This window comes from Abrus precatorius, unplaced genomic scaffold (genome assembly GCF_003935025.1).
Source record: "Abrus precatorius isolate BTA unplaced genomic scaffold, Abrus_2018 Scaffold9, whole genome shotgun sequence".
NCBI classification, from domain to species: domain Eukaryota; kingdom Viridiplantae; phylum Streptophyta; class Magnoliopsida; order Fabales; family Fabaceae; genus Abrus; species Abrus precatorius.
The window spans coordinates 23678323-23803275 of NW_020874439.1; the positions used below are offsets into that span (position 1 = coordinate 23678323).

Sequence of the window (124953 nt, forward strand, 5' to 3'; positions counted from 1 at the left end):
AACTTCCAGTTTAATTCTAGCTTCAAAAAGTACACCTTGCTTAAAGTGGTGGTACCGGCCATGAAGCTTAAAATCAATGGAAGCAATCAAATGGGATCGGTATAAGATTTAACATGAGCTATCTAATACACATCCTATCCCTATAATTTTTGTTGTTATAAAGTTTAATACTATATTAGTTTCAAGAAATGTATTTTCTTTTCATTTTTATTTTTAATTATAAATCTGTTATTTTTATTGTTTCTTATGTAAAATCTTTAAAAATAAAAAGCATAATAAAAACAAAGTAACAAATTTATAATTAAAAAAATGCAACATTTTTTAAAACCAAATGATCCTCAAGAATTGAGAAACTTGTCTTGTTTCAAGAAGAGCATACATATCACATACCTGAGGCTGATTACTGCTCAGGCATATCAAAGTTGCACAGTAAACATCCTAGCTAAAACTTGTCTTGCATTTCCTTTTATATTAATTCTGTTGTTTTTTTTTTTTTATCTCTCTTTTCTTTTCTTTTCATCACATCAAGTAATTACATCTCACTCTCTTTCATTGCCCCATCTCACACCCCATTATTGAGTGAGACAATTATTACCCATAATAAAATATAATACTTCTATACGCAACCACATCTCGATTCTTCTGATAACATTATTTAATAACGAATAAGGTATTGTAGTTGCGATTCTTCAGTGTGTAAATGTTACCGATACTAAGGACAAGACGGTATAAAAAAATAGGTTATGTTATGCTCAGATCGGAATAAGCAACTAATAGTAAAATTTTACTACAGAATTATTTATTGTACTTTCATAACTTTAATATAATAAATGTGTACATTTTTATAAAAAAAATTATTTATAGATTGTTTGAACTCAACAAAACCCTTGAAAAATAAATAAGCAAAGTGAAAAAAGGCGTTGGAAACCAAATGAATATGCTATGCAAACTTTGAGCAAGCCTTGCAAATGATGAGTTAGCAGGAAAACTCAACAGCAATAGGAACAATAACTCACCTCACAAAACCATCTGCTGTACTAAGTGTACCATATGATCATGGCCATATCATGAATAATTTAAATGTAAGTTTCAAGCCACTAAGTAAACATACAAAAACATCAACATATGATTAATTTGTTTATGTTGATAGCAATTACCTCCTTGAATATCTAACTGGACCACGAATTTTCATTTAAAGAAAGAAAAAAATGTGAATGTAAAACCTGAACGATATCACTCTAACAGGAATTTCATCTTTATTTTTCAATCCAATCCTTGAATAGCAACATCATGTAAAGAGGAACATTCACTGCTGCAACGACAGTCAGCATTCGCAGAGTGCGGATCAATCTTTGGATTATAATTTTTGTCTTTGATTTGCCAGCTCTGGGAGGTACTCTTGCTAGAGGATCAAGCCCAATGCCTGAATCCATATCAACATTCACAGAGAGATCAGCTTCCTGAGCCATATTTTTCCTAGCAGCCGGTCGCATCACAACATTACCCCTGACAACACATAAAAGAACATAAGGAAGATGCTAAAGTTTTATAATGTCTCCAATGTGTAAGACTATTTAATTATGTTTTATGACAAACCAAATATAATACTGACAATTACAAAGTATTGAAATTGTCACATTTTTTCGATATACGGAGAATATGAAAACCAAAGTTTACCTTTCCCCTATGCTCCTTTCGTTTGAATTTACAGTAGATGCATTCAAGGGTTTCTTTACAAGATGCATTGATCCATCCGCATCCCACATCATTTCATATTCATAGTTAGCATCCTCATCCTTGTCTTTCGTTTCGCTTCTAGAAAAGATGCAAGCTAGTAGTAGTTTACCATTGCTAATTAAGCTCAAACACTGATGCCACAAACTTGTGCCACTTGTTGGCCAAAGTAGAGTAGTAAAAAGGGTCAGAACAAATAGCACAATATACCTGACAATAACAGGATGATAGAACTAATTAATGAAAAGCTGTCAAAATATCAGGTGAAAATTATATTTGCATCATTACAAACATTTAGACCTACCATATGTAAATATGTGTTTGCATCGGAAGATAACACAAATGAGTCAACAAAGCGTTTTTGGGAATGGAAGCATTTGGAAGAGTTGAGTTATCAACTGATAACAGCATGAAAGAAGGATACAAGTTTCCTTGTTGCCAACTTATAGTACCTAGGGTGAGCTGCACACTAGTGTCAGTTTAATTGTCCAAACACTTGAGGAGACTGCTCAGGTGAGAAGATCAGATTTTACCTCGCTTACAGGTCCAGATTTAGATTGATGAGTAATGGTGCACTGATCATGGTCGTGGCCAGATAAAATAAGCTTCTGTCAAAACCAAAATTTTTACTCAGAAGAGTGTTATCCTCATTATCGTCTCCACTCTTAATTCCCCTATATTCTCAGTCATCCTTCACTTCCAAGTCATCTTGACAGAGAAAATGAAAATGACCCAAGAGTTTTTATCATCATACCACAAGGTATTCTAAAAATGAAAGACACAAAATGAACGACAAAATGTTGGCAAATCCATCACGGATTAATTTTTTCCCACATCCATTTCAGGTTGGAATAGCAATTCACAACAGTCCAAAGAGAAGATAGATGACTCACAGGTTTGATTCTATCCAGTAAGTACATGGATGACTCCTCAAAAACATAATTCTGATACCTGGATGAAATAAAAGTCAAACCTCATAATTTATGAGCCATGTATACACAATTCATGCAACTTTCATGCTTCTCACATGGTTTGTAGGATGAGTAACTTACATTATATCATTAGTATCACCATTTACAGTACGATGTATCCTCTGAAATTTAAAGAAAGACTCATCAATAATTTCAAGAATGGCAGTTAAGAAAACATTCAGATTCCAGATACAACCCACAGCACCACACTATTGTGATGACCAATGCCATACTGCATAGAATATGGTTACTCTAGATTCATTTCAAGAAACTGAAATAAACTTTACCTGATTGACAATTGGGGAATTGCGGTAAAGACCACAGTAAGTATCTTCACGTCGATATAAAGGAATATGTGTTAATAAGACTCTTGGATTAACCATGTCATCTAGTAAAGTGCGAAACAAATAAGGATTACAATAGGACACATGATTCAACCTAACAATGATATTTATAGGCCAGTTCATACCAACAGAGATATTCTTCACAAAATCCCATGTTTGAGAAGTCAGATGATTTTGTGGGTGTCCTGTAGAGAAAACATAATATGTTCAGTATTTTCAGCTTTATGGAAACTCCCCAAGCAGTGACTTGTATATACAGCACACGATTGAAATTTACAATATTTCAGTTATATAAATTGTTAGATATTTAAATAGTTAAACTATGATTGCTTGTTTAAGAAATGATCTTTTGTCAAAAAATAAAACAAAAAATCCATAAAGAAAGCCTAATTCAAATGGATAAAGAATCATTGTTAAAGACATGAAGGGAGAATAAGTTCCATGTGAAACATAGTTAATGGGATGAGGTAGCTAACAGATAAAAAAACATTTATTCCAAAATGTACAACTGAGAGAGACTGGATTGATCAAATGAAAAAACTTGGAAGTAAGATAATTTAGGTGAACATATCTCACTGAAAAAATGAGTTTGATGGCATGGTACAATTAAATAAGAGTACAAGCAATTAAACATGACAGCTCAAATTTATAACTCAAATCCCAGTTTACCATCCAGAGTTTGTGCATCAATGGCAATAAAATCTGCTCTTCCAACTTTAAATCTGTAGTTCCTGATCCCAAATGTTTCCTCATAGCGTTGGATAACCTATGCTCATGCAATGACAAAAATGTTAAGAGCAAAGAAGGAACCAAAGGAGAATAAACATTTCAAGAAAGCTAAGATAATAAATTTGTTCATCACATTCCATATATTAAATTGTGAATTGTGTAAATGAACTGAGAAACTTGAGTAAAGAACAATTTGATAGAGCATTTTGCAAAACTTAAGATGTAGTTTAAAGATTGTTAGTTATCAATCACAATGAGAAAAAACAGATATTTGACATACTTTAGTGCCAAAATGTCATTTTACAGTGGTCAAAACCAGTTATCAGGCAACTTCAAAGAATTTCTGTGACATCAACAACCTACACAAAATGAAGGCATTTCATTGTTACAATCAAAATCTGCCTCGTTTTGTTTACATTTGTCTTCTGATAATATCAATAATACATAAATGTTAAGGAGATAAGTTTATACAAAAAATCTCACCCATCAGCAATCCGTATTGATCATCAATAAATCCAAATTTAAAAAAAAAAAAAAAACATATCATTGGGCATTTGACTCCCTAATAGCTATATATCCTACATGCCAATACAAGCCACCTTCTAACTACTGGACCTCGAGCATCAAAAGTTGAGCAACAGCATGTTGAAATACCTCTGGCTTTTGAGAATGAATACTTTCATAGCCAATATCATGATTTCCTGGAATGTAGTATGCGTGCATGTCTGTGTATTTTCCTTGTGCATTCAGACCAAAGATATGTCTGAAGCGATTGAAAGACTCCTGCCATCTGTTCATCCAAACGATTGTAAAAGAATTTCATATTAGGAAAGTTGAGCGAATGTGTAAAAATACAACCAAAGGAAAAAACCTTCCATGATAGATGAGTCAAACCATACATTACATGAAATTCAACTCCTTAACATACAATACAATCATTAAAGAAGTTGACTAAAGCAATTTAAGCTTTAAAAATATGAAAATCTAAGTTAAATACACAATTATTGACTAAAAAAATAATTAAATTAAAGGTTTTAGAAAAGAAAGGGATTAAAACTTAACATTAAGCACCAACTACTTGTTGCATGATTTGGTTTGAGCACAAGTCTTTGACAAAAGACTCATCCATAATTTTTTAAGAAGAATCTATATGGTGCTCATCTGATGTTGTGTTTAGGAGGGATTCTTTGTATACCATGAAAAGGAACTGCAATTATCTTCTTTTTTCTCTTTTTGTACAAAAAAATTATTCCTAAAAAAAAAAAAATACACATCCAACCAATAACATGTCACAAACTCTTTGATTAAGATGTTTTCTGATGTGAAAGGTTTAAATTGAATTCCAAAATCATCCTAAATGGAAAAAGCTAATAGGAAAAACTATACATGGCATAATAGATAACATGAAAACTAACTACAAACTTTAAAGTTAAAACAACAAATAGAAATGTTTATTTCCAGGACTTACTCTTCATCTGATAAATAAGGACCACCATCGAAGTAATCACCTAAAAACAATATGACATCAGGTTTGAAAGGCAGGACAGATGCAAAAAAAGATCTTCGCATGTTTAAATCAGTGTAGAATTCTGCAAGTTCCAGTGCAAGTGATTTTGCAGGAAGAGGTAGAGAAGTTTTATCCATGAGCTGTTACATTTAAAAAAAAGTCATAGAAAGTAATAAGAGAGATGCACATCCACAGAAACTTTCATTAATAGAATTGTATAAACATGCATATCCAATGCAGGTATATTTTTCAATAACATATGTGCCCGTTGCCCGAGAAGAAAAATTCACCTGTGGATCTGCAATAACAGCAACCTTTACATAATCAGCTTGATAATTCCCACTGTCTGTTTGAATCTACACGCAAAAAATCAACAAAATCAGGTCAGTTAGTTAGTTATGCATTTCATTGTGTTTAGCATGTGAAATTGTAATGTATCAATGCATGTACATTTTAACTCTGCTGAAAAACAAGCAATCATGCTAGCTTAAGTTCCGTTCATCTTTTCAGCAACAGCAACCAGGAACATCAAACATTCAAACTTTTAAATGTTCCACAAAATCCCATAAATAATTTCCAACCATAAACTAAATATAAATAAAGTTACAGATCCAGCACATACCCTCCTCACATTCTTTTGGTAGAATCACCACATCTAAAATTTAAAAACATATATCACTATCTTAAATTTCATAATGGACAAAACCCATAGCTATTATTTTAAATTTTCTTAAAGCTACAGCTCCATTGTTCGTCCCTCCCACTTGATAACAAGAAATTTCTGATTTTGATTGTGAACTGTGAACAATCTAAAAAATTGGGGGTGACCCAAAAATGAAATAAGGGAAAAGTTGAAGACTTTATGGTTACCGTTGAAGAAGAAGAGGTGCGAAGAAGATGGGGCCAAGAGCAAGTGAAGAGGGGTGGAACCCAGTAAGCGAACATCTCGCCATAGAGGATGGTTAGTGCCCATAAGAGGCACAGTAACACAGTTAATTCTTGCTGCTTCATCACTGATCCTCACACCTATTGACTATGGAATCTAATCAATGCCTGTTTCATCGCAAGCCTCGTCACAGCACTCTATCACAGATTACGTTACCTCTTCATCATTGTCTTTATTTTTCATTTTGTTCATTTTTTTGGTCAAACTGGTTCTGAGTCTCATCTTAGCACCGCTCAAAATTAACATTAATAAGATTGTGTTTATTTTAAAGGCTACAAATTACAAATTTATTTATGATAATTTAAACCTGAGAATATGATATTTTTCGTTTGGTATGAAATTTAAGAAATTACTTTTGGATGTATTTTATGAATTTAATTAGAATGTATTAGCAACGTAACAAAATTATATTATTATTTAATACTAAAATGTTATTGTTATAATAATTATTTTAAATTTTATATTTAAGGTAATTTTTAAAATATTATTGTGAAAAATTTAAATTAATTTTTTATTTATAACAAAAAGTGGTATTGTTTGTTTTAGTTATTTTTTATCACGTGAATCAACTAGCTAAATAATTATTCTAATAAATAGAATTGGGTTAAGTTAAATTTATATTAACTCACTTTATTATTATCAAAATTATAATTATCATTAGCTTTATCATCATAAATACAACTAGTACAATATTATTGTCATTATTATTATAATAATTGTTATTATTATATTTATCACAATTACTATCGCTTTGATCATATCTATCATTACTATCTTTTCTTTCATTCTTAATGTTGTGACTATTATTTAATTAGCTTTTTTTTTTTATGTATTTGCATTTTTTAGATTAAATATTATTTAAATTAAAATGTTTTAATTGCGTGTGTGTATGTATATATATAATTCAAGACTGCTATGCGTTTACGATCCTAGTTAATCTTCTCAAGACACCTAGCCAATTTTTATTAATTCTTTTGTGAATAAAAAAATTTAACCACATACTATGTAAAGATTAATTAAAACTACACACGTGTTGGTCATCTATCATTTGAAGATTAATTGAAATTATAAGTATGCATAATTTCTCATTTAGAAGGTGCTATTTCCTCCCTAAACTGAAGTAACAAAGGTGGATAAGATAAGGATTGTTTGGCAGGTGGCGATGGCATTTCAATAAAGATTTGGTCTGAGTCTTAGATCCCAAGAAGCCTAATATTATGATACAAAGTGAAGGATCATTGATGATATTGTAATTGTTGTGTGAGAAAAACATATTAGATATAATGTAATCCAAGAATGTTTGGGTGTGATATATTTGATTCTATTTATAGTTTTTTTAGAATTTTGAAAGAAGAAAGATAAAGAATTTTTTTAAAAATAGAAAAGGATTAAAAAAATGAAAGTTATAAAAAATTTCTCAATTTAGAGAAATTTAAAAATAAAAAATTATAAAGAATATTAAAAGGTTTATAAACATTTTAAAAAATTTAAAACAAGAATTACTTTCAAATAATTTTTTTAAAAAATTAATGCTTAAATTTTGCATAAATATTGTAATATGATATTTTGCATATACACGAATTTAGATCTTCTACGGGCACCAAATTTAATAATAATATTAATTATCTTTTGTTTACTTATTATTTTTAAAATAAAATTTTTAATTATTCAATAATCGAATCCTCTTTGATGATAATATTACTGGAAATGATCTTATCCATATACATTGAAGTTGATTATGGTTATATTTGAGTGAACTTGTAGAGAATTTTATTTTTCTTCAGTAGTGGGAACATTCATTGGACAAACTCAAACTTGACTGCAATGACTCAATAATGGTGATTGAACAACCTTGAAGACATGAATCAAGTTGTTGGACGATGTTAGTGTGATGCTATTCTTTGAAGAGCATGTAAACCGAATTATGTTTTTATTGTATTTTTTCTTTTCATTTATCTTCTTCTTTCTCTTTATTTTTTAAGACTAACAACATGTTTGTTTCACTTTTTAAAAACAGTTTTCTATTCTATTTTCTGCATTCTGTTACCTATGTTTATTTAAAAAGAACTTGATGCATTTTGAATATTTTTTATATTATTAAAAAAATTATAAGTAAAAAAATTCTTAAAAATAATATTATCACAAACTTTAGCTACTAATTTCTACTTTTTTTCCTCCTAATTATATGATTTCAAATTTGAATATTAACTATAGAACTATTGAGATTGTAATATGGTATATGTACATATACGAAAAATAACATTGTTATTGAAATCTATCCTTGATGTTACTATTAATGATTGTAAACCAAACTCCACCTATCCGTACTTATCAGGAGAAGCTTGCTTGGTTGCGGTTGGTTTCTATTGACATTTGAAAGATGAAATAGTACCCAAGCCACTATGGTCTGCTACTTCTATTCATTCCTCTCTTTTGGATATGATTTGATGCACTTTGAGGGGCACAAAGGTTTTTTTTTTCTATTAGATTCCGCGCTTGGTGAAAAAAAAAAAAATGGCTAATTTCAAATATCAATGCCCAAGTCATTATGTGTTCATTGCCCCACCACTGAAAATGAAGCTCACGTTTAATGGGCAAGAAAGACTTTCTAGTTTCTACCCGAAACAGCCAAAAAGATTGATATAGAGTCAACCTATAATCATGAGCATCGAGTATGTTACATTGATACAACATCTCCAATAAGCTTCCAACATGTTCCTCTGTTGTGTGTGTATCACATATCCTTCTAAATAATATATATCCACAAAAAAATAAATCAAATTGTTGATTGTGCTACCCTTAGGGCCATTCATCTCTTCCGGGTTTGCGTGCACTTCTGCTTTATATATATATATATATATTACTCTTTTTAAATACTTAAAATCATCTCTAAAAGTTAAATTTGAACAATAATCAACTCTTGAGTTTGATTCAAAATTAAATTCTCAAAAATATTATTTATCATAAAATTTCTTTTAAGATTTTTCTAAGTCTTCTTTTACTCTTTTTTACTAGATGTTATCTATTTTGTTCATTAGTATCTCTAGTGATTTTTTCATACATGATCACACTACAATTTTCTGTTAATTTTTTCATTATAAGTGTTATTACAATATTTTTCTAGTTTACAAAACTCATGTCTATCAGCTAACATTAATAAAACTATTTTTTTGGCCGCATATTTTATCTTGAAGCATAAAATTTCAATTTAACTCTGAAATCTAATAGTAGACAACTGTCAAGCTTCAGTCCTTGAAAGCATGTCATCTTCAATTTACATATTCAATAGTGTCAATTATTTTTGAATCACAAATTGTCAAATCATGAAGTTCATAGTTCCTCTCCTGGTAGAACATGGTTTGATTGTTTGAGCACAATGAATTCTCCTTTAGATAACAGACAGAGAAAAGAAATGGACACGAATGGTTTTCTGTCCTAGTGTCATACACGGGTGTATACGCAAAAACATGACCACTAATGTCCTTGCTTAAGCACAGAAAGGACGTGATGGCATAGGGTGCATGGATTGTTACTTCTTTAGTTATCAATTTCATTATAGATTTATAGGATGAAAAACAAGACATGTGATGAGTGAGCTAAGGCTGTTCCATATATCTGTTGATAGCAAATTTCTCTTTTGACATTTCTTTTAGTAACAAAAGTAAACCATTTGGAAATGGAATAAGAAATTAGCTTCAATTTGAGACGTCAAGTATCAGTATGTATTCTTACTTGTTTCATTGATCCATTAACACTTATCTGGAATAAAGTAATTCATTTAAAGTACACAAAAGCAGTTATTGCTTGTATATACAGAAATATGAAGTCAAGAGAGTGGAATTTGTTATATACCAGTTACCAAGTAGTTCAATTGCCCTTGAACTATGTAGCGCTAACATTTGTCAGATGAATAACTGGTCTTGTGCTGGATGGAGTGAGGTATAGTAGAAAAATTGGCATCTATTTTCCTTTGGACTTATAAACTCTACTTCGCTTTAATAAAAGGGCCTGCCATTTAGTAATGTGAATGATAATAATTAAAATTAGTGAGTTTGTGGTAATGCAGTTTTAAAATTGAGAAGTAATACATGAATGATATAACATAGCCTTGCATTGTCTAGGATGTTGTATTCATCATCAGAAAGATTAATTAGAAGCTGCTGAAATGTGAAGAAACGAAACTAATTCATAAGAATAGAAAGTTCTTCAATTGAAAATGGATGATTACATGATACAATTCACAAAATCTTTCTAGCAATAACGTTCTGGGAGGGGGAGTCAACATTTACAGTGGTAAAAATGATAATAATCTGTATTTATAGAAAAGCAAAATTTTCTTTTGCACAAGTATACATATCTACTGTCAAGATTTGTTGAGGGACAAACATTTCCCTCTGGTCTTTATTTCTGTTGGCTGTCTGATCCTACATTGTTCAGCCATTCAACAACTTCTCTGATGCTTGGTCTTTTGAAAGGATTATGGCTGACACACATGCAAGCCACATCAAGTACCTTCAGCATCTCTCCTTCAAAGCCTTTCCCTCTCAGAAGAGGGTCAAAGACTTGGTCTTGTTTTCCTTCACTCTTCATCTGCTGAACCCATCCAACCAACTCCCTTGACATTTTTGGCTTGCATACATCCACAGGCCTCCTCCCAGTGAGTAGCTCAAGCATGACAACTCCAAAGCTGTACACATCTCCTCTCAGAGTAGCCACCCATGCTTGTCCATACTCAGGGGGAATGTAACCTAATGTACCTACAAGTTCAGTTGTAACATGAGTATGATATGGAAGGATCAACCTGGACAACCCAAAATCAGCAACATGTGCCTCAAACTTTTCATCAAGGAGTATATTGCTTGACTTTATATCACGATGCACAATGTGTGGTTCACATATCTGATGCAAATAAGCCAAACCACAGCTTGCACCTTGTGCAATCTTCAAGCGAGTTGGCCAATCAAGTTGAGATGCACCGTCAGGCTTTTCATGCAACCAGTAATCCAGGCTTCCATTTTCCATGTAAGTATATATGAGAAGCCGAAAGCCATCATGCACACAGTATCCTTGCAATGCCACCAGATTCTCATGTTGTGCAGTTGACAAGGCCTCTACCTCTGCTTTGAATTCCCTTTCCATAGGGCCCAAGTCTCCTGAAAGTTTCTTGATGGCTAGGGTGGTTCCATTTGGTAATGTTGCTTTATAAACCAAACCAAAACCCCCACATCCTATTATCTTTGCCTGACTGAAATTTTCAGTAGCTTTTAGGATTTCAAATATGGTAAGGTCCTTGGTTTCATTATTTTTGTTAGGGAACAATACCACTAGGCTAGCCTCCTTGTCAACCTCAGGATGAACTCCATTGTTGGAGTAGGCAGAAATTGATTCCATTTCAATCTTGTCAGGTTCTCCTCCTGGATTGACCCTCCTCTTGGAGAGTATCCAGAGTGTCAAAACTGCTATCAAGGAAGCAATACCAAAACTGATTACAATGACAAGTCCAATCATAACTTTTTTGTTCGAGCCGCGACTAGCTGCAGTACCATTAACAGTAATAGTATTTTGTTGAGAAGGACAAGAGCGCTGAATAACTGGACCACACAACTGTGGATTTCCTTCAAAGCTGGAGTAGGAAAAAGTATCAAATTGACCACCAGTTGGTATCTGTCCCTGAAGATTATTGAATGCTACACTGAAAAAGGACAAGAAATGCAAACTTTTGAGTGAATAAGGAATTTCACCAGATAGTTGGTTCCCTGAGAGGTCTAGTTTCTCTAAATTAGTCAAGTTTGAAATCTGAACTGGTATATTGCCAAAGAAGTTGTTATTTTTCAGGTCCAGCTGATGAAGGACTTTCAGTTGGCCAATCTCAATTGGGATACTTCCACTAAGGTGATTGTTTCCTAGATATATCGCTGGAGGTAGGCTAGAAAGCTGATTATATTGCAGTAAGGAAACATTGTTTGCATTAGCAAAGACAGGTAACTCCAAGTAAGTCCTTTCTACTTTATCATTTGTCTGTTGTGATGTCAGTGCTGGGAGTCTTGTGAGCTTCTTGGGAAATGTCCCTGTGAGGAGGTTAACAGACAAGTCCATGTAGAAAAGCTGAGGAAGTGTACCCAACCAAGGAGGGATTGAACCACTAATTTGATTAAAGGACAGGTCCAAGACCTCAAGCTTCTTGAGCTTTACAAGCCAGCCTGGTATTTGACCTGTAAAATTACAACCACCCAAGCCTAGAACCTGAAGTTTTTGGAATCCATCTGGGTCTATTGTGTCCACATCTTTTGGTATCATTTCATTGAAAAAATTCTTGGAAAGCATAAGGGTACTAAGGTTCTTGAGCCCTGTGAGTATTCTCAGAGCCCCAGTGACATTCCTCAGCTTGTTAGTAGAGATTGATAGGAATGAAAGGGACTCAAGTCCAAGTATCTCAGGTGAAATCTGTCCCTCAAGCTGATTAGATGCTAGCCTTACTGCTGAAAGTGACTTGCATGCATAAAGGGTAGGTGGTAAAACACCAGTAAAATAATTGTTGCCAAGGTCAAGTGTAGTGAGTGTAAGGAATCCTGAGAAATTGAATGCTGAGAGATTTCCCTCCAAGTGGTTGACCCTTAAATTCAACACCACAAGATTGTCACAGTTCATCAGAGATGGTGGAAGAGTACCTGTCAAATTGTTGACATGAAGGAGTAGCCTTTCCAACTTGGAGAGTTTACCAATAGCATGAGGAATGGAACCTATGAAATGATTGGAGTAGAGCTCCAAAACTGTGAGGTTGGTAAGGCCAACAATGCCATCACCAATTTTTCCAGTGAGTTTATTGAGGGGTAATGAGATTTCTGTGAGAGAAACAGCATAAAAAATATCACTTGGGATAGGCCCAGATAGGAAATTGAAACCTGCTCTAAATTTCTCCAGCTTAGAACATGCTCCTAGTCCATGCTGAATGGTACCATCAAAATCATTGGAGGAATAGTCCAAAAATCTGAGAGAGGATGAATTATGGTCGTTAATGCAAAAGAGTGAAGTAGGAATATGACCTGTGAAGCTGTTATTACTAACATTGAAAGATACCAAACTCCCTCCTTCTGCTGCAGCTGCCAAGTGCTCAAGTAGAGAATTTGGAAGTGTTCCATTGAAAAAATTACTAGACAAATCCACCTCCTGGATAACAACACCACCACCACTACTATTTTTCCTTTTGCTACTGTTATCAGCAACAAAGGGTGGCAATTCACCAGAGAGATGATTATAGCTCAAATCAAGAACCAACAAGTGATTAAGCAATGAGAAAAACTGATCTTGGAGGTATCCAGATAACCTGTTACGGGAGAGATTAAGGTGAGAGAGAGAAGAGAGGTTTGTGATAGAGGGAGAGACGAAGCCAGTGAGGCCTCTAGATGGTAGCAAAAGATGTGTGACTCTGAGATCTCCATCACAAGTAATGCCTTCCCAAGTGCAACAATCAACAGAAGCAGACCAATTGAGAGAAGGGTAAGGAGAAGAAGTGGATATGTTCTCAGAGAAAGCCAAGAGAGAGAGTTTATCAATCTGGTAACAAGATGAGACTTGAACAACAAACAAGGACAGAAGAAGTAGTAAAGGTGTTATGATAGATACCATTAACTTGGAAACCATGTAATAACTTTGAATGGAATACGCAGAAAAAGAAGATGTTGGTGGCATGAGAAAAGTAGGTACCAAGGAGATGAAAATGGGGTCTTTGTAGTGATGGTTGGTCATGAAAGAGTGGAGAAGAAAGGAAGATGGAGAAGGGGGACATAAGGGGGTGAAGAACCAATGTGCGAAGAGATAGTTGGGGTGGCATGGGAATGAGGAAGACCATCCATTGACAATGGAAGCAAAATGAAGGGTGGGAGAGAGAGGCAGTGGGAAGGTGACATTGACAACTGAAGATAGAAATAGATAATATAAAAAGACCAATGGATGCTCCCCATTAAATATTTAGACATCAGTAATAATAATTTTCATAATGATAAATAAGTTCTTAAATGATAATTTATATTATAATTAATAATAAAATATTAAAATAAGTTTAAAATGTTTTATTATAATTATAAATTATTTTATATAAATTTGTTTAATAACACTCTAACGATGATCTTAAAGCTGTCCTTTTTTTTTATGACTTCTTAAAGATGTCCTATAAGTTAAAAATAGACTAAGAACATTTTTTATAAGATTAATATAGTTATTTTTATAAATAAACTTTTTTAATATAGTATTAAAGTTTATTTAAATTGAAAATTAGGTTAGACAAATGTTTAGTTCTAAACTATATGTTTAATTCTAAATATGAGAAAATGTGTTAAGAATATTTTTATAAAATTACATTTTTTGTAAGAGTTAATTAAAGTTAAATTTTGAAAAAAAATAGAGAGAGCGTTTACTTTTTACAAAAAAGGGCAGTGGAGGGAGAGTGGAATTCTGAAAGATGATGATGAATGAGATGATTGACAAGTAGTATTATGGCAATAACATAACGTGTGGAGCAGACAACAAAAGATATACAAGGCTGCTCTTATTGCTGTCTGCTCTTGCTGTTTGCTGCCACCAAACTGAAGCACCTACCAGTTTCTGGTGAATGGTGATGAGTGGTGATGGTGCTCAATCATTCTTCTTCTTATTATTATTTCTTTTATTCTCTCTCAACTCTCAACTTCTAAACATTCATTTTTTCCAATTTGGGTCTGAACATCTACAGTCAGTGCCCTGTTTGGATAGCATAGAAGATCGTGCTTGGTCGGTTAAAAATCTTTCAACTGTTGTTTTGGTGTCTGGTTAATTTTAAGTTTCTCAGAAGAATCATAATAAAAGTAGTTCTATTTCTACCAGGATATGCGTGTAAGCCTTATTAATTTTTTTTCATTTATAAAAATATTAATTAGTTGATTTAACTGCTGATTTAAAGTTATTACAACTAGATTAAAGTATAAATTTGTGTTATTTTAAAATTAATTAGTTTACTTTTAATATGTAATGATTTTTTAAAATATTAACAAATATCAACTATAAAATTATGTATTTATTAAAGTTTAAAATTGAAAAAAATTGTAGTTAGTGTTTTATGTACATTTTTTTCAGCAATTTTATTTCAGAGAAACGTTGAAAAGTGTTTGATATATCTAAAATATTCTTAATAAAGCTATATAATGTTTCTTGCAAATATTTTTATCTCATGTTTAGTTTAAATATTACTTTTTAGAAACATCAATGTTTTTTAAATATCATTTTTTATTTATGATAATAAATAAATTTTAATTGTTAATTATGTTTACAATTATTTAAAAATCAAATTAAAGTTTAAAATTAAAAAATAATGCAAGACATTTGTACACTAGAAGTGCATAATTATGTGAAAAAATAAAATTATATTTAAATATATAACTAATTTCATCGATTACACAAAAAAAAATGATATTATTTGACACATTACTACTTAAGTAAACCTAATGAGTACTAAAATTTATGGCTTACGTCGGTTTATTTCTACAGCATTACCATTAACATATAAAGGATATATATATATATATATATGAAAATGTCAATTAATTAATAGCAGTTGTGCTTCAATTAAAAGATGAAAGGAACATTGCTAACCCTCCACCAATATATACACCTTAAAGTACAATGAACCTTTTTCAGCTTATCTTGTTCTATATTAAAATACGTACATAAATCTCTCTCTCTCTCTCTCTCTCTCTCTCTATATATATATATATATATATATATACACGTATATACATAAACTTGAAGAGTTGTTGTACTTCAATGGACAGAACAATGTTGGTTTGCTTTTCCTTTAAAACACAAACCTTGATGACATTCTATTTTATTTCTATAATTATAAAACAAGAACGACTTTTAAAATAAAACATAATTAAACACTGGAGTGTCCATTTATAGAGATAAATATAAGGTTTGAAACGGATTATAATACTCACAATTGCTGTTGACTTACTACCAAGCATTTTATACGTGTAAGGATAGTGAAGGGATTTGACAGAGCAACTTGTTAATATAAAATCGAAGAAAATAAAACTTTAATTTAAAAAAAATAATAAACATTTGTTTAACTTAATATATAATTTTGAAGTATCAAGATAATAACGCTCTTAAAATCAAGGTAAAAATGAGTATGATATTATCCTCTATTTAAAACTCAAGAGAAGTGTTATATAAAAAGTTTATGAAGTTTGAATAAACAAGAACCATTTGAACTTTGAAGCATAATATTTAATTGGTTCGTGGTCAATACTTATGCTATGTATGCATGTTAGTTAATGAAATTCTGTCATTATGAGATTGGTCAATCAAGTGGAGAACCACTTCCTTTTCAAATTAAATAGCTTGCTTGCATCCTCATTGATTGAATTTTATAAATTACCATATTAAATATTGTTTTCTAGAATTTCATCTGTATTCAATATTGTTTGTCAAAAACTTATTCTAACGTATAGATATACCCACCACCAGTATTTTTATCTATTAACATATAAGAGGAATGCTTTTAAATTTAAGTGATAAGAATTATATATTAATTAAAATTATTTTAAATTATAAGTTAATCGCTAGACATGTATAAGAAGTATAGATATAATAAAAAAAAATATGCATAATTAATTCAAATAATTAAGATATTATAGTCATGAATTTCAAGATTCAACTTAAGTTCACATGTTTAAAGAATTCAAACCTGGTGACCCAAGTTGGCTAAATGATCCAATATCTATTTGCTTTGGTAAAGATGTGACAAAGAGTAACAGTACAATCCTCTTTCATCGTTGCATGTTTTACCATGACAAAATTATATAAAGCAAGAATTGGAACTTGAACATTTGGGTTGAACTAAAAGAGGAGCCTCAATGATAGATTAAATTTGTTAAAACATATAAAAAATTAAATTTTATCCATTTTAAACGTTTTTATAAGTCTAAATTAGATCCTTTTTTTTTTTAGCTTAACATGCCAACGAAATAGTCTAAATAAGTTTAATAGTCTAAATAGTATTATAAATTGTTATAATACGGATTAGGATTTGATTTTGTTAGGAGGAAGGCAATCCCAATTACAAACTCTATGAATGAAAAAAATCGAATTAATGTGACTTATCATTTCCCTTACTTTAACTTCCCAATTTTTATTCCATTGTGGATTTTAAAAACTACTTTTAAAATTTTTAAAAAATAATCAATATTTTAATTATTTTGAGGAAATATCTTTAATAGACTATACTGTTTAAAAAAATAAAAGTTTTTTTTATATTTATAACTAAACAAAAATAAACTTTTCCTTCATATAAAATTACTAACAAATAAATAATATTTTTTTTCTAAGCGTAAATAAGTGAGTCCTATTATTTGAATTATGCTCTATGGCTTTTGAAATTCAAAATTTGGTAATTTATATTTTAATTAATTTAATTTTCTTGAACTCATATTTAAAAACGCAAACATAATTTGAAATCAATTTGTGAACGATTTTGTAATATAATTAATTTTGTTTATAAACTTAAATTTAAGTCTACGTGCTATATTATAATTTTTGTATTATGTTAAAAATTTAGAAAAATATGATAAAAAGTGTCTTAAAATATTGGTTAAGAAATAAAAAATAGAAAAATTTATTAAAAATAAACATATTTTTATAATTTTTATATATTTCAACATAATTTTAATAAAATTTTATTATTTATTAATTATTTAGTCAATATTCTTGAACATTGAATGATAAGATCTAAAAATGTATATTAAACTTTTGACTATAACATACATTTTAAATAGTTTTTAAATATAAATCACATTATTTTATCAATTTTATAAATTAAGTTGATTTAAACTTATTCACACACGTCTATTTTGAGACAAGACCTGAGTTACCTTAAGCTACCATTGCATGTATAAGCATTAATTAACTTTGTGAAAAACAATAAAATAAATACTAATACATATATTTTTTTAACCGTTACTTCTGCAAAGAAAGGTGCTTACATGTATGTAATTTTTTTTTAAAAGAAAATCAAGTTTAAGCAAATTACAAACAATTCCGTCAAAGTTACTCTTAGAGTGAAAAACATTTATAATTTTTAATAAAAAATATTATTTAATATTTTTATTGTATATCTTTAAACATAAATTAAATAGAATAATTATAATTTAATTAGTTCTAGATTACTGGCAAAGGAGGTGCTAAAAGGAAAGGCCATGCTCCATTGCTGCATGCATGGATTTCCTAAAAAATTTATACTTTTGGCAAGTTGATTTCTGAGTCTTTTATTTAATATTTAGGATTAATAAAAACTAAAAACCCTTCATTTTTTTTCTTTGCTTACAAAAGAGGTTAAAAGTCCAAAGACACCACAACTAAGACCTCACTTTAGAGGTGAACAAATCTATACAGTCCAAATTCAAATAAGGTTAGAAATATGAAGAAGCCTTATCAAAACAAGAGAAATGGGTACATAATTCAAAGGTTAATTTGGTCAGCCTATCAGTACAAAAATTGGTCTCCCTATATGCATGACTGAATCTGATAAATGTAATATTTTTAAGCAGATGCCTAATACTATGAATCAGATAAAAATAATTATGAACTGTAAGAACAAGAGATATCACTTGTTTAAAGTACTTTCAATCCAAATGGTAGAGATATTATTTTGAATAACAAGCTGGAGATCAAGAAATATACCTCACAATTATGCTTCAATGGAGGAACAAGCTTCCAAACAAGAGTAGAACTCAGCCACAAGTTGTCCTTTGTCATTGCAGATAAGGCCACCACAACCAGCAGTGCTGGAATTTGGAGAAACAATACCATCAATATTAAGCTTCTGCTACTAGAAGAGAGGGTGATTCTATTTAATCTAACACTGGTTATCAAGTGTTAAGACTTTTATGGAATTTAAAAGTGAAATCCACCTTACTTCGAGGGAAGGGGAAAACCTCCACAACCACAAGGGTTCTCACAAAATATTCTCTATCTTTTATTCATGATGAAAATTATATAAATACATAAAGGAAGGAAACAAAAAATAGAGTAAATCTTAAAACAGCAAAATGATTACTTGAGTAGAGAAAAAGCTAGGAAAATCAAGTAAATCCCAACAGAATCAATTCATCTCGTATTCCTTGAATTTCTGAGGGGCTTGACAGATTTTAGGAGGATTTCTTCTCAGCTTTGGCTTGACTTTTCCAATTGTATCTTCTAAATCACTTGGGTTAGGCTCTTGAAACATATTTGGCTCTAATTCCTCCTCAACCCAATTATGGTCCATAACATCAAGTAATAGTGAGAATCACCTTAGATTTGCCTCTCTAATAAAGTTTAAAGTGATTAAAATCACAGAAAATTTGATAAATAAGAGCATTAACTTGAAAGCAGAAACTTTGAAATAATGATGCATTTTTATTTTTTCAAAGATGTCATATAACAATACAAAAAAGTCTATTCCAACCAATGGGGTTATTCCTATTATATCCTATCAGATTATGCTACAGCTAGGTAAAAAAGTCATTACTAAAAAAATAAGCCCAATTTTGAGGGAGAATAAATTATTGCCAAACCTATTTAACAAAATGGCAATCTCTAAGCACATGTATGATAGTTTCATGAGCATAATTGCACATAGGGCAAAGAGAATCACGAGCCATGCCTCTCCTATGCCTCTTTACATTGATCAAAAGCCTTCCATGAGCAACTTTTCACATAAAGAGGATCACGTTGGGAGGCCTATCCCATTTCCAAATCAATTTAAATAAAATAATATTTGAATTAAAATCATGATTATTAGTGTAAACCAAATTATAGATAGATTTAATAGAAAAAGTTCCATTCCTATTAGATTTTCAAAAAATAGTGTCCTACACCCTATATATACTAGGGGGTTTTAAACAGGAAATGGAGTTGCAGATTGAAAGGGGAAGATAATTTTTAATCTTATTCAAACTCCATTCACCTTGATCAGAAAACAAAATTACGGGGAAGTTTAAATCAGCATCTGAAATAAGATACAAAGCAAAGTTAGATAGATTAGAAATATAAGGAATCGAACTGTCTGTCTAGAATTTAGCATTTAACCCATTATCCACAACCTAACTTAACCCTTAGGAGAAGATGTGCCACATAGAACACATGCCTTTCCAGAGGTGGGAAGAGAAATTACTAGTGCTTAAATTGGGACTTTCGCCAATTTGAAATTTGTATTTACTAGAGAAGACTTGAGCTCAAGGAACAGAGGGGGAAGTAATAAATCTCTAACACAATTTAATTAAATATGCTTGATTAAGCATTTGCAAGTTCCTAAAGCCTAGATCACCTTAAGACTTAGACCTACAATTTTTTTTTTCAGCCAATAAGATGACATCTCCTACCCCAAATGAACTACCTACATAATTTATTAATTTCATTACAGACACCTTTAGGGATGAGCATGATTTGCATAAGATAGGAATGAACGCTCATAATGCAAGATTGAGCTAAAATAATTCTATCAGCCATGGAAAATGAATTTATTTTTCAAAGAGAAGGCTTTTTTCTAACCTTATCTATTATAAAGGTAAAATCCTGCTTAGAGGGTTTATGGTAACTGACTTGATCCCTAGGCTATTGCTAATTTCCTAGATAAGTACTAAGTCAAAAATTTTAGAGAAAAATACTTAGAATTTCTCCTGATTAATTTTTAGACCAGAGGTAAGACATAATAGTTTTAATGATGTTGGCATGATGCATGTCAACCTTTGCCACTAAAATAATGTCATTGGCAAAAAATAAATAGGAAATCTAAGGCTCAGAATTGCTAAAGAAGAAAGGAGTTCAGTTAGTAGACATGGCCTTATCTTTAATTAGGTGAGCTAACCTTTCCATACACAACACAAATAGATAGGAAGAGATAGAGTCCCCATGCTGATACCCCTAAGGGTAAAAAAGACTCGGTTATACTCCTATTACAATACAATGATGAATAAGATTAACTATTTCAGAGTTAAAACCAACTTTTTTAACAATATCTATAATGAACTTCCATCTCAGTTGATCATATGCTCTTTCCAAGTCAATTTTAAGGGTCATGTAACCATTTCTACATTTTAATTTACTAAAAAAATGCATGATTTTCTGAATAATTAAGGAGTTATTTATCCCTTGTCTCTCATGAATGAAACTAGATTGGTTTTTAGATATTAGATAGGGAAGAGAGCTTCTAAGTATATTAGCTAAAATTTTAGTGATAATTTTATAACTAACATTACAAAATAATATTGGTCTAAAACTTTTTATGTATTCGAAATTGTTGGTCTTAGAGATTAAGGTAATTTCAGTTTCATTAACAGTAAAAATTTTCTTAGTATTATTAAAAGTGTCTAAAACAAAATTATGAATAAAAGAACTTAAAAACTCTCATTGATTCTCATAGAAAATTACATGTAGGCCATCATAATCAGGAAACTTAAAATTTTCAATGTTAAATAAAGAAGTTTTAAATTAACGTCTTCAACTCATCAAATATGAAATTATTATACATTTATGTATATTTTCTATTCAAACAACAACTTTCGTTGAACTAATACTTTATTTTTTTCACTTTTTTTATTGTAAAAGTTTGGATAAAGTAAATATTACGGTTTATTTGTTTTTATTTATAAATTTTTAACATGTTATATTTGTAAATTATGGTAAAAATTAAATTATCAATAATCAATTTATACTAACAACTATAAATTTACGAGATAATTTTTTTAAAAATAAAATTTAAATTTAGAAAATATTAATACATAAATACAATAAAATATACATGTAACTTTATTTGGAAAAAAGACAATAAGAGAGAGTATTTGAAACTAATGTAAAAAAAAAAAATAGAAATAATGACTTTTAAAATTTATAGGAAAAATATGTTTTATTATATAAAATTAAAAATAAATAATTACTAATAATTTTGACTAAAAACATTTCAAACAATAAATTAATACGTATTATATATTTTATAAATATAAGTACTTAGAAAATTTTGGAAAGTTTATATAAAATAATAAAACAATTAAATAAAAGCATTCCTGCTAAATTGCATGATGAAAGCAGCATGACAAGATAAACTATTCATCATGCTTTGATAAATAATTAGAAGTAAGTACACAATAAGAAGAGTTGAGTTAGAAATAGTAAGATAAATGTTTAAATCTTTTATTTCTATTACTATCTAACTTTTGTTATCAATATTGTTGTTATTTCTGATTATATTATCACTATTACTAGTGATTATTTTAGCCCTTATTATAACTCGACACCATTTTAAGATAACATTTATTATTTTTGTCCTCTAAAACTCTTTATTATTATCATTATGGCCTTGCATCCAAAATCATTGCCATTTATCACTTCACTAAGTACTTGCCACAACTTTTTATAATTTAAAGATAATATATATATATATATATATATTTAATAATTATATAAATTTAATAAAAGAATAATTTGTTATTCACATACAATTTATATCATATAATTATTTTGAAAAAAAAAAGATATGATAACTGAAGTCTAATAATAATACAAAATAATACGAAGAGATGTATAATATGTTTTATGTATTATTTTGTAACTAAAGTTTTATCCTTATAATTCGTATAATAAAAATCAATCCAAATTTTTTGTCCAAATCATCACATAGCTTGAGTGCCTTCTCTCTTTCAAAATGGGCACTCACTCTTGGAGAAAGCCCATAAGGTCCACGAAGTAGAAGTTATCTATTGGGCCACATTGTATTTTATTGTGAGCCCATTTTCTACTCTTCTTTCACATTACAGGCATGAGGAATGAACAATGAACTGAACCAGCCTAATGCTGTTTTCCTTTCATTCGAGTTTTGACGAAAAAAAAAAAAAAGGTTTTGTCCTCTGTTATTTTCTCTGTTGCGATTGAATTTAAGGGAAGCATCGAATTTTTCTTTTTGGGTATATCTATATCGTCCTGAAAGTGGTTCAGTTGGAACACCGAAAACGATGTCGGCTCGATTGATGAAGAAGGTTCTGAACGAGCAACAGCACCTTCCACAACACGTGAGCGAAGAAGAAGAAGAGCACGACGATCAGCTCAACCCAGAAGATGAAGACTCCATCACTCGTTCTTCCATCAACCCCTTCGACCTTCTCAACGATCATGATTCTGAGCCCGAACACCAGGTTCCTCAAAATCTCACCTTTTTGGTTTTTTTTTAAACTCTCAAATTCATGAAGCATTACCCTTTTTATCTTTTTCAATTGGCCATCTGGGTTCTATTTTTCTGTTGCTATCATGTCCCAAGGGAATTGTATTAGCCAAAATTTGTAACTTTGATTTGTATTTGGAAATAGGTTAAATGCAAATTCAAGTTCAAGTTAACTTTTTTTTTTTTTTTTTGGTTAATTAAATGTCATCACCATATAGAGGAGTGACATTAACTTTTATTGTTTTGCTAGAAAACGAAACAAAATTCTTGAGTGTTTAGCTGAAAATTGATGCTTTAATTTTTGCTTATGCTAAGAAAGCGGGGCTAGGGAGCATGCTCATTATTCAGCTGTGATTATGTACTTTATTTCTCAACTGAATGGATAATTTGACTTTTTTGATTGCAGGGAGATGAGTTGACGTACGCTGATGAAGCATTGGTCAGATATGATGATAAAGAGGTGTCATCTTCATTGAAACATACAGCTGAGGTTTCAACATCCAATTCAAAATCGAAGAAAAAGAAAAAGAAGAAAAACAAGGATAGTGCTGTTGCCAATAAAACCAGGGGTGAAGAAGAATTGGACTCAATTCTAGAAGATTTGTCTCTGAATGTCAACTCTTCGAGTGAACAACCTGTCTCTTCAAAAGCCAATGTAGCGGATGCCAAAGACAATAGTAAATCTTTTAAACAGCATGCAGCCAGCGTATTACAAGTGGATCCTAAATATTTGAATGCTGAAAATGAGCTGAGAAGAATATTTGGATCTAAGGTTGTGAAATCTTTTGAGAATAGCAATCAAGCGAGTAGTTCTAGGCAGATGCGAGGGGTGAGGCGTGGGCATTATAATCTTAAAAAGACTGTTCTTGTCACTCCCTCAGACAATTGGCTCCGCTTTGATGGCTCTTTATCCATGGAATTTCTGGAATCAAAGAATGGATATAACTATTTCAGGTAAGGAATTAAGGATCGTTCTTATTCAATCTATTGATAATATTTTCTGCTTTGTTTTTTCTTTAAACCACTCTTGTTGTATGCTTGTATATGTTAAAGGATGAGGAGATAGTTGTAGTATCCTTTCTTCAAATGTGTGACGTGCTACCGACCAATCATAAACATGTAACGTAACCATGAAAATATGCACATGAAAAAGATTCTGTATCCAGTTTTGGGAAGAATAAAATACATATAACATACATAAAAACAGCACTTGCAAAGAATTATTGATGAATACAAAGGTTCCAATGTAAGAATGACCTTGAACAGAATTAAAGAACCTAATGGGAGTTATGAAAAATAGAGAGATGGAAAGAAGGGAATTTATATTGAAGCCTAATTATTGTTTATTTTTATTAATGACACACACACACACTGTATGCCTTTCAATTCATGATCCTTCTTTCGTTTTGGTAGAAGGGCTTACATGATTGAATTCATTGGTTTGGGCTTTTGTTATTCATATTCATTGTCAATGACCATTGGGTCAGTTGAACTTATCAATCTCTTCGAAATGGGAGTGGAGAGTAGGGTTTGAGGTTCTGTACCTGCGTGGTTTATGATAATGATTGTCTGCTTTACTCGTGAAGTTAAAATTGAAAATGTCTTTTGTAATTTGTATTCTAATTTCCTATTTCAACCTTTATGGTTAAAGGTTATTGAGATATGAGAATCATAGATGATAATAATTGCTTCTTTTTTGTAACCTTTTGAACTACTGGTCATTTCCCATTTATTCTGGTCTTTTTTATAATGTAGATATATACATTCACCATCATACACCCAACATCAAAAGGCGTTTGAAGCTGCCAAAGCAATTAATAACATAAATGGCATAGCAGTTGTATTACAGCATTGTCCTTATCATCTAGATTCCCTTCTAACAATGGCAGAATATTTTGCGGTATTGGGTGAACAACAGATGTCTGCAGATGCTATTGGCAGGTGTCTTTATGCCCTTGAATGTGCATGGCATCCCATGTTCACTCCACTGCAGGGCAATTGCCAGTTGAAGTTCCGACATGATTCAAACAAACCTATATTCACTGCTCTTTTCACTCACATGAAAAATTTGGACAGGCGTGGCTGTCATAGATCTGCCTTAGAGGTCTGCAAATTGTTGCTTTCACTAGATTCTGATGATCCCATGGGGGCTATTTTCTGCATTGACTACTTTGCTTTGAGGGCTGAGGAGTATGCATGGCTAGAAAAGTTTTCTGAAGATTATAAAAGTGATAACTCCATTTGGTTATTTCCAAACTTCTCTTATTCCCTTGCCATTTGTCGGTTTTACCTTGAGTGTGATGCCTCCAAAGATGCTTGTATAGATGCTAAAAAGGCTTCTTCGTCTGAACTGATGAAACAAGCACTAATGCTTCATCCTTCAGTCATAAAGAGGCTTGTGGCAAAAGTACCATTGAAAGATCGCACATGGACAGATATTCTCAAGCATGCCTTTTTCCGCTCAGATCAAACAGGAATTCCATCTCAAGATCACTTGATTAATATATATGTTGAGAGAAATTATCTTTTATGGAGGCTTCCTGATCTGCAAAAACTGCTAAGTGGTGCTGCAAAACTAGTGATTGAAACCTTAGAGAGTAATCAAAGTGAACTTAAGGATTGGGCTTGTGTCAGAAAAGAAGCATTTTCCTCTGAGAAAAATGAGTACGTAGCCCCCCTTTTAAAATTTGTTATTTTGCTTTAGCTAAAATTTTGCATGTTTAGTGAATCTTTGAGTCTAAAAAATTCATCAAATATTTAACTATGCTGTTTATAAACTTTCTCAATTTATTGTCTTCAAAACTTGGTGCAAATTATTTCAATTTGTAACGAGCATTCGGTTGTGACCAATTGAAATTATACATAAGAAATTGAAGCAATGCGCTGATTATCACATGACATAACTGATGAATACATTGTGAAGTTGCATAGAATCAAATCTTTTTTTAATTTTGCTTATCTCATGTCATCGATAAAAAAGAAAAAAATAAAGAGGCACATTGAATCTTATTCCTTATGAATCTGAGGATGCAGCAGTTCATTTGCTTTTGTGTGAAATGACAGCACTGTTTTAACATGTATTGATCTTTAAGCAATTCAACTAACAGTTTCTTGTTTGTTAGGTATGGACATTTGTTAGTATCTGATTTCTCTGATTCAGTTTCATCAATTCCACGAGAAAATCTGCAACAATTTATGGGCGTTCCAGGGATCAGGGAAGGTATGCAGGACGAGAACCAATTTGCTAATCAGCAGGGCAACGGCCACGCTCCTCGTGGTGTTGCAAATAGGAATGCATTAGCTGTCTTGTTTGAGTCAATGCTACCGTGGGTTACTTATGAGGATAGGGAGGATGGTGAACCTGATGATAACCAACTCGATGATCACAGACAAGACAATCAATAATTCTGGATGCATTCGGCCTTCTTGCTCTAAAGGCCTTATTTGGGTGGAGTGTTGAACTCCTCGATGAGACGTCTTTCTTGTACAGAGCGATGCCTAGGGAGCTTGATGTTTTTTGCTTTTACGTTGATCACAGTGGTTATTCTAGGAACTCTAGATCCATATAAATGCCATATATTTTGTGGTGTCTAATTTTAGGAGCATTGATGTCAAATGTTATACCTTTTCCATCATGAATTTTTATTTTGATATACTTTTGTTAACTCGGTTGTTTAATAATGTATTATCACACAAGAGTTTAGTCATGGATGCAACAAATTGAGATGTCAAATTCTTCTATGATGCAATAACACAATTGAATGATAGTGAGAAAAATGAAAACACTATTCTCAAGTCAAGGCATTGGCAACATTCATGGGGTGCCTATGTGTACGTTACCATAAATGAACACAGGCGGGTAGTAGCAAGTATTTATATATGTTGATACCAACTATTCAACAAATACTCTGTCAGCTATTGTATTCTAGCCGTGGGTAAACTTTTTGGAGAGCTTGACTGTGTAAGTGGCGAGTGAAAGTTTTGAGACGTGTATAAGTTGCATTCTTACTCTAAACAAAATCCTACGAGGCCCCTTGCGAGTTTCAAAATGCATGTGTAACCTAATGTTAGCTTATACTAATGGGAAGGCTTGTTCCTCCATTGTGATACTGCCACCAAAACAACCTAGGCTTAAATTACGTCAACATGCATTATTCCTACCATGCATCAATAAGTTGAGACCTGTGTTTGGATAATCAATTTGTTCTAGTGCTTATTCATTAAGTTGTTGTGTTAAATAATGACTTATGCAATAAATTTAACAATGAAATTTATTATAATAAGTTAAAAATAAGTTATTTCGTAAATTATACTAAGAAATTTATTGAAATAAGTTAGAAATAACTTTTGAATGATAAGCTGTTTTTCATTAGTTATTCATGAACTCTTTCAAATATGCCATAAGAACTCATAATGTTACTGGCCAGTTGGATTATCAGAACTTCTATTTAACAATACAGTAGATTCTTTCATGTTCTGATATGTTCTCAATGGCAAACTTTTTACAAACTAATGCAAAAAAGCTATTGTAACATGCTTAGGAGGAATAATAAATACTTTGCTGGCCCTGTGGCGGGTGGAACATACATTGTTCCAAGTCCTTCCAGCTCCAGCATGACATTCCTTTTCTTTTCCTCCTTTCTGCGTGGATTGGGGCAGGTTAGCCTTCAAAAACAATAGAAGAGCGTGAAGTGGAAGTGGGGGACCCGGTTTGGGATTAAGTTTCTATGATAAAGTTGTCATGTGAGAGGATTCTAATATATCATTAGGGTCACAACTATGTGCTGCAAACATCATTACAACATTGCTAAGCATTATTTTACAATATCACTTACCTTATGAAGTTTTGGATTTGCTTTCTGTCTAGTAAGTTGTGAAAGAGAAGAAATTATGTGTTATTAAAATTTCAATTGATAATTTTAAATTAATAATTATTACATCGCTCTTTATTCTCTAGAGTGTATTTTGCATTCAGAGAAGCCAAATCTTGACCTACCAACCATCCACATTAAGAGATGAATCAAGATTCAACTATTCATGCCGTTGGACATGTATGTCTGTATATTACCGAGTTATCTCTGTAATGTTCGTAAGATGCTCCATTTTCATGTACTTTTAACCACACAAGTTAAGATGAGGCAACTCAATTGTTCTTTAAAATTAAAGGCGAAGGTAAGAACTTCATAATTCATCAAATAAATTGGACGTGAATGAGGTAGCCGTGGGCTCATGGAATCACCTAATCATTGAGTGGAGTAATGGGTCATCTAATGAATCACTGTCTAGGCGTGCGTGGCCGTATGTAATGAATTTGTGTACATTTTGCATTGGCACGTATGATTTGGGGCCTTGTACATTTTTCTCTTTAGGAGGAGAGAGATTATATAAGTTGAGCTAGATAATCAATAACACTCTTTTAACACATTTTTAATTATTAGTTAAAAGTTATAAAAATATTATATACTACAAAGATTTATATAATAATTTGAAAAGAAGCGATCCAGTGTGTTCTATCATTATAATTTATTGAATTTGTGTTGAGATAGGACACAGGTTACGTATATTAAATTCATTAATTATAAACAAATTATCATTTCATACATTTATTTATACGATGATTTAACAGGAGCCGATGATATATTTATGTTCAAGTTATTTTCACTCTACTTTCTCCTATAAAAGAGGAAGTTACAAAGGCCTCGAACACAGACACAGGGAACTGCATAGGATCAGAAAGATTCGAAGGCAAGATACAATGGCTAGTGGGCGCAATGTGAAGAACGCTGTGATATCATTCTTGGTTCCTCTCCCTTCCATTCTCTTCTATCTCTCATTCCTCAACCACTATGACTCTGCAAATTCCCCTTCATTTTGGTCAACTTTGTGGGCATGGTGCTATCACCACCCTCTGCTATTAGCCAATGCTCTTTTCTTCATCAACGTCAATGTCCTCTTCTGGGTCATTGGCCAAATCCAATCTAGTCACTGGGTACATACAATTTCCCACTTTTCTTCTTCATTCACTTCACCCACATTCACATTTCCTTTAAAGTTGACACCTTTTTCTGTTAGTGATGGTGCAGATGATTGACCCATATTGGACTGTGATACCTGTGATGCTTGTTCATTACTATTCTACGCACCCTTTGGCTCACTTTGATTGGTGGAGGTCAAGGATTGTGATATTGTTGACATGGGTGTGGAGTATTCGGCTCACACATAACTACTTCAGGAGAGAAAGGTGGCAATGGGGTGCAAGGGAAGATTGGCGTTTCACTGAGATGAGTCAACAGTATGGAAATCAATGGTGGTGGGTTTCATTCTTTGCTGTTTATGTATCCCAACAGGTAAGTTTTTTCATTGCTTTCTTTTCATTCATTGGTGTTGAAATGAGGTTTAAATGAACCCCCTGAACCTGCTTGTTGAATTGCCTGTTTGGTTTAAGTATTGTTTTATTGAAATGAGTGCTTTTGTTTTGGTTTGTGTTTTTTTTTATCTTTGCAGATGTTTTTGATTGGATTGTCCCTTCCCTTGTATGCTGTTCACACTGTTAATCAGCCTTTGAGCATATGGGACTTGGTGGCTGTTGTTCTCTGTTTGTGTGGCATTGTGATGGCATATTTTGCTGATACACAGCTCTATGAGTTTGTGAATAGAAACAACAAGCTGAAAGGGCTTGGGAAACCCTTGGTTCCTGTGCTTGACAATGGCTTGTGGTATTACTGCCGGCATCCAAATTACCTTGGAGAGCAGATGTGGTGGTGGGGGCTAGTTGTGTTTTCTTGGAGCCTGGGACATGGATGGACCTTTGTTGGAGCATTGGTTAATACCATGTGTTTGGCATATGTTACTATGCTTGTTGAGGAGCGAATGTTGAAGCAAGAAAGTAGGGCAGATGCATTTAGGCTTTATCAGAAGACAACTTCTGTGTGGGTACCTTGGTTCAAGTCCTCTCCTTCAGGAGTGAAAAATAAGAATGCTTGATGTTTATTTTAGTGCAATGGTTGATCTTGTTAAGTTTTCATCTTGGTATCTTTTAAAATTTGCAATGTTCTTGTGTATTTAATGAAATCATGAATTGTATGTGTTCTAGACATGTAGGTCACTGTAATATTGTATAAAATCATAATGCATCTGCTACGTTTGGATTTATACTTCAATCTGGCGTTTCAGCTTTAAAAGGATAGTTCATAAGTGCCATGATGACTTGTGTATTTGGCCGTGGATATATTCCCACTGGTCTTTTTAGTTAGGCTTCGTTCTGTTCACGGGAAAGCCTGAAGCATAAGGAAATATTTTATAGAAGAGCTTTAATAATTGTTAGAAACAATACTATTTGCAGAGTAAAATTTCATATTGTAAAATGGTGACATCAATTTGGATGCTTTGACATGGTTGCATGTTGATATCTAGTGTATGTCCATTGTCTATATCCTTAACCTTATAAACAATGGCATGATTCAGGAGTATTACCATAATATCTAACTGTCCAAGATCCAGAAAAGTTAAAGGAATATGATACACCACCATCTAGTGTTGGAAAGAGATGTATCACAAGATCGAGCTAAATTTTCTAGCTTTGAGAGATTCAAAGTGCATGGATGCCCTTAAGAACTTTTGGATGCTCTTCATGTAACCATTGGATTTTTCTTCAACTTTAAACCACAGATACAGTGCATTATACTACATGAGCAAGTGCTATCAGGGAAGTGCTGGTGCATTTATCATTAGTAGCTATCAATGAGTTGATATCCCAAAGCAGAAAATTACATCTGAAATTAGATATAAAATTGAAAGATCCTGCTTGGATTAAATTTAATTAATGCATTATTTTTTCCCGTACTAGTTTGGCTCGCTGATGAGTGATGTGTGTTAATGAAGGTGACTTATAACCGTTAGCTTCTCATTTGATTTTGGATTAAATGCAAAATTATGGTGTTTTGCTTACTAGTCTTAACAAAATGGTTTGTGTCATGGGCAGAACAAGACTAGTAAGTGGAAAAACAATTTGAGGTATCTCAAATTCCATGTGAAGCCAAATTAACAGCTACTAGGACTTGACCATTAACATTTTCCATTTTAAAAACCAACACAAAGCTTAGGAGAAACTAATAGAAAATGGTTAAGGCTCTTATGTGAGATTACCTTTAATAAGAAATTATTAATTTAATTTCCGTATCACAATCTTAACTCACTAAAATTGAAGGACGAATATACTTACTAAATTTAAAAATAAGCTTACTTAAAAGAAGATCAATACAAATAAAAACAGGATTCTATCTGGCTTGCTCACGGGACTATGTCTTTGGTACTGTTAAATATTCCATTTGTGAATCATTAGGAGTTCATGGATTGGGGTGGTTAAGATTTAAATTAGTTATTATATAATTCTATTGACAAGTAGACGTCGTCTGTGAAATTGTTTGATTCCGAATCAGGGCTACACAGTGAATGAATCTTGACCTTATGGAGGATTTTACTATGAACATTGATTTGTCTTATTGGTACTTACGTCCAAGAGTCACTACTGGAGATGCATACTTGTGAATGTAAGTGAATATTTTATTAGATGTATTTGATAAGATTAAACCAGGTTGGTCAGGAGAAAAAGACATCAACCAATGGATGAGAAGAAAGGAGGATGGTTTTTGAGAAAGATCCTTTTCTCATGGACAAAATTTAGATATTAGTATTATCATTAATCTCTAATTAAAATCGATATTTTATCTTGATAATTATAATTCTTATTTTGATAATTAAAATTAATAACGAGTATTAAGATGAGATGTGAAATTAAAATAAATAATAGGATCAACAGTAATAATAGTTCTTTTCACTTTTCCAACTTTTTTCTTGTGTCACATGCATCTTCATTATATATTCAGACAAAAACATAAAATGCAGATCCTTTTGCTTTGGCATTTGTTTGCATTTGAATTGAGATCTCCTTCTGATTTCTATACACAGATTCACAGATAATAATAATTGCTGGTGGTATTTAATGCCACACCATCTAGGTTTCCACGCATATTAATATCGGTTTGTGGTCTGCCATTTGTTAGCTATAATTAGGTGCGTCATAAAAGTTATACACATTTTTCAGCATTACTTTCCACTTATTTTTTTTCCCTCACTTCCTTGTTCATATATATAATCATTGGCTGATATCTCAAGAATTTTAATTTTAATTTTCATAAAGTTAAGACATTAACTGTAATGTTAGCTTTTTTTGCTATAGCTAAAAAATAGTGATTATGGAGAAGAGAGAGAAAAAAAAGCAATGTGATGGAAGAAAAAAATATATAAAAAGAAAAAAATAATGGAATGTTTTTTATTTGTTTATTTTTTTTCAAAATGCAAATTATTATTGATCAGCCATTTAAAAAAATTGAATTTCATTCTTTTGAAAGTGTTTTTTTTTATTCTCTTTTTCCTCGTCAAAGGTAAGTTCCCATGGTTAAAAAAACTGGAATTTGCTCTGAGAATTACAAAGATGATCACAATTCAGAATATCATGTCATGACTCGTGAATATATCACTGGGGATATCCTATGGCAGTTGCCAGTTGGCACATACTTAATTACTTTGAATCAACTAGTCTAAGTTTATCATGACCAAGACATTTAGATAAAGTCATTCCCTAAAATTTGTTTCTTCTTAGTGTTCACATACTAATAATACTATGCATCCTGCGTTGTTTTCTTCCTTTCTCCTAAAACAAACCAATGAAACAAGTTTAGTTACCATTATTCATTACCAAGAAAATAAAAGAAAAGGACTTTGCTTTCCTTTCCAAAGTTGCTGAACTCAAAACCATATCTTCTTCCTACTTTCATCAGCATCAACATCCTTAGCTAAGACCCCAGCCCTCATCAGGTGCAAGTGCAAGTTGAGATTTTGATTGGTTTTGGGCTCCCAAATTCCCAAAACAGTGATGATCTCAAGTAAAAGAAATGCTTTTGGCACCAAGAGAAAGATGGGTCTGGATTTCAAGGTTTTGATGGTGATGGTCTCATGGTTTTGTTTGATTCCTGTATGTGTATCAACCACAAAACAAGTATACCCACCACCACAACAACATAACCCGAAGTTAAGGTTTGGTCAAAATGGAGAATTCAAGATATTGCAGGTGGCAGATATGCACTATGCAGATGGCAAGACCACACCTTGCTTGGATGTGCTCCCTTCTCAAAATGTTTCTTGCTCTGATCTCAACACCACTGCCTTTCTTCATAGAATGATCCTAGCTGAGAAGCCTAATCTTATTGTCTTCACTGGTATTCCATACTGGTCTTGTTTTTAGTTATCATTTCATTTCTTTCTAATTGTAGTTTCTTTCAGCTTTCTTTTTTTCTTGTTTTAGGAAAAAAGGACCCTTTTCCTTCTAATTTTTTGGTAACAATATTTAATGCTTAGTAATTTGATAATTTAATTAGCGGCAAGAATATGTGAACATCTTTTGGTACCGGGCCAATTAAAAATATCTTTAACTAATCAAAGACAAAGAACATGCATGTACTAGCAACTGGCTGGAAATGAGAGAAAAAAATTAGTTAGTATTTTGTTTTTGATGAAGCTTGTGATTTATTTTTATGTTTGCATAATCATCATTTCCACATCTTAGTAATTTACAGTTGCAAGTGTCTTTGATATATGATATAAACCTATGATACATATTTATTGTGGTGTGACAGGAGATAATATATTTGGGTTTGATTCGTCCGATTCAGCCAAGTCCTTGGATGTTGCATTTGCTCCTGCAATTGCATCAAACATTCCTTGGGTAGCTGTTTTGGGCAACCATGACCAGGAAGGATCTCTCTCTAGGGAAGGGGTGATGAAACATATAATTGGGATGAAAAACACCTTATCTAAATTCAATCCTCCAGAAGTACATATCATTGATGGTTTTGGGAACTATAATTTGGAGGTTGGAGGAATTGAAGGCACTGGTTTTGAAAACAAGTCAGTGCTCAATCTGTATTTTCTTGATAGTGGAGATTATTCCAAAGTTCCTTTAATTTTTGGTTATGATTGGATCAAGCCCTCCCAGCAACTTTGGTTCCAACGAACATCAGCAAAGCTTCGGGTACCGTCTTACCTTTCCATTACCTAACAATATTGTACTTAAAATATGTTTTATATTTTCATTTTCTATTTTCATAAATAATTACAATACTACCACTTCATTTCAACATTAATAGTTCAAACCTTTGGAAATTAGAAACAAATTGAAAACGTGTCAATTTTGTAACTATTCATGAAAACAAACAACATTTTCTCAAAACCAAACAGGCAGATAAACTCAATTATCCTGTTTCTCCTTCTTGTTCAGTAGCAGCTTATAAATGGAAATTTCTGTGAATCTTCGATAAACATTTTGTGGCGTATTTTTCAGTTCTCTTAATCGTTAATATTTGGATTGATCACTACTCTCTTTCTTATATTCTGCAGAAAGCATACATAAGTGGACCAATGCCTCAGAAAGAAGCTGCTCCTGGTCTTGCATATTTTCACATCCCTTTACCGGAATATACTAGTTTTGATTCATCAAACTTCACAGGTGTGAAACAGGAGCCGGATGGCATTAGCTCTGCTTCTGTGAACTCTGGCTTCTTCACAACCTTGGTTGCAGCAGGAGATGTGAAGGCAGTTTTCACAGGCCATGATCACATCAATGACTTCTGTGGCAAACTAACAGGTATACAACTTTGTTATGGTGGGGGATTTGGATACCATGCTTATGGAAAGGCTGGATGGTCTAGGAGAGCAAGAGTGGTGGTAGCTAGCTTGGAGAAAACGGAGAAAGGAAGTTGGGGAGATGTTAAGTCAATTAAAACATGGAAACGCCTTGATGATCAACATCTTTCTGGAATCGATGGCGAGGTCCTATGGAGCAAGAGCTTTGGCGGTAAGATGTCCTCTGATACTTGTACTATTTTGCTTGTTCTCAAACTATGCTACATACTGAAAGGATGGAATCTATCTTTAGAATTGTCTTTTAGAGATGCCTGTTGGATGTATAAACAAAATATGACAAGTAAATGAAAAATTGGGATAAATTTGCTTACAGAAAGTAGTTTGCAGAAAGAAACATTAAAAATGAATATCATAATGTAAAAAAGTTTTAACTCTAGACGATGGGATAAGAAGATATAGAAGAACATTGTGCTAAAGTGGGAAGATGTGTTGGGGTTGTGTGTTATTGAAGGATATCCTTCAGGAGAGCTTGTGTATTTATCCAGCATTCCACTTTGCTTGTTGGTATATAATTTGAATGATTAAATGTCCAAAATTTTGGGTAGCATCTTGCACAAGGAGAAGTTATTGATGGTTTGGATATGCATAAGGCATGTTTAAATGTATCAGAAAAATTCCCAAGATAGACGCATTAGTTCTTGTTATATATAATGTTAAGAATATTGGAACTATAGTTGGACAACACAGTGGATAAAAAGGTTCAATGATCTGTGGCTCATGTTCATCAATGTGTGAGCATATACTAACATACCCCTCTTCTTCCCCATCCATGGTAATACCTCAAAGTTCATTGTCCTTTGACTGCTCTACGTTGCTCTTATTTATTATTTTATTTATTTATGTCAGATATTAGCTATGGCATCTGTGTTACATAATTTCTTGTCTTATTTTATTTTATAACGTTATCTGGTTGGATTCATTTTTTATTTTGGTTTTCATCGCAGGTAACCCTGGCAAAATACAAAATGGTGGCACTTGAGAATTTGAAAAATGTTGCAGACATGTATTAGTATCCACGTGAAGTGTATTTATTTTGGAACTTGAAATGAGTTGCTATACGATGAAGTTTATTCACGGAAATTTAAAACTCTTTGGTATACATATCCTGTAATTCTATACTGCAATTCATGGTAGCCTTCTAACCAGGGAATTGAAAGTTCATAAACAAGGTGAAGTGATTGCTAGCGTGTAATTGCAACCATCCATACTCCATAACCTTTGTAGAATTGATCTAAAGATTTTATTAATGGCCTTGGAACCAAAAATGATTTCTTTGAGAAGATTATTGATTGTCTGAGCAATTACTTGACTGTAGATTTCAACTTGCATGGATATTTGCTAAGGTTCTGCCGTGCTAACTGATAGTGATGAACTCACAGCACAGTTGCCATTGCAATTGTTGATGATCAAGAGAGGAATAGCTCTTTTGCTTCTTAGAATCCAATGCAGCATAACTTGAACAAATCAAGTTAAATTAATTGAGAAGGTTCATAAAAGGATAAAAGAAACGCAAAACTACAAAAGGATGATTCTTGTTATTTTATATACCCGAAAATATTTTCCCCTTAAATTTCTGAAATTAAAAGTAGGAGGCAAGAGCAACTACATTGTGCTACTGCAAAATCGTTGCCTCAAACTTCTTTGCCATGCATCTGTAGCAAGTAGCAACTGGGATGTCACCTATATTTGGAAATTAATGTAGGTTCTTTGCTTTTTATTTTTTGGATATACTTTATTTTGATCTTTTAAACATTCAATCTTTTTTATTGGTACTACCATTGCATGATATTGAACATGGTTCTCAATGAGAGAAAACCTTAATGGTAATTACTTTGTGAAGGTTTCAGGGCTAAGCTCCAATTTCCAATAAGAAGGGGATGAAAAGGAAATCATATGCTTAATTTTCATATTTTTTTTCTGTGTATTTTCTCTGTGAAGTTATGAGAAGAATATAATCGATTGAGAGCATTGAGTTTCGAGGAAGTGTTTGCAAGGACTATCTAATACCCCCTGCTCTAGTTCCGTTCAGTTATTGTTGCGGTTCTATCATCCATGCAAAAATTTGATTACTTCCTGAATTTACATTCAGTGCATCTTAACATAAATAGGTATTTGTACATTGAATCATCAATCTGTGCAATACATAGAAGTAACCATTTTACAAGCTTCACCACAGAAACATTCCTCCTAAAAGCATTTAAGCTTTACTACTTAGTTAAACAGGTTTGCCAATGTTTCTCCAAAGCTTGCAATCATAGAGTTGTTCTTATCCATCTCACTTGGAAGTGAAAGCCTGTATCAGAAATAAATAAACTCAGAAAAAGCAATTCCAGATCCATAATGTTTCCTCCTGTTTTTTTTTTTATCATAAATAACTCCATTATTTTTTTCTTAATTATAAGGAAAAAAAAAAACCTATTTTAGATGCATTGATTGCTAAGTTTTTTTTATGCTTTTATTTATTGTGAAATTTGTGTTAACTCGCTTATTCATAACCCATACAAGTAAATATATTCATTTATTTAATGTATGAAACACTAATTTGACTATTTATTACTATAAATATTTTTAAAATATATTCTAAATTTATAACATATAATTAATTATTTATTTCTTATAAAAGCCAGCAGAGGGAGCAATAAACTAAAGTCAAGTTAGGTAATGAAAACATAGTTGATGCTTTACTTACAGCAAAAACAGTAGCATGGCCAGGATCTGCAAGGTGAGCAAAGAGGTTGTCAATAGGACCAGTGCCAGTGTAAATGTGCTGGAACCATGCTCCCATCACAGCCAACATGGCCAATCTCCCATTCTTGATCTCCTTTGTTCTCAACTCCTTGATCTTCTCAGGAGAACCAGATCCCCAGCCAAGTGGATCAAACCAAAGCCCACCTGGGTACCCAACATCAGTTCCTGTGAGCTTGTTGTTGGGGAAGATAGGGTCAGTGTTGACACATCCTGGCTTGAGGATATCAGCCCACCTTCTACCCTCAGCCCATCCAATGAAAAAGAGCTCAACAATGAACAGTGTGGTAGTGTCTGTGAAGTATTCCTGCGCTCCAGCACTGTACCATGAGGGGGTGTTCAGAACACCAATCTTTGTTAGGAATTCTGGGATGAAAATGCCAGCAGCACCCAACATTGCCCATCTGCAGTGCACAAGTTCTGCTTGAACATTCCATCTCAGGGTCTCAGGATCAGATCCTGTGGAATGAAATCACAACCCACTTCTGTGGTCACTCACTTGAATTCCCAACGAGGGATACAATGAGTACTGTTTCAGCTTATTTAGTGACAGCAAATTTGAACACTGGTGATAGCTTAATGTTAGAAAGGATATTTAAGATGTTTTGATATTTGTAAATAGAAATTACTATTATTAGAGATAGTGCGACCTTAATTAAAAGATTTGACTGTATATGATTAGGTGTGCGTTTGTGAATAGTACTTAATTAAGCGCTTATTCAAGAGGCTTTTTTTATCCGATAGTTTATGTCATAAATTTATTGATAAAACTTATTAAGATTGGTTAAAAATCTTATTTTGATGAATTATTCCAAAAAGCTTATTAAAATAAGTTGAATATAGCTTATGAGATTCTAAGCTATTTTTCATAAGCTCTGCACAGACCCTAGTATTTTGATACGCTAATCTGTACCTATAAATACTGCTCTAAGACACAAGAAGATTCAAACTTCTCTTCTCTTTTCTATACTTACCAAGACCAAGAGGATCAAACCCAAAATCTCCTGGCAAGCTTCCATCTAGCCATGGAGGAGGGGTGCTGCCAGGGAACCACAGAGGCCTGTCAGGGTCAGCAGCTGCACACACTGTAGTGGTGGATCGTCCTCCAACTGGTGCTGTGAAGGTGTTCACCTTCAGTTTCCTCCCACTAAGAAAAGAAGTTTTTGTGGTTCCCAAGAGTGATCCATTCTTCTGAGAACTGCATGCAATTTCATTTTCTTAAAATATTTACTTTAGTACTACTAGGTTGAATTTCAATGAATAATCAAGTTAAGGTTCACATATGTACATACGATATACATACATTAATTGGATCTGAGATTTTCATCATTTAAAATAGGACAATACACGAAACATCTGAGGTAATGTTTACATTACTGGTACATAAACACAAGTACAAATAATAGGCACGTGAAGAAACTTGCCTTGGGGTAGAGATTGCAACGGCTGTAATGGCAGATGAAGCACACGCGGAAGCCATGACAATGTTAGAGAGATAAAATGGTTTGGCTTAGTGAGTTGTTGTGTTATGTTGGTGTGTGTGATTAAATGATGAGTGGGATAGAAAATGCAATTTTGTTAAGTGTATGTATGCATGGTTCTTATCTCGAAGGATAGAATGTGAACCAGAAATTAGATGGGGGGTTGCCACGTGGCATGCAGAATCTCATAGGATAGGTTTACCTAGAAAAATCAGAATTTGGTGGTTCACATTTGTCAGACCCAAACTACATGTCTTTTGTGGCTTACATTGGAACTGACACCACAAGAGAGATTCTTCTATGTTAAATGTTTCTTTACTTACTCCAAATATGAAACTGCTTGTGGGGACTATTGATCTTAGCTAGATGAAAAATTTCTCTAACAAATGAAAACTTGACGAATTGTAACAAAATCTGACTTTATTTCGTTTACAATTAACTTCAACTGTTCATGGGTTATGTATTAACAATTGTTAATGCAAGTTTGCCAGGAGTAGTTGAGATTAATTTACACAAGAATGTTAACGCACTTTTTAACATGTTTTTATTAACTGTATTTTTTTATTATCGATTAAAATTTGTTAAAAATTATAAAAGTATGAAAAAATATTAAATTAAAAGTGAAAAAAAGTAAAAAATTATAATTTTTAATATATTTTAATTAATTAAAAATATGTTAAAATGAATGTGTTCTATTATTTATCGTGGAAATAAGGGCCAGGAAGTTGTCACTGTTTAGTATAGCATACCTGAATGATCCAAACGGGAATTTGCAAGTTTTTCCATTTTTAATTTTTCTTGCTGACGTGGTATGTGGTCACGTTGAAGCTTATTTTCGAAGCTATTAGATACTAAATTTTAGGCTTAAATTGGTTTATGGTATTTATATTTGTAATGTATTCATTTTGATTTATACCATTTTATGCGTAATTTGTTTGAGTCTATCGATCAATTTATCCATCAAATCCAATGTAGGATGAAAAAAGAAAAGAAAAGAATAAAATCTAGTTTGATTACATTTTTAAAAATTATTTTCTGTTTTTAAAATTAAAATACAGTACAATTTATATTATATTTTAATTAAAAAAATTGTTTTTGAAAATGTAATCAAAGATGCTTTCGTGAAAAAAACAAATATAAGAAATTGAATTGAAATTTAAAAATAGGAAAATAATTAATTATTTTCGTTATTTTTTTAATCAAACAAAAGAATATGAATTATTTATATTTTTAAAATTTTATTTTCTCTCGTGGAAACAAATACTAAAAAGTTTTGATTGGGTGACAGGGAGATAGAAGCGTAGGGAAGCAAACAGAGGAACACAACCCAATTACCCCTCTTTCTAAAACCCTAATCAGTAAATCTCTTTTTTCTTTTCGTTCTTCTGCTTCGAAAACCCTAAGCTGAAGTTGTAGCTGCAACAATGGGGGGAAAGAGGAAGAAGAGCGAGGATTCAGGTAACGATGAGGTGGAAGAAGAAGAACAAAGTTCGAAGAAGAAAACCAGAACGGTGAAGAAGGAGCAGCTACTCCCTTCGATGATAAAGAACAAGGCGAAGAGATCGGAGGTGCACGCGAAGCTCAAGCGTCAGAAGAAGGTGGAGAAGCGTGCTAAGGCCAAGGATCGTGACGCTGCTCAGAAGAGAGCTCTCGAGCTCGGTGAGGAGGTTCTTCATTCTCCTTCTCCCAACAATTTCAATCGTTTTCTTTTTCTTTTTTTGGATGTTTCGTGTTTGCTTTGATATGTATCGGTTTCTTCGTGTTGTTGCAGCCTCCGGAGAAGAAGGTTCCTCGTACCATCGAGAATACCAGGGAATTCGACGAGACCGTTTGCAAGCCTGATGATGAAGAGGTTTTGAACTTAGATTATGCGCTAATTATTAGTGTTGAAAACGAAGCTTTGTTGTGCATTGTAATTGCGGAATTTATGTTACTTATTTAGGGCCTGTAAACTGTTAATAACTCCAGTAAGCTGTTATCAATTTATTCCAATAAGCTTCTTGGTGTAGTTTATTAAAATAAACTGTTTTTAGCTTATAGACTATTGAATCTGTGAATGAAATAGGAGGAGTGATTGTTGGGCAGATAACTTGTTTTTGATAAGGAGCTTTTCTTTACTACTTTGAATTCAAATTTGCATGCAGCATTGCAGCTAGTTGAACATTGGCTTTTTTCTTTTGAAATTATTTATGTCGACTAATGAATTATACTTGTTTGCAGTTGTTTGCTGGAAATGATGCCGATGAATTCAGTTCAATTTTGAATCAGCAACAAACTACTAAGATATTAATCACCACTTGCCGTTTCAATTCTAGCGTATGCTTCCTATGCCATTGTTTGTATTTTCCAGTTTGATGTAATACGTTTAAAAGCATAGGCCCCTTGCTCCTTAGTTTGTTTATGTTTTTCAGTTTCACACTTTTAGGAGTAGAGGAATGTTGAGAAAATCAGGTCTTCTTTATTGTACTGAATTATTTCCATCTTTTGGTTGAAATATGACTTGATCTGCAGAGGGGACCTGCTTTTATATCAGAATTGCTTTCAGTTATACCGAATGCACATTACTACAGGAGAGGAACCTATGATTTAAAAAAGGTACTGGGTGTCTCTTCCCCTTGTGACAGAACAACGTGGGGCTTGGCTTAATTGAATTTTTATTTCTAATTCCATTTTGGATTTCAGATTGTAGAATATGCAAAGAATAAGGACTTCACTTCTATTGTAGTTGTTCACACCAATCGTAGGGAACCAGGTTGGTGGTGCTTTCCAAGAAGATTCTATCTATACAAATTTAATATAGTTAAAGATGTTTTAAAGATACTTTATGCCTTTTTTCCTTAAGATTTCAAGGCAAGACATTTTTACCAGTTTTAATGCTTTGCCCTTGTGTATTGCAGATGCTCTCTTAATCATTGGTTTACCTGATGGTCCTACTGCTCATTTCAAGCTCTCAAAGCTTGTCTTACGCAATGATATCAAGGTGTGATGTTTATAAATATTATAATATATAGTATCTAGTCTTCGGATTGGTGTTGGTATACAATAATCTGCATAATTTTCAGTCGATGAACAAATAATTTCTCTTAAAATCTTAGAGAGAGGGAGAATGAATTTGTGTAATGTTAAGTCTCAAAGTGCTCACTGTTTAAACTTTCTTTTGTCCCCTTCTCTTGCTTAATGTTCACTGTTAAAAAAAAATTCTTATAAGTCCTTCAACTTGTTACCAATATCAGATGAATTCCACTTACAATTCAAACAAAAAAGATTGGCAGATGATTTTATTAAGCATGCCATTTTTATGTTAATAAATGAATGATTTAATTTTTTGTTGCATTCATTTGGTGCCTCCTTGCAGAATCATGGAAATCCTACCAGTCACAAGCCTGAGCTTGTGTTGAATAACTTCACAACACGTCTAGGGCATCGAGTTGGAAGGTAACTCTTTTCTCTTATTCTATCTTCTACTTGTTAGACATTTATATGTTACTTGTAATGGTTTTTTCTATAATTTTGTTATATTCAGATGCTAGGGCTGATTGATATAGTTTTGTATTTCCTGTCAGTTATTTTTATAAAAATATATTATGAAGAAGAGAGGCAAAAATGAATCCAAAGCTTCCTTTCCTGTTTAGCTAATATTATTTTTCATTCACAAATATCTCCTCTGGTTCCTGTTGTTTCCATGTAATGATGGTTTGTATAATCTTTGGCCAATCATTGAAGTCTCCTTATATCTGGATTTATGTTTTTAATAGATTGATACAGTCACTTTTTCCGCAAGATCCAGAATTTAAAGGCCGACGAGTTGTCACCTTCCATAATCAGAGAGACTTCATATTCTTCAGGCATCATCGGTATATATACAAAAGGCGTACAGGCTTCTATATTATCATTTCTCTCTATTAGTGGTTTTCATTTCCTGACATTGTGTCATCTTCAATCAATACTTAAGGTACATTTTTGAAACCAAAGAAATTAAAAAGTCCGAGTCTAAAGGTAAAAAGGACAAGGATGGCAAGAGTGAGAATGTTCCTGAACAAAAAACGATTGCCCGTCTTCAGGTTGGTGTTGGCTCTTTCTTACTTGCTTTTCATTTACCGCCAGTTAAAAACTCAATAGCTGTTGTTGAGTACTGAATGCAAAAATCCATGTATCATATTTAGTTGTTATATATGCTTTCTGGTGCTTCTCATTGCTTTTCTTTGCGTGCCAAAACAAAAGTTGTAGTAGTGGTATAGTAGATGAAGTGGTTTGTCTTGCTGAGAATTAGATAATAGGCTGATGGTTCAGGCGGTTGACTTCTGTGATTTTGGGTGATCTTTGATCGGATGGTATTATGAAAGAGATACTAAGTAATGTTTTTTTTTTATCTCAGTTGTTTGTTATTTAATCTGTATGCACACATAGACTGTAGAGCATGGTAGTCAAAATCGCGAGTTAACACGTAAAATCGTACGATTTTAAGATCTGTCTCAGGTCCAACGATCCCGATCCTGGTTTGGAACTCGTTTTTGGTGGGATCTTTGGGATCGCACGATCTTCCTCGTGAAATCGTGGAATCTGCGATCCTGGGCGAGTTGTTTCTGCCCTATTTTTAGGGGTTTTTTTCACTCTTCTCTCCGATTTCTTGCCTCTTTGCAACCTGTGAAGCACACTTCTCTTCTTCCTCAGCACAGCAAATCTGTCCATTCCATTCTCTATCCTTTCAACTTCAAATCGCCTCTTTCTCCACCATTTTTGGATGCAACCAGGACTTTGCAACTTCATTCCTCTGTTCTGCGATCCCTATAGCTTTTGCTCCGATGACTATGTCTGCTTCGGCAACCTTGTCTGTGTCAGTGACTGCTCTGCACCGGCGACCTTGTTATAGCAGATAGTTTTGCTGTGGTGGCCATCGCAGCTGTATTTGCAGTCAACGTAGCCTAATTCACAGTGTGGCTGGAGTAAAAGTTGTTTAGGGTTTAGGGTGTTTTAAGGGTAAAAGCAAGACTTCTCATCATTTAAAAAAAAATTGGCTTTCCTTTTTTACCCTTAAAGTGGCTCTATTTTAAGTTTCTTTAAGGATAAAATAGTCTTTAGGGTTTAGGATTTATGAAGCAGATTTTAGGGTTTTTTAAGGGTAAAAACAAGACTTCTCATCATTTAAAAATAATTTGGCTTTCCCTTTTTACCCTTAAAGTGGGTCTGTTTTAAGTTTCTTTAAGGATAAAATAGTCTTTTATCAGAATACAATATTTAATCTATCTTTTCCCCCTCTGTTTCTGTTCTTAGTATCTCTGTTTTGAGGTGGGGTGGCTCACTTCTCTCATTTGTCCTTTGGTCTTTATATTTATACTATTTTACATGTATTTATATAATTTTGTAGGATCTTATGATTCGTGTTATGATCCTACGAGTTACGATTTTTTATTTCCTCTCTGATCCTACATAGAATCTCGATTTTAACTACCTTGCTGTAGAGAGTTAATTATCAATTTATGGCAGTAAAAAATATTATTACCTACATGTGAAGATATGATGCTTACATTAGAGATGGGTCAACTCTCTATGTGCTTTTACTTCCACTATGATCTACTGCTTCTAGTATTTGTGAAATCCTTGACTATTCTTAAAGCTGATTCACTCAGGTTTTGCATTAGTTGTATTTGTTCAGTTTTTATATTTCTAATGGCTCTAAACTTGCCTCTGCAACAATTTCACTTGAATGCAGGAATGTGGCCCTCGTTTCACGTTGAAGTTGATTAGCCTGCAACATGGAACATTTGACACTAAGGGTGGAGAATATGAGTGGGTTCACAAGGTAGTTTACTTGTTAACCAACTTGCTGTTTCAATTTTTTGGTCTAACTTTGTGAAGCATTTCTCAAGCCGCCCTAACTCGCTGCCTGTTGTTATTTTATTTTCTTCCCGTTTTCTCATTTAGCCGGAAATGGACACAAGCCGAAGGAGGTTTTTCATATGACTTATTTGGTATCATTGCATTTTGGACGTCATTTCTGCTGAATAGGTTTATCAAGAGGGTTAGTTATGTTGAAGTTGTTGCAGTCTTTCAACTTGTTTTTACATAATTCTGCTGTATTATTCTTTTTCTTTATATTTGGGGGCTAAAGTCCTGTCTTCTCTGTATACCAGTGAACAATTTTGACCTCAAATCAATTGATGGTTGGGGAAAGAGAGAACAAATTTACATGTTCCTTCTAAGCAATATGATTTGTTAACTTGAGATGATACGCTTCTTCCATATTGCTTCCCAATTTTCGTTCAGTTTTATTTATTTGCACTATTTGTGACGACTGATGAATTGATGCGCTGGGGGCTACTGAAGTCACAGAAATTATTGGCGTTGGCTATCCTTACCTTTGGATGAGAAAATTATGTGCAACATATTTCCGCGTTGCCACCAGAATCATGGTTGCGACAAGAAAGAATGCACTAGTACCATCGAGAGGTTTAACAAGTTATGTTTATTTTTACAATTAATTTTATAGTCAGTATTTTTTTTTTCAGAAAAGTAAATTTTCAATATTAAAAGTTGAAGACTTGTTTAATTTTTAAAATATTATTTATATTTCCAACTTCAATATTTTTATTTTATTATTCAAATAACTTTTTCTAGAATTTTTTAATATATTTTTAATGCAAATTAATTTTACCGTAATCTTTTTTTAAGTTTTAATGTTAGGTTTTCAATAACAATTCTATTAAAATTTAAAATAAACGAGGGGACGTTCGAATGGTTACTATTGAAATGTTAACATGTTTGGGTAAGCTTTCTTAGAGGAAACAAAATATGTAAAACTAATCAGATTTTAGAATCACTTTTAGAAGCACTTAATAAAGTAAAATTATTAACTGAAAATATTTGAGGACATTGATTTATATATATAAACATTTAAATGGCTGTTTTTATACAATAATTATTGTATCGATAGAGCTAATAAAAATCACTTTTTAATATATAATTATTAATATAAAATATGTAAATAGGGGTTAAAGTAAGTAGTTTTCTACAAAATTGCAAGAAGTGATGCAAAATGTGGCTTTCGCAATCATGCAACAAGATCATAAATTTGATGCAAAATCAATTTTTGCTTAAAAGTTGCCAACCATATTAACATGATTTTCAATTTCCACTTACAAACACAAGTTTTTCATTTAAACGTGGTTTTGATTGGTCCCAATGCCCTTATTCTTTATAACCCTGCCTTAAAAGTAGAAGAATGATGAAGGATCTTATCAAAAACAACTTTAAAGCATTACGATGTGATACAAAAGCTTGCCCTTAGTTAGGCCCACACGTTTAAGAATCAATAATCCTGTGTTCACGGATACACTAAAAAAAATATCAAGTTGCTGAGACTTGTAAGTTCACTTCATCTTTTGTAGATCTGTTTGGATCACGATATATGAAGGCTGATTATTGACCGACACATGAGATTTCCATATTCAATTTCGGAACACCACTTCATAGGATGGGTGGAGTTTATAATCAACTAGCAAGAGTTTGATAGAAAATAAATGATGAGGTTACTAATGTTGTGCCAAAACTTTGGTAAGAAAAATCTTAAAAATACACCATATAACATATTTTTTAAATAATATTTTTTAGTTTAAATTTATTAAAAAAAACAAAATTATGTAAATTTTATTCCTAGTTTAGCAAGTCTTAATACTTTTATAACTTTTAATAAATTTTAATCAATAATTTAATGATTCTCCCTTTGATAAAGTACAATTCCAACAAAATTCATCACAGAAAATCAAGGAAGATAAGACTGTCCAATCCATTGTGAATAAATAATAACAATATCTATGAAGATATTCATACCCTCAAGTAAATATTACACCAACACAATAACAGCACTCTAAAACAGATTCATATATAATGTATCACCAAAGACATATTTATAGTGCTTGTTCACGGGTGAGCCACAACTTATAGTCAATTGAGTATATCATGTCATTGGGGTTCATTATTTGAGTTATGTTGTATACCTATTTTAATTCTTCACGCAAGAGGTTGGTACGTTGCTGTGTATATATAACACCGACATTTTCAATTTGTACTTCATTCCGCGTTCCTTTAGATCGAGACTTGTGTAGGTATTAACACAACTTCTATAAAATATAAATTATAACCCAATCAACTAATTATGTAATTGTTTAATATAAAATAATGATGTATAAATTATTAATTGGTTTACTTTATACAACTCGTATGAACAAGGTTTATTCCCGAATTTGTACTTTAAATAATAATAAAAAGAAGGATCAGAAAGGGAAGATTAAAAAACTATTTGACTTGCGTTAGTGTAGCTTATAATATTCCTTTATTTGCGGGATGTAAAATAATGTGTATGCGTATAGCAATTAAAACAAAGAAAAAGATGCAACTCTTTTGGTTACGGGAAAAAATGCATGTTGATAGATTGAATAATGTTTTTTAATACATATTTTTGTTGTCACTTCATATTACATAGACTAAAAATGTGGTTATACGATGTTCCAATAGTTGTTCGAGCAACCTTTTCAAAGGCAAAATCAATGGAGTAAAGATTAGTCATTTTGATTTCTTTGATGTGAGGATTGTACATATCATTGTCATGCATTTATGCTCCTGATGGTATTTTTAGCCTTCAATTTTATGTACTGTAAGATAACTATTATGGCATATGATGGAGATGGATGACATTATTTTCAATTCCACCTCTTGCAGTAATCTATGGGCTAAAAAACTTTCAACTCATTTATTATTAATATTTTTAAAATATTATTTAAACAAACCCAAGGGTACATATAATGCTTTCGTTTTCAATCATAATCAAGCTACTATCATAGTTTTTGGCAGTGATTAAGGCGAGAAAAAAATTGTTAACTTTTTATGTTATGGGAAAGACTGCATAATATATAATAAGACATTATTATTTATGCAAATTTTATTCATTTTAATTTGTAATTTTTATCCAATGATATTGCTAAAAGACTATTAAATTTAAGAGAACAATTATTAAGTTAAAATTTTATTGACGATGGTTAAAAGGTCATATAGAGGCCGAACATGTGCATATGTGGTCAAATTTAGATGCAGTTTAATTAAAAAAAAATTGTTGGTAAACATAAATTTTCGCATGATTGATGATTAAAGTCTCATGTATAGAGTACAATCTCAATAAACCAACTAGAAATAAAGCAAAAGTACAAATATTTTTACTTTCATTAAAAGTTAAGAAAGGGTATATTTAGGTGTTTATTAGATCAATTTAAAAAAAAAAAGATATTGAAAAGACATTATTGTAGCTCGAAAGGACCAAAAAAAAAAAAAAGAATAAAGGAGAAAGAAAGAAAGTTTCATCAACATTTCATATGAGATGTGCATGTAAAATATAAAAATTATTTTGATGGTAATATTCAATGAAAGTTTATCAACATTAACTTTTAAAGACTTGATTATAAATTTTTAAAACTATAAGGACTCAGTTAAAAATTTTAAAATTATAAAAAATAAAAAACACAATGAAATTATAAATACTTATAATATAATTTTTTAATTCATTGTTAGCTTTATTATTAAGCATGCTAATCAATTATATTTATCTATATAAAAAAATTGAGACATTGAAAGAAGACCTTCTACGGTTAGGGTTAACTTAACCCTAACGTTACATTCAACCCACCCAACCTAGTTTCCTACGCAGACTACAGCCTTGACGTGCGGGTGAAGACAGTTACTTCGAGTGGATTAAGATAAAATACCAATTAATAACCTTAAACTGAAACTGATGGTTATATTATTAACTAACTAAATCTTAAGCTACTTTTTAAAATTATATATTTTTATATTATAAATATCTTTTATAAAAAATAATATGTTAAAATTAAGATTATTATAAGTGATAAATTTTTTTTCCTTAATATCTAATACAGCTGCATTTCAATAAAACTCAGACTCTACCCATTAACCCGAAATTTGAATCGTACATTTTAAATTTTAAAATTTGAAAAAATCATAGTTAATTTTAACTTGATAAAAAGGGTGAATCCCAATTGGGAAAGTTCTCGTTATTTTGAGGTCAGTGAGTGATCATGAATACGTGTTGCTAGATAAAGTGAAGTGTGGCCCCAACTATAACTACAGAAAGATTCCATTTTGAAGCGTCATCACCTATGAGCGAGCACACTGCTGTAACGCTGAAACCCCATCTTCTACTGTCTTGTCTTGTCTCCTTGTTCCATTTGCATTTTGCATTTTGCAATTTGCAATTTGCAATTTGCATTTGCCACACTCGCTAGATATATAATAATTACTCACCACAAGCCCAAAAAGGGCGGTGCCAAAACGAAAAGAAGAGATAGAATAGAAGAAGCTACATTTCATGCAATTCACTGATATCATCCCTTACCCATTTCATATTCCATCACAAAGCACATAAATTTACGTTGTTTCTGACCCGTTTTTTTTTACTGTGGCGAGGATTTTGAGAATGGTAGGTCATTCTCTCTTCAAAATTCATATAGTTTAGTTTGTGCTGAAAATGGTCTTTTCCTTTCTCTGATTTGATTTGAATTTTTTTTTGCGTGTTGGTGGTGTTGATTGGGGAAAAGGTGGGAAATTTTGAATTTTGGTGGGGGTTACTAATTTATACGAGTGGAATTTCAGGTGGTAGCTGCAGGTTCTAAGTTCAATTTGAGAAGAGGGAACGGTTCTTCTCATAACGTTATCAACGGTGATGGAGATCTTTCCAGAGTTAACAAAAGTGGGTGTTTCTCATCAATGGTAGAGGTGGATGGAGACCCTTTCTGTGTTTCATTCACCACTTTCAACATTCTGGCTCCAATTTACAAACGGATTGATCCACAGGTCTTGTCTTGTACTCTTTTCCCTTGGTTTTGTTATGTTCCTGCAATTCCTGTTACGTGAAGAGTAGTCTCAAATTGTGTGTTTTGTAAGGCTTCACTCTGAATTTGTTGTATTTTGTTGTAAGCAGAACCAGGGCCTAAGAGAAAGTGACTTCAGATCATTCTGGTTGGCCAGGAATGAAAGGATTCTGGATTCTTTGATTTCTGAATCATCTTCAATTATGTGCCTCCAGGTAGGAATTTCTCTCCTTTCTCTTTGGTGATGGAGAGAGTGCATTGTCTCTTGTGAACATGTATATATATCTTTGGTAGTGAATATATCAACACACGGATCACTGATTCTCTCCCAAGAAACTGTAACTCTTTCTAAACTATGATGTTTGTTTTGCGTTTAGGAATTTTGGGTTGGAAATGAAGAACTTGTTCACATGTATGAGGAGAGACTTGGGGATGCTGGATACCATCTCTTCAAGCTTGCTCGAACCAATAACCGTGGAGATGGTAAGTGTTTGCAGTGTTTAATTGCTTACAGTTACTAGTGGTTAGTGCTTCTGTAGGATTGTTTCATGCATTTATTTATTTTCCATAATCTAAAATATAATATGCTTTTCCGAGGATTTTTCTTGCTCTATGGCTCAAAATCTCACATGTATTATGCAGGTCTTCTTACTGCTATACATAAAGAACATCTAAGAGTTGTGAATTATAGGGAGTTGTATTTTAATGATTTTGGTGATCGTGTTGCTCAGTTGTTACATGTTCAATCAGTTGCCCCCTTTGTACAAAACCAAAAAGGCAGTTTTCACCAAGAGTTTCTGATTGTGAACACTCATTTGTTATTTCCTCATGATTCAAGTCTATCTGTAGTGAGATTGAATCAGGTATGTGAACCCAGCAATTTAAATTCATTTGTGATTTTTGTAGCTAACTTGCTTTCAATCCTTAAACTAGACTTTCATTTGCCTTCTTGTAGGTTTACCAAATATTGCAATATGTAGAATTGTATCAGAGAGAAAACAGGCTCAAACCTATTCCTATTATACTTTGTGGGTGAGTTTATTGTTTGATTTTTCCTGTGATGGTGTTTCTACTGGAATACATGTCCTTATAGGGTGGACTTCATGTTCTATCTAAAGCAGTGATTGGAACGGAAGCAAGCGCGGGCATGTATACAAGTTCCTTAGGTCACAGGGGTTTGTATCATCATATGATATTGCCAATCAATACAGTGATAGTTATGCAGATGCCCACAAGGTAAATATCCCATTATTAGATAAAATTGTACATTTGCTTTCTTGGTACTAAAAGCCTACTGTTAATAGATTTTTGTTTTGCTCGAATTTTTATGTTCCCATTTGTCCTGCAGTGGGTAAGTCACCGGAATCATAGAGGAAATATCTGTGGTGTTGACTTTATTTGGCTTTGCAATCCTAACCAATCACGTAAACCCTTGAAGACAAGTTGGGCTGAAGCTGTATTTAGCATACTAAAAGTGAGTGTCACTCACTTAGTGTAATATAGTTTTGGCTCTTTTTGTATTATTCCTAAAAGATAAACAATAATTCTAAATCTTCCTACAAAATATTCCTACTAATCCTCCTATTTACTAAATAAAGAAAATATTGAATGACTAATAGGTTTGCAATACATTGAATGTATTTATTTTTTCATTTATAATACTTTTTTGTAAGGTATTAGGAGGATCAATGTGAGGATATTGTTAGAGATATAACATTTCTGCTTAGAAGCTTAGTAAACAATGCTGATGGACGCTTTGAGTTTTGTGGACCTTCATAATCACAAGACTCCTTTTTTGTTAAGAAGTATTGAGAATATATATGCATATATGCATGACCATTTTAGTTTTGCATCTGATACTCTATATTTCTTACTTTATTTTCTTTTGGATTTCAGTTCCAGTTACGAAAAGCATCATTATCTGAAGATGATGCGTTTGCCTTTCTGAAGGGTGATAACTATGCTGATTCTGTGACGTATTTTAGTTTCTCTGAAGCACTCCGTCAGGTACTCGTTACCTGTTAATATGTGATGATATAAAATTCTAATGGCAATAGGCCACCAGCTTGTAACTTGTTACCTTCAGAATTCCCATTGTGGGATGAAATTCCATGTGCTGTGTGTGTTGTGGTTTGTTTGGATCATATTTGAAGTTGTAAAAGCATTTTTGCATTGGGCAAAAAAAATTGTAAAAGTGAAAACTTTTATTTTGTTTTGTGGATTAGATTTGTTCTGGATATAAAACTCACAAACTAATATCCATATTCATGCTTCAAAAGTGATTCTACCTTACCATCCAAACAAAATCAATTCTTTTAAACTCATCTTTTAAAATGTTATCTCCAAATACAGAACTTAGTTTTTTTCAGCTCAATTCTTTCAACATCAATTCTACCAAAATTTGAAGAAACCAGATACTACTCTGACTTGGGTGCAACGTTGAAGGCCCAAACTTTCATGACATCCCCTTCTTTACTCCCTACTTAGGTGTTTGCATCTCCTATGTAACAATAGAAAAGGTCGCAATAGACTTTACATCCTAACTTTTTGCAGGTAAAGTTGATTGGAGTGCCTTATGGACTATGCTTTCAACAGTTGCAAGATCTATGGAATCAAGCAGACGTTGATGGAAATGGTGTCATTGACTTTGAAGAATTCAAGGTACATTGTACATGTCATCATCGTCATGTTTAACTTTTTCTTGTTGAAATCTACAAATATGCATGCACTTGCGTGTGCCTAATGCAGTGTGCATGAATGTTAAAAGTTTTGTTAAAGATCATTAGTAATTGACCTTGCAGCAGAAGATTTGGAGTTCAACATGTCTGGAGCATGTGTTGGAAAATTTCAATGGGTGTATGGAGGATGCTAATACTGAGCCGGATCATGAAGCCATCGGTTTTAAGGTGAATAATGCAATGTTGTATCCACGTGAAGTGGAGAAAGGACTGTGGCCAGAAGATTACTCTCTTTCTGATCATGCTAAACTCACAGCTGTGTTTTCACCAGCAAGGATGAGATGTTCAGGGTCACAAAACTGTAGCTAGCTACTTCGTGGCAGTAATAGTATTATTTTAGACCCTATTAGAATTAACCAAAAAAATTGTTGAAATATTGAGGTATAGCCTACAGAAAATATTCAATTTTAGGATAAGTTTGGTATAGGTGTAAACAAAAGTGATCATTTTTCACTTTCATTTATAGTCCCATACCCATACCAAACATGTTATTCCATTAATCTGTCTTGTATATGCACTGTGTGGAGTCAAAAGTAGTGTATGGTGTACTCAGTTTTGGTAAGCCCTGGCCATGTTTTTTCTGGTGATGGGATAACAGTGTAGAGATATTTTTGCAATGTAAGAAATGGATGTGTATATTATCTCCTTCACTCATTGTTTGGATCTAGAGAGTTGGAAAGAGGGGGAAAAGGTCTATGACCCACATAGTTGATTTAACCCAGCATCCTATTCATAGTTAGGCTGCACCTAATCCAACTACCAACGTGTATTGTTAACCATTATATGGAAGAGTAATTTTATGTCTTATAATATTTTAAGTATCTATGTATAAATTTATAAGAATTTGTTTGATTGTGGTCTTATATTAATAAACATTTGTAATTTTTTCTTAAACATACATAATAATATAGAAGAGAAGATAGGTATATTAGGTGGTAAAAAAAATGCTAGACTTTATTTTATATTTAGAGTAGATTATTTAAACTTCCACTCTATCATGCATTTGTTATATAAAATTCATTTTATTTATAAAGGTCGGGCGTGTCTATTGTAACTCTTTTAAAATAAAATATTTTGTATTGGTTAATTAAATTAATAATATTATTATTTAAGTTAAAAATTAAATAAGGAGTGATAATAAACATTTGAGAGTGACAATAAATATTTTCATTTGATGATTTACGTATGAGAAAATTGTATGTGTACAAATTTGAATATATAATAAAGGAAAATATAAAGATAAAAGAGAGAAATATAACAAGAGATGATTGATCTGATAAAAAAAGTAAACATAAAGTTTTTTATAAACAATATATGAATAATATAAATCTTCGCAAGTTTATCAATTAGTGATCAACCATTATTTATTTCTTTTTAAGAGCTAACAAAAAAAAATACTCTTATCATTACATGTTTTGAATCGTGCATTTTTTTTACTATACATAAACCTGCTTGTATTGGACATTTGTTTTTGGTCAACAACTCACACCGTATAATGGAAAGCCATTTATAAGAACTTTAAGACCTTTCCCCCATTCTCTAGGCCCAGAAAGTATAAATACAGAAAGAGTGAGAGTCCATTGCATTAATTCTTGAACGAAATATGGGTGATAATTTTGAAGTGCTGATAACATTCTTTTTTAATTAAATTAAAGGTTTATCTTAATGATTACATTAATTTTTTAATTTAGCATAAAAGTACTAAGATACTATACTAAACTTTTCTCTTAATTGTTTAATCAGTTACTATCTATAATTGTTGAGTTCATGAATGCCATCACCACTTGGAAGTTAGCATGCTCAAAAATCTTGAAAAGAAGCTCCCTTTATGATCATCATATTTTATCTATTGACTATAAGTCAGACATTATGAGTTCATTTTTAGATCATAGTGGGGAGCATAACAAACCACCAAAAGATACTAAAAGGGCAAAGAATTGAAATAGTGGGCCAAGGAAAAATCTTGGGGATCAAAGTTAAATAATAATAAGTCACAAATCAAATTATTGGCTCTCTGCATTTTGATGAGTCACTAACTCATCTAGAAAATTAAAGATTTTTGACATATTTTATTGGATTTAAATCATAAGTTAATGCAATTAATTGAAAAATTCGATAAAATGTTCCAAGTACTAGAAAATTTAAATAGATTATTCATATTCTGATGTTGGCAATTGAATTTTTGAAGAAAATTAAACAAAAAGTGGCAATTGAATTAAAGAGCGAAAGTTAAGTACTGCAAGACACACTTTGTGGAGACATGAACTTTCGAGTGTGGGGATACGATACTGATAGAACTTATAAAAAGCATAATTTTCTGAAAAAGACAGCATCTTGAAACTTTTTATTTTTGGTCTTTTTGTGTTTTTCAAGATAGAATTTTTAGGTTTTCTAACATTTCTCTTCAGGGAATATTGGCTAGGTCATTCCTTTCCTTTCATTACTAGGATTTAGATGAAAGATATGAATATCCTTTCTTCGTTCTTCTTTACTTTGTAATGAAACAGTAGCTTTTTCATTTCTATTTGCTATAAGTTTATCTGTTGAATATGACTCTTATCTTTTCAATATATTTTAGTTTGTTTCTTTTTATTTCCATTACGTTTTGTTAAATCTCTTGGGGTTGAGTAAAGATGAACTTATACCTTTATTCATTGCAATGAATTAAGCATTGTATGTGACTCAAAATAGAAGCTTTAATCTAACTTTTTAATTCTGAACTTAATGTTTCGCTGTTCTATGTGAATGAGGTTGATGAAAAGGATTTCATTGCTGGAAAGTTGTGGACTTTCTTAGATTGGAGTTAAAATGCTTATTATGAATTGTCTAGGAATAGAAATTTATGATAATGTGGTCATATAAGTTTTATCCTTAATGTTGAACGTTTTTAGTTTACCTAAGGAATTAGAAGATTAAAAGTCGTTTTAGAACCAATTGCCAAGAGATTGGAGTTAGATAATTTAGATAACCTGACCATTAGATTGACTATATTTTGAGTTACAAGTATATTTTAAGTAAGGAGAAAGGGATAAGAGATTCTAAACTTAACCCATTTATTAATCTTTGTAAAAAATCATTTTCTCTACTTGAGTTATTTACATTCTGCAGTCCTGTTAATTATTTTCTGAATTAAATTTTGTTTTTGTCCATTTATTAATTTTAATTTCAGCACCTTTACTTTCAGTTTTACAATTCTGTTGTGTTTAATTTCGTACTATTATATATACTTTGTTTTTGGTTACCCAACTAGTTATATTCTAGTGGTTTGATACTTAACACTTATCCCTGCAGACGATAATCTTTGTAACTTCAACGATTTGGTACACTTGCCAAAGAATTTTATCACATTTCATCTAATTAACCACATATTACCTATTTTGCCTCCTTAGTTTGATTTGAAATTTATTAACAATTCTGCATCAGGGAAAAATAACAGTGTACTAGAGGATGTTATAAATAGAATAACCACTAATTGAAATATTAAATAGTTAGATTTTAATCATTACATAATAATTTATTACATACACATTTATTCAATATAATCTTAATTATTTTATTATAACTCTTTATTTTATTCTCGAAAGTTAGTCCTTTGTGCAAATGAGGTTTGTTTTTTGTCAACATAGTTCAAAGAAGGTAAATATCCAGATCAAATGCTCTATAGTCGAGTATTTCAAGCAAATCCCATAATTAATTAATATATAGTCATTAATCTTCAATTACATTGACTCATAACATTTATAACCTCCTGCCCACCAATATTTTGAAAGTAATAATTGAAGAATTTTTATAAATTAAATTGTTTCATTAGAAAATGTTAAAAATTATGAACATAAATATATTATTACTCTTTTAAATTTTTTAACCATTATCTTAAAGATAATTGTTAGTATTTTGTAAAAACAAAAAGTTAAATAACCTTAAATCCATTTGAGTTTGAGTGGAAGTGACTGGCGAGTTGTGACAGAAAGAAGATTCTTATTCCTACGCGGCAGTATTAGTTCAGACACTTTGCTACGTATCCAGACATGCCTCCTATACTACCTGCTGCTTTAGCTTACCCACACTTCAATTATAGGTCAAGCAAAAGGCATATTTATGGCTTAAAGCAATTTATTGTCTTGCATTCTGTGAAAAAAAATAATTAATGCAAATAATGTAATTATGATTTAAAATAAATAAAATAATATGAAAAATAATTTTTTAACATTAGTATAAATTTAAAAACTCTTATATTTAATTTAAAATTTTTATTTAACTTACATTTAATAATTAACGAAGTAATAAATTATAACTAGTTAGATATAAATTAAATAAAATATTTAAATTGAGTGTAAGAATTTTTAGACTGATAATTAAGTAATAAATTATAACTTGTTAAATGTAAGAATTTTTAAATTAATAAGAAGATCATGTTCATGCATGCATATATATATATATATATATATATATATATATATATATATATATATATATATACTTGAATATATCCTTTCTTGATATAATCTCTAACCAACTTTTTAATTATGGGTTAGTTTTGAACTTATAATTAATTTATTCACTAAATTGTTTTAAATACAGTGAAGATAAAAAGAAAAAAGAGGAGGATATAAACGACATATTCGTATGTCTTTTGTCCTTGGCGATAACTTCTGAGCTAAGCTGAAAGGAGGAGACTCTTGTAAACTTTCAAAGTCAGTCAATGCCTTTGCCTTTGCATTACAAATTCAGATTCACTCTCATTAGCCAATCACACAACACGCACTCTCTCTTTCCTTTCTTTATTCCTTCAGTCTTCTTAACACATTCCTCATTCTCATTCATCCTTTCTTTCTCAATTGCAAACTACAAGCACACTAGTTAGTTAATTGGTGTAGTGTTGAACATAGCAAAAGCAATGGCAAACATTGTTTCCATGCTGGATTGTGTGCCTGTAGGATTCAGATTCCGTCCCACAGATGAAGAGCTTGTAGAGTTTTACCTCAAACACAAGTTGTTGCATGATGATTTCCCTGTCCACATCATTCCTGAGATCGACCTTTGCAAGGTGGAACCTTGGGACGTACCAGGTAATGTACCCTTCATCATCATGCAATAAAAAATTGTAACTTTTCTTGTTCTTGCCTTTGTTTCAATGTTGTTTGATTCTCTTTTTTTTTGTTTCATCAGCAAAATCAGTGATAAAATCCGAAGACCCAGAATGGTTTTTCTTCAGTCCTATTGATTACAAGTATTCAAATAGTAAAAGATTTAACAGGACTACGAAACGTGGCTTTTGGAAATCCACTGGAAAAGACCGTCAGATTAAGACTAGGGGAACCAACAATATCATTGGGTTCAAGAAGACTCTTGTTTTCCATAATGGTCGTGTCCCTGGTGGTGTCAAGTCCAACTGGGTTATTCATGAATATCGTCGTGCTGTTAACTTTCCTGAAAGCCAGGTTTTTTTCTTTTGTTCAAGAAACTTTAACACTAATTGGTAATCATCTTTGGATGTGTTTGGGTAAACAGCTTAATTAAATGTTTATTTAATACGTTCTTATTGAATAAATTTGATCAAGCAGGATGATTTATATCATAAATTTGATCACGGAATTTATTGAGATAAGGTAAAAAGAGCTTATTTTGATCAGATATCAACAAGGTTATTATTGATCAAGTTAAAAATAACTTGAGTCATAAATTATTTCCATGACCATTAGTTCTGCGCCTCCTTCATACTATATTTTTTGTTGCTATAGTATGTAACTTTTCTGGCTTTGATATTATTTCCTTTCCTATTGGATTGAATGTTCTGATGGTAGAACGTTATTGGATCCTTTGGTTGAATCCTTTGTTTTGTTTTGTCCTGTCATACTCTGTTCATGAACCAGTTGTCACAATTTGGCCTTCCTTGATGACAAAGGAGCATCGGGAAAAGTTTATTTGAGCTTATAAAAGTGGTTTAGAATCTTGTGAATTTTTTATTTTAACTTATTTCGATAAAATTTACTAGGAAACTTATCAAAATAAGCTCTTTTTTCTTTTTAGTTTATTCCAATGAGTTCCCGGATAAAGTAAGTTCTCACATAACGAACTTTCATTAAATCAGTATTTAAGTTTTTTACCTGAACGTACTCAATATTCATCATCAGTTTTCGTCATAGACTGTCAATTTCTGCTACATAACTTCTATTGAGAAAATAAATGTTATTTTGCTGCATGCCCATACCACCATGTCATTCTTTTTAAGTTTTTGCTGCGCATACAGCTGTTCAGGAAATAAGGGTCGGGTTGTTTACTGTTGTTTGCTTTTAAAAACTTTTTTTTTTTTTTTTTTTTTCTGATTTCCTGTTATCTGTGAAATTGTTTTGAAATAAATCAAATAAATCTTGATTATCCTCAAAACTTTCCAGAGGACTTTTGTTTTATGTCGCTTGATTAAGAAACCAGAAAAAAATTCTGAAGGGGGAACCAATGCACTGATCTATGATCAAGGAGAGTCCAGTAGACACATGGCCTCTTCTGACCGTGAAAATTGGGCATCAGAAGAAGAATTTTCACCTGTAAGAAGAAGCATCCTTGATAAACACATTTACACTTTTGCTTCTAAAACCTGCTTAGAACTGATACTTGTTTGATATTTGTCTCAGCTAGGTGCTTTCCCTGACATAAATATGGAAAGAATCTTTGATGAAATACATCAGACACCGCTATTCTCCCCCCCAGTACAACTTGATATGCAAACTCCATTTGAAACTACTGAAGAAGAAGATGATTTCTTTAATTCAATTTGGGCTCATGAAAATTTTACAAGTGAAGAAAGCAAGCATGCTTTTGTCACTAGTTCTACCCAGTCAGAGTCATTGAGAAGGGTATTCAATGAAAGCAGTGACACAGATGCTGAAGTTGTTTCTACAATGGTAAAGATATATTGTACAAACTAAAGTCCTAATGATATTGGGAGGGTATCTGCATTTGTTTTTGAACTATTCATTGGTTCCACAGGTTAACACCATGTACACTGTTGATGTTTGTTTTGCCACATTTTTGCATTGTTTAGTGATTTTCTCCTATAGATTCTGAAAAGATACTTGGGTGAAATGTCTGTTCTGGTTTGAGTTGGTTTTGATGTTTTGTTTTGAGGGGAAATGTCTGGTCTTGATGTTTTTCCCGATGTATTTTTGGAGCACTTTAAAATTTGGCTTTTTCCATTTACTTTCTTCTGAAATTATTACAGCACGGCAATATTGTGGATACTTCCGGAGTGTGTAATGAACATCCTAGTTCAAGTGAATACCATGTCTCAAAAATGTTTAAATCAGCACATGGTTCTGTCCACGGTGGCGTGCATCTTCTATCTTCTAACAATGAAGCAAACAAAGGGAAAAAGGACACTGTCATTCGAGATGATTACTGGGCAGCGGAGACATCATCTTGTGACTCGAATGGAAATAAACCTTTAGAGATCAATTGTATTGAAATTTCTAGCTCTCCTTCCACACTAAGAAGATGGAAAACTCCACATCATCCAAGATCGGAGAACTTCATATCAGCAAGAGCTGTTGCAAGAAGATCTCAAACACATCGAAAGGTTTCAAACAAAGCAGTACACCATGTTGAGGTGAGAAAAACCAAACAGCCGAACTAGAAACTGGAGAATCGTGTCTCTGACCAAATAAGCAGACTCTTCATTTGAAGCCAATTTCATTTTAACATACTAGTCATAACAACATGTTCCATGTGATTTGTTTTGCAGGATCTGAAGGAATTGACTGTTGTGGAATCAGGAAAAGATCTGAACAATGCTCAAAATTCAAATTCGAAAGAGAATTTTCAAACTAAAAGGCATCAATCCTCTTATGTCAATAAAAAAGGTTCTTTCATCTTCTTGGAGACACCTTCATCATGCCAAAGCCTAGTACCACGCTCGGTATATCTTGTCAATGTAGTTATAGGGATTGTGTTGCTAATAGTGATTAGTTTGGATGTATTATCATGTTAGAGGTACTGGTAGTGTGTACGAAGGGCTGGTGAGTGTACCATGGTTCCTTCTCGCGAGGTGCTGGAATTTCATCATTATAAGATATGTAATGTGTATGGTTCACATGAAGTTTTCATTGATGCAAGCTTACTGCATCTTTCTTATCATAATGAAATATCTATGGTTACTACTTGTAGCTTTTTCCATTGTCATTAATTTTGCATTGCAATCTTGATACCTGTATAATCAAACTATGGAGTGAACGCCTAAATTGTTTGTATAAAGATTAATATGTGTCAATGTATTAATCCTTGGATTTTTTTATCACCGAACTAGTCACTCAAGGATATCTAAAAGTTACCAATCTTGTCCTTTTACGTCTCATTTTAATTCCCCGTAAGGATAGATGTGGTGACATTTTTAATCATTAAGGGATTAATCTGGAAACATTGCAATATTTGGAAGACCACTTCAGGGGTTTACTCCTTAAATCTTTGATAATGTGAACCTTAAGTCTTAAACAAATATATCTCGTTATGGGAATTTTGCTGAATTTTAGTGAGATGAGCTTTCATATTTGTAGCTAAACTAGTTGGTATTGTAGACTGTAGAGTCATACAGACAACATATCTGAATAAGCCTACGCTGTTTGATGCTGTTCAAAATATGCTTGTATGTGTCAGGTCAGTTGTTCAATATGTAGTCAGCATCAGGAACTCATTTTCTTTTTCAATGAAGATCTGTAACTAAATTATAACAAAAATGATTGAAAATGAACATTAGCTGGAGTTCTAGATAAAGATACTCTTTTGTCCGCTAAAAATATTTTTGTTCAATGTCTGAATCCGCCTAATTGAAAAATATCATTCAGTAGAACCTAACCTAACCAAAATCATTTATTTAATGAGCATTTTTATGATACAGAAGTCTGATATATTCAATAAAACAAGCTGAAGTAGGCTACACACAAGTTGCAACAGTAGAAGAATGCCTGGCCAAGTGTGAAAGGCTTCAATTTCTTACGTAGGAACAACTACCAGAGGCTTTTCTAAGTGTCTTGTATTACACAGCTACACTGGTCTGAAGGAAAAATTATATTAGCTGATAATTCAAGTAATAAAAGAATTTAATTTAACCATAGAGTCGTAACAATAAATTTAAACTAAACAAAAAGCATTTAGATTGCAATTCTTGAATTAATGACTACGGAAAAAGCTACCACTTCCTGTATTAACTATTTCGTTATGATAAGAAAGATGGAGCAAGTTGCATCATTCTAAGACAGTGAACTTTGCTTTATGTATCTCATCATGATGAAATTCTTAAAAACAAAGACCCAGAAGCAGCTCTTCTCAGGTGAAGTGAAACCTTCTAACCCCACTTCTCTTTTCCTTACAAGAACATAGCTTCCAATATATAAGCTTCTCATATACTGATTATAGAAAGGGAAACAGTGAGAATTGGTAGAATATTGCAGAGACTGAAGAGGAGTGTGAGGAGGAAGCTTTCAGTTTTAAGTTGAAAAATAAAGTTATCTTCATAGTGTAAATCAACAAAGGATTATGGTGAGAAAACTGGTTTGATCTTAATCATGCTCAGTTAAACATAGTTTTCTGCGGCAAGGATGTTTATGCTGTATCAAAGATGCATTTTAAAAACCCATTAAAGCACGATTTTTTAAGGATCCCATTTGTATTTTGTATATGTTCCCAACTTTGACCAAATTTTCTGTGACCAATATTAATGAGTCTTGGCCAATTTTTCAGTTATGAGGAGACATTTTATGGAGATATGAGTTGTAACAAGAAATGCTTAATCATAATATAAAATTCTAAATATTCGTGTGAATATTTCCTTTTATCATGTGACTTCAATAGGCCATGCATACACGCACATTTTATCTTCTTTGAGATGAAGGAGAAAGAAAGGAAATCCACTTACATAGACTTGAAAACCCAACCCTGCTCCATTTCACCAGCTAAAAGGTAAAGGAAATCAAGATAGGAAGCAATATGACATAACTCTTTAAACATTAGTCACATAGTCATTGCCTCTATTTTCATTTTTATTTTTTCAGTCTTTTTGGTTCGCTCTTGCAACACAGGAATTAGGCATAACCTTACACTACCAGTCAAGTTGTATCTTTGCTGAATCTTGAACCTTTAGTAATATAGTATTTGCTTATCCTTTGACATAATGAGATTCTATCTTTTAGAAGACATTAAATGGTGGGGAGCATAACAAACTACCATTAAGAAAAAGCACCTTAAGGACAGATCGATTGAATGACTGGAGATTGTGGGGACCAACAGAGAAAATTGACTCAAAAGATTAGATTTTTTGTTGTAAGGAAATGGAATGGACAATGAGTTGTGTGCAGAGCAAGTCTTTGTGTGTCATAAATTCATGCTAACATGGGTAAGTCTACACTCATAGATCCCTCAAATGATAATTTTTTTTTTTTCTCTTAAAGATTCTTTATTTTTTAAATAATGAAGAGGTTTAATGTGACAGTTTTTTATCGTTAACATTGCTTTTATTTTGTCAGTTACAAAGTTTGGTTCTTGCCTCATTCCAACATTATAGTACAGACCAATGGTGTGGAAAGCAAAAGCGCGTAGATCTCAGTAATCTCTTCGATGAATAGTTGTGTATATTTACTTTTATTTATGAAAATAAAAATATGAACTATTTTCTTTAATTAAATAATCCTTCATTTCTCTTAATTTTAAGCGTAAAACTTCAAATTAATCCTTGAAAAAAAAGAGACACTTTAATATTTCAATCATTTTCCCTCCATTCATAGCTCGTAATTAGTTCATAAAAAGTAAATATTGTGCTAACTTAATCCTTAATAAAGCTATTCACAACCTAAATTGGTCTCGAAAATGTTAATTCAAACAATACAAGGATTAGTTAAAAAAACTAGATGTTTTTTTTAAGTTCAAAGTATTGATTATGTTTTTCGATTTTCAAAAGCTAATTTGTGAATTGTGTTGAAATGCATTAAAAATTATAGGAAGAGGTTTCTTTATTATGTTTTTTAACAAATTAAAATTCAATTTTATTTTCTTAGGACACTGAACAGCATGTACCTTTTTTTTTCGTTAAGTTTTCTATTTACTTTCTTATTTTCCCAAGCCAAGGAGAACATAAAAGCCATTTACGCGGATTCTAAGGCCTTGCACCCATTTCCACGTCCTTAAAAATAAAAGTGGGAAAGAATGATTGAGTCTATTGCCATAAATATTTATTCACCTGCTGAATTCATCTAACTTCCTTGAAAAGAAGCTCAAATTTTATAAGAGTAATTCTAAATCATTATATCATTTATTTCTATATTTTTCTTAATTATTAAATAAAGAAAGTATTTAATATATTTTATATTTTTAAAATAATAAATACATAAATTTTATAATTTGATACTCATTTTATAAAATAATAAAAATATTATGATGATAAATAAGAAGATACAGCAAAAATCACTTTATAATCATTTATTTATCTATTGACTATAAAGTTGAATAGAATGAAATATTTTTCTAGATCATTCAGATGGTAGTAGTGGGGAGCATAACAAACCCCCAAAAGATAGCAAAAGAAGCATAGAAATTGGCTAAACAAGATTCTGCTTTCTGTCGATTGAAAGAGCAAGGAATTGAAATTGGTGGGCCAAAAAAGAAACTTGGGGATCAAGAACGAAACAGTAAGACACGAATCAAAGTACGATAGGGTGTGTAAAATTGATTTTAATAAAAACTATTTTGAAATTTTGAACGTAATTAAGATGAGTGATTAATTTAATTTTAATCATAAATTTATGTTAAAATATTTTTTTTTATTAAAATGTACTCCTTTTCTTATATATTTGTTAGTCCTTTTCTTAATCCTTATAAATAAACTTTAAAAACTAATCAATTTGAAATAAAAGAAGAATGAAAATAAATTTTTTAATTACAAAACGAATAGATTTTATTTACAATAAAGTTAGCCATGTTAATTTTTTTATTTATTAGATTGATTTAAAAAGTAATAATTGTTGAGCTCCATTAATAGAAACTCGTAACAAATTACAAGAAAAAGCTCTTATATTTTCATTAATTAAAAATATTAATAAGATAATCTACACTACTAGAATTAATTGATTGGAGTTGTTTCAGCTTAATTTATAATTTTAAATTTAAATTACAATAAACATAATTATGTTAAATAATTAAAAGAAAGACTTTATTTTCCATATTGATCTACCCAAGTTAAATATTAGTTCAATAAAAAGTACATATAATATAAAATATTTAGTGATTGCAATGAGGTCATTAGTCTTGGTGATAGAGACTCGTAACGGCTTATATACCTAAAGAATGATAAAATATATGTGAAATAAACTTTTGTCCACATCATAGAAAGTGAACCATGCAAGGGTTGTGTGAGGAACAAGAAGATTCTTTTTCTTACGCGGTATTAGTACGGACACTTCACTACGTATATCCAAACAATGCCTAAAAGCATCCCACTTCATATATTATATTAATATATTAGTTTCCTATATATTATTATATTAGTTTTAAGAAAAGAAAAATAGAAAAGGAAAAACAATTCATACACTACAAGACAGTTTCCTATGTTTTTGTTTTTGTTTTTGCTTTTGTATTTTCCAACGATAACTTGTGAGCTAAGTTGATCAACTTCAAAGTCAGCCAATAAATACCTTTGCACTACAAAGGGAGATTCAAGAGCCAATCCACAACACAAACACACACTCCCTTCTTTCACTGTCCCTAGTTGATTGTGTTGATCAAAACAAAAGCAATGGAGAACACAGTTCCCACGCTGGAAAACGTGCCTATAGGATTCAGATTTCGTCCAAAAGATGAAGAGCTAGTGGACCATTACCTCAGACACAAGTTGTTGGACGATGAAATCTGTGTGAACATCATCCCTGAGATTGACCTTTGCAAGGTGGATCCTTGGGAAGTGCCAGGTAATGTACCCTATAAAAATTTGGCCTTTCTGTGGTTTTTACCAATGTTTCAATGTTTTTTTATTCGTTTCAAATTGTGATATCAGCAAAATCAAGCATAAAATCCGAAGACCCAGAATGGTTTTTCTTCAGTCCTGTTGATTACAAGTATTCAAATAGTAAAAGGGTTAACAGGACAACAAAGGGTGGGTTTTGGAAATCCACTGGAAATGAACGCTACATCAAGGAAAAAGGAACCAACAATGTCATTGGGACCAAGAAGACTCTTGTTTTCTATGAAGGCCGCGTTTCTCATAGTGTCAAGTCTAACTGGGTTATCCATGAATATCATCATGCTGTTACCTTTCTTGAAAGCCAGGTTTGTTTCTTTGGTTCAATAAATGTTAAGTTTAACTCTTTTTGGACTTTGGAAATCATCCTTGTAATGATATTTTTTTGTCAGTTGAATGGTTAAAGCATGGATTTTTCAGGCTTTGATATTATTTCTATGTGACTGGTTGTTCTGACATTAGAAGGCTATTGGATCCTTGTTTGAATCCCATGTTTGTATTTTGCTTCGTACTTTATTCATGACCAAAATTCTCAGCTTGATTTGTTTGGTGATGAAATTTACCATCGGTCTTCAAGGAAAACTGTCAATTTCTAATATTTAACTTTTTTTGAGATGACATTTTCTTTGAACTGAACTTATGGTTTTGCTTCATGCCCGTACCAAGCCATTCTTTTTTTCAGTTATTTCTGTGAATAGAACTGTTCAGGAAACAAGTTTCTGATTTGAAGCATTAGCCTTATTTATATTATAAAAATTGTATCAAATAAATGATTATTATTATTCAAATTTTGCAGAGGACTTTCGTTTTATGTCGCTTGATGAAGAAAGATGGCAAAAAAGATGAAAAGGGAACTGATGCATGGATCTGTGATGAAGCTGATCCTAGTAGAAACATGGCTTCCAACTACGAAAATCAAGTAACATCTGAAGGAGTTGCAGATGTAAGCAGAAGCATCCTTGCCGGACATGTTTGCATTTCTGTCGTGTGAAACATGCTGAGAACTTATCTTTGTTTCAGGTAGGAAGTACTTTGCCAGAAATGAGCATGGATACAATCTTTCCGGCGATGCAACAAGCAGAGAAATATTTCCCTCAAGAGCAACTTTCTCCGATTGCAATTGAGCAGAAAGCATCTTTCACAAACTCCCCATTTCACTACAATGCCTATTTTGAAAATGAAAACATTATTATACAAACTCCATTTGAAACTATTGAAGAGGAAAATGATTTCATTAGTTCTAGGTTAGTTGATGATGTTTTTGTTATCAACAAAGAAGATAAAGAATATGTTTTTGTCAACAGTTCTACACAATCAAAGTCATTGAAAAGAGTACACTGTAAAAGCAGTGAAGTGATACAGATGCTGAAGTAGTCGCTGCTGTGGTAAGATAAATTGTCTAAAGTCCAAATGATATTGTAATATATCTGTTTTTTCCTCAACAACTCGTAAATTCTATATGTTAAAACGTACCCAGATGAAATGTCTTGTTAGATTTGGTTTTGATATTTTGTCATGAGTCATGATTCATTCATCATTCATGGAACATTACTAAGACTTCAGTGAATTCATCATCTCCTTGCCAACATACACCCTAATACTTCAAAAGTACTCTTTTCTTGGGTTTGTGAATTTTTTTTTTCTATTTTGAGCACTTCAAGAATTGACTTCATCTATTTAATTTCTTCTGAAATCATTACAGCATGGCAATATTGGCGATACTTCAACAATATGTGATGAATGCCCTAACTCAGGTGAATATCATCCATCAAAAATGTTAAAATCATCACATGGCGCGGTCGATGATGGTGTATATCTTCTATCTTCTAACCATAAAGCAAATAACAAGCAAGAGGAGAGTATTATTCAAGATGATTTTTGGGGAGTGGAGACATCCTCTTGCGACTCAACCACAGATAAACTTTGGGAGATCAATTATATTGAAATTTCTAGTTCTCCTTCCACTATAAGGAACTGGAAAAATTAGTCTCATCCAAAAGCAGACAACGCATGTGACAAAAGACTGCTGCAAGAAGATCTCAGACAGAGGAAGGTTTCAAGCAATGCAGTATCCCATCTTGAGGTGAGAAAATCAAGCAGCTGCACTTGAAAAATGGAGAAGCCTGCTTGACCAAGTAGGTAGATGCTTCATTTTTAGGATGTGTAAGGAGAGTAAATAATCAATTACTCCATTAGTTATTTGGACTAGTTAGTTAGAAGAGATTAGTTATATATAAGAGAAATCAGATTGGAGGAGAACATTTTGTGAATTTGATAGATTGTGTAAGTGAAGGGAGAAATCTTTGTGAAGTTCTGTTTCTGTTCTTCAATCCTATTATGTCAATAGAAATGGTTCTTTCATCTAGATTGACATGCCTTCCTCAAGCAAAATCCTATTGCTACACTCGTATATCTTGTCAATGTAGTCATAGGGATTTTGGGATTTTGTTGTTCATAGTCATTAGTTTGGAAGTGTTGTCATGTTAGAAGTGCAGTTTGGACAGATGATGGGCTGGTGAGGGGTGCTGTGATTCATTTTCTTGTAGTGCTGCTATTAGTTAAGCTTTGTTTTAGGAATTCATCATTATAAGATAGTTAATGTGTATATTCATATGGAGTCAGCACTGATGTAAGCTTATTGCATCTTTCTTATCATAATGAAATATATATATATGTTAACCGTTTGTAATTGGAACTTTCTCATAGTCTTTCTATTAGCGTTGTGATATCATGTATGATTAAAATATGGAGCAAATCCCTAGCTTGATTCTCCAAAGATTAGCATGTTATCGCATTAATCCTTCAAAAACTATTATCACCATATTAGCTCATTCAAGATACTAAATTAGTAACCAAATTTGTCTTTTTGTATCACTACTTGAGTTCATGAGAACAAAAGTTGTACCATTTTGAACTTAACAAAATTGATTAAAAATGAAAATTAGTTGGACAGCCGGTAAGATACTTTTGTCCAATAAAATATGCATGGCCAATTTCTGAGTGTTCCTAAATAAAAAATATCATTTAGTTGAAACTAAGCAAAATCATTATTCAAAAGGACATAGGAAAATGTACGGGAATTCAACTATTCAAGCCATCCAAAGCTTCTTTTATTCATATAATGAGCATATTTTTGGACACTTTGCAAGAACAGAGAAGTGCGCTAATTGAGGTATAGACTACAGAAAATTTTCAATTTTAGGATAAGTTTGATATAGGTGTAAAAAAAGTGATCATTTTTAACTTTCATTTATAGTTCTATACGTAACACCTTAAATTTAATTTTAATTTAATAAAAATTTCACAAATTTAAATAATCAATTTTCATAAAATACTTCAAAATAAGGGAATGGTTACAAATTAATATCAAATTACTGCTACAAGACTAGTTTAGTTACAACAAATTTTAAAATAAAAATTAAGTCTTATATCAGTCCATCCATCCTTTCACTGAGTTTGGTGTTGATTGTTTTGATTACCTGAAAAATGAATGTAAGGGTGAATACTCTACACTACCCAAAACACATAATCAACATAGAGTTTCACATTCAGAACCTTCTCAATACATTTAACAAACACAATCACAGGTAGCAATTCACATCCATAAGTACAAAACACAAATTCATGCATACGCATATCAGCCACTCACTATAGTATTGTGATCACAGATTTACACCATGAATGGTCGCTGGTTACCCCTGCCTCACGGATACCATGTGAGCAGTTACTGGTTGCTCAGCAAATATAGTAGTCAAAGGTCTAGTCAGGAAGAGAGTGTGTGGCCCGTGGTGCACCCGTTCCGCAGTCAATGTCACCACCATTCTCTCTTTCCCAAAGTATTTCTACCGTCCATATCCCCAGTGTATCGCTGAACCATTCATAGCACATTACAACAGCGCTAATACGCCCAATCGCATATATTCCATTCACGCATGCAGTAATCATGCTTACACACGGCACACAGCCCACATTCCATTTCACAGCACACGACACATAGCCTACAATTATTGTTTATATTACACGACCCTTGGACCCACATTTTCACAATATTCATTCAAATACACGGCACAAGTGTCCATATTCATTCACAACACTCGGCATACATGCCCTCATTCTATCACACAACATTTACATACAATCCATCAATTTGGGGTCAACACACATAATGTTCACACATCACGGCACTTGATCCACATTACATTTCTTAGCAATTTTCTACCCACTAACTCAGTCACAACACAATATTCAGCAAAACAACAACAATTCATGCACAAAAGAGTAGGATAGAGTCTCTCCTTATCTTGGATTGAAGATCCACACGCTAAATCCACCAAGAGGTGCTTCCCCTCACGGATTTCGTCCTAAACACATGAAGAAACTCCATGAAAACCCAAAGAAACCATGAAAACAGAGAAAAGGGGATGAGAAACGGAACCCTAACCATTAAAACTTACCTCCAAGCTTTTCTCACACGGATTCAACCTTCAATCAAGCTCCCGAACGGCTTTGGAGGCAATTAATCGGTAGAATAGGGCTTTGGGAACAAGAGGATCAAAAGAATTTCAAAGGAAGAGGGAGAAATAACTCTTTACGAACCTTAACCCCTTTAAATCCTTTTCTGGTCGCAACACTCTCGCTACAGCGAGATATTCTCGCTGCAGCGACATGCCCTCTCGCTACAACGAAAAAATTAGAGAAAACTGCACTCTAGTTTCTGCAGAATCTCGCTACAGCGAGACTGCACCCAGAAATGCACCCCAAACTGTCGCTCTCTCGCTATAGACGTCTCTCGTACAACAAAAAAGTGACAGTTTCAGTCTTTTTTCCCAAGGCCTTCTCGCTATAGCGAGAATCCTTTCGCTGCAGCGAGAACAACCAAGTATCTCGTCCTGTACTTAGGCACTCAGCTCATTTCAATTTAACCAGTCATGCACACACACACACACACACATATATATATATATATATATATATATATATATATATATACATATTCACAACATATATATAAAAATACACACATGAATATACATTTAGATTTATATAATTATCAATAATTAATATTACAAAATTTGGAGCGTTACACATGCCAAACGAGTTATGCCATTAATCTGCTTGTATATGCACTGTGTGGAATCAAAAGTAGTGTATGGTATACTCAGTTTTGGTAAGCCCTGGCCATGTATTTTTTGGTGATGGGATAACAGTTAGAGATATTTTTGCAATGTAAGAAATGGATGTATATATTATCTCCTTCACTCATTGTTTGGATCTAGAGATTTGGAAGGGGGGGGGGGGGAAAGGTCTATGACCCACATAGTTCATTCAACTCAGCATCTTATTCACAGTTAGCCCGTACCTAATCCAACTACCAACGTGTATTGTTAACCATTATATGGAAGAGTAATTTTATGTCTTATAATATTTTAAGTATCTATGTATAAAATTATAAGAATTCGTTTGGTTTGCAGAGTTCTCTAAATATTGTGGTCTTATATTAATAAACATTTTTAATTTTTTCTTAAACATACATAATAATAGAGAAGGGAAGATAGGTATATTAAGTGGTAAAAAAAAATGCTAGACTTTATTTTATATTTAGAGTAGATTATTTAAACTTCCACTCTATCATGCATTTGTTATATAAAATTCATTTTATTTATAAAGGTTTGACGTGTCTATTGTAACTCTTTTTTAAAATAAAATATTTTGTATTGGTTAATTAAATTAATATTATTATTTAAATTAAAAATTAAATAAGGAGCGATAATAAACATTTGAGAGTGACAATAAATATTTTCATTTGATGATTTACGTATGAGAAAATTGTATGTGTACAAATTTTGAATATATAATAAAGGAAAATATAAAGATAAAAGAGAGAAATATAACAAGAGATGATTGATCTGATAAAAAAAGTAAACATAAATTTTTTTATAAACAATATATGAATAATATAAATCTTCGCAAGTTTATAAATTAGTGATCAACCATTACTTATTTCTTTTTAAGAGCTAACAAAAAATACTCTTATCATTACATGTTTTGAATCGTGCATTTTTTTTACTAAACTTTACATAAACCTGCTCGTATTGGACATTTGTTTTTGGTCAACCACTCATACCGGATAATGGAAAGCCATTTATAAGAACTTTAAGACCTTTCCCCCATTCTCTAGGCCCAGAAAGTGTAAATACAGAAAGAGTGAGAGTCCATGGCATTAATTTTTGAACGAAATTTGGGTGATAATTTTGAAGTGCTGATAACATTCTTTTTTTAATTAAATTAGAGGTTTATCTTAATGATTACATTAATTTTTTAATTTAACATAAAAGTCCTAAGATACTATACTAACAGTTACTATCTATAATTGTTAAGTTCATGAATGCCATCATCACTTGGAAGTTAGCATGCTCAAAAATCTTGAAAAGAAGCTCCCTTTATGATCATCATATTTTATCTATTGACTATAAGTCAAACATTAGTTCATCTTTAGATCATAATGGGGAGCATAACAAACCAACAAAAGATGCTAAAAGGGCAAAGAATTGAAATGGTGGGCCAAGGAACAATCTTGGGAATCACAGCTAAAATAATAATAAGCCATAAATCAAATTATTGGCTCTCTGTATTTCATCTACAATCAAATTAACCACATATTACCTGTTTAGCTATTTTATCCCCTTAGTTTGATTTGAAATTTATTAACAATTCTGCATCATGGGAAAATAACAGTGTACCAGAGGATGTTATTAATAGAGTAACCACTGATTGAAATATTAAATAGTTAGATTTTAATCATTACATAATAATTTATTGCATACACATTTATTCAATATAATCTTAATTATTTTTTTAATCAATAATTACAACTCTTTATTTTATTCTCGAAAGTTAGTCCTTTGTTCAAAGGATTTTGTTTTTTGTCAACTTAGTTCAAAGAAGGTAAATACATGAAATATCCAGATCAAATGCTCTACAGATCAAGTATTTCAAGCATATCCCATAATTAATTAATATATAGTCATTAATCTTCAATGATATTGACTCATAACGTTTATAACCTTATTCGATGAGAAAATAGGGTCTTGCCCACCAATATTTTGAAAGTAATAATTAAAGAATTTATAAATAAAAATGTTTCATTAAAAAATATGTTAAAAATTATTAACATAAATATAGTATTACTCTATTAAATTTTTTAACCATTATCTTAAAGATAATTGTTAGTATTTTGTAAAAACAAAAAGTTAAATAACCTTAAATCCATTTGAGTTTGAGTGAAAGTGACTGGTGAGTTGTGGCAGAAAGAAGATTCTTATTCCTACGCGGTAGTATTAGTTCAGACACTTAGCTACGTATCCAAACATGCCTCCTACTACTGCTTTAGCTTACCCACACTTCAATTATAGGTCAAGCAAAAGGCATCTTTATGGCTTAGAAGCAATTTATTGTCTTGCATTCTGTCAAAAAAATTAATGCAAGTAATGTAATTCTGATATATGAATAAAATTAAAATAGAGTGAAAAGTGATTACATAGTTTGGTGCATACAAAACGAAATCTGAAATGAAAATCTTTAATGAGAGAAAGTTAAAATATTTAACTTTTCTTATATATATATATATATATATATATATATATATATATATATATATATATATCACTTGCTTTAACATGGCATTCCTTAATGTTGTAATAACTTTTTAGATTGATAAAATAAATTAATTAAAACATAAAAAGAATTATTATTGTATGTATATATTTTCTTAATGTATTTAAATAATTAACTATATTATTTTATTTTATACTTATAATTATTCAAAAATAAATTGTATCAAATCCTTTAATTTTAATTTATTAACTTTTTTAACTTTCAATCTCTAATCAACCTTTTAATTTTTAGTTAGTTTTCAACTTTTAATTATTTATTAACTGGTTTTAAATACAGTGAGATAAAAAGGAAAAAAAGAAACATATAAAACGACATATTCGTGTGTCTTTGTCCTTGTCGATAACATATGAGCTAAGTGGAAAGGTGGCTCTCAAACTTTCTCAGTCAGTCAATGCCTTTGCCTTTGCCTTTGCCTTTGCATTACAAATTGATATTCACTCTCATTAGCCAATCATACAACACGAACTCTCTCTTTCCTTTCTTTATTCCTTCACTCTTCTTAACTCATTCCTCATTCTCATTCATCATTTCTTTCTCAATTTCAAACTACAAGCACACTAGTTAGTTAATTGGTTAAGTGTTGAACATAGCAAAAGCAATGGAAAACATTGTTTCCATGCTGGATTGTGTGCCTGTAGGATTCCGATTCCGTCCCACAGATGAAGAGCTTGTGGAGTTTTACCTCAAACATAAGTTGTTGCATGATGATTTCCCTGTTCAGATCATTCCTGAGATTGACCTGTGCAAGGTGGAACCTTGGGACATACCAGGTAATGTACCCTTCATCATTATGCAATAAAAAAATGTACTTTTTCTTTTTCTTTTTCTTCCCTATATTTCAAAGTTGTTTGATTCTTTTTTTGTTTCATCAGCAAAATCAGTGATAAAATCCGAAGACCCAGAATGGTTTTTCTTCAGTCCTATTGATTACAAGTATTCAAATAGTAAAAGGTTTAACAGGACTACCAAACGTGGCTTTTGGAAATCCACTGGAAAAGACCGTCAGATTAAGACTAGTGGAACCAACAATATCATTGGGAGAAAGAAGACTCTTGTTTTCCATAGTGGTCGTGTCCCTACTGGTGTCAACACCAACTGGGTTATTCATGAATATCATCATGCTGTTAACTATCCTGAAAACCAGGTTTATTTCTTTTGCTCAAGAAACTTTAACACTAATTGGTAATCATCTTTGGATGTGTTTGGGTAAGCAGCTTAATTAAATGTTTATTTAATACGTTCTTATTGAATAAATTTGATCAAGCAGGATGATTTGTATCATAAATTTGGTCACGGAAATTATTGAGATAAGGTAAAAAGAGCTTATTTTGATCAGATATCAACAAGATTATTATTGATCAAGTTAAAAATAACTTGAGTCATACATTATTTCTATAATCATTTCCATGACCATAAGTTCTGCGCCTCCTTCGTTCTAGATTTTTTGTTGCTATAGTATGTAAATTTTCTGGGTTTGATATTATTTCCCTTCCTATTGGATTGAATGTTCTGATGGTAGAACGTTATTGGATCCTTTGGTTGAATCCTTTGTTTTGTTTTGTCCTGTCATACTCTGTTCATGAACCAGTCGTCACAATTTGGCCTTCCTTGATGACAAAGGAGCATCGGGAAAAGTTTATTTGAGCTTATAAAAGTGGTTTAGAATCTTGTGAATTTTTTATTTTAACTTATTTCGATAAAACTTGCTAGGAAACTTATCAAAATAAGCTCTTTTTCCTTTTTAGTTTATTCCAATGAGTTCCCGGATAAAGTAAGTTCTCACATAACGAACTTTCATTAAATCAGTATTTAAGTTTTTTACCTGAACGTACTCAATATTCATCATCAGTTTTCGTCATAGACTGTCAATTGCTGCTACATAACTTCTATTGAGAAAATAAATGTTATTTTGCTGCATGCCCATACCACCATGTCATTCTTTTTAAGTTTTTGCTGCGCATACAGCTGTTCAGGAAATAAGGGTCTGGTTGTTTACTGTTGTTTGCTTTTAAAAACCTTTTTCTGTTTTTTTTTTTTCTGATTTCCTGTTATCTGGGAAATTGTTTTGAAATAAATCAAATAAATCTTGATTATCCTCAAAACTTTCCAGAGGACTTTTGTTTTATGTCGCTTGATTAAGAAACCAGAAAAAAAATCTGAAGGGGGAACCAATGCACTGATCTATGATCAAGGAGAGTCCAGTAGACACATGGCCTCTTCTGACCGTGAAAATTGGGCATCAGAAGTAGAATTTTCACCTGTAAGAAGAAGCATCCTTTATGAACACATTTACACTTTTCCAAGTGAAACATGCTTAGAACTGATACTAGTTTTATATTTGTCTCAGCTAGGTGCTTTTCCTGACATAAATATGGAAAGAATCTTTGATGAAATACATCAGACACAGCTATTCTCCCCCCCAGTACAACAGTCTCCAATTGGTATTGATATGCAAACTTCATTTGAAACTACCGAAGAAGAAGATGATTTCTTTAATTCAATTTGGGCTCAAGAAAATATTACAAGTGAAGAAAGAAAGCATGCTTTTGTCACTAGTTCTATCCAGTCAGAGTCATTGAGAAGGGTATTCAATGAAAGCAGTGACACAGATGCTGAAGTTGTTTCTACAATGGTAAAGATATATTGTACAAACGAAAGTCCTAATGATATTGGGAGGGTATCTTCATTTCTTTTTGAACTATTCATTGGTTCCACAGGTTAACACCATGTACACTGGTGATGTTTGTTTTGCCACATTTTTGCATTGTTTAGTGATTTTCTCCTATAGATTCTGAAAAGATACTTGGGTAAAATGTCTGTTCTGTTTTGAGTTGGTTTTGATGTTTTCTTGTGAGGGGAAATGTCTGGTTTTGATGTTTTTCCAGATTTATTTTTGGAGCACTTTAAAAATTGATTTTTTCCATTATTTTCTTCTGAAATTATTACAGCATGGCGATATTGTGGATACGTGCGGAGTGTGTAATGAACATCCTAGTTCAAGTGAATACCATGTGTCAAAAATGTTTAAATCATCACATGGTTCTGCCCATGGTGGCGTGCATCTTCTATCTTCTGAAGCAAACAAAGAGAAAAAGGACAGGGTCATTCGAGATGATTACTGGGCAGCAGAGACATCATCTTGTGACTCGAATGGAAATAAACCTTTAGAGATCAATTGTATCGAAATTTCTAGCTCTCCTTCTACTCTAAGAAGATGGAAAACTCAACATCATCCAAGATCGGAGAACTTCATATCACAAAGAGCTGTTGCAAGAAGATCTCAAACACATCGGAAGGTTTCAAACAAAGCAGTATCCCATGTTGAGGTGAGAAAAACCAAAACTGGAGAACCGTGTCTCTGACCAAATAAGCAGACTCTTCATTTGAAGCCAATTTCATTTTAACATACTAGTCATAACAACATGTTCCATGTGATTTGTTTTGCAGGATTTGAAATTGACTGTTGAGGAATCAGGAAAAGACCTGAAAAATGCTCAAAATTCTAGTTCAAAAGAGAATTTTCAAACCAAAAGCCATCAATCCTCTTATGTCAATAAAAAAGGTTCTTTCATCTTCTTGGAGACACCTTCATCATGCCAAAGCCTAGTTCCACGCTCGGTATATCTTGTCAATGTAGTTATAGGGATTGTGTTGCTAATAGTGATTAGTTTGGATGTATTATCATGTTAGAAGTACTGGTAGTGTGTACGAAGGGCTGGTGAGTGTATCATGGTTCCTTCTCACGTGGTGCTGGAATTTCATCATTATAAGATATGTAATGTGTATGATTCACATGAAGTTTTCACTGATGCAAGCTTACTGCATCTTTCTTATCATAATGAAATACTTGTAGCTTTTTCCATTGTCATTAATTTTGCATTGCAATCTTGATACCTGTATAATCAAACCATGGAGTGAACGCCTAAATTGTTTGTATAAAGATTAATATGTGTCAATGTATTAATCGTTGGATTCTTTTATCACCAAACTAGTCACTCAAGGATATCTGAAAGTTACCAATCTTGTCCTTTTACGTCTCATTTTAATTCCCCGTAAGGATAAATGTGGTGACATTTTTAATCTTCGATGGATTAATCTGGAAACATTGCAATATTTGGAAGACCACTTCAGTGGTTTACTCCTTAAATCTTTGATAATGTGAACCTTAAGGCTAAACAAATTTATCTCGTTACGGGAACTTTGCTGAATTTTAGTGAGTTGAGCTTTCATATTTGTAGCTAAACTAATTGGTATTGTAGACTGTAGAGTCATACAGACAACATATCTGAATAAGCCTACGCTGGTTGATGCTGTTCAGAATATGCTTGTGTCAGGTCAGTTGTTCAATATGTAGTCAGCATCAGGAACTCATTTTCTTTTTCAATGAAGATCTGTAACTAAATTATAACAAAAATGATTGAAAATGAACATTAGCTGGAGTTCTAGATAAAGATACTCTTTTGTCCGCTAAAAATATTTTTGGTCAATGTCTGAATCCGCCTAATTGAAAAATATCATTCAGTAGAACCTAACCAAAATCATTTATTTAATGAGCATTTTTATGATACGGAAGTCTGATACATTCAATCAAACAAGCTGAAGTAGGCTATACACAAGTTGCAACAGTAGAACAATGCCTGGCCAAGTGTGAAAGTCTTCAATTTCTTACGTAGGAACAACTACCAAAGGCTTTTCTTAGTGTCTTTTATTACACTTGACACTGGTCTGAAGCAAAAATTATATTAGCTAATAATTCAAGTAATAAAAGAATTTAATTTAACCATACAGTCGTAACAATAAATTTAAACTAAACACAGGGCATTGAGATTGCAATTATTGAATTAATGACTATGGAAAAGTCTACCACTTCCTATATTAACTATTTCGTTATGATAAGAAAGATGCAGCTAGTTGCATCATTCTAAGACAGTGAACTTTGTTTTGTGTATCTCATCATGATGAAATTCTTATAAACATAGCCCCAGAGGCAGCTCTTCTCAGGTGAAGTGAAACCTTCTAACCCCACTTTCCTTTTCCTTACAAGAACATAGCTTTCAATATATAAGCTTCCCATGTACTGATTATAGAAAGGGAAACCGTGAGAATTGGTAGAATATTGCAGAGACTGAACAGGAGGGTAAGGAGGAAGCTTTCAGTTTTAAGTTGAAGAATAAAGTTATATTCATAGTGTAAATCAACAAAGGATTACGGGGAGAAAATTGGTTTGATCTTAATCATGCTCTATGAAACATTGTTTTCTGCGGCAAGGATGTTTATGCTGTATCAAAGATGCATTTTAAAAAGTAAAAACCCATTAAAGCATGAGTTTTTAAGGATCCCATTTGTATTTTGTATATGTTCCCAACTTTGACCAAATTTTCTGTGATCAATATTAATGGGTCTTGGCCAATTTTTCAGTTATGAGGAGACATTTTATGGAGATATGAGTTGTAACAAGAAATGCTTAATCATAATATAGAAATCTAAATATTCATGTCAATATTTCCTTTTATCAAGTGACTTTACGCCATGCATACACACACATCTTATCTTCTTTGAGATGACGGAGAAAGAAAGGAAATATACTTACATAGACTTGAAAACCCAACCCTGCTCCATTTCCACCAGCTAAAAGGTAAAGGAAATCAAGATAGGAAGCAATATGACATAAATCTTCAAACATTAGTCACATAGTCATTGCCTCTATTTTCATTTTTATTTTTCAGTCTTTTTGGTTGATTGGTTTTCTCTTGCAACATAGGAATTAGGCATAACCTTACACTACCAGTCAAGTTGCATCTTAGCTGAATCTTGAACCTTTAGTAATATAGTGTTTGCTTATCCTTTGACATAATGAGATTCTATCTCTTAGAAAGCATTAAATGGTGGGGGGCATAACAAACTACCATTAAGAAAAAGCACCTTAAGGACAGATCCATTGAATGACTTGAGATTGTGGGGACCAACAGAGAAAATTGACACAAAAGATTAGATTTTTTGTTGCAAGGAAATGGAAGGGACAATGAGTTGAGTGGAGAGCAAGTCTTAGTGTGTCATAAATTCATGCTACCGTGGGTAAGTCTACACACACTCATAGATCCCTCAAAATTAACTGGATTTGCAAATATAACAAGTGAAGTGACAAATTATAATATATTTTTTTTATTTTCTCTTAAAAGATTCTTCATTTTATTAAAATAATGAAGAGGTTTGAATGTGACAATTTTTTGTCGTTAACATTGCTTTTATTTGGTCAGTTACAAAGTTTGGTTCTTACCTCATTCCACGTTATAGTATAGACCAATGGTGTGTAAAGCAAAAGCGCGTAGATCTCAGTTATCTCTTGAATAGTTGTATATATTTACTTTATTTATGAAGATAAAAATAAAAACTATTTTCATTAATTAAATAATAGAGAGACACACTTTAATCTTTCAATAATTTTTCCTCCATTTATAGCTCGTAATTAGTTCATAAAAAATAAATATTGTGCTAACTTAATCCTTAATAAAGCTATTCACAACCTAAATTGGTCTCGAAAATGTTAATTCAAACAAATACAAGGATTAGTTAAAGAACAATGTTTTTTTTTAAGTTAATTCAAACATTTACGTGGATTCTAAGGCCTTGCACCCATTTCCACGTCCTAAAAAATAAAAGTGGGAAAGAATGATCGAGTCAATTGCCATAAATATTTATTCACCTGCTGAATTCATGTAACTTCCTTGAAAAGATGCTCAAACTTTATAAGAGTAATTCTAAATCATTATATCATTTATTTCTATAATTTTTCTTAACTATTAAATAAAGAAAGCATTTAATATATTTTATATTTTTAAAATAATAAATATATAGATTTTATAATTTGATACTTATTTTATAAAATAAGATAAAAATATTATGATGATAAATAAGAAGATACAGCGAAACTCACTTTATAATCATTTATTTATCTATTGACTATAAAGTTGAATAGAATGAAGCATTTTTCAGATCATTCAGATGGTAGTAGTGGGGAGCATAACAAACCACCAAAAGATAGCAAAAGAAGCATAGAAATTGGCTAAAGAAGATTCTGCTTTCTGTCGATTGAAAGAGCAAGGAATTGAAATTGGTGGGCCAAACAAGAAACTTGGGGATCAAGAACAAAACAGTAAGACACGAACCAAAGTACGATAGGGTGTGTAAAATTGATTTTAATAAAAACAATTCTGAAATTTTGAACGTAATTAAGATGAGTGATTAATTTAATTTTAATCATAAATTTATGTTAAAATATGTTCTTTTTTAATTAAAATGTACTCCTTTTCTTATATATTTGTTAGTCCTTTTCTTAATCCTTATAAATAAACTTTAAAGACTAATCAATTTGAAATAAAAGAAGTATGAAAAATAAATTTTTTTAATTACAAAACGAATAGATTTTATTTACAATAAAGTTAGCCATGTTAATTTTTTTTATTTATTAGATTGATTTAAAAAGTAATAATTGTTGAGCTCCATTAATAGAAACTCGTAACAAATTACAAGAAAAAGCTCTTATATTTTCATTAATTAAAAATATTAATAAGATAATCTACACTACTAGAATTAATTGATTGGAGTTGTTTCAACTTAATTTATAATTTTAAATTTAAATTACAATAAACGTAATTATGTTAAATAATTAAAAGAAAGACTTTATTTTCCATATTGATCTACCCAAGTTAAATATTAGTTCAATAAAAAGTACATATAATATAAAATATTTAGTGATTGCAATGAGGTCATTAGTCTTGGTGATAGAGACTCGTAACGGCTTATATACCTAAAGATTGATAAAATATATGTTAAATAAACTTTTGTCCACATCATAGAAAGTGACCCATGCAAGGGTTGTGTGAGGAATAAGAAGATTCTTTTTTCTTACGCGGTATTAGTACGGACACTTCACTACGTATATCCAAACAATGCCTAAAAGCATCGCACTTCATATTCAAAAAGTAAGTCAAGTCTTGCACTCTCGAATAGAAAATGGAATTCTGAAACAAGGATAGGAATAAGCAATTTCTTTTAAAGTGCAGTTAAGGGCATAATTATAAATAAAAAATATTTTAAAAATAAAATATAAATATAAAAAATTTAAAATTAGCAGAACCTAAAAATAGAAAATTTAAAAATTTAAAAATTTTTGTTTTTGTCCAAAAAACTACAAATATGACTAAATATCGTATAAGAATTTTCTTTTTTTCTTTCCAAAAACCGATTCCGCAAAGCCTTAGTGAAAATACTTTTTTTATAGTCAATACATATTTACCAGTGGCCTTGAACACGGCATTCCTTTTAACGTCGCAACTTCTTTGCATTTTCGCATTTCGCAAATGCATCGTTGAGAACAATCGATCGAAGCCCTTTTACCTATACTAGTAGGAGACTTTTCCGCATTTTCATTAAGAACAATGATCCCTTGATTGAAAAAGTGTTAAATGGGTGAAAGGAAGAGAAATATAAGGAAAAAAAAAAAAAAACATACAAGAACAATTACTCATGATAATATTTAAATCCACTTGACAATTATTCCAATATATTAATGTGACTTTAAGATCTGTGGAACCAACTTTACAGTTTGTGCTTAAAAAATTATACATCATAATAAGTTATAAAATAATAACTTCTGTCATTTTATAATTTCGTTTATATTATTAAAAAAAAACATGAAATCTTATCATATTTCTCATAACATATGCAACCTGAATTTCACCTTTTCCCTCTATTCAAGAATTAAAATTTCGTAATTTGTTTGGAATTTGATATTGTATAAGAATGACACAGTTCATGTATTTTCTTTTTACGTAAACTGAGTCTTATGATGTCACATGTTATATGCATTGACAAAACGTGTCATTCTTTGGTAGGTTATTCAACTAGCTGAAGAATATATAGACGTATCAATCAGTTATTGGTGATTTCATATATATTATTATATTAGTTTTAAGAAAAGGAAAATAGAAAAGGAGGAACAATTCATACAATACAAGACAGTTTCCTCTGTTTTTGTTTTTGTTTTTATATTTTCCAACGATAACTTGTGAGCTAAGTTGATCAACTTCAAAGTCAGCCAATAAATACCTTTGCACTACAAAGGGAGATTCAAGAGCCAATCCACAACACAAACATACACTCCCTTCTTTCACTGTCCCTAGTTGTTTGTGTTGATCAAAACAAAAGCAATGAAGAACATAGTTCCAAAGCTGGAAAACGTGCCTATAGGATTCAGATTTTGTCCAAAAGATGAAGAGCTAGTGGACCATTACCTCAGACACAAGTTGTTGGACGATGAAATCGGTGTGAACATCATCCCTGAGATTGACCTTTGCAAGGTGGATCCTTGGGAAGTCCGAGGTAATGTACCCTTCATCATCATGCAATAAAAAATTGGCCTATTGTGGTTCTTACCTATGTTTCAATGTTGTTTGATTCTTTTCTTGTTTCAAATTGTGATATCAGAAAAATCAAAGATAAAATCCGAAGACCCAGAATGGTTTTTCTTCAGTCCTGTTGATTACAAGTATCCAAAAAGTAAAAGGGTTAACAGAAAAACAAAGGGTGGGTTTTGGAAATCCACTGGAAATGACCGCTACATCAAGGTAAAAGGAACCAACAATGTCATTGGGACCAAGAAGACTCTTGTTTTCTATGAAGGCGGTGTTTCTGATAGTGTCAAGTCTGACTGGGTTATTCATGAATATCATGCTGTTACCTTTCCTGAAAGCCAGGTTTGTTACTTTTGTTCAATAAATGTTACGTTTAACTCTGTTTGGACTTTGGAAATCATCCTTATAATAATGATATTTTTTTGTCAGTTGAATGGTTAAAGCATGGTTTTTTCAGGCTTTGATATTATTTCTATGTGACTGGTTGTTCTGACATTAGAAGGCTATTGGATCCTTGTTTGAATCCCATGTTTGTATTTTGCTTCATACTTTATTCATGACCAAAATTTCTCAGCTTGATTTGTTTGGTGATGAAATTTACCATCTGTTTTCGTGGAAAACTGTCAATTTCTAATATTTACCATTTTTTGAGATGACTTTCACTTTGAACTGAACTGATGATTTTGCTTCATGCCCGTACCGAGCCATTCTTTTTTTCAGTTATTTCTGTGAATAAAACTGTGATTTGAAGCATAAGCCTGATTTATATTGTAAAAATTGTATCAAATAAATGATTATTATTATTCAAATTTGTAGAGGACTTTTGTTTTATGTCGCTTGATGAAGAAAGATGGCAAAAGAGATGAAAGGGGAACTGATGCATTGATCTGTGATGAAGCTGAGCCAAGTAGAAACATGGCTTCCGACTATGAAAATCAAGTAACATCTGAAGGAATTGCAGATGTAAGCAGAAGCATCCTTGCTGGACATGTTTGAATTTCTGTCGTGTGAAACATGCTGAGAACTTATACATGTTTTATCTTTGTTTCAGGTAGGAAGTACTTTGCCAGAAATGAGCATGGATACTATCTTTCAGGCGATGCAACAAGCAGAGATATACTTCTCTCAAGAGCAACATTCTCCAATTGCAATTGAGCAGGAAGCATTTTTCACGAACTCCCCATTTCACGACGATGCCTATTTTAGAAATGAAAACATTATTACGCCAACTCCATTTGAAACTATTGAAGAGGAAAATGAGTTCATTAGTTCTATGTTAGTTGATGATGTTTTTGTTATCAACAAAGAAGATAAAGAACATGCTTTTGTCAACAGTTCTACCCAATCAAAATCATTGAAAAGGGTACACTATGAAAGCAGTGATACAGATGCTGAAGTAATCTCTGCCCTGGTAAAGATAAATTGTCCAAAGTCCAAATGATATTATAATATATATGTTTGTTTCTCAACAATTTGTAAATTCTATAGGTTAAAAGATACTCAGATGAAATGTCTGGTTAGATTTGGTTTTGATATTTTGTCATGAGTCATCATTCATGGAACATTACTAAGACTTCAGTGCATTCATCATCTCCTCACCAACATACACCCTAATACTTCAAAAGTACTCTTTTCTTGGGTTTGTGATCTTTTCTTTATTTTGAGCACTTCAAGAATTGACTTCATCTATTTAATTTCTTCTGAAATTATTACAGCATGGCAATATTGGGGATATTTCAACAATATGTGATGAATGCCCTAATCCGAGGGAATATCATCCATCAAAAAGGTTAAAATCATCACATGGCACAATCCATGGTGGTGTATATCTTCTATCTTCTAGCCATGAAGTAAATAACAAGCAAAAGGAGAGTATTATTCAAGATGATTTTGGGGGAGTGCAGACATCCTCTTGCGACTCAACCACAGATAAATCTTGGGAGATCAGTTATATTGAAATTTCTAGTTCTCCTTCCACTGTAAGGAACTGGAAAAATCAGTCTCATCCAAAAGCAGACAACTGCATGTGACAAAAGACTGCTGCAAGAAGGATCTCAGACACAGAGGAAGGTTTCAAGCAATGCAGTATCCCATCTTGAGGTGAGAAAATCAAGCAGCTGCACTTGAGAAATGGAGAAGCCTGCTTGACCAAGTAGGTAGATGCTTCATTTTTGGGATGTATAAGGAGACTGAATAATCAGTTACCCTAGTTAGTTGGACTAGTTAGTTAGAAGAGATTAGTTATAAATAAGGGAAATCAGATTGGAAGAGAAAATTCTGTGAATTTGATAGATTGTGTAAGTGAAGAGAGAGATCTTTGTGAAGTTCTGTTTCTGTTCTTCAATCCTATTATGTCAATAGAAATGGTTCTTTCATCTACATTGACACGCCTTCATCAAGCGAAATCCTATTGCTACACTCGGTGTATCTTGTCAATGTAGTCATAGGGATTTTGTTGATCATAGTCATTAGTTTGGAAGTGTTGTCATGTTACAAGTGCAGTCTGTACAGATGAAGGGCTGGTGAGGGGTGCTGTGATTCCTTTTCTTGTAGTGCTGCTATTAGTTAAGCTTTGTTTTAGGAATTCATCATTATAAGATAGTTAATGTGTATATTCACATGGAGTCACCACTGATGCAAGCTTATTGTATCTTTCTTATTATGAAATATCTATGTTAACCATTTGTAATTGTAACTTTTTCATAGTCTTTCTATTAGCAGTTGTGATATCATGTATAATCAAAATATGGAGCAAACCCCTAACTTGATTCTCCAAAGATTAGCATGTTATCGCATTAATCCTTCAAAGACTATTATCACCATATTAGCTCACTCAAGATACTAAATCAGTAACCAAATTTTTGTTGTATCGCTACTTTAGTTCATGAGAACAAAAGTTGTACCATTTTGAATCTTTAGCAGTGTTGAGTCATAAACTGATCTGTGAGTAAATCTGAACAAAATTGATGAAAAATGAAAATTAGTTGGACATCCAGTAAGATACTTTTGTCCAATAAAATATGCATGGCCAATTTCTGAGTGTTCCTAAATAAAAAATATCATTTAGTTGAAACTGAGCAAAATCATTATTCAAAAGGACATAGCAAAATGTACGGAATTCAACTATTCAAACCATCCAAAGCTTCTTTTATTTATTCAATGACAGTATGATAAAACAGAGAAGTGCGCGAATTGTGAAAGGCTTCAAATTTTTCTTAGGAAAAGCAAGCAGAGGCTTTTTCTAGGTAGGAGGGTCTTCAATTTCTCTTAACAATCCTTTCAAGAAACAGTTATATTAGCTACATATGAGAAAGCTTATAATCAAAGAATAGTTGACAAATCAAGTTACAAGAGTTTAATTTAACCACATGGTCTAAAACATTAGGATTGCAATTGTTGAATTAATAACTGTGGAAACAAACCATCACTTTCAGCTTTAGATATTTGGTTATGATAGGAAAGATGCAGTAAGTTGCATCATTGTAAGGCCAGGTGAATTTTGTCTTGTGTATCTCATGTGGACCAAATTCTTGAAGCAAAAATAGATCCAAGAGCAGCTCTTCTCACACACAGGGTAACAGTTGAACCACACTTCTCTTTCCTTACAAGAACAAAAGTTCCAATATATATTAGCTTCCCAAATAAGAGAAACTGACTATAGACAATGACAATGGTGGCAATTTGCAGAAGATATGAATACTAAACAAGCAGAGCCTATGTTGAAAAACTCAATGGCTGCATGGAGAGCACAGTTTGGAGTGTGAGCAGTGAGCCTTTAGTTTAAAGGTAAAGAACACAGTTTCTGCATCAAAGATGCCAACAAAAAACAGTAGCTAGATGCCTGATGATGCTCTCTGCCTTATGATAAGTATTAAGATGTTATGAAAAATAAGTGTGAAAGCCCATCAAAAAATCCCTTTCTTAAGAATCCAATTTTGTATTCTGTCAAAGATGCCAACAAAAAACAGTAGCTAGATGCCTAATGATGCTCTCTGCCTTATGAGAAGTAGTAAGATGTTATGGAAAATAAGTGTGAAAGCCCATCAAAGAATCCCTTTCTTAAGAATCCAATTTGTATTCTGTATGTGGAATCAACTTTGAGAAGATTCTCTATGACAAATATGTATAAGGATTTGAGTTGTAATATGAGATGCTTAAGCGCTTAACCAGAATATAGAAATCTAAATATTCAGGACAATATTTCCTTTCAACCTGTAACTCTTAAAGGGCATGCATACACACACATCTACTTCCACATGAAGCAGAAGGGGAAACCATTTTTGTAGATTAAGTCAACCCTGCTTCAATTCCATTAGCTAAAAGGAAACCGAAAATTAAGATACGAAGAAGAGTGAAATCAATCTATAAACATTAAAAACATCTTATCATCACTGCCTTTTAGTTTTAGTTTTTTATCGCTTAGCTCAGTGTTTCTTGTGGATGAAAGTTGCAATATAGGAAACAAGCATAAACCTTACAACTTGATTCGGTTTTTATGAGTTCAAGTGCACAGAATAAGAATTTATGGATAGTAAATTTTTATTAAAAATAATAAAGTATTATAAAATTTAATATATTAATAACATTGAATAATACAATTTTCAATAACAAAATTATTTCTTGATTTTCTTACATGTGTTCTTGATTTTCAATAACACACATCTACTTTCTTGATTTTCAATAACAAGCATTAAAAAAGGGTACATTTATTTGTCCTTTTAACAAAATAAATTTCTAAATTTTAGGAGACAAACTAGTGGGAGTATAATAAACCACCATTTAAAAAAAAAAAAGACTCCAAGGATAATTACAACGACTTGAGATGGTGGGGCAAAAAACCATTTGGCTCAAAAGATTCGATTTTCATTAGAAGTAAAAGGAAAGGACAATGAGTTGAGATAGTGGGAGCAACAGAGAAACTTGGGGAGCAAGGCTCATTGTTTCATGGATTCATATTTACCAAGTAAAATTATTGACTCGGGAAGTCTAATTACACTCATATAAATCCCTCAATATTATCCACTGGCTTTGCAATCTAAAGGGATTCAATGACAAATATGAAAATTTTCATTTGCTTTTGTGTGTCTTTTCCTGTACAACATTGTTCATTTTTTAATGATTTTATTTTAATATTAGCATTACTTTAATATTAGCCTAATTTGAGTAAACTTAATCATTGTAAAAGAAAAAATTAGTATAAAAAATAAATAAAATTTCTCTCATAGGTTAAAATATAATTTATCTTTTTAAATTTTAAAGAAATAAAATAAAATAATTTTTCAAACAAATAAAAAATAAATTATTTTTTAGAGAAAAATAAATAAATAAGTAAAACTTATATTATAAGTTAAAAATAAGTTGTATTTTCAAACTTTAAAAAATTTAATAATTTTTAAAAAAATAAAGAAATATAAATTATTTTAAAAAAATATTTTTTTAACCAATTTTTTTCTTGTGTAAAAAGTTTTTTAAAAAATTATTTGAAAATTAAAAAAAATAGAAGTGTTTTAGGCCACATCACCACTAATATCTCCATTACATTAATCATTAATTTACTTGATTAAGACTAATAAAGATAACAGCTAACTGAAAAAAAAGTACCAATCCATCCACTTTCATGGGTCAACTTATTTTTTTGGTTAACTTTCGTGCGTAGTGCTTAGAGTGATCCATGATCAGAGGAATCAAAATAGCATATCTCCAAATAATTTAACAAAAACGTATATAGTTTGCGTTGTTAAAGTTGAATTTTGAATATATTTTGTTCTGCTTTGATCCGACTAAATACCAATTGGTCCACAATTTTTTAAAAAACTTATTAAAACATTATTTTACAAGCAAACATTAATATATTTTAAGAAATAATTTTTAACTTATAAATATAAATTATTTTAATATAACTTTATCAAATCATGTAACTCCTGTGAAATAAAATTAAATAAAAGTTCCAGTATACATAAAAAAAAATGCACTAAACTCTATTACGTGGCAGATTCATGATGTGTACAAATACTGTTTAGGTTGTGGGATCCATTTCCTTACGTGTGAAAACATAGCTAGCCACAAACACACACCCAATACCATCATATTTAACACTAAAGTTTGGCTTCTTAGTTAAGCCATGAATGGCAAATCAGACAAAGCACAGTCAAGTCCTTCTATCACACATCACTCTTCACTCTTTAGTTCTAAACTTTGAGCTACTTCATCCACTTCCACTTTCAGTACTTCTCTACTTTTGTATGTGCAAATTAAACTCCAACAAGTATGGGTAGCCCAAGAAGGCCTGTATTCAGATTCCATCCTTATGATGAAGAGATTGTGAAATACTACTTGGAGCCTAAGGTAATGATTCCAACCTGCATGATGTCATAACTGAGGTTGATATTTACAAATTTGAGCCTTGGGATTTGCCAGTTATTAATATTTTAGCTCATCAAAGGTTGAGATTGCAAGAAGATTTAAGTACCTGTATAACAAACTCTGAAATTGTTATAATCTCAAGTTTTGATTTTTTTTAATCAATGTTATAATTGTACTTTCTCCTCTAAAGTGAACTCCCTAACTTTAGTCAAATACACCAAAAATGTGCATATGGACGCAGTGCTTATCAGTGCATTGTCTCTCAAACATATTTCTTCGTGGTGCAAGAAAGCTCATGAATATACTGTCCAAGCATCCTGATGTTCTCATCACTTAGAAAACTATTTATAGTTTATCTGTGACATAAGCAAAAAGTGTAATTCATATTGGTTATGGCATAGAAAACATTAGACTCCCAGATATCTTATATAAGAGAGCACTAGCAGTATACTCTCAGTTACTGTTTAAAATTTATTGAAAATTACAAAATTATGAGTGAGACTCATTAAATTAGAAGTGAGATCACATAATTTTGTAATTCTCAATAAATTTTGGCTAATAATAAAGAGTGTATTAAGAAAAATATGTTAGAAAATGTGTTGTTAGCACATTTCTCGATTATATGCGTCCAAGTACTTGGAAATTACATACCAAAGCCTACGAAAAAGAGACAAGAAAAGTGAGAATCAGGGTGTCCACTAACCAAATGCCTCAAAGATTAACCTCATCTGTTTATTTTCTGTTGAAACTGTTACAGCATGGGAATATTACCGCCCCAAGTTCTTCAGTGTGTTATAAACATTCAACGGAAAAAGAAGTAATGTCAACGGTGAAATCATCACATGATGCTGTTTATACTTGCCCTGCTCCAGTATCATCTAGAAATGAAGGGAACCTAGAGAAAAATGATGGCACCTTTGATGATGATTTCTCTGGACTAGACACTTTTGGTGACTTAACCTCTACACCATTTCCTATGTTCCTTATTCAGAGTGTTAGCCCTCCTTCACCTTCCAGGGCTAGATCTCTTTCACCTTCAAGAAGATGCAATAGTAAATATCATCCAATATCAATGAACTTTGTGTCACATATAGCTGAAGGATCTCAAGGACATAGAAAGGTTTCAAGCCAAGCCATATCCCCACAAGGGGTGAGAAAGCCAAGCTGCTACACCACAGATATGGAGAAGCCTGCCTTTGTGAAGGGAAACATGTTTCATATGAAGCAAATTTTAACAATACGCCTTTCCTCAATATGATGCATTTTTGTAGGCGCAGAAGGAAACATGCATAATGAAGTCAAACAAAGTGAAGAAACCAACTCTAGGAACCATGCAAGAAAGAATTAGAAAACCACAAGCAATCAATCATCTGCTTTCAAAGGAAAGGGTTCTTTCAACTACTTAGAAACTACTTCATCAGAGTTTACTACCACTGATGATGAGTTATGGGGACTGGATGGTTATGGTTACTCAATTGAAAATCAACCTAGGTCTATTTGCACACTTATTAGGATTACACCTTATCCTTCACCTCCAAGCACTGGATCTCCTTCACCTCCAGGAAGATACCAAAATGAATATCATCTGAGATCACGCAACTTGGTGTCACTGAGAGCTGCTCCAGGAAAATCTCAAACAAAGAGGAATTCTTTAAGCCAAGCAATATCCCTACAAGAGATGTGAAAGCCATGCTGTTGTACTATACACATGAAGAAGCTTGTGTATGATAAAAAAAACACGGTTCATTTAAAGGAAACTTAAATTTATCATGCCATTGATAAGCCTTTGTTCTGTATGATCTATTCTTCAGGCACTGAAGGAAGCCCTCAAACTGGAATCAAATAAAGTGCAGAGAAAATCTCAGGGAACCAGTTCAAGAAAGAAATTGGGAAGCACATGCAACGCATCACCTGGAAAAGGTTCTTTCATTCACTTGAAGACTCCTTTAGTTCAAAGGTCATGGAATCTTTTGATGTGGAGTTTAGTTTGGCATGGCTTTGAATTTGACCGTGATATGATATGATGCACTAGGTGAAACTCAAAGGGGTGTCTCTTTTTTTCTCATAATGAAATTTCTGCACCTACACACAGTTGGTATACTCATGAACTCTTCTATACAGGCCTGATATTGTGTTATGTAAGTAAACGTTGTGAATTGTGTTTTTATAAACTTCGTAGAAAAAAGAAATAAGAATATTTTGTTAATGTAGAATTTCTTCAATTGCACACATGGCCAACATAGACATTTACCCCACTTTTATAAATTGAATGTTGTTATTTAGGAGATCATTTTATAAATTTTTATAAAATAAATAAATACTTATGGTATTATTTTATTATATAAAATTTAATATATATGATTATAAAAAAAATAATTTAACTTTTTAATTGATTAATTTTACATTTAAAATTTATTAAATAAAATTTCTATCATAAATTAAAACAATTTAAAGTTAAATAACAAATTTTCTAAAACTTGTAAAATATATGATGGGGTGAGAGAGGCTCGAACTCTCGACCTCAGGATAACTCAACTAAAGCTATGAGACCTACGCGCTAGCCAACTGCGCCACCACCCCTTTTGTGAAAGTGTTCTAATAAAAATTAATTAATATCAATAACAATGTTCAAAGAGCCTCTTCATCCAACAAAAGACTTTTTGTGTTTTATTTCTCACTTCCTATTTTCAGTAAAGTTTTCCATTAAAATTCCGTACATAAAGACAGTATTATACAAATTGCCAAAAGGGGCCAACGTCATTATCTCAAAGGTACATACATATATAAAAGAAACAACTATTGTTTTTGGAGTACCCTTTCATGACAAGCAAAATTGGACAGCCAAACAAGGTAACATTTTTGGAGTAAGATTCTAAGCAAACAAAAACTTTTAAAAAAATAAATATGTGGAGGGTACCAAGTTTTTTTAATCATGAGAGGTACCCAATTGAATCAGTAAGTTGATCTACTTGCAGCTCTAAGGCCCTTGGGCCTTATGTTCATGTCATCTATGCTACTACATCTTTACAAATGTTCATTCTTGTTTAAAGGGTAAGGTTATAATGAAAAAAGAAGAAGCTAATGATGGCACATGTTGAGTGTGGTAATAGAAATGAAATGAAGAAGCAAACAGCAAATTGTTGCTGGGTTATCTATACATTGAATGCTCGTCTGAGATAGCTAAATTATTATCTGGAATTTAAGGTATTTTGGAAGAAATGAGTGCTTTATAGTTAGCTAGCACAATTGGCAAATTAAATAAAAACACTGAAAAAACTGTTCTAAGTTCTTAAAAAAACTATTTTTGTTTCATCTAATATGTTCAGCATTTTGATAATCTTTTTCTCTCAAATCTCTGTTTCTCATAATTAAAAATTAAAAAATTGTTGATTGCAATAATAAAAAATATCTTATGTGATTTGGTTTGATTTTTAGATCTTATAATTAAAATTAAACCAACTTAAACTACAAATATATTAAATTTATATAATTTTTTATTTTATCATTACATAAAGACTAGCATAAAGTATATTTTATGGGAGATATTTGTATTTTATTAAGAAAAAAATGAGATTATTTTGACTTGTTGTTTGTAATATAAACTAGGTTATAAGATTTTATTTATTTACGAACTAAAAAATTAAAATATTATCTCTTAAAAATAAAAAAAGTAAAAAACACAATAACTAATACAATCTAAAATATAAAAATTTAGTTTGAACTAGTTTGATTTTGATAGTATTGTATCAAAATAATCCAAATTTGCAAGTTCTTTCTTTCAATCGGATTAATGATTATTTGCTTTAAAACTTGTGTGAATCGATTCTCAAAGATCTTACACCAAACTTAAGTTTCTTTCTATCTTTTATTTTAATAAGCTATTATGAAAATATATATATATATATATATATATATATATGCAAACAAAAAGTTATGTTATTATCAATTATTATTTTGATATTGAAGTAATTTATTTTCTTAGTTAAAAACACATTGTAACTTTATTAAGGCCAAAATACCTAGAAAAGTGTCTGGAAATAATGATGATTCTAAGCCATACAATGCCAACGATAGTGTTACATTTGCATACAAAAAGAATGTTTCATAGAAAGAAAGACAAGCATCATAAAAGAAAATACCTAGCAGGGAACAAATTAACGTATAGTTTGAGTTACAAATCAAATTTCAAAAAGAAAATAAATAAATGTTTAAGGACAGTTCAGAAACACTGTTCCTTGTTAAATATATAGTTGGTTGAATCTTGAATAGCCTCAAAATTCTGCAGCCAATACTGTTCTATAAACACTGCAAATAGCAAGTTCTATGTAAATTCAACTGATGAAGATAAAAATTATTATTATTTTAAAGTGTTTCTATCAAAATAAGGACGCTTGATTTTTTCTCTCTGATAATTTTTACTGCAAAAAAGCCTCAACTTCAAAGTTTTAAAAAGTTTTGAGTTAAGTACATTGTTTAAACTTGACTCAATAATTTGCTTGTAGTTGATCGATAAAGATCTCTTTTGCTATTGGATACATAACCTCTTGATAACAATTAGTATAATATAAGTGTATAATATCTATATTAATATTTTTTTTTGTTAAATACAGATTGCATTAATAAAAATAAGTGTAATAAAAATATTATCTTTTGCTGGGGACTATTATTTGGTGGATGGGGTGGATATATATATTGTTATCCATTTCTTAATTGGTTTTTGTTTTATTTTATTAAAGATTCGATTAAAAAAAAACTCGTGTGCATGAATTTGTACCAAATCAATTAGGCTTAAAAATTTCGGATTAGACAAAAGTATTATACTTAACTAAATGTATATTTCTCTATCCTAATAGGATGGTCTCAGTTGGTTTAAGCATATAATAGGCTAATGTGAAATGTGCATTTTAATAACCTTTGATACAGTATGAATTGACACAAAAATCAATTTAAAATATGTTTATTGGATTAAAATTATAAATATCTTACAATTCATTCGCTTTTAAAATTAAATTTGAAGGCAAGATTTAAATTCTTAGTGTAGTTTGCTTTTCTTTTTAATATTCTTTGACCTTTTTGAAATAACGTTACCAAACAGATAAAACTTGCAATGCTTTAAGTGTTTATATTATTTTTCAATTAAATTGAAGTTTTTTTTATGACTAACATTAAAAATTGGTACTAAAAATTACTGTTAATTTTTAAGATAAAATTCTAATTTTAATATTGCCTCTTACATATATACACTAACTTCATTGAATAATTAACAGAAGAATAACTTTATTACTCAGTCAAAATATTCAGATTAATTGCTGTAATTATATTCTCTCACTCTCACATTGCGCAAAAATATTTGCTTACCCCAATTTGTCAATGTGGTTTTTTTTTTCTAAAGAAGATCTAGTATGACAACTGAAATTAATTATTATTTTATAAACAATAAAATAAAAATACGAATTTCAATTATATATTACTTTTATTTTCTCAATAAAAGTGTTGATAGGTGATGTGGGTATTCTGGAGTTAAAATATCATTTTCAATAATCCTTTGACCAAAATAGAGAGAACATAACAATTATAGTCCAGCTAATTGGTTTCCTATGATGGCAAAAGCACAACAAAAACAAATATCCATCGATTTCGTAGTTTTATCAAATTACTTTTTTCTTGTTTCTCGTGTGTTGTCGTATCTAAGATGAGATCCTAAATCGAATTCTCATCCCAAAATTGTGTAAAAACCAACGTATTTCAGTTCAAACCATGCATTGCATTGCACCTCTATTTTCACATTTTACAACATCCCTTTGTCTCATCTCACTCTCGTTTACTCAATTGAAGATTTTTGCAGGTTTTATTTCCCACTACACAAAAGACCAACCAATCCATGATGTGCACTTCCACTGCTATCCCACAAGAGAAATTTTCTTGGGATCAGACTTTCTCGATCGGAATGCATGATCAATATTGAAATTGGAAACTGTTCCAAATTTTGCTTTGGTATAATATTCTTTTCCATATATATGTTTTTGTATTAATTAAAACTTGTTAAAAATTATAAAAAATATATATATAATCTATTTTTATTTCATTATTTTTTTAATTTTTAACACTTTTCTTTCAAATATTATTTATTGTCTTGTTTTAATAATTAAAAATCAATATCATATCTAATATAATATTTAATTATTTTCTTATTTTTTTAATTGTTTTTACATACCCCACATCACAGAAATATATCTTTGATATTGTAAAAATAGATTTATTATACTTTAACTACTAATGTTCTAAAGACAGTCATTAATATTTTTTACTATTCTTTCATATGATATGAAGATCCAAATTCCATCAGACATTAGTGCATTACCTAACTACAAATGCCCTTTACGAGAGATTCAATTTCCACATGCATCTGTTCTACAGTAATTGTCATTCAGGCCAAAATATCACAACAATATATATAGCCCACACATGCACTAGGATCGAGAGTAGTCTGAGACCACATCCCAAAGTAACAACATGGGTGCCACTAAAGAAGCTTCGTACACATTACATTCTCTTGTTCCTTTCAAATTTGGTGCAATAAAACGAAAACAGACAAAAGCAAAAAACAAAGCATGTGGAAGCTAGTTAACCAAAAGCTTCATGTAGCTTCAAACTATCTAGCTAGCTTACGATTGAGAAAACATCAGTTCTTGACTATTATTTACATATGATATATATCCAATCGTTACATAAAAAAAGTCTAAGAATCTATCTTATATTACTACTAGCTACCTATTACTCAATTTATATCCTTTTTTACTAGAGGAATATAACAATATTTGTACAACAGGAATACCCAAACAAACCTTATAGTATATGCAGCAAAATTTAATTTACAAAACCATAATCATGGCATATGCATAATTTTTTATGTAAAATTTTAATTCTAAAGTAAGTGAAAGAGAGATGTATAATCCAAATCTAACTGAGACTGCTAAAGATGATCTGAAATATAACCTGGTTATGCTGGCTTCTTTCGTTTTCTAGGGTACCCATCTTCTCTCTCTGGTCCTCTCTAGCTTCTTTTTTAGGCTGCATGGTCCTCAATCGAAATCAATGTGCATGCATCTGATCTGTTAATTTATCATCTTGGGAAACATGGAAAGCCCCAGCAAAAACTTATACACAAAGGATCTGTCACTTTTGGAGCTTCACTTCCATCCTGGACACTCCCATGATCTTCACCCTCTCTCTGGTCCTGCACCCATCATCTTCCTTCGAAGCATAAAAAGTTGAATTTTCCCACCAGGTAATTAATATGGTGGGGTTTTGTCCATAGGTTATTATATGATTATGTATCAGTGGTAGTTTATTAAAAGTTTGGTAATGTTTAATGATAACAATTAACAAGTTGTAACATTCATATCATGAAGTCATCCGTGTAATATTTATACAAAAGGATTCAATGAATGTGCATATTTAATTTTATAACTACCAATATTCAGCTCCCATGCTTAATATGCTCAACATATAAAGCTGCTAGAGCTTTAAAACATTTACTTTTGGAATTAGCACTTGTATGTGTATGTATACGTATATCTTCTTTAGTTTTAGGGCTTTGAAAACAACTATATTACCTAGCAGCTTGCATTAGAATCAATCAGTAGCCCTAAAGTAATCTTGGTATCATTAGTATAAAAAAATATTAGTGAAGGATCAGCATTCTACAGTTAAGTTGAGATGATGTCAAAAAAATAAAAATAAAAATAACAGATTCCTTTTCAACTTGGAATTCACAAGATATGATAAAAACCAGAAGACATTAGTTAGAACCAGCAGCTCAAAATTGGGAAGTCCACCGATATTTCTTTAATTAAAATGTTTTTCATATATATAGTATAATAGTAAATCATGCAGTGTTATAGGTGGGGGAAAAAACAAAAGAAATTTGATGTGTGATGGTGAAGTGGTCCATTGAAGTTTTAGTACAATTACAATGATTTGGATTGATCACTGGTGTACACTGCATGCGTCCAATGATCCGATTTACAGTTAATTAATGGAAGGCCACGCCATGAGAAATAAAGGGTGAAGAAGTTCTGCTAACTTTACGGTACAATCTACTTTATGATGGTCGTAAATATAAATAATGCAGTTGAATCTCACACACACCATGCTCAGTGCTCACTCTTAATTAGCCTATATACCCTCTACTTTTATAGGGTGGGGGCACCATATTCATTCAGATCTTGGACTACTCCCGAGGGTGATCTTACCAATATACACCCATTATCCCTCTGCGTCTCCCACCTTTCCCACTTTTAACCCGCCTATGTTTAATAATTTCTGCTAAAATTTAATATATTTATAATATTGAATATTATATTTTTAATAACAAAAATTATTAATATTTTCTTATACCTTTTTCCACATTAAAAAATTTGTTACTTTTAATATAAAAATCCATGTAACCTAAAGTTGAGAATGGGATTCTCGTGTTGGATATTTTTAATCTACCTTTATTTTGTATAAATTTTGTATTTTTTATACTTGTTTAAGTTTTCTTAAGGTTAATGTTTAAAATTTTATAGAGAAATAAATTTTGTTAATGACAAGTTTATATATAAAAAATAGGTTGAAATGATTCATTTCTTCAAAGTTATTACTAAATGTGATTAAAAAAATGAGTAAAACATGATTATGAAAAAAAAAATTTGTCATAATTTTTGAGTAAATAATTATTTAATGGATAAAAACAAACACTATAAAATTTTTTAGAAGTGCTAAATATATATGATGTAACTTCTCATATAAACATTTTTCGCTATTTATAAAATTAAATATTACATATTAATTTTATCGAAGGGGAAAAAATCAACTCGTAATACATTACCTTCTTATTCAAAATGACCTTTTTAAAGATATATTTTCACGTGTATTATCATGAGTTTTGATTCTTTAAGAATTGTCCTCCTCTTTTTTTAATATTTAATAAATTTTGCTAATTTTTTTTTCGTAAAAGGGTAACTCATTTACGTCTTAACTTGTTGGTTTTTAATCTTGAACATGAACACATAAAAAATAAAATATTATATAATATTACCTAATCTTGAGTTTACGGCCTAACATGAACAAAAAGGAACGCTGTTACTTCATTGATGGTGCGAGGTGGGTTAAATGTGAAGATACTATCTTAATTAACAAAGTAATATTATTAGAATATATAACATATTTGGTGAGACTTTGTTTATAAAAAAAATTTCTGGTGACTTTGTTACATCTAAGAACGTTGTTGTTTGGGTATGACTGCATTCATGTACGTACCATTGATTCATTTGGGTGTAACCCCCAAATCAAATGTGTGGATATGAATCTGATAATTAGATCCATGACATAACATATGATAATTAGAATGACCCTTTATTTATTTCAAAAGTTAGAAATGAAAATATAATATCTAGTATATGAACTTTCATCTCTAATTAGAGATTGACTCAAATTTCCATCTCTATTTATTTTGAGACGTTAATTTTCACGATCGACATGTTTTTGTCTTTTTATTTTTTAATAATCTTACTTTTTTACTAGTTTGTATTTTACCTTTTAGAAAGCTCATTTGATTTGATTATGTTAAAGTGAGTGTTTACTTTATTAAAGAAAAAAAAAGCACGAGATTCTCATACTTAATAATGAAAATAATTGAGAGAGTAAATGTGTGTAATGACAGTTGATATATATATATATATATATATATATATATATATATATATATTAGATTTTAAGGTTTGTTTTAATGGAGTGATTTTGAGAGAGAGAGAAATCAAAAAAGTTAGAGCATGTTGGTTTTTTTATTAAATATTTTTTATTTTTCAAAATATATAATACAAATTTGTGTGTTATTATAACTTTCATTTTTATTTTTTTAAAACTATTTTAAAATATAATTTTAAAAATTGAAAACAAAAACAAAAACAAGCAAACTCTTATAATTTTTTCCTTTCCTTATTTAAAAAGTAAAACGCAGGTTTAAAATTTCTTTTTACTTTTTATCTTAGTATTAAATGGTTTAAAAAATTTAAAATATTTTAAAATTAATATAAATCTATATAGAAATATTATATTAAAATTTTAACTTTTTTTCTTAAATTAAATTTTTAATATTATTATATTCACTTAATTTTTTTATCCATCAAACAAATAGAAGATTTCTTTACACTTTTTTATCTTCTACTTATAATTTTTTTATAAATTTTAAGACAACTACATTTATAGATAATTAATTCAAATTATAGATTAAGCTGAAATAATCACACATCAATTAATTCACATATTTTATAATATTTAATATATTTACACTACCAATTAAGTACAAGTTATCTAGATATTAAAATCATTATTTACAATTTAAAAGTCAATAATTTTTAATTATAAAATAATTTATAATAAAATGAAAATTAATATATTCAAATCAAATTCAATATAATATAAACTATGAAATAAGGTTTCTATTTTATATTCATGATATTCAAATAAAATTAGTTGACATGCATTAATAATATAATTTTTAAAATTTTATACATTATTTATTTATAAATTGTCATACCATTGATTATTATAATAACTACTTTAAAAAACATATGCAATGTATTTTTCTAATTGATTAATAATAATAAGTATTTATACAAATAATATATATATATATATATATATAATATTAATACGCTGTGATCTTTAGAAAGGAAAAGTAAATATTATTACATATTTAAAATTATTAAATAAAACTATTATAATTTTATCTAATTAAGTCTTAAAAAATCCTGCTTTAAGTCCTCGAAAATTTTGAAAAGAGGCTAAAATTAAAAAAAGATAGACTTTAATTCCCTCTCTTTCTCTTTATTTCTCTAAACACTATATTAAGCTAAACATAAAGAAACTCATTAAACTTCACTCACACACACCTCTCCCTCTCTCTCGCCCACACTATAAAAATATTATAAATTAAAAAGATTTTTTTTTTCCATAAACACACTACACTAAAAATCTTACTAAAACAAATTAAAGAAATTTATGAGACTTATAATTATTTTTATAATCTCTTTATAAATCCTTCCAAATACCACTCCTGTGATGTTGAAAAAATTACAAAAACAAACACTAGCAATTAACATAGCAAAAAGTAATCTATCACTGTATTTTTCTTTTCAATAAATGTCAGCCATTAATTTTAAAATGTGATATCAGAGAATTTATTGATAATATAACATTTTTTACATTGTTAACGAAATAAAATAAATATGTTTAAACAATTAAGTTAAATACAACGAAGAAATAATTAAGCAGATAAATTGTTGTGTTTTTATTTATTGCGAGAGAGATTTTAACTTCAAAGAATTTTACAATTGAAATAACTAATGTTAAAAAGAAATTTAAAAACATTCATGCGCGGATGAAAACATAAACGTGTTAAAATTTAACAAAAATTAAATTTTCATTATCAATTAAGAAAAACGTTTACTGATTAAAGTTTATTTGTTGTGATTGTTAACAAAATAATGGAATATAAAGGTTTCACCTTGGTTTGTATTTTGGATGCCTACAAGAAGAAAAACACACCCACATATACAAAGAAGATTTTATTTTTTCTTACCTTTAAATGTAGTGTATTAAGATCTCTTCTTACAAAAGACTGAGTACTTGAAAGAACTTTGGTAATTAATAATGAATATTAGAAAAAAAAAATCAATTCTAATTTACAATTTTTCGGGAGCGACAAATTGTATGGATTGTAATTTCACGAGTATATTATTGTCTCTTTTTTTTTTTTTTAATGAAAATGAGTATATAATAAACTATTTTAGATACTAAAGTTAATTTATCATTTTTTATTGACTAGTGGATGGAATAAACCACTTTTCAACTTCCAACATCAGTATCTATAACAATCGAAAATAATCATCAATAGTAGATTTAATTTCAGAATGGTATCTACATTTTCCAGAAGCTGTTAATAAAGTCTACTGTAATAATGGCGAAAAATAGTTATGTTAATGTGACATTAATTACAGTTATTCTTAACCAAGTTTGCCCCCATATTCTATATATGTTTGTAAGTTAAAAATAAAAGTAGTAAAAAAATCATAAATACTTGATTATGTAATAAAAAAAAGACTAATTACAGTAAAATGCATTGTCATAATTATTAATCTCCTGTCACTGTTATCATCTTTAAGAATTAGCTTTTTAAAGGCACATGGAATACCATCACTAAGCCAACATAATCATGCTTCTATTGCATGAAATTTTGAGATTACAAAAGTAGCATGTGAAGAAATTTTATGGTCTTGAAGTTTTGGTTTTAAACCAACTAATTAGGATCAGTGCTCCTAAATTTACTACGGACACGCACACATTAATGCATGCCATTGTATATTTAGTATTTTTACACTTCTATCATTTAGTATCACTGTCTCATGTTAGCATATTATTTGATATTTAAATACATTAATAAATAAAATGAAACATTAAAATACAATACTTGTAATTGAACGTAAAAACATTTTTACAATGTATCAAATTAAATCCATATAAACTCAACCATGCAATACATTATATATGTTGCTATGAAATATGCATGGCATTTCAAACTTGTTGCATATTGTAAGGGAGCAACAATCTACCATATAACAGCGCTACTAATTAAACTCAGATGGTCAAATTTAAATCAATTGAGTGAGATAATTAATTTAGAGTTAATTTGAAGTATGATTTTTCTACTGTTTTTCAAATCTAATTCATGATCAATCCTCCAATGCTTTTATTTTCTCAAACATACTTATTATTATTAATATTATTGCAATATGTGCAACAAATAACTATCATTGGTTCAGGCGAAAAGCATTTAAAATTATTATTTTCTTACATAAGAGGTGATGACTTTAATTGACAAGTGCACTAGCTTGCAACAATGTTATGTTGTAACCTGTCAACATTGAACTACGAAAAGATGCTGAACTAAATCAAACCCGGCACTGAAGTATAATTCTTATCCACATCCACTTTTTTTTTATGATGAGTTATATCCATCTATTGATCAACATCTTGAGAGTGATATGGAAGGCACTATTCATCTTACAGTTAAATTCAAAACTAAATTAAATTAAATATGTTCAATGGAAAAAAAAAATGCAATTAATATGATTCCTCCTGCAAGCAATATATAATTTCCTGCCTTAAAATCTTTAATATTAGTGATGATCAACATGAAGCCTATCCTCCAGAAATAAAAGCGCATAAATTAAGGGGGTAAAATGTACCTTAGCTAGATATTCCTAAAATTTCACTGAAATGGCAGCCGTCAAATTGTTGAACATAAGGCCTGATTTTGTGTCGCTTCTATTTTTCCCTTCTGCATAAATCACCCGTAACTAGCAAACATTAATGAATGAACATATAAAATGTGGGTAAAACTAATCAACATTATTATCAATACCACTGAATAAAACATTCTTGGGACGATGCAATTTCCAAAACAATGACGACCTTCATGTTGGTAACAAACAATATTCATACTATATAATCATATGAATATAAAGTCCAGAATTTATAATTAAACAAGAAGCCTAATAATACGGAATAAATAATCCCATGAATTTATAGTTAGTTTAAATCAACTAATGACTCCAAGGATGCTCTTAAACCAATGTTAATTAATGGGATGTATATATTTCATGCATGCATGTATGAAGCATAAAACTGAATATTCCATGCAAAATGAAACACGATGCAAAAATCACCTTTATATACATTGGTACTGTATGACCATAACATTAATCTGTTTGTGGCTTTCCTCTTGAATGTTGGCATTTATTTCCTTAACTAACTTGGTACGTGCAACAAATGACTGCCATATTTGCAAGGACGACAGGAGAATATAATGCAACAAAAATTAAAGAAAAGACAGATTTTGAATCGTTTTTTTTTTTTTTTTTGCTTTATTTTATCTTAACTGTATATATTATTTTCCTTCCTTGCTGGGTTCCAAGCATTTCAACGTTGATCATCCCCACAAAAAAAGGTTCCGTTTCCAGTCTCTTTCTTTCTTTATTTTTCAGCAGTTATAAGGATTCTTCCAAGACTTGAGGTGAGCTCATGGAAATTGACTTTACCAAAGGATCTGAGATACTCCTATTATTTTAACACAAAAGCATCACATTCAATTCTGTGTAGCCAAAAGAAAAGTGCTGCTCCTATGTATGTCTTGTCTAGCTTACTGTTGATCTTACTGTCCTATATTTTGCTTTTGCTTTCCCCCGTTGTCACACCGTGAGAACATAACATTCTGTTTGGTATCTCCTTTTTATGCCATGAACAGTATATTTTGCATTAAATGTGAGTCTAATATCCAAACATGGGTGATTTTCTACTATTCTATTACACCAAATAAACATGGAGAAAATATGTGAATAAGTAAAATGAAGCGTTTTTGTATCAGGTAGACCTAAAGGCAAAGTGCATATTCATGTGCCTTACCGGTTCATATTAATTCACACGATAATTTTCAAGTAATGTTTTTCCCTGAATTAGATAGATCAACCAAAACAAGTAGTGCATGTTATATATATCTCGGATGAATCAAAAAGACAAATTTTATGAAAGGAGAACTTTCACTTTCTTATTATAGCATGTATTTTATATCCCCATATAATGGCGAGTTTCACAGAAAAAAGAAAAACTATAAGCCGATAATTGATCACCTCAATTACCAAATTAAAGCTCCTTGATTCATTCACTGTCCCAAAGTCTTAGCTGTAATTATTGCAGTATCTGTGACAAATCCAAAAAATATATGTAAAAAACCAATGAGTTTTTCAACTATCAACAGTAAGTAGGCTGTGATGAAGACTAATTAAGCATCACATGAGGAATCTAAATCCATAAAGTAAATAACATAAGTCTAAAGGCTACATAAGTTGTATCTCTCAAATTAAGGTAAACATCACAGATCTAAGGCAAAGCATTGAGATAAGCATCAGAATTAGGTTACTCACTCCTGTAGACATGAGAAAATGTGGAAAATTAATGCCCCAATTTTTCATTTACCAACAACACGTTTGTGTGCAGTGCTAATCCAGACAAGAGGCGGCTGCTGAATAGTAGAAATCACAAAAGCATATCACAAAAAAATGAATAAAAAGAAAAGTGATTACTTATTAGCAATGGAGAGGGAGAGAGAGAGAAAGAGGAACAAACGGAGTGTAATAGTACTCATTGATAAATATAAATTAATAAATGGTTTATGGTAACAATAGCATTGTAAGCAGAAAAAGTAATCAAAATGGATGGAGGTAGAATAACAACAGAAAAAATTACCCTTTTACAGCTGTACAACTTTCTGCGCTTTATCTGCAAAGCTAAAATGCCTAACTAAGCAGCAGCAGAAGCAGCAGTGTTGTGAACGACATCAACCCAACAAGGCTAACAGAAACATTAGAGGAAAGAAGAAAGCAAGAAGCTTTTCTGTGTATCATTAAATGCAGTAAACGGAAAGAGAGAGAGAGAGAGAAGAGAGCACAGTATTGAAGCAATATTAAAATAGAAGGAACAAAAACCATATATATACTATAATAAATATATATATATATATATATATATGTTTGTATTGTATTATACACAATTGAGACAAGGTCTAAACGTAAATGATCTCCATGGATTTCATTTCCCTCTTTAGGTTGTGAAATGATGGACGTTCCATTCGTTCAGGGCCCAAATCCCCAGCTAATTAATTCATTGAGCAGTTCTAAACGTACTAAAAGTTCAGAAACTAAACACTAATTACTGATCAAAAGAAGAGAAGAAGAAAGCCTGGGAGCTCTTTCTTTCCTTTGTAGCTGATGAAAGAAAAAAAGAGAGCAAAAAAAATTTAAAATATAATAAAAATGCTGCAAACGAAAGTGGTAGCTAGCCCAGGTAACTTTAGATCAAGCTTGTATCTTCTCCATTATTTGTTTCTTCATCAATTTTGTTTCATCACTGCCGGTATTGCAAAGAAGGGTCCAGATCAAAAAGCATTGAGGCTTCCCCTCTCCGATCCCCAAACCTTGATGATGATGATGGTGAAATTGTGTCTTCCCTCAAACGCTGAATAGGTAGTAGAGTAGAAGAGGGAAGTGAATTAGAATTAGCCATATGTGCCACCGAAGATGAGGACAATAAGCTGAAACATTTGGGATCTTCTGATGTTGAAGAAGCACATTCCATGTTCACCCCAAATAGCCTTAGCCGTTTTGCTGCAGTGCTAGCACTACTACTATTACTACTACTTGAATGGTGCGGGTGATGGTGATGGTGATGATGAGCAACAGGAACAGAATCAATGATCATAGGGGAAAGGGAAACATTATTGCCTCCCTCTTGGTGTTGCCTTGTACTCAAGCTTTGATGATCAGGCATTGGCATGGATGGTGTTGTTGACCTGAGATAATAGACTGAGCCAGATCCTGAACTCATGTCATGATAGTTGTAGTGGTGACTTCCATTTCCACCAGCATGGTGAAAGGGGTGATGATACATGGTGTTGTAATTGAGTTGTTGTTGCAAATGGTCATGGTGGCGTGGAGGGGTTGGTGAAGGAAGTGAGTACAATCTACCAGTGGTACCCCATCTTATCATAGACATTAAGTGTGGCTGATTTGGAAGAAAGAAAGGTGTGTAGAGTGTGGCTGAAGGGTCAGGGCCATGATGATGATGATGATGATCAGGCCTTCTCCTCCAATCTATGTACAACCTATGCCTATACAATTCCCCAACACCACGCTGGAAGGACACAATGTCTCCGGCATCAAGCTTCTTCTCCTTCACAAAACGGCTCCACCCTTTGGTCATCACATAGCTCTGGCTGCTGTTCCAATAGGAGTACCTGAACCTCCACAACTTTCCATTCCTATCTTCAAAATTGAGCAACAACCCTTTCTCATTGGTTGTGGAATCAAGAGGGAAATACTTCTCAGCATGCTGCTTTGGAATCACCAACCGGTTCAGCTTCCCAACATCACTTGGTGTCACAACTTTATCAAACATGTGCTCCTTCTCAGCAGGCTGCTGGTGGTGGTGGTGGTGGTGATTACTATTGGCAGAAGAACTAGCAGTTGCATGAGCATAAACACCAGAATCAGCTCCTCCTGATCCTTGCAAATTGGCTTCTTCCTTGTTGCTCCCCAAAGACAAGTCCATGAAGTCTAGCTGCTTTCTTGTGTGGTTGTTGATGATGAAATTGGAACCTGCTACTGCTGCTGCATCTTGGTGCTGGTGTAATAACCCTAACCCAGATGATGAATTGTGAGATTCAGTGGCCTCTGGTGACTGATGATGATCATGAATATTCATCCCCAGCCATGGAGTTTGTTGGTGAGGAATATTTATTACACGATGATGATGGTGATGATGATGAGGTGGTGTAATAGTAGTACTAGTACTAGTATAATTTGTTATTGAAGGAGGAGAAGATAAAGAGAAAGAGGGTGAAGAAAAGGGGTAGTTTTGCTTACTGCTGCTTTCTTCTCTTGTGATGATTTCTTCTGCTACTTCCTCTTCCTCCTCCTCTTCTCTGCTATCAGAATACCCCTTCATTTCTTGCATCAACTCCATAAAATTATACACTGACCCCACCTTCAATTCTGGTAATTATAACCTCTGGATCTCACAAAATTAAACAATGTCACCGAAAACAATTGAAAAAAACGAAATAATTAGAATGAAGGAAAGAGCAAGAGAAGGAAGTGGGGGTTGGGGGGAGGGAAAATAAATTAAGAAAAAAACAATCAAAATCAAATTTTGACACAAGAAAAATGAAAAATTTAGAGTGTGTGAGGAAATTAAGAAGGCTACATAATACATATAAAATATAAATATAAAAAATTACCAACAGATATGTGTGGGAAGATATTTGAGGAGGGAGATATGTGAGGCTGTGAAGAAAACAAAGTGCATATTTAGTAAAAGAGAATTGAAAGAGTCGGTGCCTTCATATTTGACCAAGAGGCATAATAAAACCCTAAAGAAAGAGAAGGAATGGAGGAATGAAAACGGGTTTATTGTTGACCTAAACTAGTGGATGAGCTGGGAAATGAAGAAGGGAAAGGGTGATGTGAGTTTTAGCTAACACAAGTATAGTTACCTCACAGGAAGCTTCTTTACAAGTAGGAAAAAAGAAGCAAAAATGTTTGTTGCTACCCAGTTTTATTCTTAACAAGAAAGAGAAAGAGATAAGAGGGTTACTACACTTACGTGGGGGCCCCATGAATAATGTGCGTATTGGGGTCATGTGAGCAACTAGTCCTTTTCATAATATTTCGGATAATAATAATATTATATTATTAATCAGTACAATATATTTATATATGCTTCTGCTTCCACTCTACAAAGCCCATTTGTTCCAGAAGCTTGCAATGACCTTCACTCTCGGTACAATATATTTTATTTTCTGAAAATATTTTTTTGAAAAAGGGAAACAATATCTATGACAAGTTGTTGTTATTAGACACAAGAGAAGTAGAGAGGGGTTGCAATTGCAACAATTGCAATTGTAATTGCCAACGGTGTGTGCACAGTGTTAGGTTGCTTAGAGTTATTTTTTTTGACTTTTGGTGCCATTCATTGTGTGCTGTGTGGTGTGGTGTGTGCTGGTCCCTCCCAGCGGTAATGAAAGGCAACTAGCTCAGCTCAGGCTCAGAGAATGAGAACTCACAGCACTCTTCTCTGTCATTCTCTTTCAATTATCATTTCATTTCCTCTTCCCTCTCCCAATATTCTTCAACCCTATAAAATTCATGGACAATATATATATATATGTATATATATATATATATATATATATAACTTATGTTCAAATTTAATAACCCGATCCCCAAAAATAAAATGCCAAACATCACCTTTTACTTTCGTCTTATCATCCTCTGTACATTATTTATTACCTTTTCTTAATCCTCACAATTTCATAGGTGCTAGCTGGAGCTTTGTTCTTGTAAGGTGAACCAATGTATTCTTCTTAATATATGAATTATTCTTCCCGTTCAATTGCTCTCTACGCCTTTTTGTTATTTATCAACTTTTCAAAAAGTAAACTTTACTTATGCTTGTCTATTCATTTAAAAGCTAAAGACAATAATAATTTCCATCTTTTTAATCATACCCGTAATTTCATTTAATTTTCATTATTTTACACATTTATTATCAATGAGATAGATAATAATGAAGGTCATATTAAACGGTTTAAAATAATTTTGAAACGACACAGGTCTTATGAGGCTTTATATTAAATTAATACTTTTTGTTTAATTAATTATTCGATTAAAAATTATTCTTAGCTTTTTTTACTCATTTTAATTAAATTCTTAAATATTAGATTTAAGTATAATGAAATATTTACAAATCTTTATTAAAATAATATTTTTTATAGTTTAAGTTTTTTTAGAAATTATAAAAGATTATATGCTTATGTTTTATATTTTAATCTATCTTATTATCAACAAAGAAAATTATTTTAAAATTTATATATTTTTATATTTCATATATAATTATCAATATCCGTATAATATATGAAATATTAATTATATTATTATATAAGACTGAATAAATTTAAATTCAAATTATGTTAATCATTTGGGATGAGGCTGTTAAGTATATAGTATTATTGTAAACTTTCAATTTTAGTATGAATAACATGTTTTGACAAAACAAGGCAAGAGAGTTGAAATGTGTGTAAGTTGCCCTAAACACTAATGATTGCAATATCAAAAACATGCACATGTGGTGATATATTTAATGAGAGGAAGCAGAAGGTACCTCGGAGATTGTGCAAAACAATTAATTCACATTTTGTTTCCAATTATCATTAAAATTAAAATAAAATAAATTTAATATGCAGCTTGTCACCCCACATGATTAAAAATTTCCATTAGAAGATAGAAACTGGTGTTTCTTAGACTCGTTGAACAAGGATAAACTATGTAAAGTGGGATAACAAGAAAGTTGAAAGGAAAACAAGTTGAAATAACATAAGCAATAATTATACATAACATAAGCGATGATTTAGCTGCTGTTGCACACATGGTTGACCATATTTAATTACTTCAGGTAGAAATTTAATATATTTGCATATTTGGTAGATCATATCTACATTCTCAACAAAAGTGTGGATCAAATTGAAAGGAATTCATCGAGTAAAATAAAATGTATTTTTTTATTAATTTCAGGTTTTAAGGTTTAGTTTGAATATTTAAAAATACTATTTTTTTATTAAAAATATATTTATTACATTAGAGATATAAAGGTATAATAGATAATTTTTAATAAAAATTACTATTTCCAATCTTTAAACTTAAATAAAAATGGAATACAATAATGTATTACATCTAATTCGTTACACATTTAAATATTTACCTATCTTCTTAAAACAGGGTAAATATAAATTTTTCATAAAATTTTTTAATTAGGAGAAAAATTAAAGGTAGTTTTGCATTAACACCTTTTCCTTTCTTTTACATTTTCAGTAAAAAAAAACAAACAAACACAAGATTACACACACCTTCAATTAAAGTCCTACAGATGTCAAAAAAAAATTATTTCATTTTTTTGTAATATTTTAAATGCTTTATGGTCTTTTATCTGAGACTTTATATAAAATTTTAACAAACATTTATCTTTTTATATGTTTAATTTTATTATTGGACCTTTTTATCTTTTTAACTATTATAATAATAAAGTTTGATTTTAAACAAGAATAACTTAGAATAATGTTGTAATTAATTCTTTAAAAATTAAGTTCATTAACAGTTTTCTTAATGTGTAATAAGAAACATATAATAAGAACCTACGCATAATGACTTTTATTATGCGTAATTTTTAATGACACAATGATAAACACTATAAGTTTTAATGAAATTTTATTATTTATTTGTTTATTATGTATTTTTAAGCAAATATTTTAAAAATTGATACGTTAATTACTTCTAATATTCTTTTTAATTCATTAATTTAATTAAAACGATCTTATCAAAAGAACTGAAAAGAAATCAATTATTGTATTTTACGTTGAAGAAGATCTTCAATCATGAAATCGCCGCATTGACTAACAAAGCTTCCCTATGCATGTTGAAGTTAATTAATAATGGATTTCGCATTCAACATATTCAGGCTAAGTGGAAAAAATATTTAAGTGTATATGATCATGTAAATTACAGGTCATTGGAAGAAGCAAGTTGAATTAACCACAATAATGTTATTATATTGGCCATTTTTAGTGTAATTTCAATTTCTTAATATTATCATCACATTTGATATATGTTACTAACACTGTGTCTCCGCTAGGCGGCTTCAAATGTCATCGAGAAAATGGCTTAGTCAACATCAAACACGTTACATAATTATTTATAATTTGCTATGTTATGGTAATTTTTGATAGATCTCTTAAACTAAAAACAAACGCTAAGGATTAATTATGTTATGCTAATAATATGTTTTATACTAATATTTAATATATTGATGATAGATATTAATATCTTATATCAATTTAATTATTGGTTGTCACGATTTATATTATTATTTATATAGTCTTGAATATTTATATTCACATTTTAAATTTTATGAAATAAAATTAATATCAACAGAAATTAATTTTACGTCATATTAGTAGTATATGGCATTTTTTGTTGTAATATAATGAAACATAATATATGAATTCCTACTTTGATTTATCAAATTATTTTCCCATTCAATAGGTGAGAACTAGTTTAGAAATAAAACAGAACCTTACGTACATAACAGCAATGAAATAATGTGACAGTGGTTTATAAGTATCAACGCAAACACACTGGTAAAAAGTGGTACACAAAAAAAAATTGACCATACACAAGGTCACAGGACGTGGTGATCTCAAATTGCAATTTATTTGATTAAATTTTAGAAAGTATTGGGAAAACAGAAGATTAATTACTGTTTATCACAGTATATTTGGTTTACTTTAAAATTATGCAGAGAACAGCTATAGCTAGCTAGTGTAAAGTAAACTAATAAAATAAACAGGCGTGGTTTAGATATTTTGGCTTTTCATAGTTATGCTTCTTGAAAGCACGAAGCTAGGAAACATGTCTTTGTCTCTTTGATGGCTGATTATATAGTTAGCAGGAGCACTAGTGCATTTTAATACTGTAGTCTGTACACAATTAATTGAAATTGCTGCTAGCTAGCTCTACACGAAATAGATAGCTATGTTTATGATAAGTAAGTATCATGTGGTCCAGTGTGTGATCTATGTGCCTATTTCTATGGGTTGGGCAAAGTCTCCAATCACCATAAATTGCATATTTGCATCTATGATTCAGACAAGCAAAAAGATTAACATTGTCATACTTAAGTTGTTTATTGAGGTAGAAACATAGGGGAAAAAATGGAATCAAATGAGTCGCTATGCCTTGGCAAGACCAACGGGGTCTAGTCACATTTCAATTACATTTCTATGCACGGCAACTCCCATGTCCAAGTGTGATACCCTGTATTGTTTCTTTTGCCATTCATTGTTATAAATAGTTTCTTGAAATCAGATATCCTTTCCAAACATTCTGCTACATGCACCACTATTTCCGTTGACAATATTAATTATTATCTTAAAATTTTAGTTAAAAGGTTTAATTTTTGCATTGCTGGAAAAGTGGACAAGTAATAGAAAGCGATTGAAATTCAAATTTACCAACTCACGGGAATCAATTCAATGTGAAAGGAGGAAATATATTTCATACCCAAAACAACATGTTAATGTGTTACTGTGCAGGATATGCATATAAATTAATTATAGTAATTGACAGTATTTATCTTTCTTCTTTTTTACAGCATTCCCCTTTTGTTAGTTTCTGATATTAAAGTTAAACTGCAAACAGTTAGTAACACTTACCGAGAATTTCCGAGGAAATGTCACATAGAGATATTGAGGACAGATAGAAAAAAAAAACTGCATACCTAGATTCCAGTAATGGTCCTAGGGCAATTGGGAGGGAAGGTGGTGGCGCCGCCCTCGCCCTTCTATTTTTTTTAGCTACTAACACAAATTTAAAGCCTATATAGAGTACCCCACATCAGCTAACTATATAATATCAATTGGGGACCTCCTTTTGAATTTTCAATCAACAACATTTCATAATTTTTAATACACACATATATCTTTTTCCTTCTTAAATAAATTTAAGAGTTTGTGTCAATATTTTTTTACAAATTTATATACAGCTTATTAGTCTTACTGTATATATATAACTTTTTTGTAGTTATACTTTTTACTTTTTATTTTCGTTTTACTTGTTGTATATGATTCGTTGACATTTATTAATTATTTATCTATCTAATTTCCCTCCTTACAGAAGAGAATGTAATCAGTTTTTTAATTGAATTATTCATGTTTTATTTAATGATAAAAATTTTGTTTGGCTGAAGAATTTATATATTTTTAAAATTTTTAAAGTATAGGTTATTTAACTGCTTTAATTGAATTTCCTTTATTTGTCAAAATATCATATTAAGAAAATGGTATGTATGTAGGTAAAATGTCACTCTACACCATTCTTAATTTGTCTTAACAGAAAGGTCTCTACCTCTACCAATCCAAGGTTTCCTTAGATAACTTAGCTAGACTCTGAATTCTCTTTGTCATGACACCCGCCAATACCTAAAATTCCTTCCCAGTTTCAACTTTCCTCACCATATCAACAGCTTCTCCTATCCCAACCCTCTTGAATCCTTTAATTTGGAACTTTCTAGAATCGTGAGATCATCCTTGTCTGTCAAATTCTTTGAGAAGGAACCATATTTGTTCTAGAGTCTCAACCTCTATGAGAATCATTTTGAGGTCAAGTTGCCAACAACATAGCAAACTTGTAGAACTTTCTATGAGTTAAGGTTGTGTAGGAACCAATTTATCAAAAGGGTGTTAAAAAAAAGGATGTGTTCCCACTAAGATGACTTGACATTCTGAAACAACCAATTCTATATGGCTACATTCTGATGACCCTACTTGATCTCAGGGTGTGGAAAGAGTATACGATCATGATATATAACTAGTTCTTTGGTGAAATTTTATAAAGTGTTTGGGCACATGCCAAAACCTGACTCATGGTCAGCTTGATTTTAATCAATTGCTTCAACGAGGTTTCAACAAGGATCTAGGACTCCCTAGCCCACTTGTATGGACAACTTGATAAGGTTCCATTGCGAGATCATTGTTGAGGTTTCTCATTGTTGATTTTATTGAAGAACACATTTATATGTAGTAACAAAAGAGAGAAGAAACGGAGAATTTTAGGCCTTATTTGGTTTGTGATAAAATTATCTATTTTCCCAGATAATTATAAAATGTTACGTTATTTTTACTTTTTCTTTTTAAAGATATGTACAAAAATAGTGAAAATAAATTGAAAATAAAAATATGATTATATTTTTATAATTTTTTAATATAAGAAATAAATTAAAAAAACAGTTTTTTTTTGTCAAACCAAACATACATTTTATAAATTACTTTTCATAGATGCCATTTTTTCACTGATATTTAAAATATTTTATAAAAAACAAATTTAAAGATTATTTTGAAGTGATTACATGTAAAAAATAATAATAAACACAAAAATATCAAATATAAATATTCTATTTTTAATATTTTTGTAATTTGAATTACTCAAAATCGATCATAACAAAACTAACAGTTAAAAATATTTTCACTCTCAATTCTCAAGATTATTTAGTATCAACAAAGGCATTTATAGTATTATATATATATATATATATATATATATATATATATATATAACATGTTGGTTTTGTAAAATTCTCTATTAAAACACATATATGCATAAATCAGCATAGAAAGGCCACATAATTTGGTAGATAATCATATTAGAGTGATGGAAATTCAAAGGGGTATTACACCGAATCAAGTAATAAATGCTTCCACAAGAGACGAGAGAAGTGTAACACTGGCATGGATGACAATAATTAGTGGTACGGGGAAACTGTTGTCTTCTCAAATATAGCTAGCTTGAGCTATATGTGTAGCGTTTGGAGTTAGGACCACCACCTCCTATATAGTCCTACCTACACCCAACTGTACAATGCATACACAGTCTCAATGCTCTTCTTTTCCACATTAACAGCTTTATGAGGTGGCCTCCCTTCTCTTTCGGCCTCACTCAATGGTAGGGTGGCCTTGTAAGTGCACACAAAGTCCACTTATTGGTTGTCACAAATAATCAAAACTATATATGAAAATAAACTCATGTCACAAGAAAATATGCATGTCAGCTATAATAATGACAATATAGAACATTTTCTTCTTCTTCTTCTGCTTAATTCTCTCTTCTATACATTCTTTCTTTCTTGTTTAGGTTAGGTGGGGTGATTAACTAATGGACTTTGATATTCCCACGTCTATTGCTACTACTAGGCCTTTGTTTTTTTCGGCTCTTTAATTATCAATGTCTTATTTCTTCCTTAACACTTCACTTTTCGGGTTTATACCACTCTGTGATAGTAATGTACTCCAAATCATATGCAAATGACATTTGCCCAAAATATATTATATTAGTGGGAGGTAGACTTCTTACAACTATTATATTATATATATTGCAATCACCGTGCATGTGGCTCTTGTTAGCATATGAATATATAATTATGTATTCGGCCCTCAGTTAATAATCGTAACAGCTAAGATCAAATACTTATTAAAAAAGTATATTTAATATTGTTAATATATTTTTATTGTATTTTTCAATAAAAAAATATTAATATCTTAATCACTAGTTTAAAGCTGATGATCAGTAAAACCTAACTTAATTATATAGATTATGCATATACAGCGAGTAGAGTTATACAATTAATTTTTCTAAGGCCTTCTCCCATATATCATTTTCCAAATTCATTAAACAGCAGGTGGGGCTCTATACATTTTCAGATTTCCATTATTGGAGTTTGGGCAATGAGAGTAGGGTGAGAAGAAAAAGAAAGGGAGGGGGTTGGACCAGTGTGTTTAACCAACCTTGAACTCTTAAGTATTTTGAATGGGAGGGAATGGAAAAAATTAGGAGTTTAGAACAAAAACTATAAATTATTTTTGTATAAACATCTACGTATGTTATTTTTCCTATGAACTACTTAATGATTATTTTTATTAATTATATTTATATAGATTAAAAATACATTAAGTCTTAAATTTTCTTTCAACGGTTTTTTGAGTGTGTTTGAAAGTCGCCTAAAACATCTAATTTATCATATGTTAACGTTATAATTCATGTAATTCGAGAACAAAACGTTAGTTTTTCAATTGATTTGCATATTAAGATAGAAACTATTAGAATGTGTGTGATTTAATCAAGATTTTTTATACTAATAATTATAAAATTAATTATCATTTCTATTTTAAAAATTTATTATAAAATTGTTTTTACCCTTACATAAACTTACCCTTACTTTCTCTCTTCTTCACACTTATGGTTCCTTGTCAAGCTTCAAATATTTTTCAATACATGCATCTGTGTTCTAAATTAAGTAGTCTACAGATTAGGGCTTAGTCAAAGTAGCTCAAGATTTAGTTTGATTTTAAAATGGCCTATTTTACTGCTCATCCTAGTTGCAAGCCGGATATTTCTTTTATATTTTTCTAAATTTGGAACTTTCAAGCTCAAGAGTATACTCTTTGCATGTAACTTTTCATTAATAACTCCTACTTTAAGCAGTTGGCTATGATCTTAATGTACTCATTACTTTACGAGAAAAATTAATCAATATATATTAATGACTAAAATATATTTAAAAAAATAGCTAAAAACTTTCATTCATTTTAACATAAATCAATAACAAATAATATATGTTCGTGTTTTCATTATAATAACTCATTTCAAAAGAGGAAATTAATAAAAATAATAATAACAAAATCAAAATTTTAATCTCTTTTTCATTACACTTTTTTTCTCAAACTCTTAAGAGGTCTTTCTCACGCTTCTTCTTGCTCTAGCTCCGTCAATGTAAGCCAAGATGTTTACATCAAAGATTAAAATCATTTTTTGTTTCATATTGTACGGTCCAGTGATTCATACATATTAATGGACTGAAAAATTGATTTGATTCATATTATGAGCCTTATTAAAATTTTAAAAAACGATAAAAAGTAGTAAAAAAATTGGTTTAATGAGTATATTAAAATGTTGGAGTTGGTTTATTCACAAATTTATGGATGGAATTTGATTGTTTTGTGATTGAGCAAAGCTCTTCATTGTATGAAAATTTACTACAGATATTAATGTAGTTGCTAGATTCTGGTATATGAGTTGGAGAACTTCTAGTGCTCTTTAATTCAATACATTTTCTTTTCATTTATATAAGGAAATCGAGAAATGCCGGAAAATAAATGTTTTAGGTATTGGGATTAATTATATACCTTGATTGTACCACATTTAATTAATTAAGGATATTTGTAGTTTTAAAAATCTGAATTTTTATATATTACAATTTAGAATGATGACATTTTTCAAATAATGAATAATCAGACATAATACATATTATATTAAATAATGAAATTAAATTTATAATAAAAGTATGAATGAAAAAACCATGTAACTATCAGGTATTAATGTAAAGTACATTTTAAAATTTAGATAACATATAAAAATATAAATTAAAAAAGAGTAAAAAATTATAGACTGAACGAGCAAAACAATTAAATTCATAGAAATTTTTTAATAAGTAATCTAAGAGAATTTAAATTGAAATTTTTGAAAAAGAGGAGAAAAAACATCGAGACTAAGCTTAGTATACTCTAGTTTTATATATATTACCAATTTAATTTTGGATCGGTGAAGAGTTTGTGGCTTCCAATTGTTCTGCAAGGTTCATGATTGTATAATAAAAGTATATTATAATTTATAATTTATTGAACGATTTTATACATCTCTTTTGTATTGAATTTTTTTTTAAAACAAGAAATTAAACATGTTGTAAATTTTCAGAGCTTTTGATCTATGATTTGTAGCAAGAAATTCTAGTCCCCCACATGGTGGTCCAATTTATTTTTGAGATGTTCACACCGAATTTTTTCAGGTAATGAATATAATCTTTGAAAACTTTTCGTAATCCAACAATGTGTGATGCATGGAGATTAATTAACAGTGCCCGTTATTCTTCGCCACGTGTACCAACTAAGTCAATACAATCATCACACCTCAATCATGTCATTAATAATTAAACATATGCAAATGAAAATATTCAAACAAATATATTTCTCCTGTCAATTTCTAATCAAGCTAGAAAGGGATAGAGAGAGAATATAAATCAAAGCAGGATTTTTTTTTTTCTTTTCATATCTTTTTATATGTATACACTTTTAGAGGAAAAAAATAAGTATAAAAATTATGATATCTAATAAGATATATTAATATTATTTAATTATAGATTATTATTATAAAAAATGAAAATTGAACTCATAAGACAAATCAAGGTTGATTGTGAATCCATCTAAAATAAGCATAGAGAAAGGACAAGATGATACCATGGGGGAGTTCATAAGAGAGGATAACCCTACCAAAATAGCCATTAGCCAATCCATACATACAGATGGGACAAAACGATTCCATGGGGAGAGTTCATCAAAAGGACAAAACATCATCGATCTATCACAGACTTAATGATCCAAAAATTCTGCCACCACCATGGGATAAAGGGAGACCACAAAAATACAGGGTGGGACCATATGTAAGGGAATGGGGACGCATTCAAATCAACCAGATTGCTGGAAAAAGAAACTTTATTCAGTGGTGCCAAGCTTACCCAATAATTCCATTTCAAGACTATATATAATAATTCAGAAAAATACTTTCTGGACATACCCACATTTAAATAATTAAAAATGATGAATCAATGAACAATATAATACGTTGTAAAAAATTAATATTAAATGAGTATTGTTATTATCTAAGTATTTAACAATTAGAATTGTATAATTAACTACATGCATGTAAGAGGCACAGTATGGAAAATGAAGACCCAAATCCACAATTTATGTATAGTATATATAGCTTCAGCCTGCAGCTAGCTAGGTGTCTGTTGAAGCATATGTTATTACAGTTTACATTTTTCAGGCTTCAGACCAAGCAACTCCCTCTTCCTTAGTTCATCTGTTTCTATACATACATATATATATATATATATATATATATATATATATATATATATATATCTTAATTCTACAAAAAAAAAAAATGAAGAAAATTAAGATTAACCCCACACTAGTAGCTACGTGCCCTTACTATACTACTACTAGTACACCATCCAAAAAGAAAACCGTTGGGTTATCTTGCTGTTGGGTCGCTTTCCAAGCTTCAAATGCATAGCCTCTATAGCAAGTTTAGGCCACTACATGCTACACCTTCTTCCTCTTTCATTTATTCATGTATATTGTAACCATGTGTTACTTTTTTGTTTCTCGCTTTTGTTGCTTTGCACTGCAAAATTGTATGAGTATAATTATGATGGATTCATCTGCCAACTGCAGTAGTATATGCCCCCTTCCTTCGATAATTTCTTTCTTGCAACTTTGCATTAAGTTCCCTCATCAATACTCGAAATAAGTCTATGTATATTGTTCACACACATGACACATCCCTTAGGTACACATCAATTTACAGCTATATATATGTGCCCGTCACTGTCTTGACTTGTACACAGCAGGCGCAAATGTAGGTGAAAACTGGTGAAGTTATCCAATGCAAAGATTTATGTAATGCTAGCTTTTCATTTAACCAATTCAACCGTAACATGCTAGTACTAAAAATTAAATATGTGTTGTTGGATTATATTTTAAAGTAAAATCTTAGTTGTAGGGTGTATACATGGATGGATATTCTAAAATGAAACTGTGAATGTGTTTTGTTTTACATTTTTTCTTGCAAGGTCACATTTTCTTGAATTTCACTTTTTATATTTGGACATTTTCTTGTAAGAATATGAAATTATTAAGTTTTAGACCATTTTAAGAAATTATAATGAATATATAACTTCTGAAAAGAATTTTAAAAAATATTTTTGCACAATTCATCAATTACTTTTTAAGTTTTCATAAAGCAAAATTTTATATCGAGTTGAATAAGAATATTATAAGTATTTACTAATACTCACTCGAAATAATAAGTTAAGTTCAAACAATTATTTATTTTCATATTTAATTTTATAAAAATTGTGACTTTTCTTTTCAAATGAGTGAAAACTAAACGAATGTCCCTTCATTTTATCCCATTGAATTTAATTTGTTGTTTTAGTTAAAACTAGTTATATAACTCATTAGAGAATAAGCATATAATAAGTTCAAAATTAAGTTTTGTTGGAAATTTACAGAATAATTGACTAAACATGTAAAACCTAGTTGACCAAAAAAACGTGTAAAACCTAGAGCGAAACGCGCTTGCTTCTTTTGATAACTTTAAAACTTGAGCTCAAGCCCCCTTGAATTCAAATCACTCAACTGACCCTCTTAATTAGTTATCATTAATTGTAAATTACTTACAAAGACAAGATATTGTATGTCCACAGAAATTTTAATTAAGCAAAGAGAGATAGCAAATAAGTGTCACTATATCGAAAAAAAATTTGGTAAAAATTCATTTAGAATAAAAAGTTCTCTTTAAATTGGTGATTTTTAAAAACAAAATTATCGTGATCGAAAAAGTTCTTCCTCACTTCAGAAGACAATTTCCCCTTTTTCTCTCCTATCTTCAAAATTGGATCATAAAACAACATCAGGGGTTCTATTTCTATCTTACATTATAAGAATTTAAATTCTTGATCGTGCTCAAATTACACAATTTTAACCATGGCATTTTCAGTATTAATCCTTGTAAAAGTGCTCATTAGCTTAACAAAATTTTCCGATACACATTTATTGAAAGGTTGCAAGTGATCACAAATCATGTATATGTAAACTAGAATTATTTTGAATGTCATCAAACATTATGTGCCTAGCTTTCTAACTAGATTGCTACTTTAGTTGCGGAGTCATATTATGATTTTGCTAAGAGGATAGAAAATATTCACAGATATAATGGTCGAAAACTCTTGTATGCCATAATGGTGGTCCAACATATACGTATAATAATGTCATACCCAGATGTGACCCTATGAAAAATTATTGCACTCAACAATTTTCTTTCGTTAATTACATTTGGCCCGAAACGTGTATAATGGTAAATTCGTGACATAAATGATTTCACACGCCCAAATTGAAACGTATCAAAGATAACATGTTGTTCACTTATAAATTACTACTTAAAGAGATAAACTAATTAGCATGCAGCTCATACATACATATAGATAGATATTGACAACAAATTAAATTGATTGTTATGGAATACGTGCAATTTTTTGCATAAATATAAAAATTGAGTGTTAGAAATTTTAAATAATTAAACAACTAATAATTCCCTTCTTAAGTCGTTTCATTTATTTTCTTTGTTTAGAAACACACAAGTAACTATCCAATAAATGTAATTTCTTGTAGTTTGAGATAAAATTTATATGATAAAAGAACATCACATATCAGAACCAAAAATTAATTGTACTATAATTTGGATTCATTAGTAAAGTCTACCCCATTAAGCTTTAAAGACGCCTAGGATATGAATAAATCAGAGAAGGAGACAGTGAATATCATTCAATATCTTATTTTATTAATATTTGATTGGTCAATTAACAAACTTTAGACCAAAAAAAGGGGTCAACACGTCATTCATTTTTTACTTCATAAAATTTTAAATATACTTGAATCAAATTGTACAACTGTATTATAGTATAGTTTAGGGGTAAATTACATGTTATACTTTTATTTTTATCTATCTCCCTTTTTTAATAAATCTCCTTATAAGCGATAAAGTAGACAATGCAAAAAAGTAACACTAAAACAAAGTTGAATAACTTAAAAATTATAAATTTTTTTTACTAACACAAAAAAAAGTATAAGGCGTAAATTTAAAATATAAAACTACAGAAGAATATAGTATAATTTATCTTATAGTTTATTGTAATATATGTCTTGTAATAATTTTTTGTTACATCATAAATGCATTTTACATATTTTTCTAAATTTTCTGACATTTAAGGATTTGCATCAAAATTAAGAAAAATATTGATATTTAAATTTAATTTTTTTTAATTTGTGCAACATTACATAGATTACGATGTTATATATGATTTTTTTTTATTATTAAAAATGGTAAGATTTTAACAGTACTAATGCATTAACTTCATTGAATTCTATAATTTTTTATAAAAAAAATTGTATATAACTTCTTATCTTATACAATATTGTATAAGTTAAAAGAATTCTAAATTTTATTAAAAAAATATTACTTAACTTCCTTAGAATATCTTTCATCTATTAATAATTAATATCTCACTTGTTTATTATTCTCTACCAAATAAACATTAATTATTAATAATATTATAAAATATATTAATTATTCATTAATTTTATAAATAAAAATACAAAAAATCAAAGTTTCAAAGAGAAAGAAAACAGAAAAAAGTATTATAAAAGATAAAACTTAAGTGTAACATTATAAGTATTTTTTATACTATATTTTAGTTAAAAATTAAAATTCCACTTCAGTAATTTCAACAACTTGAAAGAGATTAATCCTAAATTATCAATTGAGAATATTAAATAAAAATAAAATAAAATTCAACCTTGATTAATAAAGATCAAGCGGAAGTGTGACTCAGTTTATGATCCAGTGTCAATTAACCATTGGAGTAATGCTTTGATAGTACAAAAAATTTAAGGCTTCGAATCTGCACTAAAGTAGTTTCGCATACTTTAAACGTGGGACGGTCTCAAGGATATTACAGCAGCCAACCAAACAATACGAAGAAAATAACATTTATCAATACCTTTATTCCTCTCCATTTCTCAATTTTACATGATACCATATAAAAAATATAATTAATATTGTGTTAAAATTATTCTTAACTTCGAAATATGACATGCATTAACACTTTTCTTTTATTTGTTATAATATGTTAAAAAATAAAGGAATAATTTAAAAGTAATAAATTGTCATAATCTTTTTAAAATAAATGAGAACAAAACTTCCTTTGGAAAATAGGTATTTAAACACAGAAATAATTTCTTATCATTTGGAATAATAGAACAAAAATCTTGCGGTAGACAAACAAATTCAGTTTCGCTAAAACCAATATTCGTATACAATCTAATCGAAATAGACATTTCACTTCTAATAATGATGAAGAATTGATGCCCAGTCGTGATAAATATTATTAAAAAAATGGAAATGATATTTTTTCTTGAAACAATTATTTAAATATTTTTTAATATTAAGGTTGTGATTTGAACTACAGCGGAAAGAAAAAGTGATTTTGAACTCCTTGAAAAATAATAACATAAACTGATCCTGGGCGAATAAGTCTCAATCAATAATGTCCCAGCAGCTAGCATAATCTCAGGGTATGGTTACATTTGAATTTGACATAAAAACATTGTTGGTGAAGACTTTGATTGCATGGAAAGTATTGCTGAGATGCAAGCGGTGTTGCTCAGATATCTGAGATGCCAACACACATCCACATCAATCACTAATTCACAATATGCACACTCTGTGTCCTGTGGGTGATATATTGTCTAAAGTTGCTTGTTCTACCAAATGTCACCAAATTGATGGGATATATAACAAATTTCACATCCTAATTTTTACCAATATTCAGCACTCACAAAAGGGTTGTGTTTTTCTACAGTAAATTTCCAAAACAAAAGTTCAAGTAAAATAATAAGTGGAAGTGGGTGAAAGTGTGAGGAATAAGTGTTGGTGTGATTTAGTGCTCTTCTTGAAGAAAGATTAATGATTAATAAAAAATTTGAACAGTGTAAAATATAATTTAAGGTAAACGCGTATGGATGATATTAAGGGCATGCAATGGAAGTAAGTTAGGTGAGTGGCTCAAGTGTAGATATGGACCGCCGACCACCTGATAATCTAATCAGACTTTATTCCGATTTTATGCCATGAAAGCCGAATGCGTGATTCACATGCACTTTGACAATTATCATCTCTCTCTTTTACACCCATAATGTCAATATCACACTCCTTGTTAAACACTTTTACTTTCAACCCTTTTCCCCAATATATATATTTACACCTTAAGAAATACAATTTTTTTATTTTCAGAACTCTAACATTTGCTATGTGAATTATTGGTCGCATATATAGAAGGAACCATATACATTGAATGGCATCTTCCAGAGTGTTGTTTTCCTTTTCTCGCGGAATTTCAATTTCTAATGAACACGATCTATGGTTTTATGCCTCCTTAATTTCTCATCAATTGATTACACTTCATCCCTTCAAATAGTGTTGTGTTTATGAAATACATCAAGTATGTCTATACACCATCTTATAATAAAACATAATTAATATTACGATAAAAAAAATCATTTTCTAATGACAAAGTTATATTAATATCAAATTTGTTTTAGAATACTTAAATTATTAATGTAAATATCACGAATCTATCCTACTACTGTTGATATTAACATAATTATTTATTAATGTAATATATCATTCCATTAAAATAAGCGCATAATGTTAATTTAGTATAGTTAAATTCCTTTTAAACAAAGATTACATGAATAAAGACTAATTTAGAACTAAAATATTAATATATAATATATCATGTTGCTATATTTGATGGCAAATATAAGGCAAGTAGTGAATCTAATATGGATTGATAAAAATTAGAACAATATAACGCAAATGTTAATCATAATTGTGAAAAGTTAAAAACAATGTTTATGTTTAATTACAATAAATAAATACCAAAAAGGCATAATATAGTTGATAGACAGTTTACTTCTTATTATGTTGATTAGGGTCCGAGTTTTGGAAACTTAAATAAAAAGGATTTTATAGAGACCCAATTTACTTATTTGATTTGTGTCTCGAAGGAAATTGCCTCTAGCTATAAGTTGGGGATACCTTTGGTATAAAAAAGTTAAACTTAATTAAACTTTAGTTCTTTTAATTTAATATGTTTTTTTTAATTAAGCAAATTTAGCTTTTTTCAATCTTCTTCTACTTAAAATCCTCCTCTTATCATTGTTTACTCAATCTTTACAAATTCTTCAAACATTATCGTTGTTTTACTAAAACTATATTTTTAAAACTTTTTAAATTATTTCATATCTTAAACTCATCACAAGCTCCAAATATTTAGATAAAAATGAAAAAAAAAATTCAAAAATTGGCAAAGAAGCAAAATTTATTTAATTTTGAAAATATAAGATTGACTTTTAAATTATGACTCATGGTGTTAATCTCTATGTGTAGATTAGTGTTAACTTTTATTCTGAAATTTCTACAGATGATATTTTGATTTTTCTTCCCATTTTTCTTTTT

At 31.0% G+C, this 124953-nt stretch overlaps 14 protein-coding genes and 1 long non-coding RNA gene across 23 annotated transcripts; 10 read left to right on the forward strand and 5 right to left on the reverse strand.

The window, feature by feature from the left end:
• Positions 1-1035: 1035 nt before the first annotated feature.
• LOC113849665 (uncharacterized protein C630.12) lies at positions 1036-6449 on the reverse strand. Of its 4 annotated transcripts, none has more exons than XM_027479729.1 (14): positions 6156-6449; positions 5576-5641; positions 5247-5425; positions 4433-4568; positions 4168-4203; positions 3719-3815; positions 3175-3234; positions 2993-3093; positions 2787-2827; positions 2628-2685; positions 2268-2342; positions 2039-2196; positions 1678-1890; positions 1036-1506 (listed from the first exon to the last, which is right to left on the reverse strand). In XM_027479729.1, exons 1-14 carry the CDS (start codon positions 6294-6296, stop codon positions 1257-1259), a joined length of 1611 nt encoding a protein of 536 aa, XP_027335530.1. In that variant the 5' UTR covers positions 6297-6449; the 3' UTR covers positions 1036-1256. The 4 variants fall into 4 exon arrangements, 3 of the variants coding, with proteins under 3 accessions (XP_027335530.1, XP_027335528.1, XP_027335529.1); XM_027479727.1 differs by having other exon boundaries at positions 1678-1944; XR_003502131.1 differs by lacking the exon at positions 4168-4203 and adding an exon at positions 4059-4137 and having other exon boundaries at positions 1678-1944; positions 2268-2685.
• A 3958-nt stretch (positions 6450-10407) lies between these two features.
• LOC113849348 (tyrosine-sulfated glycopeptide receptor 1-like) lies at positions 10408-14161 on the reverse strand. The gene has a single exon (XM_027479206.1). It carries the CDS (start codon positions 13975-13977, stop codon positions 10633-10635), a length of 3345 nt encoding a protein of 1114 aa, XP_027335007.1. The 5' UTR covers positions 13978-14161; the 3' UTR covers positions 10408-10632.
• An 8917-nt stretch (positions 14162-23078) lies between these two features.
• On the forward strand, positions 23079-27162 carry LOC113849677 (transcription factor 25). Its single transcript, XM_027479751.1, has 4 exons — positions 23079-23429; positions 23862-24409; positions 25211-26119; positions 26578-27162. Exons 1-4 carry the CDS (start codon positions 23250-23252, stop codon positions 26858-26860), a joined length of 1920 nt encoding a protein of 639 aa, XP_027335552.1. The 5' UTR covers positions 23079-23249; the 3' UTR covers positions 26861-27162.
• Positions 27163-29087: 1925 nt separating this feature from the next.
• LOC113850474 (uncharacterized protein C594.04c-like) lies at positions 29088-32742 on the forward strand. The gene is made up of 3 exons (XM_027481034.1): positions 29088-29444; positions 29539-29802; positions 29960-32742. Exons 1-3 carry the CDS (start codon positions 29088-29090, stop codon positions 30437-30439), a joined length of 1101 nt encoding a protein of 366 aa, XP_027336835.1. The 3' UTR covers positions 30440-32742.
• Positions 32743-33114: 372 nt separating this feature from the next.
• LOC113849668 (probable inactive purple acid phosphatase 29) lies at positions 33115-36757 on the forward strand. Of its 2 annotated transcripts, none has more exons than XM_027479731.1 (4): positions 33115-33732; positions 34150-34544; positions 34910-35366; positions 36160-36754. In XM_027479731.1, exons 1-4 carry the CDS (start codon positions 33390-33392, stop codon positions 36192-36194), a joined length of 1230 nt encoding a protein of 409 aa, XP_027335532.1. In that variant the 5' UTR covers positions 33115-33389; the 3' UTR covers positions 36195-36754. The 2 variants fall into 2 exon arrangements, with proteins under 2 accessions (XP_027335532.1, XP_027335533.1); XM_027479732.1 differs by having other exon boundaries at positions 33161-33732; positions 34186-34544; positions 36160-36757.
• Positions 36758-37312: 555 nt separating this feature from the next.
• On the reverse strand, positions 37313-39743 carry LOC113849427 (chlorophyll a-b binding protein, chloroplastic-like). Its single transcript, XM_027479335.1, has 4 exons — positions 39385-39743; positions 38935-39158; positions 37905-38419; positions 37313-37508 (listed from the first exon to the last, which is right to left on the reverse strand). Exons 1-4 carry the CDS (start codon positions 39438-39440, stop codon positions 37491-37493), a joined length of 813 nt encoding a protein of 270 aa, XP_027335136.1. The 5' UTR covers positions 39441-39743; the 3' UTR covers positions 37313-37490.
• Positions 39744-40777: 1034 nt separating this feature from the next.
• LOC113850102 (ribosome production factor 1) lies at positions 40778-45666 on the forward strand. Its single transcript, XM_027480469.1, has 11 exons — positions 40778-41108; positions 41213-41293; positions 41662-41757; positions 41953-42036; positions 42124-42193; positions 42339-42421; positions 42797-42876; positions 43197-43295; positions 43394-43502; positions 45152-45241; positions 45364-45666. The coding sequence occupies exons 1-11, from the start codon at positions 40866-40868 to the stop codon at positions 45400-45402; spliced, it is 1074 nt and encodes a 357-aa protein (XP_027336270.1). The 5' UTR covers positions 40778-40865; the 3' UTR covers positions 45403-45666.
• Positions 45667-49685: 4019 nt separating this feature from the next.
• LOC113849286 (uncharacterized calcium-binding protein At1g02270-like) lies at positions 49686-53912 on the forward strand. 2 transcript variants are annotated; one of them, XM_027479075.1, is made up of 11 exons: positions 49686-49924; positions 50098-50298; positions 50426-50530; positions 50693-50798; positions 50958-51178; positions 51271-51347; positions 51437-51551; positions 51664-51789; positions 52212-52322; positions 52869-52976; positions 53117-53912. In XM_027479075.1, exons 1-11 carry the CDS (start codon positions 49922-49924, stop codon positions 53360-53362), a joined length of 1419 nt encoding a protein of 472 aa, XP_027334876.1. In that variant the 5' UTR covers positions 49686-49921; the 3' UTR covers positions 53363-53912. The 2 variants fall into 2 exon arrangements, with proteins under 2 accessions (XP_027334876.1, XP_027334877.1); XM_027479076.1 differs by having other exon boundaries at positions 49707-49924; positions 53120-53811.
• Positions 53913-57810: 3898 nt separating this feature from the next.
• LOC113849170 (NAC domain-containing protein 89-like) lies at positions 57811-62875 on the forward strand. Its single transcript, XM_027478868.1, has 6 exons — positions 57811-58122; positions 58223-58494; positions 59449-59598; positions 59686-59955; positions 60273-60656; positions 60792-62875. Exons 1-6 carry the CDS (start codon positions 57951-57953, stop codon positions 61035-61037), a joined length of 1494 nt encoding a protein of 497 aa, XP_027334669.1. The 5' UTR covers positions 57811-57950; the 3' UTR covers positions 61038-62875.
• A 2740-nt stretch (positions 62876-65615) lies between these two features.
• On the forward strand, positions 65616-68733 carry LOC113849172 (NAC domain-containing protein 62-like). Of its 2 annotated transcripts, XM_027478871.1 has the most exons (5): positions 65616-65997; positions 66084-66355; positions 66844-66990; positions 67068-67432; positions 67750-68733. In XM_027478871.1, exons 1-4 carry the CDS (start codon positions 65826-65828, stop codon positions 67419-67421), a joined length of 945 nt encoding a protein of 314 aa, XP_027334672.1. In that variant the 5' UTR covers positions 65616-65825; the 3' UTR covers positions 67422-67432; positions 67750-68733. The 2 variants fall into 2 exon arrangements, with proteins under 2 accessions (XP_027334672.1, XP_027334671.1); XM_027478870.1 differs by having other exon boundaries at positions 65811-65997; positions 67068-68732.
• A 5441-nt stretch (positions 68734-74174) lies between these two features.
• Positions 74175-77587, forward strand: LOC113849169 (NAC domain-containing protein 105-like). The gene is made up of 6 exons (XM_027478867.1): positions 74175-74491; positions 74594-74865; positions 75832-75981; positions 76069-76353; positions 76670-77047; positions 77169-77587. Exons 1-6 carry the CDS (start codon positions 74320-74322, stop codon positions 77409-77411), a joined length of 1500 nt encoding a protein of 499 aa, XP_027334668.1. The 5' UTR covers positions 74175-74319; the 3' UTR covers positions 77412-77587.
• Positions 77588-82710: 5123 nt separating this feature from the next.
• On the forward strand, positions 82711-85856 carry LOC113849171 (NAC domain-containing protein 105-like). Its single transcript, XM_027478869.1, has 4 exons — positions 82711-83102; positions 83208-83476; positions 83951-84097; positions 84186-85856. The coding sequence occupies exons 1-4, from the start codon at positions 82931-82933 to the stop codon at positions 84573-84575; spliced, it is 978 nt and encodes a 325-aa protein (XP_027334670.1). The 5' UTR covers positions 82711-82930; the 3' UTR covers positions 84576-85856.
• A 4363-nt stretch (positions 85857-90219) lies between these two features.
• LOC113851529 lies at positions 90220-90903 on the forward strand. The gene is made up of 2 exons (XM_027482037.1): positions 90220-90647; positions 90769-90903. Exons 1-2 carry the CDS (start codon positions 90318-90320, stop codon positions 90901-90903), a joined length of 465 nt encoding a protein of 154 aa, XP_027337838.1. The 5' UTR covers positions 90220-90317.
• A 10408-nt stretch (positions 90904-101311) lies between these two features.
• LOC113850374 lies at positions 101312-104935 on the reverse strand. Its single transcript, XR_003502197.1, has 4 exons — positions 104846-104935; positions 104524-104621; positions 104230-104299; positions 101312-102881 (listed from the first exon to the last, which is right to left on the reverse strand). It is a non-coding gene; the product is annotated as an uncharacterized LOC113850374 (long non-coding RNA).
• A 196-nt stretch (positions 104936-105131) lies between these two features.
• Positions 105132-107682, reverse strand: LOC113849300 (B3 domain-containing transcription factor NGA1-like). 3 transcript variants are annotated; one of them, XM_027479099.1, is made up of 3 exons: positions 107649-107682; positions 107394-107439; positions 105132-107164 (listed from the first exon to the last, which is right to left on the reverse strand). In XM_027479099.1, exon 3 carries the CDS (start codon positions 107117-107119, stop codon positions 105503-105505), a length of 1617 nt encoding a protein of 538 aa, XP_027334900.1. In that variant the 5' UTR covers positions 107120-107164; positions 107394-107439; positions 107649-107682; the 3' UTR covers positions 105132-105502. The 3 variants fall into 3 exon arrangements, with proteins under 3 accessions (XP_027334900.1, XP_027334902.1, XP_027334901.1); XM_027479101.1 differs by having other exon boundaries at positions 105132-106791; positions 107020-107164; positions 107394-107666; XM_027479100.1 differs by lacking the exon at positions 107394-107439 and having other exon boundaries at positions 107649-107666.
• Positions 107683-124953: the final 17271 nt, after the last annotated feature.

What these genes read in the sequence shown, in the direction of transcription:
- LOC113849668 (XM_027479731.1), top strand. Translation starts at nt 33,390, where the DNA reads ATGATCTCAAGTAAAAGAAATGCTTTTGGCACCAAGAGAAAGATGGGT. An exon ending in GAACATCAGCAAAGCTTCGG is followed by an intron (nt 34,545 to 34,909) that starts GTACCGTCTTAC and finishes TATATTCTGCAG; the next exon opens with AAAGCATACATAAGTGGACC. An exon ending in ATGGAGCAAGAGCTTTGGCG is followed by an intron (nt 35,367 to 36,159) that starts GTAAGATGTCCT and finishes TTTTCATCGCAG; the next exon opens with GTAACCCTGGCAAAATACAA.
- LOC113849170 (XM_027478868.1), top strand. Translation starts at nt 57,951, where the DNA reads ATGGCAAACATTGTTTCCATGCTGGATTGTGTGCCTGTAGGATTCAGA. An exon ending in GGAACCTTGGGACGTACCAG is followed by an intron (nt 58,123 to 58,222) that starts GTAATGTACCCT and finishes TTGTTTCATCAG; the next exon opens with CAAAATCAGTGATAAAATCC. An exon ending in CTGAAGTTGTTTCTACAATG is followed by an intron (nt 59,956 to 60,272) that starts GTAAAGATATAT and finishes AAATTATTACAG; the next exon opens with CACGGCAATATTGTGGATAC.
- LOC113849286 (XM_027479075.1), top strand. An exon ending in ACAAACGGATTGATCCACAG is followed by an intron (nt 50,299 to 50,425) that starts GTCTTGTCTTGT and finishes TGTTGTAAGCAG; the next exon opens with AACCAGGGCCTAAGAGAAAG. An exon ending in CTGTATTTAGCATACTAAAA is followed by an intron (nt 51,790 to 52,211) that starts GTGAGTGTCACT and finishes TTTGGATTTCAG; the next exon opens with TTCCAGTTACGAAAAGCATC.
- LOC113849427 (XM_027479335.1), bottom strand. Translation starts at nt 39,440, where the DNA reads ATGGCTTCCGCGTGTGCTTCATCTGCCATTACAGCCGTTGCAATCTCT. An exon ending in GTTGCAATCTCTACCCCAAG is followed by an intron (nt 39,159 to 39,384) that starts GCAAGTTTCTTC and finishes AATTGCATGCAG; the next exon opens with TTCTCAGAAGAATGGATCAC. An exon ending in GTTTGATCCTCTTGGTCTTG is followed by an intron (nt 38,420 to 38,934) that starts GTAAGTATAGAA and finishes TTCATTCCACAG; the next exon opens with GATCTGATCCTGAGACCCTG.
- LOC113849665 (XM_027479727.1), bottom strand. Translation starts at nt 6,296, where the DNA reads ATGAAGCAGCAAGAATTAACTGTGTTACTGTGCCTCTTATGGGCACTA. An exon ending in CTGTTATTGCAGATCCACAG is followed by an intron (nt 5,426 to 5,575) that starts GTGAATTTTTCT and finishes TAAATGTAACAG; the next exon opens with CTCATGGATAAAACTTCTCT. An exon ending in AATCTGGACCTGTAAGCGAG is followed by an intron (nt 2,197 to 2,267) that starts GTAAAATCTGAT and finishes ACTAGTGTGCAG; the next exon opens with CTCACCCTAGGTACTATAAG.
- LOC113849172 (XM_027478871.1), top strand. Translation starts at nt 65,826, where the DNA reads ATGGAGAACACAGTTCCCACGCTGGAAAACGTGCCTATAGGATTCAGA. An exon ending in GGATCCTTGGGAAGTGCCAG is followed by an intron (nt 65,998 to 66,083) that starts GTAATGTACCCT and finishes TTGTGATATCAG; the next exon opens with CAAAATCAAGCATAAAATCC. An exon ending in TTACCTTTCTTGAAAGCCAG is followed by an intron (nt 66,356 to 66,843) that starts GTTTGTTTCTTT and finishes CAAATTTTGCAG; the next exon opens with AGGACTTTCGTTTTATGTCG.
- LOC113849171 (XM_027478869.1), top strand. Translation starts at nt 82,931, where the DNA reads ATGAAGAACATAGTTCCAAAGCTGGAAAACGTGCCTATAGGATTCAGA. An exon ending in GGATCCTTGGGAAGTCCGAG is followed by an intron (nt 83,103 to 83,207) that starts GTAATGTACCCT and finishes TTGTGATATCAG; the next exon opens with AAAAATCAAAGATAAAATCC. An exon ending in CATCTGAAGGAATTGCAGAT is followed by an intron (nt 84,098 to 84,185) that starts GTAAGCAGAAGC and finishes TCTTTGTTTCAG; the next exon opens with GTAGGAAGTACTTTGCCAGA.
- LOC113849300 (XM_027479099.1), bottom strand. Translation starts at nt 107,119, where the DNA reads ATGGAGTTGATGCAAGAAATGAAGGGGTATTCTGATAGCAGAGAAGAG.
- LOC113849677 (XM_027479751.1), top strand. Translation starts at nt 23,250, where the DNA reads ATGTCGGCTCGATTGATGAAGAAGGTTCTGAACGAGCAACAGCACCTT. An exon ending in AATGGATATAACTATTTCAG is followed by an intron (nt 24,410 to 25,210) that starts GTAAGGAATTAA and finishes TTTATAATGTAG; the next exon opens with ATATATACATTCACCATCAT. An exon ending in TTTTCCTCTGAGAAAAATGA is followed by an intron (nt 26,120 to 26,577) that starts GTACGTAGCCCC and finishes CTTGTTTGTTAG; the next exon opens with GTATGGACATTTGTTAGTAT.
- LOC113849348 (XM_027479206.1), bottom strand. Translation starts at nt 13,977, where the DNA reads ATGACCAACCATCACTACAAAGACCCCATTTTCATCTCCTTGGTACCT.
- LOC113850102 (XM_027480469.1), top strand. Translation starts at nt 40,866, where the DNA reads ATGGGGGGAAAGAGGAAGAAGAGCGAGGATTCAGGTAACGATGAGGTG. An exon ending in GCAAGCCTGATGATGAAGAG is followed by an intron (nt 41,294 to 41,661) that starts GTTTTGAACTTA and finishes ACTTGTTTGCAG; the next exon opens with TTGTTTGCTGGAAATGATGC. An exon ending in CTAGGGCATCGAGTTGGAAG is followed by an intron (nt 42,877 to 43,196) that starts GTAACTCTTTTC and finishes TGTTTTTAATAG; the next exon opens with ATTGATACAGTCACTTTTTC.
- LOC113851529 (XM_027482037.1), top strand. Translation starts at nt 90,318, where the DNA reads ATGTCAACGGTGAAATCATCACATGATGCTGTTTATACTTGCCCTGCT. An exon ending in AAGCCATATCCCCACAAGGG is followed by an intron (nt 90,648 to 90,768) that starts GTGAGAAAGCCA and finishes GCATTTTTGTAG; the next exon opens with GCGCAGAAGGAAACATGCAT.
- LOC113849169 (XM_027478867.1), top strand. Translation starts at nt 74,320, where the DNA reads ATGGAAAACATTGTTTCCATGCTGGATTGTGTGCCTGTAGGATTCCGA. An exon ending in GGAACCTTGGGACATACCAG is followed by an intron (nt 74,492 to 74,593) that starts GTAATGTACCCT and finishes TTGTTTCATCAG; the next exon opens with CAAAATCAGTGATAAAATCC. An exon ending in AAGCAGTATCCCATGTTGAG is followed by an intron (nt 77,048 to 77,168) that starts GTGAGAAAAACC and finishes TTTGTTTTGCAG; the next exon opens with GATTTGAAATTGACTGTTGA.
- LOC113850474 (XM_027481034.1), top strand. Translation starts at nt 29,088, where the DNA reads ATGATATATTTATGTTCAAGTTATTTTCACTCTACTTTCTCCTATAAA. An exon ending in AAATCCAATCTAGTCACTGG is followed by an intron (nt 29,445 to 29,538) that starts GTACATACAATT and finishes GTGATGGTGCAG; the next exon opens with ATGATTGACCCATATTGGAC. An exon ending in CTGTTTATGTATCCCAACAG is followed by an intron (nt 29,803 to 29,959) that starts GTAAGTTTTTTC and finishes TTATCTTTGCAG; the next exon opens with ATGTTTTTGATTGGATTGTC.